This window comes from Leptodactylus fuscus, chromosome 10 (assembly GCF_031893055.1).
Source record: "Leptodactylus fuscus isolate aLepFus1 chromosome 10, aLepFus1.hap2, whole genome shotgun sequence".
Lineage (NCBI taxonomy): Eukaryota > Metazoa > Chordata > Amphibia > Anura > Leptodactylidae > Leptodactylus > Leptodactylus fuscus.
In genome coordinates, this window is record NC_134274.1 from 70,314,660 (window position 1) to 70,458,838 (window position 144,179).

At 43.3% G+C, this 144,179-nt stretch overlaps 3 protein-coding genes across 10 annotated transcripts; 1 reads left to right on the forward strand and 2 right to left on the reverse strand.

The window, feature by feature from the left end:
- Nucleotides 1-12,589: 12,589 nt before the first annotated feature.
- On the reverse strand, nt 12,590-35,206 carry LOC142182957 (zinc finger protein 692-like). Of its 2 annotated transcripts, none has more exons than XM_075257785.1 (12): nt 35,143-35,206; nt 31,377-31,528; nt 31,193-31,224; nt 29,962-30,642; nt 28,803-28,994; nt 28,609-28,732; nt 25,335-25,505; nt 24,402-24,455; nt 22,307-22,385; nt 21,104-21,218; nt 17,318-17,417; nt 12,590-13,610 (listed from the first exon to the last, which is right to left on the reverse strand). In XM_075257785.1, the coding sequence occupies exons 1-12, from the start codon at nt 35,146-35,148 to the stop codon at nt 13,181-13,183; spliced, it is 2,136 nt and encodes a 711-aa protein (XP_075113886.1). In that variant the 5' UTR covers nt 35,149-35,206; the 3' UTR covers nt 12,590-13,180. The 2 variants fall into 2 exon arrangements, with proteins under 2 accessions (XP_075113886.1, XP_075113885.1); XM_075257784.1 differs by having other exon boundaries at nt 29,962-30,645.
- LOC142182966 (membrane-spanning 4-domains subfamily A member 15-like) lies at nt 34,565-76,196 on the forward strand. Of its 4 annotated transcripts, none has more exons than XM_075257799.1 (7): nt 34,565-34,677; nt 44,049-44,195; nt 45,438-45,560; nt 47,623-47,679; nt 55,058-55,183; nt 71,071-71,190; nt 75,895-76,196. In XM_075257799.1, the coding sequence occupies exons 2-7, from the start codon at nt 44,070-44,072 to the stop codon at nt 76,075-76,077; spliced, it is 735 nt and encodes a 244-aa protein (XP_075113900.1). In that variant the 5' UTR covers nt 34,565-34,677; nt 44,049-44,069; the 3' UTR covers nt 76,078-76,196. The 4 variants fall into 4 exon arrangements, with proteins under 4 accessions (XP_075113900.1, XP_075113902.1, XP_075113903.1 ...); XM_075257801.1 differs by having other exon boundaries at nt 75,898-76,196; XM_075257800.1 differs by lacking the exon at nt 34,565-34,677 and adding an exon at nt 42,462-42,535.
- Nucleotides 76,197-84,107: 7,911 nt separating this feature from the next.
- Nucleotides 84,108-90,292, reverse strand: LOC142182933 (uncharacterized). 4 transcript variants are annotated; one of them, XM_075257749.1, is made up of 5 exons: nt 90,212-90,292; nt 87,653-87,801; nt 86,367-86,528; nt 85,924-86,035; nt 84,108-85,335 (listed from the first exon to the last, which is right to left on the reverse strand). In XM_075257749.1, exons 2-5 carry the CDS (start codon nt 87,728-87,730, stop codon nt 84,515-84,517), a joined length of 1,173 nt encoding a protein of 390 aa, XP_075113850.1. In that variant the 5' UTR covers nt 87,731-87,801; nt 90,212-90,292; the 3' UTR covers nt 84,108-84,514. The 4 variants fall into 4 exon arrangements, with proteins under 4 accessions (XP_075113850.1, XP_075113851.1, XP_075113852.1 ...); XM_075257750.1 differs by having other exon boundaries at nt 90,251-90,286; XM_075257751.1 differs by having other exon boundaries at nt 90,203-90,274.
- Nucleotides 90,293-144,179: the final 53,887 nt, after the last annotated feature.

The following is a 144,179-nucleotide window of genomic DNA, read 5'->3' on the forward strand; positions in this document are numbered from 1 at the left end:
AGGCGCTACATACGTTGGAATTATTTGCGGAAGGCCCGGTGATCCTTTGTGGTGACCTAAACGTCACCTTAAACCCCTCCCTAGATGCCTCCACTGGCACCTCAGCCACCCCTCAGTCGTCGTTAGGTAAGATATGTCAGCTGTTTCATGACCTGGACCTGGTAGATATCTGGAGGGCCCAACACCCCACCACCAAAGACTTTTCGTTCTATTCAAATCCTCGCCACTCCATTCAAAGACTAGATTATATCTTTGTCTCTCGAGCCTTAATACGCTCAGTCACTAAAACCCAAATTGGAAATATTACCATTTCTGACCACGCTCCGGTGTGGGCAGACATGGTCTTCCAACAAATCCCGAGAAAGGACTGGTGCTGGAGATTAAACGAGGCGTTATTGGACCATGAGGACATAGTGAGCTCTGTCAAAGCAAACTTAAACACCTATTTCCAGTTGAATGCTATCCCTGAAACTTGCCCCACCATCACCTGGGAGGCACACAAACCGGTAATCAGAGGAGTATTTATTTCCATCGCATCACACCTTAAAAAGAAATCCCAAGCCACTCTTGACAAACTCTTGTCGGACATTGCACATATTGAGCGCATTAGGAAACGTAGCAAGCAACTCACACTGCAATCTGAACTTTTAGCTCTCAGAGAGAAACTGCGAGATCATATTAACGCACGCACTGCGAAACAATTCTTACATCACCAGCACAACTTATACGCACATGGCGACAAATGCGGCAAACTAATGACCTCCATGTTACACAAAAGAAAAACAAAATGCTTTATCACCAATGTCAAGGATGCTGCCGGAAAGTCGCATTCACACACCGATAAAATCTCAGCAGCCTTTCTGTCTTTTTATACTGATCTCTATCAGCTCAATCGCTCTGTCTCAGAGGAAGAGGCTCTCACTAAACAAAAAAAGACCTCTGAATTCCTAGCTTCTGTGTCGCTCCCCTCGATATCCGAGGACGATGCTGCGCTACTCTTAGAACCGATATCACACGAAGAAATACGGAAGGTCTTGATGAGCTTCCCCCCTGGAAAAAGCCCTGGTCCTGATGGCCTCCCACTTCATTATTACAAGACATTCCAGTCAGAACTCCTTCACCACCTCTCACGATCCTGCAACTCCCTCCTCACTGGCACCCCCTTACCGTATAGCGCCCAAGAAGCTCATATCACTATTCTTCCCAAGGAGGGAAAAGACCCATCCCTTTGTGGCAGTTATCGCCCCATATCCCTATTAAACCTCGATATTAAGATCTGGGCCAAAATACTTGCTATTAAGATCAAACACCTATTGCCCTCTCTTCTTAGCCCAGAACAGGTTGGCTTTGTCCGCGGCAGAGAGGGCAAGGACAACTCCCATCGTCTCATCCACGCCATCGCACACGCCCATATCCGTCAATCCCACTTGGCCCTACTAAGCCTAGACACCGAAAAGGCCTTTGATAGAATAAACTGGACATTTATGACCGCCGTTCTTCACCGCTTTGGTTTCCCCTCCCAATTTGTCAACGCCATACTTTCATTGTACAACAAACCTCACGCAAGACTTAAAATTAATGACACCCTCACAGCCACATTTGACATACACAATGGAACCAGGCAGGGATGCCCTCTGTCCCCATCCCTTTTTGTTTTGGTGCTGGAGCCGCTCCTACAAGCGGTGAGAGCCCACCCTGACATCAAAGGCATGGAATTGGGGTCACACGTCATACAGTCTGCTGCTTTCGCAGATGACGTGCTCTTTTTAGTGTCTAATCCCATAAAAGGTCTCCCGCTGATCATCGACATCCTAAGTGTTTACAGCTTCATTTCAGACTACAAAATAAACTATGACAAGTCTGAGATTCTTAACGTCACGATACCTACTCATGTTCGGCAACAGTTATCAACCAGCCTTCCCTTTAAATGGTCTTCCACTTCAATAAGGTATCTGGGCATCAAACTCACCGCAAACCCCCAACACCTATACGCGGAAAACTTCCAATCTCTTCTGACAGAGATTCGTGCGAAACTCGACTCTTATCGCTCCCTGCCCTTTTCTTGGTTCGGACGGAAGAACCTGCTCCAGTCCTATGTGCTCCCCACTATTTTATATCGTCTACGCATGGTTCCCATTCGCCTTCCCCCCTCATTTTTCAGAGCCTTACGTAGCATATTTTCAAGTTTTCTCTGGAGTTCCAAACACCCACGCTTGCCAATCAAACTCCTTATGAGAAGGAAATCCGCGGGTGGGATTGGCCTCCCTGACATACAAGAATATTATAAAGCGGTCCAACTAAAAAGATGGATGGAACTCGCCTTCCCAAACCCAACATCACTAATTTTTCACTCCGCCACTGCGACATTCGGACATAGTGCCTTGGCCAATCTGTGGCTCTATGGTTTGCCAGGAAATTGGCCAAAAAATCTAGACCAATTACTCCTTGGAGCTTGTGAAACGTGGAAATTATTAAGAGATGAGTTATCCCCTCATCCCTCCCCACTCCTACCTATTTCCTTGCTCCCTAACCTCCTTGGGAAATCCTCCTCAGCATATTCCACAATGTGGCGTCGCCTCTCCATGCATTACTTACTCGATCTCCTTGATGATGATATGCACCTAGATATGGCCAAATGAGACGCAATGGCATCAGACAAACCCCTCTCTTTCCTACACAAAGCAAACTTGCACTTAACGGTAAATGAATGGTTTGAGACCAACACTTTGCGGACAGCACTCACTCCCTTTGAAAGGGCCTTAGCTGCGCAAGCGAAACTACTCTGTAAAACCTCATACGTACTACCCACATTTGTAAACCCACCTAAACCGTGCAAACCCGCATTTATCACATCCTGGGAAATAGAATTGCACTGCTCCTTCTCCGATGACCAATTGACTCAGATCTTATCACACTCCCAAGGGTTTTCACGCTGTGTCCGTCTCCAAGAAACTCACTATAAGTTGTTGACACGATGGTATAGAACACCACAATGGTTGCACAGAATGAAACTCGCCCCTACGGAATTATGTTGGAGATGCAACGCAGACATAGGCTCTATCTCTCACATCTGGTGGTCTTGCCCGGCTATCGCAGCTTTCTGGCAAGAGGTGCAGTCGAGAATTAGAACACTAACCCCTCCCTCATTCACACTCACCCCACAAATGGTTTTGTTATCTCTTGGCTCTCCGGACTATCAACCTTCCAAAACTAATCTGATCTCGTTCTTACTATCTGCAGCAAACTCTTTAATCCCTATCAAATGGCTAAACCCTGAACCCCCGTCAAAATTGGACTGGATAAGTAAGGTTAACCAGATAGCCCGCTTTGAGGAAATATCAAGTTGGAAAGCTCGCACCCATGATAAATTTGTCAAAATATGGTCCCCTTGGAGAAATCTATTTCACTGATTATGCTCAACAGGAGTTACAAAGTCATGAAGTTGACAGTCTACCAGAATCACTTGCTTTCTGTCTCCTTTACCCTTTGCCCCTCTTTCTTTTTACACTATACCTATACTCTAATTTCTATCCCTTGCCACTATCTCTTCCTCCTCTCTTCCCCAATCTTCTCGCCCCCTCCAGCCTTATCCCTCACTCTCGCTTATACATATTACCTGCTTCTCTATCGCGACATTCACCCTTTCTTTACCTTGTCTATCCCACCTACCCTATCCTTCTCTCTACCACCAGACCGCTCCAGTGATTATGCTCAATATTCTCTACAGTCCTGTAGCTTGCCTACACATCAAATGAACATCTATATGTTTTTCTCACTTGTTCTAACCTATTCGATATTATGTTGTTGCTAGGCCAAGGCCTTTCTTTCAATGTGTATTAGCTCCTTATTATCGTTCAACCAATTTACATTGTTCTTATTTTCTCTTGTACTATTATTCATTGTACAAATTTTGAATTTTCAATAAAAAATTGAAAAAATAAAAAAAAATAAAAAAATAAAAAGGGGCCAAGTACAGATAGCTTATAGAGGCGCAACTAAACTAACATGTGCACAACATTTAACAAGGAGGTGTCTACACCAGAAATGGGTACCACATCCTAGTCATCCTAGTATTCACTATTCAGAATTTATGCTGGATACATGACCCCATTACATGCTCTCAGTATCCTCAGATATATCCTCATTATGTTGGATACCTAGGTTATGTAGCGGCTGGTAGCGGGGGTAGCGGCTGCCACAGGGCCCGGGCATTCCTAGTTACACCACTGGTTATGTGGACAGAATTCTCTTCTCATAAGGTTTCCTCTATATGATACCAATATGGGGGGTTCCTATATAATACAAGAACCTTCCATTTTCCCTTGCCTTACTATTCCATCTCCGCACCCCATTCCATGTAGGATTACTATAGTTATAGCGCCCCCTGGTAGAACAATCTGTATTACAGTGGTTTCCTCTATATGATACCAGTATGGGGGGTTCCTATATAATACGAGAACCTTCCATCTCCGCACCCCATTCCATGTAGGATTACTATAGTTATAGCGCCCTCTGGTAGAACAATCTGTATTACAGTGGTTTCCTCTATATGATACCAGTATGGGGGGGTTCCTATATAATACGAGAACCTTCCATCTCCGCACCCCATTCCATGTAGGATTACTATAGTTATAGCGCCCCCTGGTAGAACAATCTGTATTACAGTGGTTTCCTCTATATGATACCAGTATGGGGGGTTCCTATATAATACGAGAACATTCCATCTCAGCCCCCATTACATGTAGGATTACTATAGTTATAGCGCCCTCTGGTAGAACACTCTGTATTACAGTGGTTTCCTCTATATGATACCAGTATGTGGGGTTCCTATATAATACGAGAACCTTCCATCTCAGCCCCCCCATTACATGTAGGATTACTATAGTTATAGCGCCCCCTGGTAGAACAATCTGTATTACAGTGGTTTCCTCTATATGATACCAGTATGGGGGGGTTCCTATATAATACGAGAACATTCCATCTCCGCACCCCATTACATGTAGGATTACTATAGTTATAGCGCCCCCTGGTAGAACAATCTGTATTACAGTGGTTTCCTCTATATGATACCAGTATGTGGGGGTTCCTATATAATACGAGAACATTCCATCTCCGCACCCCATTCCATGTAGGATTACTATAGTTATAGCGCCCTCTGGTAGAACACTCTGTATTACAGTGGTTTCCTCTATATGATACCAGTATGGGGGGGTTCCTATATAATACGAGAACATTCCATCTCAGCCCCCATTACATGTAGGATTACTATAGTTATAGCGCCCCCTGGTAGAACAATCTGTATTACAGTGGTTTCCTCTATATGATACCAGTATGGGGGGGTTCTTATATAATACGAGAACATTCCATCTCCACACCCCATTACATGTAGGATTACTATAGTTATAGCGCCCTCTGGTAGAACAATCTGTATTACAGTGGTTTCCTCTATATGATACCAGTATGGGGGGTTCCTATATAATACGAGAACATTCCATCTCCGCACCCCATTCCATGTAGGATTACTATAGTTATAGCGTCCCCTAGTAGAACACTCTGTATTACAGTGGTTTCCTCTATATGATACCAGTATGGGGGGTTCCTATATAATACGAGAACATTCCATCTCCGCACCCCATTACATGTAGGATTACTATAGTTATAGCGCCCCCTGGTAGAACAATCTGTATTACAGTGGTTTCCTCTATATGATACCAGTATGGGGGGTTCCTATATAATACGAGAACCTTCCATCTCCGCACCCCATTACAAGTAGGATTACTATAGTTATAGCGCCCTCTGGTAGAACACTCTGTATTACAGTGGTTTCCTCTATATGATACCAGTATGGGGGGTTCCTATATAATACAAGAACATTCCATCTCCGCACCCCATTCCATGTAGGATTACTATAGTTATAGCGCCCTCCGGATAGAACAATCTGTATTACAGTGGTTTCCTCTATATGATACCAGTATGGGGGGTTCCTATATAATACGAGAACATTCCATCTCCGCACCCCATTACAAGTAGGATTACTATAGTTATAGCGCCCCCTGGTAGAACAATCTGTATTACAGTGGTTTCCTCTATATGATACCAGTATGTGGGGTTCCTATATAATACGAGAACATTCCATCTCCGCACCCCATTACAAGTAGGATTACTATAGTTATAGCGCCCCCTGGTAGAACAATCTGTATTACAGTGGTTTCGTCTATATGATACCAGTATGGGGGGGGTTCCTATATAATACGAGAACATTCCATCTCCGCACCCCATTCCATGTAGGATTACTATAGTTATAGCGCCCCCTGGTAGAACAATCTGTATTACAGTGGTTTCCTCTATATGATACCAGTATGTGGGGGTTCCTATATAATACGAGAACCTTCCATCTCCGCACCCCATTACATGTAGGATTACTATAGTTATAGCGCCCCCTGGTAGAACAATCTGTATTACAGTGGTTTCCTCTATATGATACCAGTATGGGGGGGGGTTCCTATATAATACGAGAACATTCCATCTCCGCACCCCATTACATGTAGGATTACTATAGTTATAGCGCCCTCTGGTAGAACACTCTGTATTACAGTGGTTTCCTCTATATGATACCAGTATGTGGGGTTCCTATATAATACGAGAACATTCCATCTCCGCACCCCATTCCATGTAGGATTACTATAGTTATAGCGCCCTCTGGTAGAACACTCTGTATTACAGTGGTTTCCTCTATATGATACCAGTATGGGGGGTTCCTATATAATACGAGAACCTTCCATCTCCGCACCCCATTACATGTAGGATTACTATAGTTATAGCGCCCTCTGGTAGAACAATCTGTATTACAGTGGTTTCCTCTATATGATACCAGTATGGGGGGTTCCTATATAATACGAGAACATTCCATCTCCGCACCCCATTACATGTAGGACTACTATAGTTATAGCGCCCCCTGGTAGAACAATCTGTATTACAGTGGTTTCCTCTATATGATACCAGTATGGGGGGTTCCTATATAATACGAGAACATTCCATCTCCGCACCCCATTCCATGTAGGATTACTATAGTTATAGCGCCCTCTGGTAGAACAATCTGTATTACAGTGGTTTCCTCTATATGATACCAGTATGTGGGGTTCCTATATAATACGAGAACATTCCATCTCCGCACCCCATTACATGTAGGACTACTATAGTTATAGCGCCCCCTGGTAGAACAATCTGTATTACAGTGGTTTCCTCTATATGATACCAGTATGGGGGGGGTTCCTATATAATACGAGAACATTCCATCTCAGCACCCCATTACAGGTAGGATTACTATAGTTATAGCGCCCCCTGGTAGAACACTCTGTATTACAGTGGTTTCCTCTATATGATACCAGTATGGGGGGTTCCTATATAATACGAGAACCTTCCATCTCCGCACCCCATTACAAGTAGGATTACTATAGTTATAGCGCCCCCTGGTAGAACACTCTGTATTACAGTGGTTTCCTCTATATGATACCAGTATGTGGGGTTCCTATATAATACGAGAACATTCCATCTCCGCACCCCATTCCATGTAGGATTACTATAGTTATAGCGCCCCCTGGTAGAACAATCTGTATTACAGTGGTTTCCTCTATATGATACCAGTATGGGGGAGGTTCCTATATAATACGAGAACATTCCATCTCAGCACCCCATTACAGGTAGGATTACTATAGTTATAGCGCCCCCTGGTAGAACACTCTGTATTACAGTGGTTTCCTCTATATGATACCAGTATGGGGGGTTCCTATATAATACGAGAACCTTCCATCTCCGCACCCCATTACAAGTAGGATTACTATAGTTATAGCGCCCCCTGGTAGAACACTCTGTATTACAGTGGTTTCCTCTATATGATACCAGTATGTGGGGTTCCTATATAATACGAGAACATTCCATCTCCGCACCCCATTACATGTAGGATTACTATAGTTATAGCGCCCTCTGGTAGAACACTCTGTATTACAGTGGTTTCCTCTATATGATACCAGTATGTGGGGGTTCCTATATAATACGAGAACATTCCATCTCAGCACCTCATTACAAGTAGGATTACTATAGTTATAGCGCCCCCTGGTAGAACAATCTGTATTACAGTGGTTTCCTCTATATGATACCAGTATGGGGGGTTCCTATATAATACGAGAACATTCCATCTCCGCACCCCATTCCATGTAGGATTACTATAGTTATAGCGCCCTCTGGTAGAACACTCTATTACAGTGGTTTCCTCTATATGATACCAGTATGGGGGGGTTCCTATATAATACGAGAACATTCCATCTCCGCACCCCATTCCATGTAGGATTACTATAGTTATAGCGCCCCCTGGTAGAACACTCTGTATTACAGTGGTTTCCTCTATATGATACCAGTATGGGGGGGGTTCCTATATAATACGAGAACATTCCATCTCCGCACCCCATTCCATGTAGGATTACTATAGTTATAGCGCCCTCTGGTAGAACAATCTGTATTACAGTGGTTTCCTCTATATGATACCAGTATGTGGGGGTTCCTATATAATACGAGAACATTCCATCTCCGCACCCCATTCCATGTAGGATTACTATAGTTATAGCGCCCTCTGGTAGAACAATCTGTATTACAGTGGTTTCCTCTATATGATACCAGTATGGGGGAGTTCCTATATAATACGAGAACCTTCCATCTCCGCACCCCATTCCATGTAGGATTACTATAGTTATAGCGTCCCCTGGTAGAACACTCTGTATTACAGTGGTTTCCTCTATATGATACCAGTATGTGGGGTTCCTATATAATACGAGAACCTTCCATCTCCGCACCCCATTACATGTAGGATTACTATAGTTATAGCGCCCCCTGGTAGAACAACCTGTATTACAGTGGTTTCCTCTATATGATACCAGTATGGGGGGTTCCTATATAATACGAGAACATTCCATCTCTGCACCCCATTCCATGTAGGATTACTATAGTTATAGCGCCCTCTGGTAGAACAATCTGTATTACAGTGGTTTCCTCTATATGATACCAGTATGGGGGGTTCCTATATAATACGAGAACATTCCATCTCCGCACCCCATTACAAGTAGGATTACTATAGTTATAGCGCCCCCTGGTAGAACAATCTGTATTACAGTGGTTTCCTCTATATGATACCAGTATGGGGGGGGGGGTTCCTATATAATACGAGAACATTCCATCTCCGCACCCCATTCCATGTAGGATTACTATAGTTATAGTGCCCCCTGGTAGAACAATCTGTATTACAGTGGTTTCCTCTATATGATACCAGTATGTGGGGTTCCTATATAATACGAGAACATTCCATCTCCGCACCCCATTCCATGTAGGATTACTATAGTTATAGCGCCCTCTGGTAGAACACTCTGTATTACAGTGGTTTCCTCTATATGATACCAGTATGGGGGGTTCCTATATAATACGAGAACCTTCCATCTCCGCACCCCATTACATGTAGGATTACTATAGTTATAGCGCCCCCTGGTAGAACACTCTGTATTACAGTGGTTTCCTCTATATGATACCAGTATGGGGGGTTCCTATATAATACGAGAACATTCCATCTCAGCCCCCATTACATGTAGGATTACTATAGTTATAGCGCCCCCTGGTAGAACAATCTGTATTACAGTGGTTTCCTCTATATGATACCAGTATGGGGGGTTCCTATATAATACGAGAACCTTCCATCTCCGCACCCCATTACAAGTAGGATTACTATAGTTATAGCGCCCCCTGGTAGAACACTCTGTATTACAGTGGTTTCCTCTATATGATACCAGTATGTGGGGTTCCTATATAATACGAGAACATTCCATCTCAGCACCCCATTACAGGTAGGATTACTATAGTTATAGCGCCCCCTGGTAGAACACTCTGTATTACAGTGGTTTCCTCTATATGATACCAGTATGGGGGGTTCCTATATAATACGAGAACCTTCCATCTCCGCACCCCATTACAAGTAGGATTACTATAGTTATAGCGCCCCCTGGTAGAACACTCTGTATTACAGTGGTTTCCTCTATATGATACCAGTATGGGGGGGGTTCCTATATAATACGAGAACATTCCATCTCCGCACCCCATTCCATGTAGGATCACTATAGTTATAGCGCCCTCTGGTACAACAATCTGTATTACAGTGGTTTCCTCTATATGATACCAGTATGTGGGGTTCCTATATAATACGAGAACCTTCCATCTCCGCACCCCATTCCATGTAGGATTACTATAGTTATAGCGTCCCCTGGTAGAACACTCTGTATTACAGTGGTTTCCTCTATATGATACCAGTATGTGGGGTTCCTATATAATACGAGAACATTCCATCTCCGCACCCCATTACAAGTAGGATTACTATAGTTATAGCGCCCTCTGGTAGAACACTCTGTATTACAGTGGTTTCCTCTATATGATACCAGTATGGGGGGTTCCTATATAATACGAGAACCTTCCATCTCCGCACCCCATTACATGTAGGATTACTATAGTTATAGCGCCCCCTGGTAGAACAATCTGTATTACAGTGGTTTCCTCTATATGATACCAGTATGGGGGGGTTCCTATATAATACGAGAACATTCCATCTCCGCACCCCATTACAGGTAGGATTACTATAGTTATAGCGCCCCCTGGTAGAACAATCTGTATTACAGTGGTTTCCTCTATATGATACCAGTATGGGGGGTTCCTATATAATACGAGAACATTCCATCTCCGCACCCCATTCCATGTAGGATTACTATAGTTATAGCGCCCCCTGGTAGAACAATCTGTATTACAGTGGTTTCCTCTATATGATACCAGTATGGGGGGTTCCTATATAATACGAGAACCTTCCATCTCCGCACCCCATTCCATGTAGGATTACTATAGTTATAGCGCCCCCTGGTAGAACACTCTGTATTACAGTGGTTTCCTCTATATGATACCAGTATGTGGGGTTCCTATATAATACGAGAACATTCCATCTCCGCACCCCATTCCATGTAGGATTACTATAGTTATAGCGCCCTCTGGTAGAACACTCTGTATTACAGTGGTTTCCTTTATATGATACCAGTATGTGGGGTTCCTATATAATACGAGAACATTCCATCTCCGCACCCCATTACATGTAGGATTACTATAGTTATAGCGCCCTCTGGTAGAACAATCTGTATTACAGTGGTTTCCTCTATATGATACCAGTATGGGGGGTTCCTATATAATACAAGAACCTTCCATCTCCGCACCCCATTCCATGTAGGATTACTATAGTTATAGCGCCCCCTGGTAGAACACTCTGTATTACAGTGCCACCTAGTGGTTACAGTGTAATCCCACCCATATATGGTTGATAAATCCCCTCAATCCTCTGGTGTATACTGCTGCTGCCTCACAGACTGAGTTATCTAATTATATTACCAATAAGTTTAATCACCAAATTTCCTGATCAATTGAGATTGTAGAACAATTCATAATCCAGGCTCCAGCTCGTTGCAGGATGTCAGCATTAAAGGGGGTTTCTGATTGTTAAAAAAAAACATTCTCCGATCAGGTAAAACAAAAGTGAAAAAGCAGAGAGTCTTCATGTCGATCTTCCATGTTGTTCTGGCGCCATCTACTGCTCTTCCATCTAACATGTCCAATGTCTGGAGCCTGTGGTCACACATGCTCAGTAGGTCAGTCTGTCCACCTAGATCCTCTTGTACATGGAAGGCAGAAAGATTCCCTTGCTGTTCTATAAAAAGTCTCTCAGAGGTTACTTTTGGGTAGTGTATCTCTTAATGAGAGATCGTAAACTGCTACAAATGTATTGACATGAAGACACGGCCTAGCTGACAGCCTTGGAGAGGAGGTGCATAATGTAACTGATGTCAGAGATGGTGGCGGCAGGGAGGGCACACACAAGGCGAACAGACTCCGGCCAGCCCAGACAGAGCGCCAGTACAGAGGATCATCTGACCCTGGCAGTGTTGTCATGGATGAGAAACCTAAACTACAATGGTATCATCTTTTATATGTAGCAGACATCCTGCAGCCAAGTGTTGCCTCTCATGGCAGGGCATTTTTCAGCATAATAATGCTCACCCAGACACAACAAGGGCCTCGATACTTCCTAGGCCTGCCTGGTTGTCACCAATCAAACACTTATAGTACCAGCTGAGATGCCAGCTTCACCAACCGATAAGTGTGCAGGATCCCCAAGTCCAGCTGTGAGGTAAAGTGCCGTAGGATTCCATATGGGACCTGTGCGCCTTCATAGCTAACTGTACTTCATCTGGTATCCAGGCCCAACAAGATACCAGAGCTAACATTGTAATCACTTACATATATCATCATTGCAATCACATATATAATGTTTCACTTAGTTCCAACAACTCCTGGCGCTTTTTTGCATCAGCAAGTGTATATTTTCTTGTTTTAGTGACATTTTGGGGAATTAATAGTTTCCATAGACGTATGTTCTCAATTACAATGGTTCCAATTAGTAATGGTCGCCCTGGAACCAAATCTTCTTATAACATGATGGATGATGAGGAGCAAAACCTCTGAAATATACCTGTCTACAGCTGGGTATTGGCTGATATCACCAGTCATGTCACGGCCCCTATAAGTGGCACTAGAGAGGCAGGTTTTCCCTTATAGAGGAGAGCTGCATGGAAAACCCGTACTTTTCAAGAGATCCTTTAACTAGGATACTTTGACAAGTTACTTTATGGCGTTGCATGCAGTCAGCCCTTCAAAGACACAGAATTTAACTATATTTAAAAAGAAACACAAAACATAAGTTGTTTACTTGGTTTCATTCAGTCCCTGAATGCACACTGTACCTCTGTACATGCTTGGCTCTCCTGTCCTGATAACATGCTCCATATTAGGCCCTGTTCACATCTGCATTCATGCCATTCCGTTCCCCTCTCCCCATGAAAAATGCGGAGAGAAAAGTCCTACAAGCAGCACTTTTCTCTCCACATTTTTCATGCGGAAACCACATGGACCCCATTACAGTCTATGGGGTCCGCAGGTTTGCTAAGGTAACCCCTTTTTTATACGGATTAGGTTTCCGTTCGGGAGGTTCCCAAGCAGAAAGGAAACCGGAATGTAGATGTGAACTAGGCCTTAGTGCTGGTCTGTGCAGCAGATACTACAAGACAATGACCAGTGATATCCCCGGGTTCCCCGGAGTCTGAGCAGCCTGCTGAGACACTTCCTGCACACTCTCGGGTAAGTTCAGATATTCAGGAAAGATGGTCTCTTTTCCACCCTCTGGGGCTGCTGGCGCCATCTTCTGGTCGGGGTCCTTTGTGATGCTTTCTGTGTGATCATCCTTACAGCTGGCTTCAGCTTGGCATACATCCTCCATGGATGACGTGATACACTGAGAACTGTCTTGTGGTCCCATCTCTCGGGGAGCTGGGTGCTTCCGACTCTTGTGAGCAGCGAGGTTATCCCTCTTCTCAAACCTCTGACCACAAATATCACAGGGGAAATTATAGAAAGAATCCGCATCGTGTTTCTTCATGTGCCAGTTCAGGGAAGCCTTCTGCCTGCAGGTGAAGCCGCAGAACTCACACCTAGAGAAGAAGAAGGAGGAGAGGTATACAGCATTGTCATTACCATAAAGCAGCATTATAGCATTATATACATGGCCCTCATCTGGCTGAACCATAAAGCAGCATTATAGGATTATATACACGGCCCTCATCTGGCTGAACCATAAAGCGGCATTATAGGATTATATACACGGCCCTCATCTGGCTGAACCATAAAGCGGCATTATAGGATTATATACATGGCCCTCATCTGGCTGAACCATAAAGCGGCATTATAGGATTATATACATGGCCCTCATCTGGCTGAACCATAAAGCGGCATTATAGGATTATATACATGGCCCTCATCTGGCTGAACCATAAAGCGGCATTATAGGATTATATACATGGCCCTCATCTGGCTGAACCATAAAGCGGCATTATAGGATTATATACATGGCCCTCATCTGGCTGAACCATAAAGCGGCATTATAGGATTATATACACGGCCCTCATCTGGCTGAACCATAAAGCGGCATTATAGGATTATATACATGGCCCTCATCTGGCTGAACCATAAAGCAGCATTATAGGATTATATACACGGCCCTCATCTGGCTGAACCATAAAGCAGCATTATAGGATTATATACACGGCCCTCATCTGGCTGAACCATAAAGCGGCATTATAGGATTATATACATGGCCCTCATCTGGCTGAACCATAAAGCCTCATTATAGGATTATATACATGGCCCTCATCTGGCTGAACCATAAAGCGGCATTATAGGATTATATACATGGCCCTCATCTGGCTGAACCATAAAGCGGCATTATAGGATTATATACATGGCCCTCATCTGGCTGAACCATAAAGCCTCATTATAGGATTATATACATGGCCCTCATCTGGCTGAACCATAAAGCGGCATTATAGGATTATATACATGGCCCTCATCTGGCTGAACCATAAAGCGGCATTATAGCATTATATACATGGCCCTCATCTGGCTGAACCATAAAGCAACATTATAGGATTATATACATGGCCCTCATCTGGCTGAACCATAAAGCCTCATTATAGGATTATATACATGGCCCTCATCTGGCTGAACCATAAAGCGGCATTATAGCATTATATACATGGCCCTCATCTGGCTGAACCATAAAGCAGCATTATAGGATTATATACATGGCCCTCATCTGGCTGAACCATAAAGCAGCATTATAGGATTATATACATGGCCCTCATCTGGCTGAACCATAAAGCCTCATTATAGGATTATATACATGGCCCTCATCTGGCTGAACCATAAAGCGGCATTATAGGATTATATACACGGCCCTCATCTGGCTGAACCATAAAGCAGCATTATAGCATTATATACATGGCCCTCATCTGGCTGAACCATAAAGCAGCATTATAGGATTATATACACGGCCCTCATCTGGCTGAACCATAAAGCGGCATTATAGGATTATATACACGGCCCTCATCTGGCTGAACCATAAAGCGGCATTATAGGATTATATACACGGCCCTCATCTGGCTGAACCATAAAGCGGCATTATAGCATTATATACATGGCCCTCATCTGGCTGAACCATAAAGCCTCATTATAGGATTATATACATGGCCCTCATCTGGCTGAACCATAAAGCGGCATTATAGGATTATATACACGGCCCTCATCTGGCTGAACCATAAAGCGGCATTATAGGATTATATACACGGCCCTCATCTGGCTGAACCATAAAGCGGCATTATAGGATTATATACACGGCCCTCATCTGGCTGAACCATAAAGCGGCATTATAGGATTATATACACGGCCCTCATCTGGCTGAACCATAAAGCGGCATTATAGGATTATATACACGGCCCTCATCTGGCTGAACCATAAAGCGGCATTATAGGATTATATACATGGCCCTCATCTGGCTGAACCATAAAGCGGCATTATAGCATTATATACATGGCCCTCATCTGGCTGAACCATAAAGCGGCATTATAGCATTATATACACGGCCCTCATCTGGCTGAACCATAAAGGGGCATTATAGGATTATATACATGGCCCTCATCTGGCTGAACCATAAAGCGGCATTATAGCATTATATACATGGCCCTCATCTGGCTGACAGCTATTCCTCTTCATCTCTGCAGACACCTCCATGCTGGGCTCAGCCAAAATTACATAGACCCCTCCTCTGAGGACAAAATCATCTGACATTGAAAATCACCATGTCCGATCCTCAGGGGCGGCTCCAGGTTTTTATGGGCCCTTGGGCGACAGAGCCTCAGTGGGCCCCCTTGTAAAGGAGGTGGGGGGAGTCGAGACACTGTGTGTTGCAGATGAAGCGAGTGATGTCACACAGGAGTGTGGCGTCACCAACGCCATACCTCCCAATTTTTAAAGAGTAGAAAGAGGGGCAAAATGTGCGACGCGCTCTGCGCGCCGCGGCAAATTTGGCTCCACCCACTTATGTTGGCTCTGCCCATTCTCATTAATTTATCATGTGCTCCCACACAGTATAATCCTTCTACAGTCACCCATAAATTATATGCCCCCCCCTCCATCTATCTCCCAGTTTCATATACACCCTTCCTCTGCCCCCAGTTTCATGTCCCCCCTCCATCTCTGCCCCCAGTTTCATGTCCCCCCTCCATCTCTGCCCCCAGTTTCATCACGTTTTCCCCCTTCATCTGCCCCAGTTTCATGTCCCCCGTCTCTGCCCCAGTGTCATGCTGTTCCACCCCCCCATCTGCCCCAGTGTCATGCCGTCCCCCCCCCTCAATCTCTGTCCCCAGTTTCAAGCCATTCTCTCCCCACCCCCTTCATCTTCCCCAGTGTCATGCCGTTCCCCCCCTTCCCTTCATTTGCCCCCCAGTTTCATTGGGCCCCCTCCATCTCTGTCCCCAGTTTCATGCCGTTCTCTCCCCACCCCCTTCATCTTCCCCAGTGTCATGCCATTCCCCCCCTCCCCCAGTTTCATGGGCCCCCTTCATTATGTTCCACCTTAATAATTAATACAAAAAAAACACTTACACTCACCTTCCATCGCTCCCCCGCCGCTCCTCTCTCCGCTCTCACTCCATTCAAATAAGCGATTAAAGCAGGAGCTGTGTGTGAGATCAGCTCCTGCTTTAAAGCTGCGGCCCTACTAGCGTCTATAGGCGCGATGTGATGACGTCATCGCGCCTACACACGCAGGCCGGGCCACAGCTTTAAAGCAGAAGCTGATCTCACACACAGATCCTGCTTTAATCGCTTATGTATTTAATTCAGCTCATCGGCGTCCGTCCGACGCCGATGAGCTGATATTGGGACAGGCATGTGCTGGGGAGGGCAAGTGCCGGGGGGCCCCCAGAGGCTCTGTGGGCCCCGGCACTTGCCCGACTATGCCGTACGCTGACGCCGGCCCTGCCGATCCTTCTTACCCCCTGACTACTCCTGTTGAAGTCGAGTCCCCCAACACATAGAATAGTCAGTCTCTCCTACCGAATCCGTGGTTAGGCTCGCCTTTATCTTACACATATGGCGGACTGACTTGCTGAACCTACTGACTACCAATTTATGAGGCCTCCCTACTCTTCTCTCATGATGGCTGCTGATGACTGATCCTTTAGTTCTCAGGGAACATGAGCCGTCATCATTGGAGTCTGTCTAGGGCTGAGCATGCATGTGTACGGGGCGGTTCAGTAGGATTAGCTGTTGGGGCATAGGAGCTGCTTTAGCCATCACTTACTGAAGCGGCTTTTCCCCTGTATGAATACGTCGGTGTATGATGAGGTTACTGCTGCTCCGGAAAGCTCGTGCACAGAATTCACAGATAAAGTCTCTGCGGTCTGACAAAAAAAACAGAATTAGAAAACATTTTCCCCGAAGTAAAGGCCCTTGAGTCAGTTTGCTAAATCTCCTGCCATTTCTTAGTTGTATCTGTTTGTAATCCTGCATGATAAGCAATACTACCACCATGACGCCTCTCATAGGGGCTGTCACCCAGCTTTCCCAAGGTCTAAAAACATCTGACCAAGTATATGGTGATAATTCCCCCTCCCCCTCATAACTACATAGATCAGGGGTCTCAAACTTGTGGCCCTCGGGCCGATAGTTTGCGGCCCCCGCACAGCTCCCTGCATGTCCCTTAAGTGTTTTACTTAAAGGGGCTCTATCAGCAAAATTATGCTAATAGAGCCCCACATATGCGTGAATAGTCTTTAAAAAGGATATTCAGGCACCGTAAATGTTATATTAAATCCCGGTCCCGTTTTTAAATAAAAGCATTAAAAAATATATGCTAATCTTACCGAACGTGCACCATGGGCGGGGATGCACGATGTGACGTCAGCTGCCTCTTCTGTCTTCTTGTAGTAACGCCCTCTAGTTCCGTTTCTTCCGGCTTCTTCTCTTCAAATCCCGCGCCTGCGTAGTAGCGCTTCCCTCAGGAGGACTACTGCGCAGGCTCACTCGCCATTTTACTTAATGGCAGTTCACGAGTTAGCCTGCACAGTAGCGCTCCGGAGAGAAGCGCTACTACGCAGGCGTGGGATTTGAAGAGAAGAAGCCGGAAGACACGGAACCAGAGGACGTTACTACAAGAAGACAGAAGAGGCAGGCGTGCCCGAAGCTGACGTCACATCGTGTATCCCCGCCCATGGTGCACATTCGGTAAGATTAGCATATATGTTTTAATGTTTTTATTTAAAAACGGGACAGGGGTTTAATATAACATTTACGGTGCCTGAATATTCTTTTTAAAGGCTATTCATGCATACAGACCTATGAAAAAGTTTGGGCACCCCTATTAATCTTAATCATTTTTAGTTCTAAATATTTTGGTGTTTGCAACAGCCATTTCAGTTTGATATATCTAATAACTGATGGACACAGTAATATTTCAGGATTGAAATGAGGTTTATTGTACTAACAGAAAATGCGCAATATGCATTAAACCAAAATTTGACCGGTGCAAAAGTATGGGCACCCCAACAGAAAAGTGACATTAATATTTAGTAGATCCTCCTTTTGCAAAGATAACAGCCTCTAGTTGCTTCCTGTAGCTTTTAATCAGTTCCTGGATCCTGGATGAAGGTATTTTGGACCATTTCTTTCTACAAAACAATTCAAGTTCAGTTAAGTTTGATGGTCGCCGAACATGGACAGCCCGCTCTCAAATGATCTGAAAACAAAGATTGTTCAACATAGTTGTTCAGCGGAAAGATACAAAACGTTGTCTCAGAGATTTAACCTGTCAGTTTCCACTGTGAGGAACATAGTAAGGAAATGGAAGAGCACAGGGACAGTTCTTGTTAAGCCCAGAAGTGGCAGGCCAAGAAAAATATCAGAAAGGCAGAGAAGAAGAATGGTGAGAACAGTCAAGGACAATCCACAGACCACCTCCAAAGAGCTGCAGCATCATCTTGCTGCAGATGGTGTCACTGTGCATCAGTCAGCAATACAGCGCACTTTGCACAAGGAGAAGCTGTATGGGAGAGTGATGAGAAAGAAGCCGTTTCTGCACGTACGCCACAAATAGAGTTGCCTGAGGTATGCAAAAGCACATTTGGAGAAGCCAACTTCATTTTGGAAACAGATTGAGTTGTTTGGTTATAAAAAAAAGGCGTTATGCATGGCGTCCAAAAAGAAACAGCATTCCAAGAAAAACACTTGCTACCCACTGTAAAATTTGGTGGAGGTTCCATCATGCTTTGGGGCTGTGTGGCCAATGCCGGCATCGGGAATCTTGTTAAAGTTGAGGGTCGCATGGATTCCACTCAGTATCAGCAGATTCTTGAGAATAATGTTCAAGAATCAGTGACGAAGTTGAAGTTACGCCGGGGATGGATATTTCAGCAAGACAATGATCCAAAACACTGCTCCAAATCCTCAGGGATTCATGCAGAGGAACAATTACAATGTTCTGGAATGGCCATCCCAGTCCCCAGACCTGAATATCATTGAACATCTGTGGGATGATTTGAAGCGGGCTGTCCATGCTCGGCGACCATCTAACTTAACTGAACTTGAATTGTTTGTCCAAAATCCCTTCATCCAGGATCCAGGAACTGATTAAAAGCTACAGGAAGCGACTAGAGGCTGTTATCTTTGCAAAAGGAGGATCTACTAAATATTAATATCACTTTTCTGTTGAGGTGCCCATATTTTTGCACCGGTCAAATTTTGGTTTAATGCATATTGCACATTTTCTGTTAGTACAATAAACCTCATTTCAATCCTGAAATATTACTGTGTCCATCAGTTATTAGATATATCAAACTGAAATGGCTGTTGCAAATAACAAAATATTTAGAACTAAAAATGATTAAGATTAATAGGGGTGCCCAAACTTTTTCATAGGACTGTATGTGGGGCTCTATTAGCATAATTTTGCTGATAGAGCCCCTTTAAACTTTCCTCCAATCACTCCCCCGCTCTTATAACAGCAATAGAAAGTGATGGGTTATGGGTGGAAAGCTAGTACTACTGAAGTTTAAAACTCAAGGACCTGTGTGTGACGTCAGACGTCACGTGACTAGGGAGGTGTGTCTTAGTGTGTCGGCCGGAAGATGAAGAGATGTAGTACTGAGAGGAATGTGAGATGCAGAGTGGAGTGTGTGTGTGTGTGTCAGTAACCTAGGGGCAGAGATGGAGGGGGGGGAGACATGAAACTGGGGCCACAGATGGAAGGGGAACATGAAACTGGGGGCAGAGATGAGGGGGAGCATTAAAATGGGGGCAGATGGAGGGGGGACATGAAAATGGGGGCAGATGAAGGGGGGATATGAAACTGAGGCAGATGGAGGGACAACATGAAGCTGAGGACAGATGGAGGGGGGACATAAAATGGGGCAAATGAAGGGGGATATCAAACTGGGGGAGAAATGGTGTGGGGGAGATGAAACTGGGGTAGATGAAGGGGGGCACTTAAACTGGGGACAACTGGAGGGGGCAGTAAACCGTGGGAGTAGCTGGAGGGGGACCTGTCTGCCTCTAGTTGTCCCCAGTTTATTGTCACCGTCCAGCTACCCCTACGGTTTAATATCTGCTTCTAACCTCCCCAGTTTAATGTCCCACTTCAGCCGTCATTAATTTATTGCCCCCCTCCAACTACCCCCACTGTATAATGTCACCTTCCAGCTGCCCCAGTTTTATGTCCCCTCTAGTTTCCCCCAGTTTAAACTGGGGCACCAGGAGAGGGACTTAATACTGTGGGGCAGTTGGAAGGGAACATTATAATGTGGGGACATATAATGTACGGGTGACTTAGGAGGATTATACTGTGTGGGGGCATATGAAAAATAAGAATGGGCGGAGACATCATAAAATTGGGTGGAGCTAAATTTGCTGCAGCAAGCATAGCTTATGGAAAACCTGATGCGGCCCAGCCTCACTCAGACTCTACCTCCAGCGGCCCCTGCGTAAATTGAGTTTGAGACCCCTGACATAGATATATATAACGATTGCCATTAATTCTGTCAAAATAGGGGGAATCCGCTGATTTTACCCCAATATTGGAGTGTTGCAGACTTACCGCTATGTCTTTTCTCATGCTCTTTAAGATGTTTCTTGAAGTTGAACGTCTTCCCACACTCTGTCACTGAGCAGCGGAAGGTGCGCTGGTTCATGTGCTGGTATTTTTGATGATACTGAAACGTTAAATGTAATAAGAGATGAAGCCTAAAGTAATGTAAGTGCCTGGTGCTAGTTTATGGGCTAAGAGTGGACGGCCATTCCATAAAGTCATCATGGATTGTCCTCCAAAAGGAACAGAAATACCCTGACAGCGCCATCTATAGATGACACAAGTATTGCAATCAGATCATGTACTGAGACCTGGATGTGTGAGGCTTCAGCACTAAAACATAGACCTGCCCATGAATTTACTGGAACCCTGCAATGTCCCTATGACGGAGAAGAAGAAAGCCTTGACATGAGCGGGGAGTGTTCCCGTATCTGTAGGTAACTGATAATTCAATAAACTATCCAACTATTTCATCTTTTATATAAGGGAGTTTCTTAAAATAAAACATTAGAGAGGTTTAGTAATGTTTCACTTGACTTTCTGCAGCATGACAACTTTCTGTGTTGTAATATCACTAAAGCCATTGGAAACCTTTGAAGAGTCAAGTTAAGATTCTGCAACAATCAAGGTAAACTTTTCTTCATGTATATCTGACCCATAGATATAACTTGAATTTTGTATTCAATGAATTCTATGTTTCAAGTTGTTAAAATACTCATTTTCCAATTTCTTAGTTACATCTGTTCTTGGAAAAGCCAGGTGACAACTGCGGTCACTGCACCTATTAAGAGGCTAGCACCTACCCATTATGCAACAAGACCAGTGGACTATGAATAAGCCCTTACTGCTTTCATAGAAATTGGTGTATAAATAGCAGCCAGGAGCTGTTAATGAAATGCCCTTGGTAAACAGATGTCCAGTAAGTGCGAGCACCTCTATAAAAAGCAGAAGTTTTAGCAGTTTGCTGGTCTGGAGCATTAAAGTGATCAGCAATTTAATGTTCATCATTCTACAATTAAAAAAAAGATTATTCAGAAATGGAAAACATACAAAACAGGTAACACTCGTTGCCAGAGTTGATGTTCCAGCAAATTCATCCAAAGGCCAGATCGTGCAATGCTCCGAGAAACCACATATATTATATGAGGGATATTTTTGTCTTCCCCACAAAGTAGCCAAAACAGTTTGCCTCTACCTGTCCATTATACTCACATTCAGATATTGTCGCTTGGAAAAGATCTTCCCGCAGTCCTCATAGTCACACATTAGCAGCTCCTGTGGGGTGGCTTTCCTGCAGAACATACACAGCCATATTTACCAACCACAAAACACTCAGTTAGTGCAAAGTTAGTTCTCCGATATCACTTAACCACAGGCTGTAGTGCCACAAACAAAACAGACTTGTATGAAAGCATTGACACTATTTTTTAGGTGTTCATACTGCAATGGTGTGAATGGTACCGTCACATACGTTTTGTTTTTTTTCTTACATTGGCCAGTAATTGAAAAGAAATATGCATGCTCTTACAATAACTATTAAAGGGATTCTGCCATTAAAACCTTTTTTTTTGTGGATAAGACGTCGGAATAGCCTTTAGAAATGCTATTCATCTCTTACCTTTAGACGTGGTCTCCACTGCGCCGTTAATTAGAAATACCGTTTTTTACCGGTATGCAAATGAGTTCTCTTGCAACTATGGGGGCGGGCCCCAGTGCTCAAACAGCGATGAGGGCGTCCCCAACTACCAGAGAAGTGTCTCCAAGTGCCATCTCCTTCTTCGTCCGCTGCGTCCTCTTCAATGTCTTCTTTCGGCGCAGGCTCGTAACTTCTAGCAGAGCAGACTGCGCAGGCGCGCAGGCCACGGGAAGATGGGCGCTCACAATACTGTGCAAGCGGCCATTTTCCCGTGACCTGTGCGCCTGCGCAGTCTGCCCAAGGCCTGAGGCCTAGAAGTTACGAGCCTGCGCCGGAAGAAGACATTGATGTTGACGCTGCGGACGAAGAAGGAGGCGGCGCTTGGAGACACTTCTCTGGCAGTGGTGGGGACGCCCTCAATGCTGTTTGAGCACTGGGGCCCGCCCCCATCGCTGTGAGAGAACTCATTTGTATACCAGTAAAAACCGGTATTTTTAAGGAACGGCGCAGCGGAGACCACGTCTAAAGGTAAGAGATGAATAGCATTTCTAAAGGATATTCCAACGTCTTATCCACACAAAAAAAAAGGTTTTAATGGTAGAATAAAAGTTTTAGATACCAATTTTGCAGCGTTTTCTCTAACCATCTTAGTGATGACAATATTTTGACTTGAGCCAATGAATTCGACCATGAATGAAGGAACTTCTTGGCACTTGTCAGAAACCCAACCATGATTCAGTTGTTGAGATGGGGTCACCTGCCCATGGTTATGTCCCCTATTAACAGTATGGTAATGTGTGGAGGTGACCGAAGTCTGTTCTATCACATGACACTGAGCTGTTCTAGCCCATTCTGCTTGGATGTGCCGCTAATTCACATCTTTATCCCACCCTAAGGCTGCAACCACATGTAATAGATTTTTGGTTGAGCCTCTGGCAATGATGCCGGTGAATGACTGCAGCAGTGACATTGTGACAATGGCCATCATTACTGGATGTAGAGAGACTGGCAGGAGACAGGGGAAGCCTTGCTGCAGGAGCCAGTACAGGTTAATATAGGATTTTTCTTTTCTTTGTTTTAAATTTTATGTGGACACCACAGATCTGCAGCAAAATCCACAACAAGTGATACATTTTTATATTCCCAATAATGTCAATGGGGAAAATCAAATACAGAAATCAAAATGTTGAAAAATATTGGAAGAATTGACCTATATGTGTCCGTTTTTACAAACCGCAGTCCAGACCTGTTTCTGTTTGTAAGGCAACTAGGTGGAGATCTCTTCCATTACTCTACACTGAGAAAGGAGAACTGACACACAAAGCCCTGCCGACAATAGTCCTCTGTCATCATTAGGGTGTGTTCAGACAGCAGAAAACTTAGATTCCTCTCCATTTTCCACCTCCCCTATCCCCCGGCCTCAGAGCGTTGGTATTCTGCCACTGATCGGGCCTGATCGATGTCTTGAGCGTGGACTAGGTGGTTGAATCGGCTGCAGAATCTGCGGCAAGATTAAGCAGGACGGTCCAACAGAATCAGGGCACAGTCGGCCTCAAAATCAGTGGCAGATCCCACTGTGTGAACTGACCCTTAAATGTAGAATACCATGAAGAAAGAGCCTCTGTGTCTCTTGTGAAGTCTCTACTAGACCATTTGTTTCCCATCATTTACCTGATCCTCTTCTTACATATTTGTGCCAGTTCTTCATCTAGCAGGGATTTGCGTCTGGAAAAGATGTACAGAAATTATTCTTACTTTACTATCATTTCTAAACTAAACTTCTTAAATGGTAGAAGAATTTTTAATTCTTGGTTGAGCAGTGACATTCTATCACGTGATGAATGGAGGGGTCGGACCTTTGGTGCCCTCACTGGGCCTCGGAATGAAGGGTATCAGATTTAGTGCTGTGTCCACGTCTAAACCTTTCCTGCACAGCAATGCTTCCATCCACACAGATATATAGAGAACTGCTGCTGCCTCATGGACTTGTACAGGGTTATGCTGCACAGACACAGCTACGTAACCAAAGTGCCCAGTGTGCCGGAGAAATCAGTGACGTTTATGCAGCGCTCAATGGCCACTGCAAACTCCTTATTCTCAGGATTCGTGGGATCAGAATAAGGAGTTGTATTGCAAACAACACTTATGCTGTATCCACAAGATAGGGAAAAACTGTCTGGTTGGGAACTAGCACTGGGACCCTCACAATCACAAAAACTGAATCCCCATGTTTGTGAGTGCTGTTAAACTCTATGGGACTTCAACAGATACCTAAATACAATGTTTGACTATCTTTAGTAGACCCATACAGTTGAATGGAACAGCAGTGGACATGCAAGACTGCCACTTGGGTCAGATACTGGGGCGCTGGCACTGTGGTGGGTACCTCAATCATCAGTGGGAAAAATGGATGTATAATCAGGATTGGTGCACAAAACCCTGCAAATGCCAAAAGTGGGCAGTCCTGGGATCTGATGAAACCCCAAGGTAATTCTTTTTTTTTTAAGTTGGTGCAGAAAGAGGAATCCTAAGACGGCAGCTATTTACATTGTATCTGGGCAGCGGAGAGATTGAGGATGTATAAGCCGGGGGATCGCCACCTACCGGTTTGCCTTCTGGCCTTTGCACTGGCTACTCTGCGGCTCTTCCCCCTCATTTTCCAGTGGTCCTATTTGTCTGTTCTGCTCCTCTTCTATAAATACTCCTGACATCTCTCCACTCTCACTCTGCGGTCCGGCTGGAGGAGTCTCCTTCTGTTCTATAACACCAACTAAGCTAGAAGAAAAGAGAACACATAGAGAATATACAACGTGATCAACCATAGGGTTCTTTACTTAGATAAAAACCTAGATGCGTTCTTCTCACAGATCTCCGGTGAAACATACAGCAATGTTAGGAACCTTGGCAACGCAACATCTAAACCAGGGGTCTCAAACTCGCAGCCCACGGGCCAACTGCGGCCCTCAGGTCAATAGTTTGAGGCCCCCACCTCATTACATAGCTTCCATCCGTCCCGCATTTAGCGAGAATGTCCCGCTTTTATACTCCTGTCTCGCTATGTCCCTTTAGTGTTGTACTTAATAACCTTTCCTCTGATCATCCCCCGCTCTTATAACAGCGATAAAAGCGATGGGTGATCAGTAGAAAGCTTGTACTACTGTAAACTGAAGGACCTGTGTGACATCAGCCGTCACGTGACTAGGGAGGCGTGTCTTAGTGTGCTGGCTGAAAGATGAAGGGATGTACCGTCTAAAGGTACTGAGAGAGGAGGGGAATGTGAGATGCAGGGTGGAGAGTGTGTGTGTGTCTGTGTGTCTCTCAGTAACCTAGGGGCAGAGATGGAAGGGGAACGTTATACTGGGGGCCTGAGATGGAGGGGGACATGAAACTATGACCACAGATGGAAGGGGAACATGAAACTGGGGGCAGAGATGAGGGGGCATGAAAATGGGGGCAGATGAAGGGGGATATGAAACTGGGGGCGGATGGAGGGGGGACATAAAATGGGGCAGATGAAGGTGGATATGAAACTGGGGGAGAAATGGTGGGTGAGGTGAAACTGGGGGTAGATGAAGGAGGACACTTAAACTGGGGACAACTGGAGGGGCATTAAACCGTGGGAGTAGCTGTAGGGGGACCTGTCTGCCTCTAGTTGCCCCCAGTTTAATATCATCGTCCAGCTACCCCTACGGTTTAATATCTGCTTCTAGCTGCTCGAGTTTAATGTCCCCTTGCTGTTTGTCCCCAGTTTCATGTCCCTCTTCAGCTGCCATTAATTTATTGCCCTCCTCCAACTACTCCCACTGTTTAGTGTCCCCCTCCAGCTGCCCCAGTTTCATGTTGCCTCTAGTTTCTCCCAGTTTAAACTGGGGCTGCAGGAGAGGGACTTAATACTGGAACACTATAATGTGGGTACATATAATGTACAGGTGACTGTAGGAGGATTATAGTGTGTGGGGGCACGTGAGAAATGAACGAGAATGGGCGGAGTCAACATAAAATTGAGCGGAGCTAAATTTTCTGCGGTGCGCATAGCTTGTGGAAAACCTGATGCGGCCCAACCTCACCCAGACTCTACCTCCTGCGGCCTATCCTTAGGAGAGGCAATCATTATTAGATCTGTGAGGGTCTAACACCCAAATCAACTGCACCAGGACAGCTGCTTTAGGTACTGCAGGGTTGATCCATAGGTTCAATAGGATGATACCTAAAGCCAATGTTATGGTTTGTCAATCGAATGAGCAGTACAGCTCCCCGCATATTGCCAGGCGCCTAAGGGGTTGTTCAGGAATTGGAGCAACCTGTGTTCAGGTCAGGGAAGGTGTAACATAGCATAAAAGAAAAAAAAAAAAAAGACGCGACTGGTAAAGAACCAGTGGCATATGTGAGTGACGTCAATGTTCCTTCTCTAGCAACCGCTGAAGTCACTGGTTGTTTTGAGTGGTTATGTGGGGCACGAGCCTGAGTGGACACCAGTGGCAGAAAAGAGAGCGCCCAGGAGAGGTGAATATTTTTTTTTTTATTCTACACCTCCCTGGGCCTCTGCATGGATTGTTCTAATTCATAGACAAATCCTTTATGTTTATTGCCTAGGAAAATTAATGGGTTAAAACAAAAATCCCTAGTATCATAGGATAGTCAGACACTAGAAAGTAATTGTAAGCCTTATTCTGCCCCAGGCTTGTGTCCCAGGACGGTATAAGGGTTACAGTGACATTCCGGCTCCTCTGTGAACATAAATATCAGCTTCCCTTCTGGTCTAGTGTCGTGAAGGGGTTAATAATTGGTACCCAGCAGCAGGACCCAGTAATGGCTCCAGTCACCAATAGTAATTTGTTATGTAAGATAATTTCAGCTTTACTCTTTCTACCCTGCACTGAGAATAGAGATCAGAAGGGATAAAGTGAACTATACAGCTGGGATTACACAGCCGCACAGTTCTCTCTATGAATGAGTTAGAAGTCCAGTTACTAAGGGGGTCTAAGAGGGTAGAGTTTTTCTCTCAGTGGGTACAGTTTTGTAGCAGTGGTGCCAGGTAGCATATTGGGAACAGTATTTCCCACAGACATCTCCAGGACCTTAGTATTTCTACATAGCTGTGTTTCAGGGTTGATGGAAAAATAGTCAACAGTATTAAAACATGAAATAGAAGATATTTTGGTGGAACGGCTGTATTGATTCTGGCACATCTATAATCTTTTTCTTTAGCCCCCACCGGTCCTGAGCAATCAATGCTGTTACTTTTGGTGCCTGATATACTATTTAGTCTCCGTGCTGTCAAGTGGGCGGTGTCAGGCAGGAGCAGAAAAGGAGTGTGATTTTGATCTCTGACCCTGGCTGCCTCTGATTGAAGCTCTGAATCACACCCCCTGCCTGACACCACCCTTCAGACATTACAGAGCTTTAATAGCACATCACGCATCAAAACTACCTGCACTTGTTGCTTGGAATGATGGGGGCTAGAGAGGAAATTCCAACTGAGCTGGAAACAGATGGAGGTGGTGAAAGATCCTCTTTAAAGCACATGAAAAAAATCGCGCAAACACTATGGGCATGTTTTCTGTTTAATGAAATCATTCCTTGCTAGATTTAGTCCATTAAAAGGGGTGTCCCACCATAACACATTTTCACCTATATAAAACTATATAAAAGATAAATGTCTGTTTGCTGAGAGTCCCACCTCTGAGAACCATCTATTGTGAGAACAGGGATCCAGTCACCCCTTTCTTTACTGAGATAATAGATGGGTGCTATAATAATAGTAATACTGACTACTGTAACTCCCAGTGGTGGATTCCCCCAGTGATCATACAATATTCCTCTAGATAACCAGGATATATACATTGTGATTTGTGTCCATTGCACAGCTATCTGTTACCTTTCAAAGTTCTCCAAACGTGTTTCTTGCTTAGTAACATCTTGTGTTGAGGACTTCTGTTGAGGACTTCTCCTGGACAGATCGGTATTAGCATCTGATCCAAGAAGGACATCAATATATTGACCTGCAAGAAGGAATTTGCTTGAGAAATGTTTCCATCTGGACATTTGCTGGATCTGGTGACTGGTTTATACCTTTCACGTCACTGCTACCTCTGGCGACATTGCTCAGCTGAACTTGCTGTTTAGCATCTGCTCTTGTACGACAACCCTTGCTGCTACGAGGAGACCGTCTACAAGGTAAGGACAATACTGTCTTTGGTTCAGTCTCTAAGGCTTGTTGGTATGACTGTGCGGGCTGAGTTCTCAGATGTCTGCATGCTCGACCTACAAGAAGGTTGAAATTAGCAAAAGATGAAATTATATTGAAATACAAGTTTATACAAGGAATAAAAGAAAACACTGAAGGGAACGGATCACTGAGATGGTTGTGCTACTTAAAACCACACACTAAGATGTTTTTTTTTCTAATCTGTTGTATTTTCTGATGGTATATTTTCCCTATATTTGTGTACGTGATTATGTATAGAGTCATTTTGTGTTATGGGCATGCTCTCTGGTGTAGAAGTCATTGTGCAAGGAGACATGACCATTACCTGTTATGTATAGTGTATGTGTATATGTGACCTACTACTGTAATCCTACCTCTCATGACAATGAGATGACTGCTGAGAAGTGATCTCTATAGGACAGGAAGTGTCAGACTATTAGGAATCCCAAGGCCACATTGAAAACTACAGGATTTAGACTTAGAATTTTTTTATTTTTTATAAAGGATTATGACCCTTTATTGACTCCTGCTCCTAGGATAAGTAACATCCTAATTAGATTATATTTTCTTCTAGTTGCTTTGAAATTCAGCCATCAGTTAGGAGATGCAAGAAGTATCATCCTTCATTCAGTTATGACTAAGATACAACATGACTGTGAGCACCAATCTCCGCAGCCAGTTTCTATATGCTGTCAGTGGCCAGATGACCCAAAGGGGCTGGCAATCACAGTCTAGCCAGCTTCTTGTAGTCACATGTAGTCCGATACCTGCAGATTGGGCTCAAACACCGCTCTCATTGCGCACCATCATGTGATGCATATCTAATAGTAGAATAGTGTTTCCTGTATCGTAATACATGATTGATGGCTAAATTATAAGAATAAATAAAAACCAATTAAGGCGGCAGCTATCCCGGGGCAGTATTTCATATATGTGTTGTACTGTGTCTCTGGATAACTTATTAGTAAATAATAGGTCATTATCTGATATACATCCCCTTTAAGATGACACATTATGCTTTACCAGAGCTGGCTGTGTCAGGCTTCTTCTTAACTAGGTCCATGGAGATGCTGTCTTGGGTATCTTCCGATACCTCAATGCTCTGAGGTCCTGTATCTTCATCTTCGGTGTCTCCAACCTCTGCTGAGGAAACAAGTATTTCGTGTCCTATATGACACAGACCCTCATCGGTTATTGTTTCCGGCTGCTCTTCAGACACATTGGTTGTCAGTGGCCATTCACTTCCAGTGGTCAGTCTGTCTTCAGACGTGCACTGGGTGACTCTCCCGACATCCTGACTTTGCTCTGGACATGTCATCTGACTTATTTCTGGTAAGGCCGGGCTCTCTGGTTCTGTTCTCTGTACCAGGCTCTCTGTATTACTCACATCTCCTTCCTCTACAGTTATCTTAGGGACGTTCTCCTGCTCCATTCTCCTGTTTTGTTGCATAGATGACAATCCTGGGACATCTTCCTCTGTGTTATTACTATCAAGCCCCACATTGCAATCGTGCGGATCCCAATAAAACTGATGATTTTCTTTGCAACCCCATAACAAAGCTGGTGTTTCAGAGGCCTCCACAGAACATGGATGTGCCGAGATGGTTGGGGGAGAATTGCAGTCTCTACCATGTTGGTGACATAAGCAAGCCAGACGATGAAGAGAAGGGATCGACACAGAAAGCAGGGCGATCGCTTCTGGAACTACTAAGAAAACCATAGTAAGCCATAGTCATCAACATTAACAGAAGGAAACACTTGACAAAGTTCACAGTGTTTGTCATGCCTCAGTATAATATATATATATAAAATAACTAACTATTTGATGATATTCTAATTTATTGAGATGAACTTGTAGGACTTGTTAATTACTTTTATTCCATTTTTGAAAGACAGGATGAACCGAAACCCCAATATTTTTTAATTGGTTTTTATTTCTTTTTTTGCACTATATTTGACAAGTTAAACTTTTGCACAAAAAAAAACAAGAACTAGCTCTTTGTACATTGAGTTTTTCCATTGACAGAGCTGTATGAGGACTCATTTTTATTTGCATAAGTTGCAATTTTCATTCATGGTAATTTTAGGATACGAATTTGATTACATTTTATATAAAATATTGGGAGGTGGGTTGTACAAGAAAGAAAAAATACACCTGCAATGGTTGAATGGAGCCCTACAAATTCCAGATTTTTACTGAAGTATACACCAGTGATCTCTATTGTGATGTAGCCAGAGCCTAAATCCGTCTTACCTGCAGTGCCAGGGCTGCTTGTTGTCCTATAACTGTGAAGACAGAAGAAAGTGTCATTAGGTCACCTACAGCTCAAGAACCAATGTGACCAATGGTGGACATCAAGTATAAAACACTGCTGGGCAATGGTAACAGTCAGGTTAGACTAGAATGGTGTATTGAGGGACCGTACATCTATACTGACCTGTCCAGCAAGAATTTGGCAAGCTGAGAGTGCAAAGAAAAACCCAAATGATCTTTCAGGGCGCACCACTCAGCAAGATGGGTGCCAAGACGGATTCGGCACTTTCCTCGTTGGGCATCTAGAAGACGCCTCTTCTCACGTCGAGCTGCTTCCTAGAAGAAAATGGACCTATGAAAGCTAGACTCGGCAATCCTCTCATCTTTGTGAGACATGCTGATGTATACCTATGGAAGGTGTATGGGTGTGGGGCTTACAGCGTACATTGTACATGTTACATTCACCATTCTTACACAGAAAGTACAGGACACACATTCAAGCTTGTAAGAAAAAGAGAGAAGCTGTCTGAATATTCTTCTGTACCCCTGGGTAGACCACCCTCTCCCCATTCAGAATAAATGCAGGCGCATCTAAATACAAGTGTATGGGGAATATACATTGGAGAAATGAGAATTCAACCAACAGCTATGGTAAGTCTGCGCAGTGCAGAAAACAATGGGTGTAAACCTTCCAGCGTATTCCGGAGTAACACATACTCAGCTTGGCATACATTCTTATAGAACATATATAGGTGCCCTCTACCCAAACACTCACACGCTTCCACACCCCTCCCCTTAAAGAGGACCCATCATTACTCCTCAGCTTCCAAAACCCATTCACAGAGCTGTATGAAGGCTTAGTTTTTGCAGGACAAACTGTACTTCATAAAGGCACCGTTTAATATTCCTTACAATGTACTGAGAAGCCAATAAACAATTCTGTGGGTCAGTATAATCACGGCGATACCAAATTTAGGTTTTTTCACGTTTACTCCATTTTATGAGAAGCAAAATGGAGAAAAAACAATGATTCAGACATTCTAATTTCACTTAGATTTTAATAGCCTGGTTATTTCTTCCATAATCAGATTTATTGCTGTTATTGTACTGATGTAATATGACAGGTTATGTGATATGATCGGTCTCTATACATTCCTTGCTGTCCATCTATGGGCACAATAAACAATAATGATAATCCCAGCATGGACGCAAGAAAACAGGGCCAAAGTGAGACTTCAAATCTCTGCCTGGCCTTGTCATTCTCCCATCATCATAAGCAAGGCGGCCAATGGATAGGACCGCATCGCTGGTGATGCCCATTGCTCTGAGCCTGCTAATTTGCATATTAGGTTTTATAATGATTAAAGAGGTTGTCCGGGATAACTGGAAATCCCTACACTATTCTAAACACCCTGCCCCTTCCTACTTTCTAAATAACATAATTAACCAAAAACGTATATTTATCAATGGGAAAATGGACAGTCACAATATAAACCCCCCATTGATCCCATTATACATGCCTTCCACACTTCTTCATGGGGGACAGCCCATTCTTATTTACTGATTCAGCAGGCGCTCCCTCTTCTCCAAGCGCTGGTCTGCGCACTGTTGCCGATAATCCACCTCTACTGCGCAGCTTCCGCAGTAGAATCAGAATCAGCAAATAGGAATGGACTGTCCCCCAGAATGAAGTGTGGAAGGTATGTATATAATGGGATCGGGGGTTGGACTGAATAGATAGGGAAGAGCAGGATAGCCAGAGAGACAGGGAAGGGGTGTATGGAAGGGAGGGGGGGGGAGGTGAGAAGGGTTAGTGTGGAAGTTACATAGCAGGAAGCTGTACCATATAAACAAATGCAGGAGATACCAGAAGCTCCCAGAGACACGCAGAAATCACTCAAAACTCGGCTAAAGGTATATGGGTTCATTTATTAATTCATTAATAGCACAGACATTTAAAAAAAAAATGCTTGGAAAACCCCTTTAATTTAAAACAGAGGACCGAATTTAGAAAAGAAAAAAAAAATATTCAGCTGCCCTAAAGTATTTTACTGCATGTTTAGCTCCAAATACCCATCCCAGGTGACTTCGTCTAATAACAATTATGGAGCATGTTTTCTTATAACTCTGCATTGTGTTGTTCCTCTGTTATTCTTCCTAGAAACTAACGAATAAATTGACAACTAGGCTTTAACCCCTTCCTGACATCTGCTGTACTAGCATTTGCATTGTAATGCATTGCGTTAGTGATCAGATCCCCCTGGGATTCAAGACCCCTAGGGGGTCTAACAAATGCAAAAAAAAAAAAGTTTTTAAAAAATTTAATATATATATATATATATATATATATATATATATATATATATATGGTATATATAAAAAAAAATAAAAAATATTAAAAGTTCAAATCACCCCCCTTTCCCTAGAACACATATAAACGTACTTAAATACTGTGAAACACATACATATTAGGTATCCCTGTGTGCGAAATCGCCCGCTCTACAAATCTAGAAAAATATTTTTCCTGTACGGTAAACGCCATTTCGGGAAAAAAAAAGTCAAAAGTGCCAAACCGATGGTTTTTCACTGTTTTGCCTCTGATAAAAATTTGAATAAAAAGTGATCAAAGCAATACCAATTCCCCAAAATGGTAGAACTAAAAAGTACACCTGGCCCCACAAAAAAGACGCCCTATGCATCCCTGTACACGGATGTATAAAAAAGTTACGGCTGTCAGAATATGACGACTTTTAGAAAAAAAAAATAACACAGTTTTGGATTTTTGTTAAGGGGTTAAAATGTAAATAACACCATATAAATTTGGTATCTCCAGAATCGTAACGAAACACAGAACACAGGGGACATGTCATTTTGGCTGCACAGTGAACGTCATAAAAACGAAGCCCGTAAGAAAGTCGCAGAAATGCTTTTTTTTTTTTCAAATCCACCCCATTCTGATTTTTTTTTCCATCTTCCCAGTACATTATATAGAATAATTAATGGCAGCATCATGAAGAAAAATTTGTCCCGCAAAGTTTAAGACCTGATATGGGGTATGGAAGGAAAAGGGGGGGAGTTAAAAAACAAAAATCGAAATATGCCATTGGCAGGAAGGGGTTAACATTATCCTTGTCAAAGTGGAGTGTCTGGACAGTATGAGTAAGGCTACATTCACAACCAGGAAACTCGGTCCGTGAATTGGTCGGATTTGCCGGCCTGACCTGAGTGTCGGGAAAGGAACTCCTAGCAGTATAGTTATCGCGGATACTACATAATGTCCGGTACTGATTACAGTACAGGGCATCATAGATGGTTATTCTAGGAGTCCTGCCCCCGCACGAAGGTCACGTCAGTATATATGGCCAGTACAGAGACGGATGAGACTCGCTCGTGTGAATCTAGGGATTATCCCTGCACAACCCCAACTGGTAACAACCTAATGTCACCTGATTAGCGAAGGAGTCGCATGGCGAGCTGGCGACAATGTGAGTCCCATCCAGAGTCACTGTGTAGCCTCAGCTGTATGGGGGCTTATATTTAGTGTATACAATGTGCATAAACCAGACATGGCCACATATAATGTAATGTCACAGACATGGCCACATATAATGAAGTGTGAGCACAGACATGGCCACATATAATGTAATATAATGAGGTCTCCATGAGCATGTTACTCAGTTCTGAGCCTTTGGTCACTTGTACAAGCCAATGGCTGACAATGTTGTGCAGTCTCTACACGAGCTCCATACACAACACACAATTAACACATAAATGGCCGGCCGGGATTCATGGGAAGCCACAAGCAGCAAGGCGAGCATGCTGGGACTTGTAGTCCTACCCCCGCCCCGTCAGCGCTCACACAGCACTAATCTAGCCATCAGTGACGTCACTCACCCGGGGCCCGGATGGCACCTTAAAGAGGCTACACATTGAAACCCCACAATCCTCACCTGCATCGCCCTTTTAAGAGGGGGGTCCACCACTCCACGGCCCGAAGCTGCTCTAACCTCGTTGTTGATTAGGTTCAATGACGTCAATAAGTGGGCGTGAACTTTCCTGCGACGTCTCCTGTCACGTGCTCCAAGTAGCTGCCCAGACAGCGCCATGTTAGGTAAGGTAAAGAGAGGTGTCCTGCCAGGAGTTACTTTATTACTCCAGCCAGTGGATAGATACAGAGGGTATATAGGATATATATTGTATCTGGGATGGACACAGTCTTATGGGGCAAATGTAGCCAAGGCATTTCATCTAAAAGACTTACAATAAGATAGAAACATATAATATTCATTGTACTAGACCCCCCTCTGGTCTGGTAGTGCGCTGCGGCAAATTTAGCTCCACCCACTTTTATGTTGACTCCGCCCATTCTCATTCATTTTCCATGTGCCCCCACACAGTATAATCCTCCTACAGTTACCCGTAAATTATAAGTCCCCCCTCTATCTCTCCCCCAGTTTCATATACACCCTTCATCTGCCCCCAGTTTCATGTCCCCCCTCCATCTCTGCTTCCAGTTTCATCATACCTCCCAACCGTCCCGATTTCCGCGGGACAGTCATGATTTGGGTGACATGTCCCGCGGTCCCGGTTGGAGGGAGGTATGTCCCGATTTCAATTCAGATCTGCGTCTAGAGGACGCAGATCTGAGTTGAACGCATATGCGGCTGAAGCAAGGAGCTGACACAGATTCATATCCCCCATCTCTGCCCCCAGATTCATATCCCCCATCTCTGCCCCCAGATTCATGTTCCCCATCTCTGCCCCCAGATTCATATCCCCCATCTCTGCCCCCAGATTCATATCCCCCATCTCTGCCCCCAGATTCATGTCCCCACATCTCTGCCCCCAGAATCATGTCCCCCATCTCTGCCCCCAGTGTCATGCCGTCCCCTCCTTCATCTGCCCCCAGATTCATGTTCCACCTCAATGTCTACACACAAAAACCACTTAAACTCACCTTTTCCTCGCTCCCCCGCTGCTCTCTCCGCAGTCTCGCTAACACAGTTGTAGATGCGATGTGACGTCATCACATCCCGCCTACACAGCCACTAGCCAGACTGCAGCGGCAAAGCAAGGAGCTGAGCTGTGACAGCTCCTTGCTTTAGTCGCGTGTGTATTCAACTCAGATCTGCGTCCTCCAGACGCAGATCTGAGTTGAAATCGGGACATACCTCCCTCCAACCGGGACCGCGGGACACATCACCAAAATCGGGAATGTCCCACGGAAATCGGGACGGTTGGGAGGTATGGTAATGACCTGACATGGACACTTAAGGACACACACGGACAGTAAAGGACACAACATAATAAAGGAAATTGTAAACGGACAGTGTGTGATGCTAAAATCTTGCGCGGACATTAGCTACGGACACTGACACTAGTGTGAACCCAGCCTAACAAAGTGCTAACAAAGTGGCTTCGGGGCCTAAAATTGGGATCAGTTGAAAAAAGGATTGGGAAAAATCTCAGTTTTCTGTCTGTGCGGGTCAGCGGGTAACCTATATTATATTCCAAACATGGTTTTATTGCATCTAAAATAAAAACTGAGGAGACTCTGCAAATAACTGGGATTACATATGTGCTATCGCCTTGTGTTCGCAGCTCCCGTGCAGAGCTATAGAGACAGACAACAAACCAGCCCCAGAATTCATAGCCGCACCTACTGTCATGTATACCTGCCTACCCTGTAAGCAGATTGTCAGCGTGGACAGTATTAGGCCCCCGGCACCCATACAGAAGTGCTGATTGACACCACCGTCATACAGTTCAAAGGCCACTGATGTCATATTCAATGCTCACATGGTATTCAAGTGAATGGGGCTGAACTGCGCACCATACGCCATTACGGTAGTTCTGGTAATACCGCCATCAGGGGCCCCAGCTCTAATGGATAGGAGCCTGGTATCAGCAGCAGAGGAGGGGTCCAGCAGCACAAAGACCTGTAGGATGGACTAGGTCAGCGATCAGAAAGGAGGGGCGGTGATGTGTCTGTGTCATACTTGTGGGACTCTGTTGAGGGTACTTCTCTGTCACTGATCTATCCTAAAATGTTGGACACAACATGCTGCGCTACATTGTCTGGTAATACAAAATGACATGGGGATGACAGGTACAGTTTGTGTCAGTACTCAGTGGGGAGGGGGTCCAATAACTTGCCTGTATTGGACCCAGTGGCGTAACTAGGAATGATGGGGCGCCGTGGCGAAATTTTGACATGCCCCCCCCCATCCTGACCAACACCGAAGACCTCAACCGACCGACCCCCCGCCACATTCCTGCACTCTCTATTATGCCCCATAGTGGCCCTGCACACAGTATTATGCCCCATAGTGACCCCTGCACACAGTATTATGCTCCATAGTGGCCCCAGTACACAGTATTATGCGCCATAGTGGCCCCTACACACAGTAGTATGTCCCCTAGTGGCCCCAGTACACAGTATTATGTGCCATAGTGGCTCCAGTACACAGAAGTATAACCTATAGTGGCCCCTGCACACAGTACTATGCCCCACTGTGACCGCTGCACACATTATTATGCCCCATAGTGGCCCCTGTACACATTATTATGTCCCATAGTGGCCCCTACACACAGTAGTATGTCCCATAGTGGCCCCAGTACACAGTATTATGCCCAATAGTGGCCCCTACACACAGTAGTATGTCCCATAGTGGCCCCTATACACAGTATTATGCCCCATAGTGGCCCCTACAAACAGTAGTATGTCTCATAGTGGCCCCTGTACACAGTATTATGCCCCATAGTAGCCCCTGTACACAGTATTATGCCCCATAGTGGCCCCTGTACACACTATTATGCCCCTATAGTAGCCCCTGTACACAGTATTATGCTCCATAGTGGCCCCTGCACACAGTATTATGTCCCTATAGTGGCCCCTGCACACAGTATTATCCCCCATAGTGGCCCCTGCACACAGTATTATCCCCCATAGTGGCCCCTGTACACAGTATTATCCCCCATAGTGGCCCCTGCACACAGTATTATCCCCCATAGTGGCCCCTGTACACAGTATTATCCCCCATAGTGGCCCCTGTACACAGTATTATGTCCCATAATGAACACCCATGAACAATTATTATACTCTGGGGTCTGAAAAGACCCCAAAGTATAATAATTGGGGACCTGGGGGATACAAACATAAAAAACACTGTTATTTACTTATCTCCGGCTCCGCTGCAGTCTTTGGTGGTTTCAGCCATCGTTAATGACGTACTGACGTCACATGACCCGGGACGCAGGCCCCGGTCATGTGACATCAGGAACGTCACACAAGTTGGCCTGAAGCCTGCGCAGAGTGTGAAAAGGTAAGTAACACGTTTATTATGTTCCTTTGCCTTTCCGGGGCCTCCGATCATTATACTCGGGGGTCTGAAAAGACCCCCGAGTATAATATAGTGCTTGTGAGGCCCGTGCATTACTTACCAATGCTGGCCCCCTATTAAGAAAAGAAAAAAACCGCAGGGGTAGCGGCTGTCGCTGGGCCTCCTAATATCCCGGGCCCTGTGGCAGCCGCTACCCCGGTAGTTACGCCACTGATTGGACCCCAAAATTCCAGGCGATAATTCCAACGATATTCCAGCAAATATTTTATCTCCCTATATTATAAAAATGAATTTCTGTCTCTGTCTGTCCGTCCGTCCGTCTGTCTGTTCTCTAATGCGAACCAAACGACTGGACCGATCTTCACCAAATTTGGTAAAGAGATACTTCAGGTATCTGGGAAGGTTTAAGACGAGACTCCAACTCGCTCGGACGTACCGTTGCTGAGATACAGCATTCCAAACACAATGCCCCCCCCCCTTAGCCAATACAAACCTGCAAGTCTTTCACTCATATTCCAACTGCAATACACACGGTCACTCCACATACACAACCCAACACTGATATCCAAACTGAGATACACGCATCAGAGGATTAGATACACAGATCAGCACACAGTATCACACACCAGAGGATTAGATACACGTGTCTGCACACAGTCCCACAAACCAGAGGATTAAATACGCGCTTCTGCACACAGTTCCACATGCCGAAGGATTAGATACACGCGTCTGCACAAAGTACCACATGCCGGGGGATTGGATACATGCATCTGTACACAGTACCACATGCCAAAGGATTGGATACACGCATCTGCACACAGTTCCACACACCAGAACATAAGATATGCACATCTGCACACAGTACCACATGCCGTAGGATTAGATACGTGCATCTACAAACAGTTCCACATGCCGTAGGATTAGATACGCGCCTCTTCACACAATACCACACAGGGGAGGATTAGATACGTGTGTCTGCACACAGTACCACACTTTGGAGGATTAGATACATGCCTCTGCACACAGTACTACAAGCCAGAGAATTACATACACATCTCAGCACACAGTACCACACGGGGGAGGATTAGATACGCGCATCTGCACACAGTACCACATGCCAGAGGATTAGATATGTGCATCTGCACACAGTACCACACAGGGTAGGTTTAGATACACGCATCTGCACACAGTACCACATGCCAGAGGATTAGATACGCGCATCTGCACACAGTACCACACGCCAGAGGATTAGATACGCGCGTCTGCACACAGTACCACATGCCATGGGATTAGATACACGCGTTTACACACAGTTCCACACGCCGTAGGATTAGATATATGCCTCTTCACACAATACTACACAGGGGAGGATTAGATACATGTGTCTGCATACAGTACCACACTTTGGAGGATTAGATACATGCCTCTGCACACAGTACCACAAGCCAGAGAATTAAATACGCGTCTCAGCACACAGTACCACACAGGGAGGATTAGATACACGCGTCTGCACACAGTACCACACGCCGGAGGATTAGATACACGCGTCTGCACACAGTACCACATGCCGTAGGATTAGATACGCGCGTCTACACACAGTTCCACACGCCGTAGGATTAGATACGCACCTCTTCACACAGTACCACACAGGTGAGGATTAGATACGTGTGTCTGCATACAGTACCACACTTTGGAGGATTAAATACATGCCTCTGCACACAGTACCACAAGCCAGAGAATTAGATACGCGTCTAAGCACACAGTACCACACAGGGAAGAATTAGATACGCGCATCTGCACACAGTACCACACGCCAAAGGATTAGATATGCGCGTCTACACACAGTTCCACTCGCCGTAGGATTAGATACGCGCCTCATCACACAATACCACACAGGGGAGGATTAGATATGCGCATCTGCACACAGTTCCATACACCAGTGGATTAGATAAGCACGTCTGCACACAGTACCACATGCCGTAGGATTAGATACCCGCATCTGCTTACAGTTCCACATGTCAGACGATTAGATACACACATCTTCACACAGTTGTACACGCCATAGGATTAGATACATGCGTCTGCATACAGTACCACATGCTGTAGGATTAGATACGTGCGTCTACACACAGTTCCATACGCCGTAGGATTAGATACGCGCCTCTTCACACAATAACCACACAGGGGAGGATTAGATACGTGCGTCTGAACACAGTACCACACTTTGGAGGATTAGATACATGCCTCTGCACACAGTACCTCACGCCAGAGGATTAGATACACCTGTCTGCACACAGTACCACATGTCAGATAATTAGATACGCGTTTCAGCACACAGTACCACACGGGGGAGGATTAGATACGTGCATCTGCACACAGTACCTCACGCCAGAGGATTAGATACACCTGTCTGCACACAGTACCACACGCCAGAGGATTAGATATGTCCGTCTGCACATAGTACCACATGCCGTAAGATTAGATATGCACGTCTGCACACAGTTTCACTTACCGGAGGATTCGATACGTGCCTCTTCACACAATGCCACACGGGGGAGGATTAGATACACACATCTGCACACAGTACCACACGCCGGAGGATTAGATATGTGCAACTGCACACAGTACCACACCAACAAGGATTAGATACTTGCGTCTAAACACAGTACTACACGGGGAAGGATTAGATACAGCTTTACTCCAGGTATCCATAACAACTGATCACAGGTTTTTCACTGATATCCAAAATGAGATACACATATTCACATGACGCTTATGGACATACACAGAAACCACATACAAAATACACCAGTGCAAAATTGGACAATTCTTATGGGGCCACTACACAAACATAAAATGTAATATTCCCATGCGAAGCCGGGTCCTCCCTCTAGTTTCTGATATAATTGTCCCAATCCTCTGTCTGGAAATAAAAATAGGAGTTATAGAGTTCATGGGATTGCCCATCATTAGGAGGTATATAATAGATGTAAGTGGGGGTGGGCAGGTTATCCATAGATTGTTGGAGGAATAATAAAGGACATGTAGAAGTGATTAATAGATGATGTTATCAGGGACGGCTGGTCTGATATTATTCCCCTAATAGAGGTGGTGACTAGAATGGATCGGCCATAATGTATCTGATTAATGATATGCCGGGGTCCCCTATATGTGAACTATGATAGCGATGATTTAGGATCCACCTCCGGCTCCTCTACAGTGCGGGTGTGATATTTGTAGATGGATCCATGATTAGGAGGATAATATCGATCTGGAGTTCATTCTGTTTGGATCCTTCCCCTCTGGTTTCATGACTTGGTATATGGAGGAATGGATGTTAGGTGTACATAATTACCTGATCATTGGAATTTCTGTAGCGGCCGGATGATCAGTAGGATACGTGTAGATTGAATGTGAATCATATAGACTCACCGTCTAGCGCTGGAATTGTTTTCATTGAGTGGGCAAACGATCGGCAGTGGAGTAGAGGACAGAGGCGGACATACCTCCTAGGAAAAACACTAAAACAATAGAATTGGAATTGATAAACTTATCCTGGATTGGGAATTTATTAGATCTGAAATCCTGCATTACTACAGCTTGGCACAGTACGAATGTTTTAGAAGTATATAAGAATTGTCTTTGTATATTCATAGTCGCCGTACTAAATAATTCCTCTCCTACATAGTCTCAATCCCAAAGATCCGCACGCAGTATGTCTTCATGGTAACACCTTTGACGCCGCACCCCTGCATATGATGTTTCATGTGGATCATGTATGCATGTCGGATGAACCTGGTCATAAATATGTAAAGAGATTACATTACAGTAACCTTTACACAAAAATACAATGGTGGAGGTGTGAAGTATCTGTTACTACTGGATGACACAATACAACCCAACCATAGAAACACCATAGAACACAGAGGGTGCAAGGACCATCAAAATAACACCTAATTCATTGGACGTGAAGAATTCTGGAAGATCCTCATTATAATAGGTGAGTCTGATCATAAAGGACAAGTATTGTGTGAAGAACAGGAACAACTGCAAAATAGGTAGCATCCATAGGAGCCATAATTGTAGAGTTATGTAAGGAGTCAAAGAACTCAAGTAGCTCGGGGGCAACACGGTGGCTCAGTGGTTAGCACTGCAGCCTTGCAGCACTGGAGTCCTGGGTTCAAATCCCGCCAGGAACACCATCTGTAAGGAGTTTGTATGTTCTCCCCTTGTTTGCATGGATTTCCTCCCATTCTACAAAGACATACTGATAGGAAAAAAAAATGTGCATTGTGATTCCTATATGGGGCTCACAATCTACATTAAAAAAAATTAAAAATTGAGTAACTTGCTGTGTTATTTCTTCTGGCAAAATGTTGGACACTGATGAAAAGCCCATAAACCCCATTAAAGTCAATGGAATGCATTGGGCACCATTTAATGCTGCTTATTGTAGAGTATGCCGGAGGCTTGTTGGCTAATGCATTGAGTCGCCATAGCTAGGTATATAGGAGGATATACATACAGTAGGTTAGGATGAACATCTGTCAATGTTCTCTCAGTGTTGGGCTATTGGATCTAAATCCTGAAACCTATTATGGAATGAATAGTGGTGTAACATGGGAAAGCATGCATAAATCAATTTAATCCTCCTTCTTTCTTTAATCCAACGAGAATATTATTTTATGTTTATAAAGCAAAAATATGACTCAATTTCTACAAAAAAAAAGCCTGTAAAAGATTCACATATTTTAGCACAATTATATATTGGAATTTTATTGGAAAAAATACATATACCGTATATACTCGAGTATAAGCCGACCCGAATATAAGCCGAGGCCCCTAATTTTACCACAAAAAACTGGGAAAACTTATTGACTCGAGTATAAGCCGAGGGGGGGAAATGCAGCAGCTACTGGAACATTTCAAAAATTAAAATGGTTGGAGTTTTTGGGTGCAGTAGTTGCTGGGGAAGGGGAGGGGGTGTTTTGTCTGTCTGCCCCTTCCTTGAGCTTGAGGACTGGGATTTTTTTCCCCCACTTGGAACTCAGCCTGCCTGAATATAGGGGATCTGCAGTGCTCCTATTAACCCCTTCCCGACAGAATAGAAGCACTGCAGATCCCCTATATTCAGTAGACAGGGAGACACAGGGATACCTAATGTGTGTGTGTGTCACAGTAATTTCCTTTTATATGTATTCTAGGGAAAGGAGGGATTTACAACTTTTATTTTTTTATTTTTTTTAAAGCTTCTTTTTTTCCTCCACTATTTTATGGGAGATTAGATACATTGATATTGCGGCGGGTCATACCCCCTCCCCCCCCTCCTAAAGAAAAAATATATATATTTTTTTTTTTTGCTGACTTGAGTATAAGCCGAGGGGGGCTTTTTCAGCACAAAAACTGTGCTGAAAAATTCGGACTATACTCGAGTATATACGGTAGTCACAAAAAATGAGAAAATATACTAGTAAACTTGGAGAAATTCACCTGATCCTAATTCTTTCTTTTAGTTTGTACATACGCTGTATACTATGGGCATGGCAACAAATGGTGCAAGGGTTACAACAACCTCAAACTGGAATCAGCCCTTGTTGCCTCCACCACGAAGGCCGTCATTTCAACTCATTTTTCTCAAAGGACAACCAAAGTCTCTTGGGGTAAGTGTTAGTGTACAAGTGACGCTGGGCTCACACCAGCTCTTGATTTCCGTTTTCAGGTTTCCGTGTTCTGCAGACAGAAGACGGAAACCTGTCAGACTGTGTCCGGCCCTGAGCGTTTTGTGCTCTCTGGGGCTGTTTTTTTTAACCGGACACAATGTCCTGCATGACCGACTTTGTGTCCAGTTAAAAAAAAAAAAAAAAATGGTTTTGCTGCGGGGAGAAGAAAACGCTCACGGCCGGACACTTTTCAAACCCATTCAAATGAATATGTTTGAAAAATGACTGCAGGTTTCCGTCTCCTGCCCAGTTTCGGGCAGAAAACGGAAACCTGCATAACGGAGACCCGGGGCGCAGCCCTAATTTGTATTAAGAAATAAGAATTTATGTGTTGTGTCTCGGTGACAAAGAAATAACAAATTATTCAAACATGGCTGACGTAGTTGCAGCTGACTCTATGTCTATGGGGAAGCAAGTCGGAGGAGAAGACGCTACAGTTGTAGACGTGTATAAGGAGCTCCCTGACTCAGTGTGGAGCAGATTTTAGCAGCTATTTCTGTGGGTTTTTTTACTAGTCTCCTCCTCCCCTTCCCTCTGAATAGATTTCTATATAAAAAGCAGTTCAATCTGATAAGTGAAGAAAATATTCCTTTAGGCTGAGGCCCCACGTTGCGGAAACGTAGCTTTTTTTTTTTTTTTTTGCAGATTTTGCTGCGTTTTTTGGAGCCAAAGACAAAAATGGCTACAAAAGGAACGGGAAATATACAGGAAGCTCTTAGATGTTTCCCTTCTGGTAAATCTACTCCTGGGTTTGGTTTTAAAAACAGCAGCAAAATCTGCAACAAAAAAAATATCTGCATTTCTACAGCGTGGTGCTTTAGGCTAAGGTCCCACTTTTGCAGAAAAGTAGCTTTTTTGTTGCAGTTTTTTGAGCCAAAATCAAGAATGGGAAATATATAGAAGCTCTTAGAGGCCGTTCACACGGAGTTAACGCGCGCACATTTTAGCATAATACACGTGTATAGAATATACGTGTAAAAATAACACTCCCATTGACTTCAATGAAAATTTTTACATGTGTATCAAAAGTTGTTTAATAACAACATCACAATACTCAGTGGAGTCTGGGCGTCTGATGCTGATCTCGGAGACCATGGTGGGCAATAGTGGTTTTTTACTGTGTTATGTAACATTATATGTAAAAACCCATTGAATTTTGCTAATTTGAATCCTTATTCACAGACTATTCAGATTACAATGGCTTTCGCTCAGGTTGCCTTCGGAATAATCCTTGTGTTCACTGAGGGAGTTTACAGCTTCAGTTTGACTGCAGAAATAGCTATAAATTTTTGGGGAGCAGCGATAGTAAGTATGAACTAATCTGGAAATCTTATACCCTTTGTTTAAAGGGGCTCTATCAGCAAAATGATGCTGTATGAGCCCCACATATGCCTGAATAGCCTCTAAAAAGGCTATTCAGTCACCGCTAATCTTATATTAACCCCCTCTCATTTTAAAATTATACCGTAAAAACTAATATGCAAATTACACTTACCGTGCACGGTGGGCGGTCGTGCACTGTCCGAAGTCATCTGCTGTCACGCCTTCCTCTTCTTTCTTCTCCCAGCGACGCCCACCTGCACTGGCTCTTCCCCGCCTTGATCTTCTGTTCTTCCGGCGGGTTTGGTTCAAATCCCGTGCGTGCGCAGTAGCACTCTCTTCGGAGCGCTACTGCGCACGCTCCAGGGCCATTTTTGTAGTAGTTCTAAGTTCCCCCTAGAACTACGCGAGTGTACCGCGAATGCACAATACACTCGTGAACCTCTTCATTCCGGAAGAACAGAAGATCAAGGCGTGGAAGAGCCAGGACAGGAGGGCGTTGCTGGAAGAAGAAAGAAGAGGAAGGCGTGACAGAAAGATGACTTCGGACAGTGCACGACTGCCCGCCGTGCACGGTATATATCATTTGCATATTCGTTTTTAGGGTATTATTTTAAAACGGGGGGGAGGGGGTTAAAATAAGATTAGCAGTGTCTGAATAGCCTTTGTAAAGGTTATTCAGGCATATGTGGGGCTCATACAGCATAATTTTGCTGATAGAGCCCCTTTAAAAACAGTGGCATCAACACTTCTTAAAGGGGTTGTCCACTTTCATATCAATATTGAGAGACAGATGTTATTGTTTGTGTAATGAAAGGTTGTACAATTTTCCAATATACTTTCTACTGTAGATCTCTGCTTGTTGTCACTAATTCTTCTTACTCACAGTGGATAAATATCAGTCCATGGTCATGTGACATTCGGTCCATGGTCATGTGATGGGCACAGGCGCACAGCTCGTTACAGCACAGTAATCAGACATCTGCCTGGTAACGAGCCGTGCACCTGTGTGTCCATCACATGACCATGGTCGGGTCTGTATATCACATGGACCATACACTGGAGGTAAGCAGCGTGAATGACAGCGAGCAGAAATCTAGGAAATTGTGAGGACTTGATACAGAAAGTATCAGAAAGTGTTTCTCAATATTGGTCTGAAAGTGGACAACCGCTTTAAGTATTTTCTTAAGATGTTTTTACTTGAAGACCAGAGGAAACCTCTGCCGACTTTCCACTGGGGGAAAACCGTGATGTGTTTCTTCCACGTTTTTTCCCACTGTGCTTTTTGTTGCGGCTCCCAACATGGAGACTTAGTCATAAATGGCAAAAATCTAGCAATACATCCTCTAGTCATATAATAAAGCTTATCTAGCTAGTCAGAGAATCAAACTTGGTGGCCACTTTACATTTTATTTGCTTTTGAGAGGGAACTGATGATGCAAAAAGCTTTATTTAGCACTGTCATATCAGTGACGACTTTGGTGTAATTAAAGGAACACTCCAGGCAAAATGAATACAATGGAAGGGATTTATTTTACGCTGGTCATGATGTCCAGTGGAGGGCGCTGTCACTTAATGATGAGGCTACACGTCTTTGTGAATTAGGCGCCTCCCATCTGTGTCCTCATGTCAGCACATAATTCTGTCCTTATCTACAAAAATGGCTTAAATGGCAATGAATATTGTGTGGGCAAAAGCCCCATCCATGCCTTGGCCTTGCCCGCATTTAGCTGAGTGGCATTCAATAGCTGGAAGTCATAAATTTACAACTTTTACTCTACTTATGTGGGGTCGGGATTTGATAAGTCACTCAATGTGTTCTATCTCGTGTAGGGTCTGTGGGGGAGGTGCATGACACAGCGATGAATACCAAAAACAGAATTTGTGTCATGTCCCGTCCCCTCAGGGCCTGTACTAGCCATAATGCATGAATGGGGGCTACTGACTGTGCCTGGTATGGTCTGTTAACCCTTGAATATGGAATTACAGTACTTGCATTGCTTGTAAATAGAAGTGAACTATTTGTGATCTGGATTCCTCTTTGCAGTATATTATCTCTGGATCTTTAGCAATTGCAGCAGAAAACACAGAGTCCCGTTGTCTGGTGAGTAATGTAAAGGTCAATATGGGTTAATGTAGATTAAAAATGACTGGAGGAATGGCCATATTATACTATTCCCAAAGGGGCAATATCCACATAGTTGTTATCGCTTGTGCCCTGTGCCCACAATAACCTTCATTCTATATGCTTTATCACAACTTACCTGGCACTGTGGCATAACAAGGTATTATCTAGAAACTGTGTGGGGGAATCATTTGGTTACTCTATCTCAGTATTATTTGGGCAATGCATGGCACCATTATGTCCGCTATTGTTATTTGGCAGTGTAATCTGGTATATAGGCTTACTATAGAAAGGGTCATTCGACATTGATGTAACAGTGGCCATACACATTGAAGTTTATATCTGCCGAACCCGACTATATTTCCACGACCGGCTAACCATCTAATATGTATAGGGCCTCCTGACTCTTCCCAATCGATAAGTCACCAGTAATGTCTGGCAGCAGCTTACTGGATTTACAAAATAATAAAAATTTAAATTTATATTTTTAGGAGCAAAACAGTAACAATGTAGTCACATAACGAGACACTGCATAACTAATCATATGCAAAATAGTGGCAAGTTAAATGTATGTATGAGATAGCCAAGATGGCTGTCTACTGTATACAATGATGGTAGAAGCTGTAGTGGATGGTGAGATATGGAGTCTGAAATGTTGCAGAGTGCAGTCGCAGAAGAAAGCTTCAGAGTAGATTATATGGGTTAATCTTCAGTTTACTTCTCAGAACATGAGGTAACATACATCAGCATGTCTATACAGCAATATGGAGGAATACACTGGAAAGAACTAACCATAGATAGATGCAGCATTCTGAGATACAGACAAGTCTCCATAGCATATCATTACATGTATTCAACACATAACAATAATAACATCGCCATCTAGTGTCCGGAAGCTGTAAGTTCTTCCAACACAGTATAACACAATAAGTCTATATCTGTTGCATATCTGTATATACCAACACCCTTTCTCAACAATAAAGACTTATTCAGTCAAACTTAATTTCTTCATCAGTTTCTGATGCCTTTCAGCATTCAATGCCTTAGTAAGAATATCGGCTGTCATATCTTCAGTTGGACAATATTCTAACTTCAGCATTCCTTGCTCCTGGTAATCCCTCAAAAAATGAAACTTTATATCAATGTGTTTTGTTCTTGGATTAACTCTTTCTGTCTGAGCAAGAACAATACAACCTTGATTGTCTTCATACAACTTTGTTGGTTCCAACAGTCGTTCTCCTAAGTCTGTCAGTAGTTGTCTCAACCATAGGACTTCTTGAGCTGCTTGTGCTGCGGCAACGTACTCTGCTTCTGTTGTCGACAGTGTCACTATTGATTGTTTTTTACTAGCCCAACTAATTGGTCCACCTGAGAGTAAGAAAACATAACCACTGGTAGATTTTCTGTCAAGTGTATCTCCAGCCCAGTCTGCATCCACGTATCCTGTTAAAATGCATTTGTCACTTGCAGGTAGTTTTAGTTTAACATCGATAGTTCATTTCAAGTAACGTATTATTCTCTTCACGGCATTCCAGTCCATTTTATTTGGTTTTGACACCTTTCTGCTCAAAATTCCTACTGCTGCTGCAATGTCTGGTCTTGTAACAGTTGCAAGATACAGTAATTTTCCCATTGCCTTTCTGTACTGTTCGTTGTCTGGCAACATATTTTGTTCACTGTTCATGTCCTTCAGATAGTTGATTTCCATTGGAGACTTTATTGGTTTTGCATCTTTCAATCCAAATGTTTCAATGATGTCCTGAATCATGTGACTTTGGTTAAGAAGATAACTTCCATCTTCTTCTCTTTCTATTTGTGTCCCTAGGTACTGTTTCACATTTCCCAAATCTTTGATCTCAAAGTGTTGATCCAGAATTTTCAGTATTTGTTACATCCCTTTCTTTTTCAAAACAAACTAAAATATCGTCCACATATATCAGTACATAGATCCATCTGTCTCCCAGTTTCTTTGTGTATAGACAAGGATCCGCTTTACTTCTTTGAAAATGTTCATTTGTGAGCACTTCTGTGACTTTATCATTCCAGGCTTTAGCGGCTTGCTTTAAACCATAAATACTTTTCTGTAGCTTACAAACCATGTTTGGTTTTCTTTTATCTTTGTATCCTGGAGGTTGTTCCATGTAGATATCTTCTGTTAAATCTCCATTTAGGAACGCTGTCTTTACATCCAGATGTCTCAATTGCATTTGTTTTGTTGCTGCAACTGCAAACAAGGTTCTAATTGTAGTATGTTTGACGACTGGTGCAAAAACTTCATCATAGTCTTCTCCATATTTCTGACTATAACCTTTAGCTACGAGTCTCGTTCGATATCGTTCAGCTGTGCCATCCGTTTGATATTTTACCTTAAAAACCCATTTACATCCTATAGTTTTTCTTCCTTCTGGTAATTCTGTCAGTGTCCAGGCCTTATTATCACGCATGGATTTAATTTCTGTTGCTTTTATCCATTTGTTAGCTTCTTCTTCTGAGAGTTTTGATATGTCTTCCCAAGATGTAGGTTCATATATCTTGTTTGTACTCGCCTTGTATGAAAGACGTACAGGTGGTTTTCCCTTGTTCTCTCTTATTGAACGCCTTGGTTCATTGTTTGCCTGTTCTTGTATCTCTTTACTTTCAGAGTTTTGATTTTCGGCAATTTCCACTTCTTTCTCATCAGATATTCCTGCATTGATATCACTGCTTTCATCATTTCCCATTTCCAGTGATGTTATTACGTCATCATTTACAGTCCTATGAAAAAGTTTGGGCACCCCTATTAATCTTAATCATTTTTAGTTCGAAAAATTTTGGTGTTTGCAACAGCCATTTCAGTTTGATATATCTAATAACTGATGGACACAGTAATATTTCAGGATTGAAATGAGGTTTATTGTACTAACAGAAAATGTGCAATATGCATTAAACCAAAATTTGACCAGTGCAAAAGTATGGGCATCCTTATCATTTTATTGATTTGAATACTCCTAAGTACTTTTTACTGACTTACTGAAGCACAAAATTGGTTTTGTAACCTCACTGAGCTTTGAACTTCATAACCAGATGTATCCAATCATAAGAAAAGGTATTTAAGGTGGCCAATTGAAAGTTGTTCTCCTATTTGAATCTCCTCTGAAGAGTGGCATCATGGGCTACTCAAATCAACTCTCAAATGATCTGAAAACAAAGATTTTCAACATAGTTATTCAGGGGAAGGATACAAAACGTTGTCTCAGAGATTTAATCTGTCAGTTTCCACTGTGAGGAACATAGTAAGGAAATGGAAGACCACAGGGACAGTTCTTGTTAAGCCCAGAAGTGGCAGACCAAGAAAAATATCAGAAAGGCAGAGAAGAAGAATGGTGAGAACAGTCAAGGACAATCCACAGACCACCTCCAAAGAGCTGCAGCATCATCTTGCTGCAGATGGTGTCACTGTGCATCGGTCAACTATACAGCGCACTTTGCACAAGGAGAAGCTGTATGGGAGAGTGATGAGAAAGAAGCCGTTTCTGCACGTACGCCACAAACAGAGTCGCCTGAGGTATGAAAATGCACATTTGGACAAGCCAGCTTCATTCTGGAAGAAGGTCCTGTGGACTGATGAAACAAAGATTGAGTTGTTTGGTCATACAAAAAGGCGTTATGCATGGCATCCAAAAAAAGCAGCATTACACGAAAAACACTTGCTACCCACTGTCAAATTTGGTGGAGGTTCCATCATGCTTTGGGGCTGTGTGGCCAATGCCGGCACCAGGAATCTGGTTAAAGTTGAGGGTCGCATGGATTCCACTCAGTATCAGCAGATTCTTGAGAATAATGTTCAAGAATCAGTGACGAAGTTGAAGTTACGCCGGGGATGGATATTTCAGCAAGACAATGATCCAAAACACCGCTCCAAATCCTCAGGCATTCATGCAGAGGAACAATTACAATGTTCTGGAATGGCCATCCCAGTCCCCAGACCTGAATATCATTGAACATCTGTGGGATGATTGGAAGCGGGCTGTCCATGCTCGGCCACCATCACACTGAACTGAACGCGAATTGTAAAGAGGAATGGTCCAAAATCCCTTCATCCAGGATCCAGGAACTGATTAAAAGCTACAGGAAGCGACTAGAGGCTGTTATCTTTGCAAAAGGAGGATCTACTAAATATTAATGTCACTTTTCTGTTGAGGTGCCCATACTTTTGCACTGGTCAAATTTTGGTTTAATGCATATTGCGCATTTTCTGTTAGTACAATAAACCTCATTTCAATCCTGAAATATTACTGTGTCCATCAGTTATTAGATATATCAAACTGAAATGGCTGCTGCAAACACCAAAATATTTAGAACTAAAAATGATTAAGATTAATAGGGGTGCCCAAACTTTTTCATAGGACTGTAGATCCTCAATGAATGTCACACTGTTACTCACTGTAACTCTCTCTGTCTTGGGATCTAGGATTCTGTATCCTTTGCAGTTTTCACAGTATCCAACAAATATTCCTTCTACGGCTCTGTTTTGAAGTTTGGATCGTTTCTCTTCTGGAATAAACACAAAGGCTTTACAACCAAAAACTCTTAAATGCTTCACACTTGGTTTATTACCTTGCCATAGCTCATATGGGGTCTTTTTCAGTTTCCTTGAAAAAAGTCTGTTTTGCAGATAAGTGGCCATCACTGCTGCTTCACCCCAATATTTCTCTGGTAGTTTGGAATCTGTCAGCATACATCTTATTTCAGTCAAAGTTCTGTTTTTTCTTTCTGCTACCCCATTCTGCTCGGGTGTGTATGGAACAGTCTTTTGATGCTCTATTCCATTCTGTTTTAAGTAGTTTTCTATTTGGTGTCCTGTAAATTCACCTCCATTATCACTTCTAATGATGATTGGCTTCCTTCGAAACTTGTTACTCGACTTTGTCACATAGTCTTGTAATTTACTGAAAACTTCACTTTTGTTCTTTATTAAGTACGTGACTGTGTATCTTGAATAGTCATCTATGAAAGTCACCATGTATCTATTACCTCCTGATGTGGTCACTTTCATGGGTCCACATACGTCAGTATGTACCAAGTCAAGTGGTCTTTTGCTTCTTGTTTCACTTTCTTTAGACATTGACACTCTTGTAGCTCTTGATTTTATACAACATTCACATTTCATGGTCATTGAGCAATTAGATATTAATAGATCTTTTGTCAGATTTTTCTTCTGTAATGCCATTATACTTTCAGGATGTCTGTGTCCTAGACGTCTATGCCATACATGAATACAATTCTTGTGATCATGTGTACATAACTTCACCTGTTCCTGTACTGTGTCTAGATGATATAATTGTTCTCCTAAATTTACACTGACTATAACCTTGTCTCCTGCTAGGATTGTACACTTATCATCTTTGAATTTTACAGTAAGTCCTTTAGCTGTTAGACGTTTTACGGATAACAATCCTCCTTCTAGTCCTGGAACATACAATACATCCTTTACTAGGACTTTTACATTATTTCCAGATTTATCAGAACAGATCAACATTCCTTGTCCAATACCTTCTGCTGTTATTCTGCTCCCATCTGCAAGATAAATGGCTTCCTTCTTATCTAAATCAAGCTCAGTAAAGAAACTTCTATTACTTGTCATGTGACTTGTTGCTCCTGAGTCAATAAACCAACTTGATGATGATGATGACTTTTTATCAGCTGCTTTAATTTAAAGGTACCATTGCAGTGATCTGCATGTGAGTTAGAAATGGAGCTTTTCACTTTCTGTTTACTGTCTCTCTGTTGTAATTTTTGTTGTTCTGCTTTCCATATAGAACAATTCTTCTTTAAATGACCCTTTTTCTTACATCTGAAACACTCTCTTGTTTCTGTGTTGTGGCGCTTTTTATCTGTAACTTTAAGAGCATTGCCACTAACCTCTTTTGTGGATTCTTTTGTTTGCTCTTTCCTTCTCTGGTATTCATCTATGAGTCTGGTCTTTACAAACTCTAGCGTAATCTCTGCTTCAGGTCTTGTTTCTAGAGCGTTTATCAGAGCAGTGTACGAATCTGGTAAGCTGCATAATAATATCGCTGCTATATGACTTTCCTGAATATCTTCACCAATAGATCTCAGCTGTGTTATCACTGCCATCATGGCATTTATGTGCTCATGCATGTCTTTCTCTGCACTTAATCTCATCTTGTACAGTTTCCTTAGCAGAAATAACTTGTGATTTAAGCTGGATCTTTCATGTAACTTCCTCAAAGCTTGCCACATTCCCTTTGCTGTATCCTCATTCCTTATGTGAATTAGCTGATCATCCGCCACTAATAAGCTGATAGTAGCTCTAGCTTGTCTGTTTTTCTTCTCCCATGTCTGATCATTCTCATTGGGTCTATCTGTGGTGATTACCTCCCATAAATCATCCATAGACAACAACATCTCCACTTTGAACTTCCATAACTGATCGTTCTCATTGTTCAGCTTAGCTACTGTAAGTCTGAGCTCTGAGCTGCTGTTCATCTTTAACTTATCTTACTTGGTTGTAGAGACTTGTTCTGGAGAATTATTTTGCACTCACAGAGTCCTCTTGTCTTCTGTGCCTGGTTGCTGGGTATGGTTGCTGGGGTGTCTGGGTGCTTGGGTCTGTCTGGGTTGTCTGGGGTGTCTGGGTGCCTGGAGTGTCTGGATGCTTGGGCCTGTCTGGGTGCCTGGGCCCATAACCTGTTGCAGAGTGCAGTCACAGAAGAAAGCTTCAGAGTAGATTATATGGGTTAATCTTCAGTTTACTTCTCAGAACATGAGGTAACATACATCAGCATGTCTATACAGCAATATGGAGGAATACACTGGAAAGAACTAACCATAGATAGATGCAGCATTTTGAGATACAGACAAGTCTCCATAGCATATCATTACATGTATTCAGCACATAACAATAATAACATCGCCATCTAGTGTCCGGAAGCTGTAAGTTCCTCCAACACAGTATAACACAATAAGTCTATATCTGTTGCATATCTCTATATACCAACATGAAAGTCACAAGTTCTAAATATGGCTACCATTTTGCTTGTGTGTGTGTGTGTGTGTGTGTGTATATATATATATATATATATATATATATATATATATATACACACACACATATATATATATATATATATATATATATATATATATATACATACATGTACTGCTGCCTAGATGCCTTCAATCAGTATAGATTATGTTCATCCCTTTCTCAGACACTCTTTGGAGCAATTTTTTTTAGTACCAGAGACATATTGGATAATGGAGTACCGTATATCTCAAAAAACATGTCGAAAATAAATTTGCCATTGCCTTTTCTAGCAGGACCAGTATAATAGTACATATGTTCTTTGTGCAGGTTAGTGCTGCTTTGGGCTGGAACATTGTAAGTGCTGTGGCATCAGCATTGGAGTTTGTCATTCTTATAGTCGATGTGGTGATGAATGGCGGCTACTCTTGTGATACGCCGTGCGTCACTGAATGGGTGAGTAAAGAAATGTAAAAAATCGTAGTCGTATCATTATTTTTATTCATGCACAACCAATAATAATAATCACTACTACTAAGTCACTACACACCAGTGTAACATGTATAGCAGGGTCGTATAGATATTGGTTACATATAGAGGCAGTTATAGAACCCTACAGGCAGTGGTGAACCTAGCCTCTCTGCTGCCTGAGGCGGATGATCAAAAGACGTTTCCCCCCCCAACAGTATTGAGTCCGGGGCGGGTGGGGAGGTATTGCTCATCTTTTGATCGTCTGCCTCAGACAGCAGAGGTGTTGGGGATACTAGCGGCAACATATTAATATTTATATAATAAATACAATGCAGTATTATTTTGTGCAGTAATACTCACAGGAGACGTCTTCCCACATTTCCCGTCTCTTCCCTTTAGATCGCCATGACCACTTCTTGCAGCTGTGACTTGACTCTGTAAAGTTTGCAACACAGACATTTTTGACTTCTCACTTCTCTACGCACCCCTGCGTATAATAATCGGAGCTCCAAGGGATATGAGGGAACATAATAAACACTGTTACTCACTTCTCCGGGATCCGATGTTAATCCTAGTAGACTTTGGGCCTGTATGGTAATGTGTCAGATGTCACATTGTCTGGGGATATTACCATTTAGGCCCAAAGCCTGTGCTAGCAGTAACAGGCTATTACTACTAGCACAGGCTTCAGGTCTATATAGTACTGCTAGAACAGGCTTCGGGCCTATATGGTAATATCCCAGACCATGTGACGTCTGACACATTACCATACAGGCCCGAAGCCAGCTAGGATTAACATCAGATCCCGGAGAGGTGAGTAACATTGTTTATTATGTTCCCTCATCTCCCTTGAGGCTCGGATTATTATACTCGGGGGTCTGAAAAGAGTAGTGGGATCGTGGCCTGGGCCCAGGCCTATTCTCTACCACCCTCCACCGCCTATAGTACAAGGGGAAGCGGGGCGGCAGTAAGCAGGCCTGGGGAGGTTGGTAAATAGGCCGCTGCCTGCTGGGGATACTTATAAAACAAAAAAAATAAGTTATTTTACTTACCAACATCGCTGCTGCTCTCGCTGCATCCTCTTCTCCCGTAGACGTCTGTGTATCAGCGTAGATGGGTGATGACGTCGCCTGCGCTGAGACCCAGAGGTCTAAACCAGCACAGGAGCGGAAGCTCTCCTGCATTAGTTTAGGGAAAAAAGTAAAAAAATAAATAAAAAAATCGCCTATGCTGCCGCCCCCTCCAGAGCGCTGCCTGAGGCTGTCATCTCACATTGCCTCATTAGTAGTGTGGCGCTGCCTACAGGTTATACATAGTGAGACATAGATGCATATAGGTTATACACAGGTAGCTATGGCTACATATAGGTTATTCAGAGAGAGCTATGAATACACTAGGAGCTATAGTAACTACAACGCCACCCCACCCCCCAATATTTTTATCTTTTTTTTATAAGCCATTACCTTCTGGATTACCTATCATTGTTCTTGTCCAGAGCTGCCTCCAGGGCGAACCACAAATGATGTCCTGGGCGTCGTAACCAGACACTTAAAGCGGTATTCCCATAATTATATCTGTATTTGTAGATAATTAAAAGTTAAACATTTTTGCAAATATAAATAATTAAAAATTCTGCAGAGTTTTAAAGATTTTCTCTAACCATTTTAGTGGTGACAGTCTGTTGTCTTGATCGGTTGCCATTGGATATGACCACCAATGCAGAAACTTTCTATGGTCTGGGACTTGTCAGGAACCAGCTATGACTTTCTTATTGTATCCGGGTTATCAGGCAGGGACACTACATGTATCTGAAGATATCCCGGCCACAATAAGGAAATCATGGCTGACCTTAGAAAGGTCTGGCATTCATGGTCGTATCCACTGGCAACCGATTAAGACAACTTGTGACCACAAGATATTTAGAGAAAATCTATTAAAATGTTTAATTACTTATGTTTGCAAAAATGTTTAACTTTTAACCCTTAAGTACTATCATGGTGTCTATCATACACCACTATCATGCACATTTCATTATGATAAGAGACCACTTAAGGGTTAACTATCTACAAATTTAAAAATGGTTATGTACATGGGAATACCCCTTTAAGTGTCAGGATATAATATGCAGCGCCCCCCTTGAGCTCTAAGTAGAGGCTGCCATGTACAGTAGCATGGATAGGTAAGTGAAAATCAGTAGGCAGCAGCCTAAGGGGGCATTCACATGGAGTAACGCCGGGCGTGTATTACAGCCGTACACGCCGGCGTTACGGCAGACTGCCGAACACTTCCCATTCACTCTAATGGGAGCGCTCGTAACAGCGGTGTTTACGAGCGCTCCCATTGAAGTGAATGGGAAGTGTTCGGCAGTCTGCCGTAGCGCCGGCGTGTACGGCTGTAATACACGCCCGGTGTTATCCGTGTGAATGCCCTCTAAAAGTACTTCTGTGGGGTGGGGCACTATATTGTGTGGTGAACTATAACAGGGTCACTTTCTCTATGTGGACTCTAACATGGGCACTTACTGTGACCACTGTTGAGAATATTATGCTGCCTGGGGCCACTGTGGGGAGCAAATTATACTGGGGGTGCCTCTCGGTAGCATATTATATTGTTTGAGGCGACTGTGGAGCACTATACTAGGGAGCCTTCTGAGGAGCATATTATACTGTGTGGGGCCACTGTGCAACATATTAAAATATGTAGGGTCACTGTGGAGCTATGAGAAACACTGGGGTGGACTATGGGAAACATATTATATTGTGTGGGGGCCACTGTGGAGCATTATATTGGAGGAGACTCTGTGGGGAACCTTTTATAATGTGAGGGGCATACTTTGTGGGACCATTATGAAGTATTATACTGTGTGGGGGGCTCTGAGGAGCATATAATACAGTGTGGGGCCCTAAGAGGTATTATACTGTATTGGGATCTGTGAAGCATATTATACTGTGTGGAGTAATATATACCATGTGGGGCCACTGTTGGGGGGCTCAGGGGAACAATTTATATTGGGGAGGGCACTGTGGGGCATTATATACGACTGTGGGGCAGGGGGTTAAAATTCCTGCTGGCAGCCCTGTGTGCTATGTCTGCATCACAGCTCCCTCACTATAATCTTGCACATACGTGTAGTGCTCCATGGAATGACTGTGCATGAATCGGCCATAAAGCTATTATGGCCTGTACAGTACTATAGGGGGTGACTATACTGGGAACATACTGAGTAACAGCAGATAGTCAGCACTTATGTAAGATTTTATTGAAGGAGCTATGGTATAAGCTATTACCAGGAACATGTTGGAGGGGCCCTAGGACCTTCAAGTCAGACACCAGTCCTGGAAGTGGGCTCCTAGAAACATTTCCTCTGGTGGGCCTTAGACACCCCAGTCCAACACTGCATACATATATAAAAATTATACACAGAAAATGATAGATACATATAGGTTATCCACTTACTGTAACACCTATGCAGGATTATTTATAGGGTGGTATATTTTTCCCAGATTCCTCTCCTGTGTGCAGTAGAAGTCTTTCACCTGCCATTTAATTAACATAGTAAAGTCATTCATAGAGAGAGTGATCTCCGCTATCTCCCATAGGAGAGGAATATACCTCCCTTATGCAACCAATCCTGCGTAGGTTATACATGAGGAACTATACATACATATAGGTTAGGCCTGGTTCACATTTGCGTTCGGTAATCCGTTCGGGGAGTCCGCATTGGCAAGCGGTGAGCAGTGAAAGCAAACGGACCCCATAGACTATAAAGGGGTCCGTGTGCTTTCTGTGCACTGCCCACTCGAGTCATGCGGACGTGAAAGTAGATCATGAAGTACTTATCTGTCCGCATGTTCAGTGCGAACACCGCGTGGAAAGCACATGGACCCCATTATAGTCTATGGGTTCCATGTGCTCTCATAAGCTCTCCGCTTGCCAATGCGTTCGGTATTCTGTTCGAGGTACATACGGACTCCCCGAACGGATTACCGAACACAGATGTGAACCAGGTCTTATTAGAGATGAGCGAACACTAAAATGTTCGAGGTTCGAAATTCGATTCGAACAGCCGCTCAATGTTCGTGTGTTCGAACGGGTTTCGAACCCCATTATAGTCTATGGGGAACAGATACTCGTTAAGGGGGAAACCCAAATCCGTGTCTGGAGGGTCACCAAGTCCACTATGACACCCCAGGAAATGATGCCAACACCTCTGGAATGACACTGGGACAGCAGGGGAAGCATGTCTGGGGGCATCTAACACACCAAAGACCCTCTATTACCCCAACATCACAGCCTAACAACTACACACTTTACACACTCAATACCACCTCTCTGACAGTAGGAAAACACCTTGAAACATGTGTATTTGGCACTTGCAGTGAGGAGAGCTTGTCACCAGCAGTGAATTTGGCCCTTGTAGTAAGTTGAGGTTGGCACCAACATTTGTTTTGAAAATCAGGGTGGATTGAGCCTCTAACCAGCAGAGTTTGGGCAAATTCATGGTGGAGGGAGCCTCTAAAAACCCCAGTTTGGACCAATTCATGGTGGAGGGAGCCTCTAACCAGCCCAGTTTGGGCAAATTCATGGTGGAGGGAGCCTCTAAAAAACCCAGTTTGGACCAATTCATGGTGGAGGGAGCCTCTAACCAGCCCAGTTTGGGCAAATTCATGGTGGAGGGAGCCTCTAACCAGCCCAGTTTGGACCAATTAATGGTGGAGGGAGCCTCTAACCAGCCCAGTTTGGACCAATTAATGGTGGAGGGAGCCTCTAAAAAACCCAGTTTGGACCAATTCATGGTGGAGGGAGCCTCTAAACAGCCCAGTTTGGGCAAATTCATGGTGGAGGGAGCCTCTAAAAAACCCAGTTTGGACCAATTCATGGTGGAGGGAGCCTCTAACCAGCCCAGTTTGGACCAATTAATGGTGGAGGGAGCCTCTAAACAGCCAAGTTTGGACCAATTCATGGTGGAGGGAGCCTCTAAAAAACCCAGTTTGGACCAATTCATGGTGGAGGGAGCCTCTAAACAGCCCAGTTTGGGCAAATTCATGGTGGAGGGAGCCTCTAAAAAACCCAGTTTGGACCAATTCATGGTGGAGGGAGCCTCTAACCAGCCCAGTTTGGACCAATTAATGGTGGAGGGAGCCTCTAAACAGCCAAGTTTGGACCAATTCATGGTGGAGGGAGCCTCTAAAAACCCCAGTTTGGACCAATTCATGGTGGAGGGAGCCTCTAACCAGCCCAGTTTGGACCAATTAATGGTGGAGGGAGCCTCTAACCACCCCAGTTTGGACCAATTCATGGTGGAGGGAGCCTCTAAACAGCCCAGTTTGGGCAAATTCATGGTGGAGGGAGCCTCTAACCAGCCCAGTTTGGACCAATTAATGGTGGAGGGAGCCTCTAACCAGCCCAGTTTGGACCAATTAATGGTGGAGGGAGCCTCTAACCACCCCAGTTTGGACCAATTCATGGTGGAGGGAGCCTCTAAACAGCCAAGTTTGGACCAATTCATGGTGGAGGGAGCCTCTAAAAACCCCAGTTTGGACCAATTCATGGTGGAGGGAGCCTCTAACCAGCCCAGTTTGGGCAAATTCATGGTGGAGGGAGCCTCTAAACAGCCCAGTTTGGGCAAATTCATGGTGGAGGGAGCCTCTAACCAGCCCAGTTTGGACCAATTAATGGTGGAGGGAGCCTCTAACCAGCCCAGTTTGGACCAATTAATGGTGGAGGGAGCCTCTAACCACCCCAGTTTGGACCAATTCATGGTGGAGGGAGCCTCTAAAAACCCCAGTTTGGACCAATTCATGGTGGAGGGAGCCTCTAACCAGCCCAGTTTGGGCAAATTCATGGTGGAGGGAGCCTCTAAACAGCCCAGTTTGGGCAAATTCATGGTGGAGGGAGCCTCTAACCAGCCCAGTTTGGACCAATTAATGGTGGAGGGAGCCTCTAACCAGCCCAGTTTGGACCAATTAATGGTGGAGGGAGCCTCTAACCACCCCAGTTTGGACCAATTCATGGTGGAGGGAGCCTCTAAACAGCCAAGTTTGGACCAATTCATGGTGGAGGGAGCCTCTAAAAACCCCAGTTTGGACCAATTCATGGTGGAGGGAGCCTCTAACCAGCCCAGTTTGGGCAAATTCATGGTGGAGGGAGCCTCTAAACAGCCCAGTTTGGGCAAATTCATGGTGGAGGGAGCCTCTAACCAGCCCAGTTTGGACCAATTAATGGTGGAGGGAGCCTCTAACCAGCCCAGTTTGGACCAATTAATGGTGGAGGGAGCCTCTAAAAAACCCAGTTTGGACCAATTCATGGTGGAGGGAGCCTCTAAACAGCCCAGTTTGGGCAAATTCATGGTGGAGGGAGCCTCTAAAAAACCCAGTTTGGACCAATTCATGGTGGAGGGAGCCTCTAACCAGCCCAGTTTGGACCAATTAATGGTGGAGGGAGCCTCTAAACAGCCAAGTTTGGACCAATTCATGGTGGAGGGAGCCTCTAAAAAACCCAGTTTGGACCAATTCATGGTGGAGGGAGCCTCTAAACAGCCCAGTTTGGGCAAATTCATGGTGGAGGGAGCCTCTAAAAAACCCAGTTTGGACCAATTCATGGTGGAGGGAGCCTCTAACCAGCCCAGTTTGGACCAATTAATGGTGGAGGGAGCCTCTAAACAGCCAAGTTTGGACCAATTCATGGTGGAGGGAGCCTCTAAAAACCCCAGTTTGGACCAATTCATGGTGGAGGGAGCCTCTAACCAGCCCAGTTTGGACCAATTAATGGTGGAGGGAGCCTCTAACCACCCCAGTTTGGACCAATTCATGGTGGAGGGAGCCTCTAACCAGCCCAGTTTGGGCAAATTCATGGTGGAGGGAGCCTCTAAACAGCCCAGTTTGGGCAAATTCATGGTGGAGGGAGCCTCTAACCAGCCCAGTTTGGACCAATTAATGGTGGAGGGAGCCTCTAACCAGCCCAGTTTGGACCAATTAATGGTGGAGGGAGCCTCTAACCACCCCAGTTTGGACCAATTCATGGTGGAGGGAGCCTCTAAACAGCCAAGTTTGGACCAATTCATGGTGGAGGGAGCCTCTAAAAACCCCAGTTTGGACCAATTCATGGTGGAGGGAGCCTCTAACCAGCCCAGTTTGGGCAAATTCATGGTGGAGGGAGCCTCTAAACAGCCCAGTTTGGGCAAATTCATGGTGGAGGGAGCCTCTAACCAGCCCAGTTTGGACCAATTAATGGTGGAGGGAGCCTCTAACCAGCCCAGTTTGGACCAATTAATGGTGGAGGGAGCCTCTAACCACCCCAGTTTGGACCAATTCATGGTGGAGGGAGCCTCTAAAAACCCCAGTTTGGACCAATTCATGGTGGAGGGAGCCTCTAACCAGCCCAGTTTGGGCAAATTCATGGTGGAGGGAGCCTCTAAACAGCCCAGTTTGGGCAAATTCATGGTGGAGGGAGCCTCTAACCAGCCCAGTTTGGACCAATTAATGGTGGAGGGAGCCTCTAACCAGCCCAGTTTGGACCAATTAATGGTGGAGGGAGCCTCTAACCACCCCAGTTTGGACCAATTCATGGTGGAGGGAGCCTCTAAACAGCCAAGTTTGGACCAATTCATGGTGGAGGGAGCCTCTAAAAACCCCAGTTTGGACCAATTCATGGTGGAGGGAGCCTCTAACCAGCCCAGTTTGGGCAAATTCATGGTGGAGGGAGCCTCTAAACAGCCCAGTTTGGGCAAATTCATGGTGGAGGGAGCCTCTAACCAGCCCAGTTTGGACCAATTAATGGTGGAGGGAGCCTCTAACCAGCCCAGTTTGGACCAATTAATGGTGGAGGGAGCCTCTAACCACCCCAGTTTGGACCAATTCATGGTGGAGGGAGCCTCTAAAAACCCCAGTTTGGACCAATTCATGGTGGAGGGAGCCTCTAACCAGCCCAGTTTGGGCAAATTCATGGTGGAGGGAGCCTCTAAACAGCCCAGTTTGGGCAAATTCATGGTGGAGGGAGCCTCTAACCAGCCCAGTTTGGACCAATTAATGGTGGAGGGAGCCTCTAACCAGCCCAGTTTGGACCAATTAATGGTGGAGGGAGCCTCTAACCACCCCAGTTTGGACCAATTCATGGTGGAGGGAGCCTCTAAACAGCCAAGTTTGGACCAATTCATGGTGGAGGGAGCCTCTAAAAACCCCAGTTTGGACCAATTCATGGTGGAGGGAGCCTCTAACCAGCCCAGTTTGGGCAAATTCATGGTGGAGGGAGCCTCTAAACAGCCCAGTTTGGGCAAATTCATGGTGGAGGGAGCCTCTAACCAGCCCAGTTTGGACCAATTAATGGTGGAGGGAGCCTCTAACCAGCCCAGTTTGGACCAATTAATGGTGGAGGGAGCCTCTAAAAACCCCAGTTTGGACCAATTCATGGTGGAGGGAGCCTCTAACCAGCCCAGTTTGGGCAAATTCATGGTGGAGGGAGCCTCTAAACAGCCCAGTTTGGGCAAATTCATGGTGGAGGGAGCCTCTAACCAGCCCAGTTTGGACCAATTAATGGTGGAGGGAGCCTCTAACCAGCCCAGTTTGGACCAATTAATGGTGGAGGGAGCCTCTAACCAGCCCAGTTTGGACCAATTAATGGTGGAGGGAGCCTCTAACCACCCCAGTTTGGACAAATTCATGGTGGAGGGAGCCTCTAAAAAACCCAGTTTGGACCAATTCATGGTGGAGGGAGCCTCTAAACAGCCCAGTTTGGGCAAATTCATGGTGGAGGGAGCCTCTAAACAGCCCAGTTTGGGCAAATTCATGGTGGAGGGAGCCTCTAACCAGCCCAGTTTGGACCAATTAATGGTGGAGGGAGCCTCTAACCAGCCCAGTTTGGACCAATTCATGGTGGAGGGAGCCTCTAAACAGCCCAGTTTGGGCAAATTCATGGTGGAAGGAGCCTCTAACCAGCAGAGTTGTGGGAAAGCAGGGTGGAGGGAGCCTCTAACCAGCAGAGTTGGTGGAAATCAGGGTGGAGGGAGCCTCTAACCAGCAGAGTTGGGGGAAATCATGTTGGAGGGAGCCTAGTATTAGCAGAATTGTGCAACGCTTATGGTGGATGAGTATGAGGATGCGGAGGAATTGGAGAGGTTGAGTACAGACATGGAGTTTCATGTTGGGGTGCTTTACACAGGTGGGCACAAAAATGAAGGCTCTATCCAGTGGTGGTTCATTTTTATCAAAGTGAGCCGGTCGGCACTCTCAGCTGACAGACGGGTGCGCTTGTCAGTGATGATGCCACCGGCTGCACTGAACACCCTCTCAGATAGGACGCTGGCGGCAGGACAGGACAGCACCTCCAAGGCATATAGGGCAAGTTCAAGCCACAGGTCCAACTTCGACACCCAATACGTGTAGGGCGCAGAGGGGTCGGAGAGGACAGGGCTGTGGTCGGAAAGGTATTCCCGCAACATGCGCCTATACTTCTCACGCCTGGTGACACTAGGACCCTCCGTGGCGGCACTTTGGCGAGGGGGTGCCATCAAGGTGTCCCAGACCTTAGACAGTGTGCCCCTCGTTTGTGTGGACCGGTGAGAACTTGGTTGCCTACTGGAGGAACTGCCCTCCCTGCCGCCACTGTCACATGCTGGAAACATCTCCATCATATTCTGCACCAATTGCCTGTGGCAAGCATTGATGCGATTGGCCCTCCCCTCTACCGGAATAAAAGACGAGATGTTGTTTTTATACCGGGGGTCAAGGATAGCAAAGATCCAGTACTGGTTGTCCTCCATGATTTTGACAATACGCTTGTCGGTTGTAAAGCACCCCAACATGAACTCAGCCATGTCTGCCACAGTGTTAGTTGGCATGACTCCTCTGGCCCCACCGGAAAGTTCAATCTCCATTTCCTCCTCATCCTCCATGTCTACCCATCCGCGCTGCAACAATGGGACGATTCGAAGTTGCCCGGAAGCCTCCTGTATCACCATCACATCATCGGACAACTCTTCTTCCTCCTCCTCCTCCTCCTCCTCCATTAAACGCAGTGAAGCGGACAGATGTGTGGACCTACTCTCCAGCTGTGACGGATCGGATGCTATCCCTAACTCCTCTGTGTGATCTGAGTTATCCCTGATGTCAATCAGGGATTCTCTCAGAACACACAAGAGCGGGATTGTAAGGCTCACCATCGCATCCTCAGAGCTCACCCTCCTTGTGGACTCCTCAAAGACCCGTAGGATGTCACAAAGGTCTCTCATCCATGGCCACTCATGGATGTGAAACTGAGGCAGCTGACTTTGTGGCACCCTAGGGTTTTGTAGCTGGTATTCCATCAAAGGTCTCTGCTGCTCAACCACTCTATTCAACATCTGAAACGTTGAGTTCCAGCGTGTGGGGACGTCGCACAAAAGCCGGTGTTGTGGCACATGCAGGCGTTGCTGGAGAGATTTTAAGCTAGCAGCGGCTACTGTCGACTTGCGAAAGTGGGCGCACATGCGCCGCACTTTCACCAGTAGCTCTGGAACATTGGGGTAGCTCTTTAGGAAACGTTGCACCACTAGGTTGAAGACGTGGGCCAGGCATGGAACATGTTGGAGTCCGGCAAGCTCCAGAGCTGCTACCAGGTTCCGGCCGTTATCACAAACGACCATGCCTGGGCCCAGGTGCAGCGGCTCAAACCATATTGCCGTCTCATCGAGGAGGGCATCCCTCACCTCGGAGGCAGTGTGCTGTCTGTCCCCCAAGCTGATCAGCTTCAGCACAGCCTGCTGACGTCTACCAACGCCAGTGCTGCAACGTTTCCAACTCGTAGCTGGGGTCAATCTAACAGCGGAGGAGGAGGCGGTGGCGGAGGAGGAGGCGGTGGCGGAGGAGGAGGCGGTAGAGGAGGAGGAGGAGGGGGGTGTTCTTCTCGTGTCCCTGCCAGGAATGTTAGGCGGGGAGACGAGGTACACCGGGCCAGTTTGGGAAGCAGTCCCAGCCTCAACTACATTCACCCAGTGTGCCGTCAGTGAAATGTAGCGTCCCTGTCCGCATGCACTTGTCCACGCGTCGGTGGTCAAGTGGACCTTTGTGCAAAGCGCGGAACTAAGGGCCCGCCTGATGTTGAGTGACACGTGCTGGTGCAAGGCGGGGACGGCACACCGGGAGAAGTAGTGACGGCTAGGGACGGCATAGCGAGGTGCCGCAGTTGCCATCAGGTCCAGGAAGGCGGGAGTTTCAACAAGCCGGAACGCCAACATCTCCTGGGCCAGCAGTTTAGCGATGTTGGCGTTCAAGGCTTGCGCGTGTGGGTGGTTAGCAGTGTATTTCTGCCGCCGCTCCAATGTCTGAGAGATGGTGGGTTGTTGTAAAGAAACGCCTGATGGTGCCTTTGATGGTGCAGGAGAAGGAGATAAGACAGGACCAGGGGAGGATGAGGTAGAAGTCAACAAAGTGGCGGAGGCAGATGAAGTGGTGTCCTGGCTCGTCCTCTGGAGTGCATCGCCAGCACAGTCAGCAGTGGCAGTGGCAGAGGCAGAGGCAGAGGCAGTGGCAGTGGCGTGAACGGCAGGCGGCCTTTGTCCTGCCGTTGCTGCCTGCCACTGATTCCAGTGCTTGGATTCCAAATGACGGCGCATTGAAGTGGTGGACAGGTTGCTCTTCTCAGAGCCCCTAATCAATTTCGAGAGGCAAATTGTGCAGACAACACTATATCTGTCCTCGGCGCATTCCTTGAAAAAACTCCACACCTTCGAGAAACGTGCCCTCGAGGTGGGAGTTTTTCGGGGCTGGGTACGAACTGGAACATCTTGGGAGATTCCGGGTGTGGCCTGGCTTCGCCTAAGCTGCTGACCTCTGCCTCTGCCTCTAGCTACCCTTTTTGGTGCTGCACCTGCCTCAACATCCACACTACTTTCCCCGCTTGACATCCCCCCTGTCCAGGTCGGGTCAGTGTCCTCATCATCCACCACTTCCTCTTCCAACTCCTGTCTCATCTCCTCCTCCCGCACAATGCGCCAGTCAACTGGATGCCCTGACGGCAACTGCGTCACATCATCGTCGATGAGGGTGGGTTGCTGGTCATCCACCACCAAATCGAACGGAGATGGAGGAGACTCTAGTGTTTGAGCATCTGGACACAGATGCTCCTCTGTTAGGTTCGTGGAATCGTGACGTGGAGAGGCAGGTTGAGGGACAATGAAAGGAGCGGAGAACAGCTCTGGGGAGCAGGGACAGTTTGGGTTATTGTTCTGTAAAGCTTCGGAATTTTGGGAGGAAGGAAGACAAGACTGTTGGGTAATAGGAGGAGAGGAGGCAGAGTCTGACTGGCTGCTGGACAATGTGCTGTAAGCGTTCTCTGACAGCCATTGCAAGACCTGTTCCTGGTTCTCGGGCCTACTAAGGTTTGTACCCTGCAGTTTAGTTAATGTGGCAAGCAACCCTGGCACTGTGGAGTGGCGCAATGCTTGCTGCCCCACAGGAGTAGGCACGGGACGCCCTGTGGCTTCACTGCTACCTTGCTCCCCAGAACCATTCCCCCGACCTCGCCCACGGCCTCGTCCACGTCCCTTTCCGGGAGCCTTGCGCATTTTGAATTCCTAGTTAGAAATTGGCACTGTATACCAGTAGTAAAAATTGTGGGTGCACGTAACCCCAATATATTCTTTGAATTCCCAGTCAGACACTGGCACTATATGGCAGTAGCAAGAAATGAGGGTATTTGTATTCCCAATATACTCTTTGAATTCCCAGTCAGACAATGGCACTGTATACCAGTAGTAAAAATTGTGGGTGCACGTAACCCCAATATATTCTTTGAATTACCAGTCAGAAACTGGCACTATATGGCAGTAGCAAGAAATGAGGGTATTTGTATTCCCAATATATTCTTTGAATTCCCAGTCAGACAATGGCACTGTATACCAGTAGTAAAAATTGAGGGTGCACGTAACCCCAATATATTCTTTGAATTACCAGTCAGAAACTGGCACTATATGGCAGTAGCAAGAAATGAGGGTATTTATAACCCCAATATATTCTTTGAATTCCCAGTCAGACAATGGCACTGTATACCAGTAGTAAAAATTGTGGGTGCACGTAACCCCAATATATTCTTTGAATTCCCAGTCAGACACTGGCACTATATGGCAGTAGCAAGAAATGAGGGTATTTGTATTCCCAATATACTCTTTGAATTCCCAGTCAGACAATGGCACTGTATACCAGTAGTAAAAATTGTGGGTGCACGTAACCCCAATATATTCTTTGAATTACCAGTCAGAAACTGGCACTATATGGCAGTAGCAAGAAATGAGGGTATTTATAACCCCAATATATTCTTTGAATTCCCAGTCAGACAATGGCACTGTATACCAGTAGTAAAAATTGTGGGTGCACGTAACCCCAATATATTCTTTGAATTCCCAGTCAGACACTGGCACTATATGGCAGTAGCAAGAAATGAGGGTATTTGTATTCCCAATATATTCTTTGAATTCCCAGTCAGACAATGGCACTGTATACCAGTAGTAAAAATTGTGGGTGCACGTAACCCCAATATATTCTTTGAATTACCAGTCAGAAACTGGCACTATATGGCAGTAGCAAGAAATGAGGGTATTTGTATTCCCAATATATTCTTTGAATTCCCAGTCAGACAATGGCACTGTATACCAGTAGTAAAAATTGTGGGTGCACGTAACCCCAATATATTCTTTGAATTACCAGTCAGACACTGGCACTATATGGCAGTAGCAAGAAATGAGGGTATTTGTATTCCCAATATATTCTTTGAATTCCCAGTCAGACAATGGCACTGTATACCAGTAGTAAAAATTGTGGGTGCACGTAACCCCAATATATTCTTTGAATTCCCAGTCAGACAATGGCACTGTATACCAGTAGTAAAAATTGTGGGTGCACGTAACCCCAATATATTCTTTGAATTACCAGTCAGAAACTGGCACTATATGGCAGTAGCAAGAAATGAGGGTATTTATAACCCCAATATATTCTTTGAATTCCCAGTCAGACAATGGCACTGTATACCAGTAGTAAAAATTGTGGGTGCACGTAACCCCAATATATTCTTTGAATTCCCAGTCAGAAACTGGCACTATATGGCAGTAGCAAGAAATGAGGGTATTTGTATTCCCAATATATTCTTTGAATTCCCAGTCAGACAATGGCACTGTATACCAGTAGTAAAAATTGTGGGTGCACGTAACCCCAATATATTCTTTGAATTACCAGTCAGAAACTGGCACTATATGGCAGTAGCAAGAAATGAGGGTATTTATAACCCCAATATATTCTTTGAATTCCCAGTCAGACAATGGCACTGTATACCAGTAGTAAAAATTGTGGGTGCACGTAACCCCAATATATTCTTTGAATTCCCAGTCAGAAACTGGCACTATATGGCAGTAGCAAGAAATGAGGGTATTTGTATTCCCAATATACTCTTTGAATTCCCAGTCAGACAATGGCACTGTATACCAGTAGTAAAAATTGTGGGTGCACGTAACCCCAATATATTCTTTGAATTCCAAGTCAGAAACTGGCACTATATGGCAGTAGCAAGAAATGAGGGTATTTGTATTCCCAATATATTCTTTGAATTCCCAGTCAGACAATGGCACTGTATACCAGTAGTAAAAATTGTGGGTGCACGTAACCCCAATATATTCTTTGAATTACCAGTCAGACACTGGCACTATATGGCAGTAGCAAGAAATGAGGGTATTTGTATTCCCAATATATTCTTTGAATTCCCAGTCAGACAATGGCACTGTATACCAGTAGTAAAAATTGTGGGTGCACGTAACCCCAATATATTCTTTGAATTACCAGTCAGAAACTGGCACTATATGGCAGTAGCAAGAAATGAGGGTATTTGTATTCCCAATATATTCTTTGAATTCCCAGTCAGACAATGGCACTGTATACCAGTAGTAAAAATTGTGGGTGTATATAGCCCCAATTCTATTGCTAGGGGACTTGCAGGGTATTTCTGGGGTGAAGGTGGGGGGGCACACCGTTGGAACGGGTATCGGGGTATATATCGGGTATACGGGAATACACTGACAGTGTATTCCATTCAGGATCCTGGGAAAGCTGGGTTGCGGCGATTGAGCCCGTCAGTGCCACGTTACACTGACAAGCTTCTCCCTGGAATTTAGCTCTTACAAGAGCTGTTGGTTGTCTTCTCCTTCCTATCCTAGCCTGTCCCTGCCTACCCAGAATCTAAGCCCTAGCTAGCTGGACGGAAACCTCCGTCCTCGGTGAATTGCAAGCTCAGAATGACGCGAAGCTGGGCGTCGCTGTTCTTTTAAATTAGAGGTCACATGTTTTCGGCAGCCAATGGGTTTTGCCTACTTTTTTCAACGTCACCGGTGTCGTAGTTCCTGTCCCACCTACCCTGCGCTGTTATTGGAGCAAAAAAGGCGCCAGGGAAGGTGGGAGGGGAATCGAGTAATGGCGCACTTTACCACGCGGTGTTCGATTCGATTCGAACATGCCGAACAGCCTAATATCCGATCGAACATGAGTTCGATAGAACACTGTTCGCTCATCTCTAGGTCTTATATGTAGAGATATAAATATATATATTTTATAGACACATTGCGCTATAGATACATATACTGTAGGTTATACACAAGTAGCTATAGGTTAATATAGGTTATACACAGGGAGTTAGAGATACATTTAGAGTACTGTGCAAAAGTTATAGAGAAGTGTGAAAAATTGCTGCAGATTTGGCTGTAGCTATAGCGGTGCAGAGGTAGCCATCATTACCGAGTCTTGGCACATGCTAAGTGCTGTTTCAAGTTACATGTCTGCATAAAGTAAGATGCAAAATGTAATTGTGTCCTTTTAATGTAAAATAAATACGTATCTAGACTGTATTATTTTTGGTTACAGGTGGTCAGGGAGACTGTATTCATATCACTGATCATCGCCAGTGTCTTGGAGTTGTGCGTGTCTATTTCCACCTCTTCCTTTGGATGCAGTTCTCTGATACAAAATTCAGTCTCTCAGCAGGTAAGAGGAGTTTGCAGTAACCTCTCTTAAGCTTGGCAGACCACATAGACACTTGTGTTACGTATTTACCTGGGGAAAAATGCAAAAACATTGGTGGATACTTTAATTTCTCAGATCTGGCAAACCAAAGAAACATTTAGCGGAAATGTACGCATCTACCATGCTTGAAATAGTAGTGTACCACTTTATCTTACTGCATATTGTAATACATTAATGGGGGTGTATCACTGGCAAAATCACCAGTGCGATGGAAATCTCGTGCAGGTGATGTACCCTTGGTCACTTCGGGTCGCGGCTGAGTATACAGCACATGCACAAGACCATGCTAAAGTTGCAAACTATTATTGATGCAGCTTAGAGCACTAGGAGGAAGGCTTATTCAAGAAGGGGGCATTTAATTCAGGAAACAGAGGCATTCAAATCTAATATTGCGGCTGTAATGCCCCCTGTGCTCTGTGAAGGTAATTTGCATATTGCTAATAACAGAATTTTTGTAAGGCCAAGGCCCCACGGGCCGGAAATGCTGCGATTTTCCCGGAAAAAATCACGGTGGTTTACAGTAACTGCAAAGTGGATGAAATTCATGCGAATCCCATGCCCACTTTACATTTGAAACTGCAGAACCGAGGAAAACTCCGCAGACTTTCTGTTCAAAGCGCTGCGGGAAGAACCGCGATGCGATTCCACTGCAGATTTTCCAGCAGCACTTTAGTGCTGCATATCGTCCAGTGGGGCCTTAGCCTAAAAGCCATTTTGAGGATCAAGAAATTAAAGGTACGGCTGGAATCTCTGCTTATCTTAAAAATTATTTTGCTGCCAATAATCACTTTAAAAAGGACCTTCCACCACCTCCAACCAGTGGTGAGTCTAGCCACTCCGCTGCCTGAGGCAGATGATCAAAAGACCCCCTTCCCGTATTGAGTCCAGGGGAGGGGGGTGTTGTTCATTTTTTTGATCATCCACCTCAGACAGCGGGGGGGCTGGGGGTGCTACAATGCAGTAATAATTTGTGCAGTAATACTCACAGGAGACGTCTTCCCACATTTCCCGTCTCTTCCCTTTGGACCGCCATGACCACTTCTTCCAGCTGTGACTTGACTCTGTAAAGTTTCATCAGTGAGGTTTAATAGGTCAGATCCAGCAGCAGAGTTTGGGACAGAGCTTGGCTGGAGAGCCAGCAGGAAGGTCAGACTGTTGGAGCTGTCTTGGTTGATGCAACCTACTGTTGAGTCTGCTATTCTAGGTGAGGTAGCCTATGCTGAGTTAGAGCCTAGCCGGGCAGGGAGTTATTTTTGTATTGTTTCTTATTGTTTCTTTTGTTGCTGCACTACCTTTTTGAGTGAAAATAAAACTCTATCTTTGTTTTGGACTAAAGAAACTGGACTTGTGTGTCTATGCCACCCTACCTAGTAACCCCAGACCCTGACAATATCATACCTCCCAACCGTCCCGATTTCGGCGGGACATTCACGATTCCAGTGACGTGTCCCGAGGTCCCAGTTGGAGGGAGGTATGTCCCGATTTCAACTCAGATCTGCGTCCAGAGGACGCAGATCTGAGTTGAACACATACGCAGCTGAAGCAAGGAGCTGTCACAGTTCAGCTCCTTGCTTCGTCGCCGCACGCCGCCTATTGGCTGTGTAGACGCGATGTGATGACATCACATTGCGTCTACAACTGTGCGTGCGAGAGAGAGAGCGGCGAGGGAACGAGGAGAAGGTAAGTGTAATGTGTACACTGAGGTGGAACGTGAAACTGGGGGCAGATGAAGGAGAGGACGGCATGACACTGGGGGCAGAGATGTGGGGACATGAATCTGGGGGCAGAGATGTGGAGACATGAATCTGGGGGCAGAGATGGAGGGGACATGAATCTGGGGGCAGAGATGGAGGGACATGAATCTGGGGGCAGAGATGGGGGACATGAATCTGGGGGCAGAGATGGAGAGGACATGAATCTGGGGGCAGAGATGGAGGGACATGAATCTGGGGGCAGAGATGGAGGGGGGACATGAATCTGGGGGCAGAGATGGGGGGACATGAATCTGGGGGCAGAGATGGAGGGGACATGAATCTGGGGGCAGAGATGGAGGGGACATGAATCTGGGGGCAGAGATGGAGGGGACATGAATCTGGGGGCAGAGATGTGGAGACATGAATCTGGGGGCAGTGATAGAGGGACATGAATCTGGGGGCAGTGATGGAGGGACATGAATCTGGGGGCAGAGATGGAGGGGACATGAATCTGGGGGCAGAGATGGAGGGACATGAATCTGGGGGCAGAAATGTGGGGACATAAATCTGGGGGCAGAGATGGAGGACATGAATCTGGGGACAGAGATGGGGGACATGAATCTGGGGACAGAGATGGAGGGACATGAATGTGGGCAGAGATGGGGACATGAATCTGGGGGCAGAGATGGAGGGGACATGAATCTGGGGGCAGTGATGGAGGGACATGAATCTGGGGGCACTGATGGAGGGACATGAATCTGGGGGCAGAGATGGAGGGGACATGAATCCGGGGGCAGAAATGTGGGGACATGAATCTGGGGGCAGAGATGGAGGGGACATGAATCTGGGGGCAGAGATGGAGGGGACATGAATCTGGGTGCAGAGATGGAGGACATGAATTTGGGGACAGAGATGGGGGACATGAATCTGGGGACAGAGATGGAGGGACATGAATGTGGGCAGAGATGGGGGACATGAATCTGGGGGCAGAGATGGAGGGGACATGAAACTGGGGGCAGAGATGGAGGGGGTACATGAAACTGGGGGCAGATGAAGGGTGTATATGAAACTGAGGGCAGAGATGGAGGGGGGACATATAATTTAGGGGTGACTGTAGGAGGATTATACTGTGTGCGGGCACATGAAAAATTAATGAGAATGGGCGGAGTCAACACAAAAGTGGGCAGGGCTAAATGTGTCCCTCTTTCCGTTCTTCAAAAGTTGGGAGGTATGCAATATATATATATATATATATATATATATATATATATCCCACATCAGCCCCTGCAGCCTATATTATGCCCCACAGTGGCACAATAGACTGTGGGGCTTAATAGAGGTTGCAGGGGGGCCGCTATGGGGCATAATAGAGGTTACAGGGGCCACAGTGGACCCTTCAAACTCTATTATGCGCCACAGTTGCACACCCATGAACTATTATTATACTCGGGGGTCTTTTCAGACCCCCGAGTATAATAATCGGAGCTCCAGGGGAGGTCACAGAACATAATAAACAATGTTACTCACCTCTCTGGGATCCAATGTTAATCCTAGCAGGCTTCAGGCCTATATGGTAATTCCCAGACGTCACGTGGTCTGGTATATTACCATATAGGCCCAAAGCCTGTGGTAGCAGTAACAGCCTGTTGCCATACAGGCCCAAAGCCTATGCTAGCAGTAACAGGCTATTACTACTAGCACAGGCTTCGGGCCTATATGGTACTGCTAGCACAGGCTTCGGGCCTATATGGTAATATCCCAGACCATGTGACATCTGGGACATTATCATACAGGCCCAAAGCCTGCTAGGATTAACACCGGATTCCGGAGAGGTGAGTAACATTGTTTATTGTATTTCCTCACCTCCCCTGGGCCCCGATTAATATACTCAGGGGTCTGAAAAGACCCCTGAGTATAATAATAGCGGCAGTGAGACCTTCTCACTGCCGGCCCCCGCGGTCTATAGTACAAGGGGAAGCGGGGGCGGCAGTGAGCAGGTCTGGGGAGGTTGGTAAATAGTCCACTGCCTGCTGAGGGTATACTCCAGCAGGTAGAGGCCTATTATAAAACCAAAAAAAAAGTTGTTATACTTACCAACCTCACTGCTGCTGCTGCTCCTGCTGCCGCATCCTCTTCTCCCGGCATTAAGACATCTGTGTATCAGCGTAGGCGGTGTGATGACGCCACCTACGCTGATACGTAGACGTCTAAACCAGCACAAGGAGAGCGGCAGCTCTCCTTGCGTTAGTTCACCAAAAAAAAAGTAAAAAAAAAAAAAAAATTGCCCGGGCTGCCGCCCCCCTCCAGAGCTCCTCGCCTCATTAGAAGTGCGGTGCTGCCTCCAACTCTTGGGATCCTTCAGTAGGCTCCACGAAATATGGCACAGGTGGAATTTTTCCTCTAGCCCCACCATTCCTGAGCACTTAGGCTGAGTGCACACAGGGTTTTTTTGTCTGGAAACTGAGGCAGAGGCTGCCTTAGTTTCTGGACCAAAAAACGGGTAGCTGCGGCTCGATGCCGGTGCAGTGCACCAGCATCCAGTCGCGCACTCTGCTCCGGATTAGGCCCAATGAATAGGCCTAGTCAGAAGGAGGAAGTGTCTTCAGGTAGTTTCGTGAGGCGACTCGGCCTGAAGAATGAGCATGTCCGTTCTTTTTCACTGAAGCCGGAACAAACGGCTCTCGGAAAAAAAGACCTGACCTGCTTCCATTGATTTCAAAGGGAGCCGTCTTCTTGGTCAGGATTTTGAGACGAATTCGGCCTCAAAATCCTGACCAAAAAGCTCCATGTGAACTCAGCCTTAGCCCAGCACCTGCCACCATTTAGAAAACCATTAAAGAAAAATTTATAATTCTAAATAATATTCTAGAAATGGAAAAAAAAATATTCTGCATATACATGATGTTCAATTGAGCAAATAATAAGACTCTTCCTACTACGAGATATGTAATAATGCTATTTTCTCTTCCAGCAGATTTTTGTGACACAGACTGATGGATTGATCCACAACATGCATCCAACAATTTCCCACTTGGGGGTCTCCGCTTCTTCTGCCGTAGCTCTTATTCCTCAGTACCCAGCATTTCCAGCCACCTATGGCGACCAGAAAAACATGAACATGAATAATCCAAACACTTTATCCCAACCCCAGTAAGGAAACTTAAATGTCAGGAACAGAATAAGCTAGAATTATAAATGGTACCCTATTTTTGGTTTAAAGTACTCCTCCTCACTGTTTTAGCAGGCATCAAGTTGTCCTCTAATAGAGTTACCACTAAAGTTTTACTTAAATTTTTGAACAAAAAAATAAAAAAAATAAGCTTTGTGTAAAATGGGTGTCCAGGCTTTCTGTGCTTCAGTTCTGGTACACACAATGTGCAGAAACTAAACTGTGGCGGGTGCCAAAACTAACCAGACTGATTGCTCAGTAATGACGGGGGGGGGGGGGGGGGGGGGGCTAGAGGAAAAATTCCACCTGTGCCACAATCCCTGGAACCTATTGAAGGATCCCAAGAACTGGAGGTAGTGGGAGGGGTGAAAGGTCTTCTTTAATGTATTACGATATGCAGTAAGGTTAGGTTCACATCTACATCCACTTGGGAACCCCCCGAATAGAAACCTAATCCCCATAGAAAAGTGGTTACCTTAGGAAATCCGCAGACTCCATAGGCTATAATGGGGTCCGTGTGGGCGGAGCGGGGAACGGAATCCCTGAACACAGTACAAGCGTTGGTGTGAACCCAGTGTAAGATAAAGTGGTACACTACTTTCAGGCTTGATAGATGTGTACATTTCCACTAAACGTTTCTTCGGTTTCTACAGTCTCCCTGACCACCTATAACCAAAAATAACAGTCTAGAGATGTATTTGCTTTACATTAATAGGACACAATTACACTTTGCATGTTACTTTATTCAGACATGTATCTTGAAATTCCTGGGCAAAATCTGTAATGGGGCCCCTAATGATTGCTGCCTCTGCAACCACTATAGCTACTGATGCTGGAGCTGAATAGAAACTGTCTACAACAACCAAAGTAATTTCTCCTATCAGTACTTGTCAGTATTTCTCTATATATGTCCTGCATGTTCTTGGTGCTCTTTACGAGTGAGAGAGAGTTATAGAACAGATTCCTTCTTTAATCACTGTGTGCAGTGAATGGCAGGTAGTCCCCAGCTCATGGTAAAATGCAAACTATAGATACGGCATGCACAATTGAATGGCACCTAGATAGTCATATCAGAAAGATTGCATTGGCGGACATTTGTATCATTAATGGGGCTGACCTATAATCATAACATTTCACCTGTTCACATTACAGTGATGTGTCTGATTGTTGGTTCCACCATTGAGAAACCCAGTAATTAATGTAAAGGAGTTTGTCTGCCCCCTGTTCAAAGTCAGTCTTTATTATTTATTTATAGAACACCATTAATCCCATGGTGCTGTACATTATCATATTAATTCCAAGGTTCTGTACATTATCATATTAATTCCAAGGTGCTGCTGTACATTATCATATTAATCCCATAGTGCTGTTCATTATCATATTAATTCCAAGGTGCTGCTGTACATTATCATATTGATCCCATAGTGCTGTACATTATCATATTAATCCCATAGTGCTGTACATTATCATATTAATTCCAAGGTGCTGGACATTATCATATTAATCCCATAGTGCTGCACATTATCATATTAATTCCAAGGTGCTGGACATTATCATATTAATCCCATAGTGCTGTACATTATCATATTAATTCCATGGTGCTGTACATTATCATATTAATCCCATGGTGCTCTGTACATTATCATATTAATTCCAAGGTGCTGCTGTACATTATCATATTAATCCCATAGTGCTGTACATTACCACATTAATTCCATGGTGCTGTACATTATCATATTAATCCCATAGTGCTGTACATTATCATATTAATTCCAAGGTGCTGTACATTATCATATTAACCCCATAGTGCTGTACATTATCATATTAATTCCATGGTGCTGTACATTATCATATTAATCCCATGGTGCTGTACATTATCATATTAATCCCATGGTGCTGTACTTTTGAAAGTTTACATTCAGTACACAAAATACACAAAACAAGTACAATACTAACAGTGACCAACTCGCACGGTGGGATAGAGGCCCACAAGGGTTTACAATCTATGAGGGGAGAGGGATAGAGACAGAAGGTGAGGGTATAGACTGTTCAGATGGTGGTGTGGTGACAGTAGTGTTATTTGGGGGTTGTAGGTGTTAGGATACAGATGCAGCACCGAGCAAACAGTGAGTACCAGTACTAGACACACTGATCAAAATGGCAAAATACTGCGCTGAGCATCCTGAGCACCAATCTCAACACTCTAGATATGTTTACCAGAGCCCCTAATGGTGGGGATGGACTTGGAAGCTACTGTTGGGCAGGGTGGTACAGATCAGGGAAAGTCACACAGCACACCACTAGTCACAGCAGAACCAGAAACTGGAATCACTTACCAGCAGGATTTCAGAGTTGAGATGAAGGTCTGAAGAACCAGAAGGCAGCGGTTGGCGTTAGCCAGTAGATGGCAGCAGTGCACCAGAAAGTAGTCCAATCCTAATCGTCAATGTGAAGTCAGCGCAGTACAGAGAGGTAATCCAGAAGGGAGGTCAAGCAGGCTGGGTCGGTAACAGGAGAGCAGAGCGGTACAAAAACCAAGTCAAGGAGCAGTGGTCTGAAGGAAAGCTGGGGTTTTCAACAGGAGTTGGCACAGTACAAAATCGAGAGGCAAAAAGCAGTCAAAGATGCAAACCAGGAGATCAAAGGCAGAGGCACACAGGACAAAAGGCAGAGGGAGCTAACTTGCGGGGTAATTGTATAGCCGGAGTGAAAGCCACCCTTAAATAGACTCTGGCAGGCTGTATGACCCCTGCGCCGGAAGTCTACAGATTGGTTCAGGAGGGGATCGGTAACCACTGCACGTTGCTGTGGAAATTCCGGCCTGCCCCCTGAACACCTGGAAGATAAAGGCTGGAGACCAAGAGAGGAGAGGGCCAGCAACATCTGCATGCTGCCGAGGAGGCTCCGGCCCGACTCCTAACAGTAGGCATTCCAATAGGTGAGTCCCCTGGGACTTCTCGAAGTTTATGATGGTGGGTAATAGTCTTATGTGTCGTGGTAGTGAGTTTCACAGTATGCGAGGTACGCGGGAGAAGCTTAGGAGATGGTTGTATTAAGAGCAGAGTAGGAGGTCTTGGCAGGATCGGACAACGTTTGAGTTGGATTAAACATCTGTTCTGCGGCTTTATTCAGCAACTATGCGATAGCCAATGAAACACATTGCATGTGGAGGAGAATTGGGCCCAAGAACTGGAGGTGAAGTCATAGGAAAGATGTGGCAAGAGGTAATATTAAAATGGGGGCAGACAGTTGCAGCGGCAGATCATGCCAATCATATAGTCATATGTAATCATACATACAGTGCCAATAAGCAAATATATGTATATAATATAAAGAACAATGAGGAAATACTCGGATAACATCTTCAGAGCAATAGACTACACAAAATATACACACACAGACAATCTTACACATGTCACAATAGCGCCAAATCATACTAGGGCAAGGTATAAATATAGATATGTTCTATATATCATAGTGATGTGTAATAGATAAAACAAAGGGACTGGTGGGAGTAATGGTACAAAGAAACACCAATTCAGAGGGACAACTGCTATATGTATGTGCACCCAGCAGTCAGGTTGGCAGCTGAAATCCAAGATGGCAGCCCTCAGAGAAAAAGTCAGTCTGATCGTGACACGTCCAGTGCAGCTCAGGCTTATTTTGCCCCAAGGGCTGCCATCTTGGATTTCTGCTACCAACTTTCTCATTTCATCAACTTGCTTCCATTTTCAGTCCACTAGAGGGAGACAACAGCATAGAAAACTGAGAAGCGGCGCGTGCCCGTGCTGCCATCACCTACAACATTGACATTCTTTTATTTTGTCTTTTTGCCTCTGTTCTCATCACCTACCTGCCTTGAATTCCACTAATAGGATGCGGCGTCTGCCTTGAGGGATTGTCCCAAAATGTTGCAGAGACTAATAAAGCGGGAATGACGTTGCTAAAAAGGAAAAGTCACCGGAATATCAAAAAGTATGCCTAAGGTGGTCACATGACCGCCCTGGTGATATTGGTAATTATATAGTTATTTTTTAATAGCAAGTAAATTAGAAGCTAGGCGGGGGAGGAGGTTTAATTTAGGGTTGATTTTTTAATTATTCCTGGACAACCTCTTTAAAGGGGTTGTCCCATCACAAGGATCCTATCTATACTGCTAGTTTATGTGGATATAAGACTTTTCCTCAATACATTGCTTTATCAAAACTGCTTTGTTTGGCCGCTATCTTAATTTATTCACTTCATTGTTGACACTGGCCCTTGGGATTATCTGCTCATTTGTCAAGTGAAGTAGCTGCCTGCTCTCGGGGGTGGGGGAGGTAGGGGCTGACAAGCAACGGAGCTCCTCATATAGGGGAGTGGGAAGGTGAGAGCTCCGGGATTACTGTCTATCTTCAGCTTTTCCACTTATCAGCCGGTTTAATTGAATTTGGCTGATAAGGGCTGAGATAAGGAGTCCTTACCTCTGTATGTAATGCAAGCTGACTCAAATCCAGCTCTGCTACATCAGTTTCCACATCAGCTTTATACTGTGGATCATAGCAGATAGCAGAGCAAGTGAAACCCCGCCCACCAATGTGCGAGAAATCCAGGAAGTGAAGAGAGTACAGACCCTGGAGGCTGCAGAATAACAGTTACGGGAATACCCCTTTAAGCGTTCTCCTTCCAGCATGACTAAGTGAGGAGCCACCTAATACCTGTCTGTGTGTGTGTGTGTGTGTGTGTAGAAGTTAGGGTGCACCTATTATGAGGCAAAGTGACACGGCTGCTTCAGGCGGCGCTATCCGTGTCAACCTAGGGGTTGGCAACATTTTTACAATTTCTTTAACCTATACCAGCTGGCTGGCTTAGGGTATGTTCACACGGTGGAATTTGCATTCCGTGTGTGAACACTTCCGCACGGCTAGCCACAATGGGATGTTGGCGCAGTGCACCGGCATCCAGTCGCAGCATTCTGCTCTGGAGTAGGCTTGAAGAATGGGCCTAATCAGGAGGGAGCCTCTCGCTGCGGCTGAGTCAGCCGCAGAATCCGCGGCAAGATAGGGCATCTCGCTTCTTTTTTCTGCTACTAGCTAGCGGAAAGAAGAAGCGAGCGGCTCCCATTGAAGTCAATTGGAGCCGTCTTTGGAGCTGGATTTTGAGGCAGATTCCGTGTCAAAATCCGCTCCAAAAAAACTCTGTTTGAACATACCCTTAGACTGAGTTCACACAGAGTTTTTTGGTCGGGAAACTGACTCAAATTCCTCCTCCAAAAAATGCCTCACCATACAGTCCTATGGAGAGGCGTTTTAAGGAGGAGGAATTTGAGTCAGTTTCTTGACCAAAAAACTCAGTGTGAACTCAGCCTTAGAAGTGAGAGGAGAGAGGTTGGCCAGAATAGAGCTCTGTTTGTATGCAGATGCAGTTTACTCACCTGTCTAGGCCGCTACTACACTTACTTCACAACGCTGGGATGCTGGCATGTGTTAATTAGGGGGTCCCCATCATGCATCCAAAGATAGCTGGGTGGTCTTTTTTTTGTTGGGGGGGGGGGTTGCGTCTTTCTGTAGTTCACTTTGGACACCTAGCAAACCTGGGGGTGAAGCTAGCCTCTAATTTCTGGTGGTTTATGATGTGATCCAACCTTACACATTTGTTCACGGTCATATCCGCCATACGTCCAGCACGCCAAACCACTAGACATAATGGTCTAGCATGCGTGTGATGCGTCTGCCCACCTTGTGAGTATACATAAAGCTCAGGCAATTTGCTGTTGTCTCGTTGGGACACATTCAGACTTCATGCTCTGCTTTCCTATACCCCCCTTGTAATCCTAATTCCATATGTCTTTTAGAAAATGTACATTAATAATGTGCGTCCATGGCTTCTGGACTATGTAGCCCAGTCTGACATTAAGTGGCTATAATACCATCAAATTGTGTTATTCTTCCTGTACGTTGTTCATGTTAGGATACGTTTATATCAATTGAAACCAAACAGATCTACAAGCCAAAAAATTAAGGGTTAAATGCAACAAAGATAAATTGGTCCATGGTCATGTGATGGACACAGGTACATGGCTTCTTACAAGATGTAACAAGCCTATATTCACACAAAAATTAGACACGCGACAGACCTGTAGGGTTATAGGTTGGACTTGATGGATTGAGGTCTTCATCCAACCTCATCTACTATGTAACTATGTGAGCTTAGTCTGCTGTGACTTAAATGCAAAGTTAGATCCCAAACTAGTTTCTGTGTGTATGGGGTTGTCCAGGCAAAAATTGACAACCCTTGTAATGTTTAAATCTACAGCGAGCACTGAAAAAAAATAAATAATTGCATCACCTGTCCCCGATGCTCCGGTGTCCTCCCGCGCCTCCCAGTTCTTCTCCAACAGCGTCTCCTGAAGTTGTGCTGAAGCCACTGATTGGCCTCAGCAGTCATATGACCGCTAAGGCCAATCAGTGGCCTCAGGAAGAGGACTCGTGAAGTCACAGGTAGTGACATTCAGGCCCTTCGCTGATTGGATTCAGTGGTCACGTGACTGTTGAGGCCAATCAGCACAACTTTGGAAGACGCTGTCAGAGGGTCAAGAACCAGAGGTGGAGAAGGACACTGGAGCAATGGGGACAGGTGAGTACCGTATATACTCGAGTATAAGCCGACCCGAATATAAGCTAAGGCCCCTAATTGTACCAAAAAAAACTGGGAAAACTTATTGACTCGAGTATAAGCCTAGGGGGGAAATGCAGCAGCTACTGGAAAATTTCAAAAATTAAAATGGTCGGAGTTTTTGGGTGCAGTAGTTGCTGGGGAAGTACAGTGCAGATCCCCTATAGTCAGTAGACCGGACACTGTCAGACACAGGGATACCTAATGTGTTTGTGTTTCACAGTCATTTTCTACTTTTGTGTCTATTCTAGGGAAAGGAGGGATTTACAACTTTTATTTACTTTAATTTTTTATTATATTTTTTTAAAGCTTTTTTTTTTCTCACTATTTTATGGGAGATTCTATACATTACTATTGCGGCTGGTCTTAGACCCCCCTCCCAAAAAAAAAAAAAAATTTTTTTTTTTTTTGCTTGACTCGAGTATAAGCCGAGGGGGGCTTTTTCAGTACAAAAACTGTGCTTATACTCGAGTATATACGGTAAGTATTTTTTTTCACTTCCCACAGCTGATTTAAACATTAATAGTGTCCATTTTTGCCTGGACAACCCCTTTAAATCTCTTTTTGTATCCAGATTACAAGACCCTCTTACATATTGGGATTCACAGTGTTAAAAAAAAAACTGCAAAAAACTGGCAGAATCCACCTCAAACTCAGTGCCAAACTACGCTATGTGAACATACCCTAAGGCAGGAGTGCTCACACTTTTTCAGCGTGTGAGCTACTTTATTAGCAGACCAAGGCAAAACATCTACTAGGGCGGGGCCGGGCGTTTCTGTGGGTGGGACTGGCATGTGGGCGGGGCCGGGCAGATCATGAGAGCAGAAGACAGCGGCGTTCTGTGGCCGCCCAGGGATCCCCGTTTGTTCACAGCGCAGGCTGAGAGTTATCTCTGGACACTGGCAGGCTGCGGCAGCCCCGCCTGCCAGTGTTCGGAGATGACTCTCAGCCTGCACTGTGAAGAAGCAGACACCGGGGATCCCTGGCTGCATCCCGCGATCGACCCATACGTCTTTTGCGATCTACCAGTAGATCGCAATCGACGTATTGGGCACCCCTGTTCTAAGGGAATTTGATCAGGCAGAAAAAATATAAGGAATCTGAAGCAGATTTTGGAAGATAAGTTTAAAAAAAAAAAAAAAAAAAAAAACGCTTCAAAATCTGCTTCTTATTACAATGAATAGGAAATAGATTTCAGGTGGAATTTTAAGATGATTTTGAGGCGAAATCAGCCTCACATTCAGCTCCAAATTCTTCCATACAAACACACATGAACCCATTTATTCTGCATTACCCTTTGTTTGATGGTTAGTTGTTGCGTTCAGTAAACTGTCTGGACTATGGACTGGACTGGATGGAAATTTTCCTTTATTGTTCTGTATTTAACAGTTCAATAAAGAAACAGAAATTGTTAAATAAATAAATAAATAGTTGCCAATGTTCAGCCCATCTGTAGGATTTGCTGTAAACAGTCTAGTCGAATCTTTGCAGAAACCTCCTTCATTTTTGGCAGGTATCACTGGGTATAGGGCGGAGTACTTTCCTGCCGCACACAGAGCAATGGGGGAGAACTTCTGACATAATCAGTTGCCTTTCAGCATAAACAGATCTTCAGTGAGACATGCCAAGAACTTTGCTAAATTCTGAGACTCGTATAACAGTCTTGAAACGTTCCTCACAGTTTTTACTTTAATTTGAGACCAGAAGATCAAAGAATAAGATATCGGAGGGGAAATTGTTGTATTTTCTACTTCACCCATTGCTGATCCTACAATCTGAACATACAAACAGCTTCAGCACCATGAAGCTTCTGGTGTTTAACAAGAGCTGATTTCTGGGTAAAGCCCTTGCCACAAGCAGGACATGAATATGGCTTCTCCTCCGTATGAATTCTCCGATGTCCAACCAGCTGTGCTTTTAGAGTAAAACATTTCCCACATTCTGGGCATGGAAATGGCTTCTCTCCTGTGTGAGTTCTCTGGTGTCCAACAAGATGTGATTTTATACTAAAACCTTTCCCACATTCTGGACATGAATATGGCTTCTCTCCCGTATGAGTCATCTGATGTCTAACAACATGTGATCTCCTTGTAAAACATTTCCCACATTCTGAACACGTATGTGGCTTCTCTCCTGTGTGGATTTTCTGATGGTCAACAAGATGCGATTTCACGGTAAAACATCTCCCGCATTCCGAACATAGAAATGGTTTCACCCCTGTGTGAATTCTCTGATGTCTAACAAGATCCGATTTATGGTTAAAGCATTTGCCACATTCTGAACATGAAAATGGCTTCTCATTTCTGTGAATTCTTTGGTGCGCAGAGAAATTTATTATTGTCTTGAAATGTTTCCCACATTCACAACAAGTAAATCGTTTCCCTGCTCTGTAACCTGGAACTTGTTGGGGACTCGGGGACTGATCAGATGAAGGTTCTTTGTGGTTAATGGGATCAGGAGATAGGTCTTTGCTGTGAAAAGCTGAGGGGATATAAGAGGCCATGGCATGTTCTCCATAAGGATCATTATATTCTACTGTATAATCTGGGGCTAAAAAGAGATGATCCTCGACAGTTTTGGGGCAGACATCTGTTAGAAGCAAAAACAAATTACATGAATTAGTTTCAGAATGCACAAGAATATTAGTAACATGTTCCTATATGAAGTTTATTAAAGGGATATTCCCATTTCAAGGATACTATCTATACTGGTAGCTGATGTAAATTGAAGACTTTTCTTAAATATATTGCCTTTGTTTTCCTGCTATGTGAAATTATTCCTCCCTCTGTTTACACAGCGTTTCCATAACACTGGACCTGCATGACAGGACAAGTGATGTCACTCACTGCTCTCACTGTTGTCGACAACTCTACCTGACAGGACAATCTGTTCAGCTAATTGCAGTTTGCTGATAAAGCTGTGTCTGTTATCTCTCTAAGTAAACACACAGATAACACGGAGTCCATCCTCTACAAGTATCTGCATATTTTCTGATCTGCATATATTAGATTTCTTCTAACTTCCGGAGTTGAAACATCTCCTGTTTTCACTGGAACCTCTGGAGAGCTGCCATTTTCTGTATTGTCCTGTGCCTCTGTGAGCAAACGTCTCCAGGTTCTAGATTGTAAGAGCTGAAATCTAATGTGTGATTATAGTGGGATGATGGTTTTCACTCACCTGTGCCAATATCTATAGAAATATTCTCCTCTTTACACTGCTCGATCACTACTTCATATATCTCTTCTTCACTTGTGATAACTTCATCTTTAATATCCGAGAGATATCCAGGCTAATTCCAATATATAAAATATATCATCATGTACAAAACATCAATAACCACTGTTATAATAAGAGACGTAAACACTGGATAAATGAGTTATAGTACAATATTTACAATTTATACACAAAGTACAAGCCCCTAAAGTATTTCGGTGCAGAGGTCAGTATTACACGCAGCATCTTTACTTAGATTTTTGCTACACTGCCATGAGAACAGAGCTGAAAGCTTGTGCCTTGTATCCGTGGCTAAGATCCTGCTTATACCTCCACAAACACTGTCACCTACAGTTATCACCCAGATACCTCCCTTGTGTTACTGTACAATATCCAGCAGCACTCACCTCTCCAGTCAGCAGCTCAGTGATCTTGTTGGTCAGGTCCAGGATCTCCTGATAGCGGTTTCTCTCATGTATCAGTGAGTGTAATGGAGAAACTTTTATGGAGATCTGGTTTCTGCTCCATCCTTCACCCTCACCTGTAATCTTCTTTGTTAGTGTATAACCCTGTACATGGAAAGCAACACTGTCAGACATCTACATTTCTGTTGGGAAACCTCATCCAAGAAGGATTTGCTATGATAGAATAACTTGGGGCAGTCAAATTCAAGACTAATGAAGGCAGCATGGTGGTTCAGTGGATAGCACTGCAGCCTTGCAACACCGGAGTCCTGCATGGAGTTTGTAGTTTCTTTCTGTAGTTGCATGGGCTTCCTCCCACACTCAAAGACATACTGATAAGGAATATAGATTGTGAGCCCTATGTGGGACAGTGATGGGATGTCTGTAAAGTCCTGAGGAATATGATGGCGCTATATAAGTAAGCAAAATAACTAAGTATGCATGTTGTCCCATCTTCTCATACTTCCATATAGTTAAAGGGGTTGTCCAGTTTATTATTTATTATGCTTACTTGTACAGTGCTATCATATTCTGCAGTTTCATGAAATATTGGCACCAACTAATAATAGTTTTGCGCGTAGATACAGCTGCTGCACTGTTTAGCAACAACTCTCCGCGTATTATAAGTGAAGTAGTGTCCATACATGTTGGCTGATGAAGGGTCCTGTCCATCAGCAGCCCAACATAGAGAGTAGTGTGTGTGCAATCGTGGTCTAGGGGACCAAGCATCAACAGCAATGTTTCGATGTTGCTACTCTTATAATATTACCTGCCAACTTTGGGATATGCCCTTCTGGGAGAATAATTTGAAAAATTTTTCTAGGATGGGGCCAAGTAGCAGCTGGATCTACCAGAGGTGTAGGTATGGTATGGATCTACCGGGGGCGTAGGTATGGTATGGATCTACCGGAGGCGTAGGTATGGTATGGATCTACCGGAGGCATAGGTTTGGTATGGACCTACCGGAGGCGTAGGTATGGTATGGATCTATCGGGGGCGTAGGTATGGATCTACTGGAGGCGTAGGTATGGTATGGATCTACCGGAGGAGTAGGTATGGTATGGATCTACCGGAGGCGTAGGTATGGTATGGATCTACCGGAGGCGTAGGTATGGTATGGATCTACCGGAGGCGTAGGTATTGGCTGCAGCACAATCCTGAATGTGTAATGAAACTAGCCAACCCCTTTAATGGTTATGTCAGGTGAAATAATTGCCATATTCCCTCACCTCTCCAGTTAACAAGTGAATGATCTCTATGGTGCGGTTTAATATCCTGCCAACAATGTGTTTTGTGTCTTCGCCCATTCTTTTTAGACTATCAAGGAAAAGACTTCTTTTTTTCTGAAGGAGACTTTAGTGTTCGGCACATCAGGAATCTAAGAAAGAAGAGGAGAAAGAGCCATAAGAATATCATATATGAAGTATATACTAGATACACACCTACATACAATACAACACTTTACAAGACATTGGGGCAATTTATCAAACCATTCATAAATGTGGGCAGAGCGGGGTGGGCTGGGATGTCTCGTCCTGACATATTACAACTCCAGATACTTTACTGGGGACAGTTACAATGGAAATCTAACACAGACTTACATTAGGTGTCTATAGGTACACAGCTATATAAGACATCCCAGTACTATATAAATGTATACACTATATATAACACATACACTATATACAGACTTACATAGCTATGGAGATACCAGTATATCACTACATTATATACCATACATCACTACACTATACAGACTTATATACATGGCTATGGAGATCCCAGTATATCACACACTATATACAGGCTTATATACATAGCTATGGAGATCCCAGTATATCACTACACTATATACAGACTTATATACCTAGCTATGGAGATCCCAGTACTGTATATCACTACACTACACTCCATACATCACTACACTATATACAGACTTATATACATAGCTATGGAGATACCAGTATATCACTACACTATATACAGACTTATATACATAGCTATGGAGATCCCAGTATATCACACACTATATACAGGCTTATATACATGGCTATGGAGATCCCAGTATATCACACACTATATACAGACTTATATACATAGCTATGGAGATCCCAGTATATCACACACTATATACAGGCTTATATACATAGCTATGGAGATCCCAGTATATCACACACTATATACAGGCTTATATACATGGCTATGGAGATCCCAGTAGATCACACACTATATACAGGCTTATATACATGGCTATGGAGATCCCAGTAGATCACACACTATATACAGACTTATATACATAGCTATGGAGATCCCAGTATATCACACACTATATACAGGCTTATATACATAGCTATGGATAGCCCAGTACATCACTACACTATATACAGACTTATATACATAGCTATGGAGATCCCAGTATATCACACACTATATACAGGCTTATATACATAGCTATGGAGAGCCCAGTATATATCACACACTATATACAGACTTATATACATAGCTATGGAGATCCCAGTATATCACACACTATATACAGGCTTATATACATGGCTATGGAGATCCCAGTATATCACACACTATATACAGACTTATATACATAGCTATGGAGAGCCCAGTATATATCACACACTATATACAGACTTATATACATAGCTATGGAGAGCCCAGTATATATCACACACTATATACAGGCTTATATACATAGCTATGGAGATCCCAGTATATCACACACTATATACAGACTTATATACATAGCTATGGAGATCCCAGTATATCACACACTATATACAGGCTTATATACTTAGCTATGGAGATCCCAGTATATCACACACTATATACAGGCTTATATACATAGCTATGGAGAGCCCAGTATATATCACACACTATATACAGGCTTATATACATAGCTATGGAGATACCAGTATATCACACACTATATACAGGCTTATATACATAGCTATGGATAGCCCAGTACATCACTACACTATATACAGACTTATATACATAGCTATGGAGATCCCAGTATATCACACACTATATACAGGCTTATATACATAGCTATGGAGATCCCAGTATATCACACACTATATACAGGCTTATATACATAGCTATGGAGATCCCAGTATATCACACACTATATACAGACTTATATACATGGCTATGGAGATCCCAGTATATCACACACTATATACAGACTTATATACATAGCTATGGAGAGCCCAGTACATCACACACTATATACAGGCTTATATACATAGCTATGGAGATCCCAGTATATCACACACTATATACAGACTTATATACATAGCTATGGAGATCCCAGTATATCACACACTATATACAGACTTATATACATAGCTATGGAGATACCAGTAGATCACACACTATATACAGAGTTATATACATAGCTATGGAGATCCCAGTATATCACACACTATATACAGACTTATATACATAGCTATGGAGATCCCAGTATATCACACACTATATACAGGCTTATATACATAGCTATGGAGATACCAGTATATCACACACTATATACAGGCTTATATACATAGCTATGGAGATACCAGTATATCACTACACTATATACAGACTTATATACATAGCTATGGAGATCCCAGTATATCACACACTATATACAGGCTTATATACATAGCTATGGAGATACCAGTAGATCACACACTATATACAGGCTTATATACATAGCTATGGAGATCCCAGTATATCACACACTATATACAGGCTTATATACATAGCTATGGAGATCCCAGTACATCACACACTATATACAGATCTTCTATAGGACACACTGAATCCTGTACATAATGGTCCTGCAGATGTCACATTCTAGAGGCTACAGGACCTTTGATGACATCACAGTCACGTGACCTACATGTGCTATAAGAAGACGTCCCACAGCAGCTAATAGGACCTTTAGTGATGTCACGGTCACGTGGTCAGGCAGGCCGGCTCTAGGCTGCGCACTTCCGTTAGTCTAGCAGAGGGCAGTGAGCGGGTCACATGTGCGGCCACAGGAGCCGCTTGTTGTAGTCAGGGCTTGTGTAGGCGGGAGAGATTAGTCACATAATGGGAATAGTGTACAAGTGAGAGCTGGTGAGCTCGGCCTCACTGTACAGGAGCATTGTATGTATAACATGGCGCTATATACCAGGCCTGCAGTGTATATAATGGTGCTATATACTAGGCCTACAGTGTATATAATGGTGCTATATACCAGGCCTGCAGTGTATATAATGGTGCTATATACCAGGCCTGCAGTGTATATAATGGTGCTATATACCAGGCCTGCAGTGTATATAATGGTGCCATATACCAGGCCTGCAGTGTATATAATGGTGCTATATACCAGGCCTGCAGTGTATATAATGGGGCTTTATACCAGGCCTGCGGTGTATATAATGGCGCTATATACCAGGCCTGCGGTGTATATAATGGTGCCATATACCAGGCCTGCAGTGTATATAATGGTGCCATATACCAGGCCTGCAGTGTATATAATGGGGCTTTATACCAGGCCTGCGGTGTATATAATGGCGCTATATACCAGGCCTGCGGTGTATATAATGGTGCTATATACCAGGCCTGCAGTGTATATAATGGTGCTATATACCAGGCCTGCACCATACAGCAGTTGTGTCACTTGTTGCACAACTTTATTTGGGAGTAAAAACACAGAAAAGTCCAAAATTTCACTGCAGTTCTAAGGCGTTCACTGTAACACGTGACATCACGTGTCCGAAATATGGAAATCACAGACAATCACAACCTGAGAGATTTTGGTTGCAAGAACCTTGAAACTTTTTTTTAATTTTTTTATTTTTTTTAACAATATGCAACAAATACAAAGTAAAATGTGTCCCGAAAAGACGCTCAAATCTCCTGGAAATGTTAAACGGTTCCAAAGTTATCACCACATAAAGTGTCATAAAGTCTAAAACTGGCTGCGACACCAAGGGGTTAAGCCAACTATGAAATAACGCAAACGAATAAGGATTCTGGGGAGTTGTATATGATCTATTCCTATGAGTTTACATCCCTTACATCATTACAGATAAAAAATACACATAGATTTAATTTCTGGAAAACATTAAGCCAATAAATATGATATATCTTGTAAGTTTGCAAATTTCTAAATTTGTATTTAATATAGATACAAGTATAGCTATTACATATATCATAACGTGTATATATATATATATATATATATAATGTATCGATTTCTAGACGCGTCTAAATATATATACAAAGATAAAGATATATAGACATAGATAATACACTTAATATTAGGAGACCTCAGACTAATTCAGTGAATAATGTCATATCTATATTCATTCATATAATTCATTCAGTCAAAATACAGATGTATGAATTAAACAATTTGACATTTGGACTGTTTACAATTTTTTAAAAAATAAACATAATAGATAACACAGCACTCCTTATAGATATGACAATGCAATGATGTATAGGCATTAAAAATATATTTCTAAAAAAAAATAGAATTTCAAACATTACAGAGGTAGCTAAAACCAAATAAAATACAATTCTTATGGGATTTCGCCAAATAGGTCTATATTGTCATCACAGTGAAAGGTTTTAGAAAGTGTAGTGCAAGTTGTGGCTGGCTACAACCATGATATAAATGAAGCACCTTGATGATCAGCTATATAATTCTGCAGCATCCAGATGTGTTTTTTTATATTGCTATAAAAGGCCTTCCTCAGCCACCATACTCCACGGTAAATTCATCTGTGTTGTGTGTGATTTTCAGCTTTTAAGATTATATTTTATATTATTTATATATTAACATTTCATTTCAATATAAATATTTTTTCCTATAACTTTTAACAAACTGTAACTTTATTCGTGTTGGGGGAGCACCCCGGGGTAAATGCCATCGGTATCCGAATCTGGTAAAGATATGTTATGTCACGAGTTCGGGAAATCACAGACATACACTCAGATGCTGTATTCAAGTGATCTCATTTAATGGCGGGAAAATCCTAGTTTAAGTACAATTCAGACAAAGAGCTGGCTTGGCTATTCTAATTAGTATAACATGATTGGTTGTAGAGTTATAAGGCTGGCACATGACTATTGGCTGAGGCCTAATGTAATCTGCATCTCATTATAACTTTCCCAACTGGGATGGACTTTCTCATGAAACAAAGAAGGATACACAATACTTATATGTGAGCTGACATCTTAGATGTATATATCATGGCAAAAGAGATAAGACGACATGCTGGTGCCAGACTACTCCTAGACACTCAGAGTCAAACAGAAAGTCTATGCCTGCATGCTTCACACTCTAGAGTGACCTCACCTCATAGTACATGTGTGAGGATACAAAAATGGATGACATAAGAAAATGGGGTTTATAGAACAAAATGGCGGATATAGAGATACATGACTATACTTGCCCCTCACAATTAGGTTCAATTTTTTTCCTTATCTTTCCTTATTACTAGTGGTAGTACAAAAAAAAAGAAAGAAAACCAGAGGAGTCAAAAATTCAAACATAAATTACAATTTAACTGTAAATCAGCATTGTCTCTCAAACTTTTTGAGTGGAGGAGCAGTATTCAGGACAGAAGTTCTGTAGGGTATACTTAACATATTTTACCTAAAAACTACATAGGTGTGATATTAGCGATGGGGGGGGGGGGATTTCTAACAAATTAATATTAGATATTACATTTTCTAATAACTTTATTCCAATATTTTTTCTTTTTCAGTCACAGTTAAAAAATAAGGAACTTAACTGTGGTTTGTTGTCATTGGTCTCAGCGAATCCAATTTCCAAGTAGGGATCCTGGTATTTCCTTATTACTGATCTTTTTCCTGTGGAACTGATATTCACAGAAGAAGAACTAGTACTAGGCAGTTCGTGAACACTTCTGGAGCATTTGGCATCACTAACTCTTCCACAAACTTTTCAGCCTGTCGAATTATTTCAGCATCAGTAATCTCTTCAACACTGCAATTGAAAAGTCGTATCACCCAAATCTGCTTCTGGATAATCACAATATCCATATTTTAACATAATATTTGAACATACCTGTTGGATGTTGAAGCCGCTGCTCCTACTGGAGTGTCTGTGTCAGTGGTAGTAACTGCTTTTCTGAAGGATCCAGTCTTCAACCAACGATCCATTGCTGAACTGCCAAATTAGGAACGTTTTTCGAACAACACATGGCGAATAACTGCAAATACTGCGCGAACTAAACTGACACAGCAAGGATCGAGTGCGGAGCACAGTTTGAGAAACGCTTCTGTAAATGATTATTACATTTTTCAACAATTTAAATTTAGTAAGCGACTATTATGAATCTATGTGGCAAATTGGACGAGAAAATAAAAAAAAATCCTAAAAGAGCATTTGCTTTACCAGGAACTACTTAGTTTTTTTTTATTTTGCTACTGTTACTTTTCAGCATTGCATAGCTGGGCGATTTGGAATCACAGTCAAGTTTTAGTAGCGATCGTCATATCATTGTAAATGAAATAGTCAAATTAGTTCGAGATTATATTAAATTTCCAACGGACCCTGAAACAGACAAACAGAGGCAAATATTTTCTGACATTGCTGGAATGCCTAATTGTTATTGGTCTAATAGATTGCAGCCATGTTGCTTTAATACCACCGGCCTCATTGAAATCAGAAAATGTTTCGATCTATAAATGGACCAGTCACTGTAGGATTTGACATGGCAATAACTGATATTGTAGCGATATTTTCAGCTTGAACTCATGACTCTTTTGTCTTGGAGATCAGTAAACGCTCTGAAAATTTTGAAAATGGAAAATAGGGAAACAATCCTTCTTTGTAAATTTTTTAGATGAATTGGGGATTTACAATGTTAGTTTACTTTACATTGCTTCTTTTCTAGGTTTATTATACTGTATGAAGGGCCATGTCTTGAAATTTTGAATGTTGTGTTTTTAGGAAGTATCTTTTCTCAAAAATTATATGGTGATATTTATAGGGGGCGGTTTGGGTTTAAGTCCAGTATGGAGAGGTTTTTATCAACCATAAAATGGGTTTGGTGTTTCCTTCAACTTATATTACTTAGTCCACATTACACAAAAATAGATTTTTTTTTTTTTTTGGGTAGGTGGGTACGTACTTCACACAATGCAGCTGTGATTATAGGGTCTTGAATTTTTCAGTGTGTACATATTTAGAGTGTATTAAAATAATTCAATGTTTGTAAAATATGTCATAGGTGACAATGGTAATAAGCTGTACCACTGGCTCAGGACACCATATTTATGTCCTGCAAATGGCTTGGAGAAAAACTTCAACATGGCACATAAGAAGACAAGAAGTTCAATTGAGTGTAGTTTTGGAATTTTAAAAAGCAGATTCAGATTCTTAGATTTTTCCGGTGGGGCTATGCTTTACAGTCCAGGCTTGGTTTGTAAAATAATTGCTTTTTGTGCTATTTTTCCACAGTATTGCTAAATCTGAATATTGCAAGTGGACGTTGCAAATAATTTAACGGAAAATATACCATTTCACGGCGAAGGGATTGAGAATTCAACAAATGCTGGTCCAGCTTATGCGTAGAATGATCACAGAGCAATTCTTTTACTTTATTTTAGTATATATACAGTTAGGGCCAGAAATATTTGGACAGTGACACAAGTTTTGTTATTTTAGCTGTTTACTAAAACATGTTCAGAAATACAATTATATATATATAATATGGGCTGAAAGTGCACACTCCCAGCTGCAATATGAGAGTTTCCACATCCAAATCGGAGAAAGGTTTAGGAATCATAGCTCTGTAATGCATAGCCTCCTCTTTTTCAAGGGACCAAAAGTAATTGGACAATGGACTCTAAGGGCTGCAATTAACTCTGAAGGCGTCTCCCTCGTAAACCTGTAATCAATGAAGTAGTTAAAAGGTCTGGGGTTGATTCCAGGTGTGTGGTTTTGCATTTGGAATCTGTTGCTGTGACCAGACAACATGCGCTCAAAGGAACTCTCAATTGAGGTGAAGCAGAACATCCTGAGGCTGAAAAAAAAGAAAAAATCCATCAGAGAGATAGCAGACATGCTTGGAGTAGCAAAATCAACAGTCGGGTACATTCTAAGAAAAAAGGAATTGACTGGTGAGCTTGGGCCTGGGCATCCACAGATGACAACAGTGGTGGATGATCGCCGCATACTTTCTTTGGTCAAGAAGAACCCGTTCACAACATCAACTGAAGTCCAGAACACTCTCAGTGAAGTAGGTGTATCTGTCTCTAAGTCAACAGTAAAGAGAAGATTCCATGAAAGTAAATACAAAGGGTTCACATCTAGATGCAAACCATTCATCAATTCCAAAAATAGACAGGCCAGAGTTAAATTTGCTAAAAAACACCTCAAGAAGCCAGCTCAGTTCTGGAAAAGTATTCTATGGACAGATGAGACAAAGATCAACCTGTACCAGAATGATGGGAAGAAAAAAGTTTGGAGAAGAAAGGGAACGGCACATGATCCAAGGCACACCACATCCTCTTTAAAACATGGTGGAGGCAACGTGATGGCATGGGCATGCATGGCTTTCAATGGCACCGGGTCACTTGTGTTTATTGATGACATAACAGCAGACAAGAGTAGCCGGATGAATTCTGAAGTGTACCGGGATATACTTTCAGCCCAGATTCAGCCAAATGCTGCCAAGTTGATCGGACGGCGCTTCATAGTACAGATGGACAATGACCCCAAGCATACAGCCAAAGCTACCCAGGAGTTCATGAGTGCAAAAAAGTGGAACATTCTGCAATTGCCAAGTCAATCACCAGAGCTTAACCCAATTGAGCATGCATTTCACTTGCTCAAATCCAGACTTAAGGCGGAAAGACCCACAAACAAGCAAGACCTGAAGGCTGCGGCTGTAAAGGCCTGGCAAAGCATTAAGAAGGAGGAAACCCAGCGTTTGGTGATGTCCATGGGTTCCAGACTTAAGGCAGTGATTGCCTCCAAAGGATTCGCAACAAAATATTGAAAAAAAAAATATTTTGTTTGGGTTATGTTTATTTGTCCAATTACTTTTGAGCTCCTAAAATGTGGAGTGTTTGTAAAGAAATGTCTACAATTCCTACATTTTCTATCAGATATTTTTGTTCAACCCTTCAAATTAAACGTTACAATCTGCACTTGAATTCTGTTGTAGAGGTTTCATTTCAAAACCAATGTGGTGGCATGCAGAGCCCAACTCGCGAAAATTGTGTCACTGTCCAAATATTTCTGGCCCTAACTGTATATATAGAGAGAGGGAGATACATTATCAAATGTTTTATTCTGTTTTCAATAAACTAAATATTATAGGAGGCTGTTAAATATTATATTACAATATCCTCTAGCACAATAAGGGTTGATACCCTACTGACATAATATCTGCTATATTCTGGGAACATGGGTGTGGTTAGAGTACACCATAGTAGAAATTTCCTTACATAGCAGCAAGATGGAAGGTAACATAATGAATATAAATGAGTAAGAAGAAACACACGTCTAGGTCTATCTTTGGGAAGACCAGGGGCAGTGGTCCAGGCAGATGGACATCTTGTACGCCGTAACTAGCTCAAGTCCACCAACCAGATGACTGTTAGGATGGGGTCCCGCAGATTTGCCTTCCGGCACACAGCGCCACCTGCGGGCCAATCCAACCCTCGCTCCCGGCGGTGTGCAGTGAAGTCTCTGGAGACTAAGACTCAGTTTTCTCCGACTGAGCATGCTCGGACTTTTTGGAGCCGCTCACAGCCTAAGTGCCAGTTCTCCCCGACTGAGCATGAGCGGTGAGGTCATGGCCACCGCCCCTATTGGGCGGGGACTTCCCTTTAAAAGGAGTGAGTCGACGCCTGCCCGGCGCTCACACTTTATCTGAAAGTTACCAGACCTAATGACTGTAGTCCCAGGGAGAGTCTCCAGTGTTCAGGCAGGTTGCAGTATAGGGTGCTACTAGATAGACCAGTAAACCCTGAATGACTGACAGCTCTACACCAAGGCCTGGAGCAATAGACATTGTTCCGGCCTGTGGAGCTGCAGCAGGTGTGGTTTCCCAGATAGCCGTGCTCGCCTTGCCTAACATCATTGGAAGCTCCTAGCTGTGTGCAGGAGCTCTCCTAGCTACTACAGGGTCCTAGGTGTTTGCCTCTTCCTAGCTGTGTGCAGGAGCACCCCTAGCTATTACCGGGGATTATGTTTGTCGCTGACCTAGGGTGAGTGTTAACCCTGGGCAGCTGTCTTGTATTTGCTTTCAGCCTGTTCACATTGGGAGCTGCACTGTCCGTCACTCAGTGAGTTAACTGGTGAACGTGTGTTGCTCCCAGTTCATACTGTGCTGTACCGCCGTACTGTCGCATACAGACATACAGCCGCCCATAGGGCCTGTGGACCTCGCTGCAGTGCCTTTGCAGCCCAAGAGGTTCTGCGGTTTTAAAAATATTATTTTTATATATATACCCAGAACCATAACAATGACAAGCATGAACCAAGCTGTAACTACAGGATATCCAGATGAAGAAATCTAACTTCTCTGAAGATGTAAGATGGTTCTCGTTAGAGATTCAAGTTCACACACCACCCCGCTTACCCCACTATGTGCTGTCTCCACCATCTCGCCTCCACCGTATCAAATCACCGCACACTCTAGGTTGAGCCTGAAGTGTATTTGATTCCCCAACAGTATCATGTTCCTCAACCACCCTGTTAACCACAATAGTCTGATGTCTCCTCCTCAAGTATCACCCATAATGCCATGACCCTCCCTGCTTGGCTCCACCCAGTTTCATGTCCCCCTGTAGTAGCTCCTTTGTCCACCGCTGTTTCCATAAAATTTGTAAAGCAAACCATTATACTCACCGCTGCCCCCCCTTTCCCTGCTATATCAGTTTTCCAAGTCTTTTTTGATCTCCAGGCGTGATGTAAGTGATATAGATTGTGCAGGCGGCTCCAGGTAACATGGAGTTGCTTGCTCACTACCTGCTCACAGGCCTCACCTCACTGGCGTCCTATTTATGACAATACTTGTTTAAGATCAGACATAGACCACACAGGATCAAATTCAATAATTCTCTTTATTTTTGGAGTTGTTGTGTAATTGGTGCTGAGTTTTTAGATTAATAACATACAACAAATCCAAAAAAGAAAAATTGGCATTTAAAAACTAATCTTTATTGATATTACCATTAAAAATAACTCCCTGGGTACAAAAATTTTTTTTAAAATCTATTTTCATGCACCATTTGTTTCAAAACACCAATGGGTATCAAATAAACGTATGAGAGCCTCTCATACACTCCCTATTCAATGGGTGTTTTAAAAAGAAACTACTACAAGGTATTGCATATAAATAGCATGGCTGTAGTCATAAACTATTGAATGGGTGCTAGTTCCAATCCCCAGTCTATATATTCTGAGGATCAATTAGATACAATTCATCTCAGACTAGTTGACTGCTGAGTTGTAATATATGACTGCTTCTTAGCTCTTGCAAGTTCAGAGAGACATAAAGTAACTTTGTATCAATATTGCTATTGCCACAAGATTGTCTGTAGCAAATATATATCTAGCTACTATGAGACGCCTATTTATTAGATATCTGCTGGTCATTTGAAATTCCAATTATGCCATCAGCGAACTTACTGTGCTGCTGGCATGCAATATAGAGACATAGTAGCTAGATATATATTTGCTACAGACAATCTTGTGGCAATAGCAATATTGATACAAAGTTACTTTATGTCTCTCTGAACTTGCAAGAGCTAAGAAGCAGTCATATATTACAACTCAGCAGTCAACTAGTCTGAGATGAATTGTATCTAATTGATCCTCAGAATATATAGACTGGGGATTGGAACTAGCACCCATTCAATAGTTTATGACTACAGCCATGCTATTTATATGCAATACCTTGTAGTAGTTTCTTTTTAAAACACCCATTGAATAGGGAGCGTATGAGAGGCTCTCATACGTTTATTTGATACCCATTGGTGTTTTGAAACAAATGGTGCATGAAAATAGATTATTTTTAAAAAAATTTTTGTACCCAGGGAGTTATTTTTAATGGTAATATCAATAAAGATTAGTTTTTAAATGCCAATTTTTCTTTTTTGGATTTGCTATAGGAAAGAAAGATTCTAGTGGAAGTTAATAACATACAACACAAGAGGAAGACAGAACTTCTAACATTACAAGCTGTATACAAATGAACAGTTTAAACATCGCTATTTCTACCTTTCTGCTATCTTTACTAGACTGATGAGATGTCTGGTTTGGGACTGGGGCAACTGATTGATCAGTTAATTCTTCTTTAATAGCCAGAAAAAATTTGGCTTTCTCGGTATATAAGATAAGATAATCCTTTAATAGTCCCACAGTGGGGAAATTTCAGCATTTTACAGCAGCGTAGTAATACAGATACAGGATAATACACAGTAATATATTACAGACGTAGACACACAAGCTGAGAAGAAAAGTTATACTAGGAGTCCATAGCAGCTAAGAAACAGAAGAAGAAAGAAGGAAGACTTCATAGTCATAATCATTAGTTTTCTGTGCGGAGTGATCTTCGCTTGGACTGATGTAGATTATACAGCCTGGTCGCGGTTGGAAGGAAGGACTTGCGATAGCGCTCCTTCTCACACTTGGGGTGAAGTAGATGGTCACTTACACTGCTGCCAAGTCCCATCAGGGTCCCATACATGGGGTGGGATTTGTTCTCTTGCATTGAGGTCACCACAGACAGTATCCTTCTGTCACCCACCACCTGTACTGGGTCCAGGGGGCTCCCCAGGACAGAGCTGGCCCTTCTGATCAGCCTGTCAAGTCTATTTCTGTCCCTGGTTGATATACTGCTCCCCCAGCAGGCCACACCGAAAAAGATGGCTGAAGCAACCACAGAGTTGAAAAAGACCCTAAGAAATGTCCCCTGGACTCCAAAGGCCCTCAGCCTCCTGAGCAGGTAGAGTCTGCTGAGGCCCTTTCTGTGCAGCGCCTCCAGGTGATCAGCCCAGTCTAGTTTATTGTTGAGGAGCACGCCCAGATACTTATAGGTCCTGACTATCTCAATGCATGTCCTTTGGATCTCCACCGGGGTCGGAGCACTCCTCCCCTTACTAAAGTCCACCACCATCTCCTTGGTCTTCCCAGCATTAATCCTGAGGTGGTTCCGCTGGCACCATTCAACAAAATGTTTTATTCTTTACTGTTAGGTTCATCGGACTCTCTCCAGCTACATAATTTTCAATGTGTTTGGCTGATTGGATTGAAGCAATAGCTATATTAGCTAAACTTGGTGACCTATTTGGAGTACTACTTAGCACGTCATTTTTTTTTTACTGATCATTTTGCGGCAAAGTCTGATGTCTTTACTAGAGATGAGCGAACAGTGTTCTATCGAACACATGTTCGATCGGATATCAGGGTGTTCGCCATGTTCGAATCGAATCGAACACCACGTGGTAAAGTGCGCCAAAATTCGATTCCCCTCCCACCTTCCCTGGCGCCTTTTTTGCACCAATAACAGCGCAGGGGAGGTGGGACAGGAACTACGACACTGGGGGCATTGAAAAAAATTGGAAAAAGTCATTGGCTGCCGAAATCAGGTGACCTCCATTTTAGACGAATAGTGGATTTCAAATCCGGGTCATATGAGAATGTGAACTTTGTGACTATGAGACAGGGATAGCTGTACAGGCAGGGATAGCTAGGGATAACCTTTATTTAGGGGGGAATGTTATTAAAAATAACTTTTTGGGGCTCTATCGGGTGTGTAATTGTGATTTTTGTGAGATAAACTTTTTCCCATAGGGATGCATTGGCCAGCGCTGATTGGCCGAATTCCGTACTCTGGCCAATCAGTGCTGGCCAATGCATTCTATTAGCTTGATGAAGCAGAGTGTGCACAAGGGTTCAAGCGCACCCTCGGCTCTGATGTAGCAGAGCCGAGGCTGCACAAGGGTTCAAGCGCACCCTCGGCTCTGATGTAGGAGAGCCGAGGGTGCACTTGAACCCTTGTGCACCCTCAGCTCTGCTACATCAGAGCCGAGGGTGCGCTTGAACCCTTGTGCACACTCTGCTTCATCAAGCTAATAGAATGCATTGGCCAGCGCTGATTGGCCAATGTATTCTATTAGCCTGATGAAGTAGAGCTGAATGTGTGTGCTAAGCACACACATTCAGCTCTACTTCATCGGGCTAATAGAATGCATTGGCCAGCGCTGATTGGCCAGAGTACGGAACTCGACCAATCAGCGCTGGCTCTGCTGGAGGAGGCGGAGTCTAAGATCGCTCCACACCAGTCTCCATTCAGGTCCGACCTTAGACTCCGCCTCCTCCGGCAGAGCCAGCGCTGATTGGCCGAAGGCTGGCCAATGCATTCCTATGCGAATGCAGAGACTTAGCAGTGCTGAGTCAGTTTTGCTCAACTACACATCTGATGCACACTCGGCACTGCTACATCAGATGTAGCAATCTGATGTAGCAGAGCCGAGGGTGCACTAGAACCCCTGTGCAAACTCAGTTCACGCTAATAGAATGCATTGGCCAGCGCTGATTGGCCAATGCATTCTATTAGCCCGATGAAGTAGAGCTGAATGTGTGTGCTAAGCACACACATTCAGCACTGCTTCATCACGCCAATACAATGCATTAGCCAGTGCTGATTGGCCAGAGTACGGAATTCGGCCAATCAGCGCTGGCTCTGCTGGAGGAGGCGGAGTCTAAGATCGCTCCACACCAGTCTCCATTCAGGTCCGACCTTAGACTCCGCCTCCTCCAGCAGAGCCAGCGCTGATTGGCCGAATTCCGTACTCTGGCCAATCAGCACTGGCTAATGCATTGTATTGGCTTGATGAAGCAGTGCTGAATGTGTGTGCTTAGCACACACATTCAGCTCTACTTCATCGGGCTAATAGAATGCATTGGCCAGCGCTGATTGGCCGAATTCCGTACTCTGGCCAATCAGCACTGGCTAATGCATTGTATTGGCTTGATGAAGCAGTGCTGAATGTGTGTGCTTAGCACACACATTCAGCTCTACTTCATCGGGCTAATAGAATGCATTGGCCAATCAGCGCTGGCCAATGCATTCTATTAGCGTGAACTGAGTTTGCACAGGGGTTCTAGTGCACCCTCGGCTCTGCTACATCAGATTGCTACATCTGATGTAGCAGTGCCGAGTGTGCATCAGATGTGTAGTTGAGCAAAACTGACTCAGCACTGCTAAGTCTGCATTCGCATAGGAATGCATTGGCCAGCCTTCGGCCAATCAGCGCTGGCTCTGCCGGAGGAGGCGGAGTCTAAGGTCGGACCTGAATGGAGACTGGTGTGGAGCGATCTTAGACTCCGCCTCCTCCAGCAGAGCCAGCGCTGATTGGTCGAGTTCCGTACTCTGGCCAATCAGCACTGGCCAATGCATTTCTATGGGGAAAAGTTAGCTTGCGAAAATCGCAAACTGACAGGGATTTCCATGAAATAAAGTGACTTTTATGCCCCCAGACATGCTTCCCCTGCTGTCCCAGTGTCATTCCAGGGTGTTGGTATCATTTCCTGGGGTGTCATAGTGGACTTGGTGACCCTCCAGACACGAATTTGGGTTTCCCCCTTAACGAGTTTATGTTCCCCATAGACTATAATGGGGTTCGAAACCCATTCGAACACTCGAACAGTGAGCGGCTGTTCGAATCGAATTTCGAACCTCGAACATTTTAGTGTTCGCTCATCTCTAGTCTTTACCTAAGTCTAGAATTACATCATGTATCTTATTGCAACGCTATAGAAAGTGGTATAAAGCTAAACTGATATTAAAATATAACTTTTATTAGAACTAATTAAAAAATGTGAAAATAAAATATTAGGTGAGCATCTAACATTGGATTAACGGGGATGCAAACGTACCAATTGGTGATTAACTATATACCAATACCCAGATGGAGTAAAATGATGACCGCCTCCCCTCTGAGCATTACATAATCTCCAATGCACTTATCCCCTCTTAATTGTTCATATGCTTATATCGTTCATTAGCTTTTGTCCAGGATGTGACATGGAAGTGCGGTGCAGAAATTATAACTGCTCATTGTAATTTACCGCCAAGATAACCTCCAACACACCCAGCTAATCTAGCCGATACTAAATATCCTCATAAGACATATCGCTACAGTGTATAACTGTTACACTCTAGCGTGCCCTTCAGTGCTTAATATAAGATGTTAAAACCCTGTTGTTGAGCTCAACACTGAGGTGTTTATCCCAGTGAGGCAGTATTAAGGCACAGAGGACCCTATTCCAATTCCCTATTTAAAGGTTCACAAAAACGATACAGCAGCATGGTGAAACAAACGCTGTAATCGTTCCTGAATAGTCTCTCTTTCTCTACGCGTTTTGCCCTATGTCGACAGGGTTCATCAGGAGTAAAGCGCTAATATAGCCTAACAATAATAAGGATAGTGAAAAATAAAAAAGCTGCAGTGATAACTGCAATTCCTGGCATTGCTCTGATGGTGAGCAGCCAGTACTCGCCAATGTAAGACGCCGCGGCTGCATCTCCTGCGCCCCAGTGTTCTGACGCCAACAAGTTCCGCCTCCGTCATATGACACGTCCGGCCGCCAATCACATCTTTGCTGCAGACCGGCCTCCAATGTGTCACTCCCAGAGGGCGGAGACCTGTTCCCAATGTACACAATAGAACCCTGCGATCGCAGCAAGCTATCGAGAAGTAAATCGACATCTCTCCGGTAGGTATATGCAGTGTTCCAGCAACCATATTCTATTACGACATACTTATGATTTAGTTCTTTATAGGGTATATTAACCCCCAGTATGTTATGTGAGATTGAACCATCATTATTCAGGCACTTGTGGACTCCGCCTTTGTCATATGACACATCAGGTAGTCAACCCATTACCCCCTGTCAGTCAACTTGACAAATGTCCCTCCCAGGGGGCGGAGGTTCGCTCCCGATGTCAAACAGAAGTACTTCGTTATACATAAACTACATGGACATTAATAAATGTCCCAACCGTAGGTGTATCGTTCACATGATCTCATCACAGTGGATCCTGGTATGTAATCTCCAATAGTAACATACTGATTGTACATTCCGTTTCATAAACCAACCGGTCCTAACTGTTAGTATAACACATGTCATGGACAAATCTGCATAACAAGTACAGAAATCTGGGATACAAGATCTCCCGATCCCCAGGGCGTGATTTTAAAAAGTCCTAGTTCGCTTACATTCATTATCAAGGCCCCAGAATAGCTTTCTTGCTGGACTTATTCACAGCCTCCTGTTCACACTGTACTATTCACACAGTTATTATCAAGGTCCTAGAATAACCCTCCTGTTGGACTTATTCATAACGTCCTGTTCACATTGTACTTCCAAATACTATGGAGGCTCCTCAAGCATGGGGACAGGGCATCCTGAGCTAAAATTCATCCTGGCCTCTTCTAACGTCTAGGATCCCGGATGCCTCCCATAGATGCAGGTAAGCCCAAGACATGAGCACCCCCATATAGTAGCTACTCCCATTATATACAATGAGTCAAATGAACGATGAAAAAGATATATGATCATTCAGTCCCTTTGGTTTTACACAGTCAAACTTAAAGGTCCAAAGTTCTTCTTTTTGTAGGATACTACTGTCCCAATCTCCTCCCCTCCTAAATTTTTTTTTTACCAGTTCTATCCCTTGGAACCACAGAGCCTTGGGGTCTCCCTCATGTACTTCCCATACATGGTTGCTAATGGGTCTATCCTCTCTCCTACGAATATTACCTATATGATCCAGGATTCGTCTCTTGAATTCTTTTTGTCTTTCCAACGTAATTTAAACCACACAGGCAGGTCACCACATATACCACCCCCGTGGATCGACAGTTGATGAATTTACGGATGGAAAAGACACTCCCATTTGATCCAGCTGTAATCACATTGCCCCTTTGAATATACTCACAGGCCCTACAGTTCCCACAACTATATGTGCCCTTGAGCCTATCTCTGCTCAACCATGTTGTAGAGGGTTCACAAGTTTCAAAGTGGCTGTGGACCAGTCGGTCCCTCAGGTTCCGACCCCGTCTATAGGTGACAGAAACATGTTCGGAGATTTTGTCTTTTAATAGAGTATCTTATGTAATATACCCCATAGTGGCTTCAATAAGTTAATGACCAGATCATATGTCCCGACCAACCGAATCAGATTACTGTCCGCTGTTTCCTTTACTCTAGGTGTTAATAATGACTGCCGGTCGCTGTTCCATGCAAAGTTCTTAGCTTTTTGGATGACCTGTTTAGGGTAGCCTCTTTGTAACAGCCTATTCTCCAATCGATCGGACTGGAGAACAATGTCATGATCATCCGAACAATTCCTACGCAGTCTTAGGAATTGTCCTTTCGGGATCCCTTGACGGAGGGGACGGGGATGATGGCTTTCCCATCGAAGGATGCTGTTAGTAGCAGTTTCCTTACGATATAGGTCAATCTCAATCAACACATTTTCACAAATTCGTATGTTTACGTATTTCACAAATTCGTATGTCTAGTATTTTAGTACTACATAAAATACTGAAAAAACTGAAAAAATAATAAAAACAATAAATAAAAAGATGAGTCTGTGTATTCAGAGTCTTTACCTTTAATCCACTTGGAAAATACAAGGGTATAAACAGACATTCCTTGCCATTCTATTTAAAACCTGCCTAGGGCGAAAAAAAGAGGAAATTCTGTTACGTCCCTTGTTCCAGCCATCTGCAATTCCGCGTTCCACAATGGAACGCAGAGCGAGAGGTGGACGCATGCTCAGTTACACTCATGGTTTCTTGCGCTCCGTAGTGGAGCGCTGGTCATACAGCGTATGTGCATCTGAGAAGAAGGGAAACATAACTGGTTTGTATTACTAACAATGACCCCATGGTGGGGACAAACAGAAGAGATAAATGTATGGATGAAGATAGAATATTAATACACTATAACTCAAAGAGGGGGACACCTACGTACTATACTTGTGTATGGAATTTTGTTAGAACAGGGGAGGAGAAAAAGTATTAACAAAAATATTAACTAACTAAAATTAAAATGTTACAAACCAAAGGACGTAAAACAGATTCCATCATTAAACTGGATATTTATTAACATCTTCTGATGCCACCTTTAAACCTTCAGGATACAAAGTGTTTAATCTGTAGATCCAGAACATCTACCAGAGATTCTGTCTACAGTCTCAGGAGGTATCCAGTCTATAGGAGTTATTCGAAAACCACTAAAGTCTTTATTGTGATATCTCGCCGCATGTCGTGATACACTGTGTTTCATGAACCAATTTAACACATTTGACCGATGTTTATTTAATCATTCGTTTAACTGCCTAGTGGTCCTACCCACGTATTGGAGGCCACAAGGACACTCCAACACGTAGATAATATGAGTTGAAGAAAAATTTAGATGATGTTGTAACTTATAAGGTGTGAGATTATCACTGGAAGCCAGATCTTCAAGGCCCACCTCTACCATTCTAAAGTCATTTATATCATGTAAATAGTAAACAGTTTTTTTTCCCCATTAAATGTTGCAGATTTTGGTTATTAAAGCTTCCTATGTGGTGCCAGGTCCTGTATTTCTTCACTAGTGCACACATGGAAGTCTGGCACATTACAGGGTCCCTCAAATTTCTCCTTCACCTGGCATGAAAAACTCTGCACATAAAGTAAAAAAGGGGATTTTTAGTATATGACATATGGCAGTTTATTCCAGCCCCAACCATCACCATGTATAAAAATGTGTCTCATGTTTGCATGGAAGTAAAAAATTCCCCCAATCTCCACAAGAGCAGAATGGAGTAGACCCACTTAGTTGCAGTGTAATGTTATCTCTGTTTCATCCAGTGTGCTAGTCCTTCTGCTTCCCTTGGCCTATTTCTCACAATACTTGGATTGCTTCCTTTGTATTTCTGGTAGTCTGAACATCTAACATTCAGCTCAGCAAACCTGGGGATTAAGAAAAGAGATAAAACATGTATGAATTACTTATGGGGTATGATCTGTAACATCATTGCAAAGTTAGCCCATTTCTTAGCAGATGAAAAATTGTCTTCATGGAAAAATATTCATCGTTACTCAAGGACGAGACTTCAAGAACAAGTATCTATAAACAATACAGAAAGCTATGGATGTCTTCCTTCTAAAACATCCATGGATTGGCTGATGAGACATTTTATACTAAATAATAAATTATTAGTTTTCCACAATTTAGTTCATAGATTTGTAATGTTCGCTGCAATATTAACATGACAGGTTCCCTTCAATCCATTAAAACTGCCTGGCTTCGTCAGGGGGAAGTTGTGTGGCTATATCAGTGAGTGAGTGTGTATATAGCGTTTCAATTAGTCAAATAGGCTACTGCTGAGGCTCCAGTAAAGCCCGCCATCGGAGGAACGTCCCGTAAATCCTAACGAGAAGTGACGTCATAATCAAAGGACCCGACACTCATAAAGAGGTCATAGCGCCCGATATACCTAACCATCATGCCACGGAGAAATGGACAAGACACGGCATCGCATGGCGACTGAAGTCTGCGCATGCGCCTAATGTTCACCACATATCGCGAGATCACGTGCCGAAAAGAGGAGAGGGGCCCAGAGTGCAACCTCACACAGACGTTACCCATCATATCTGCGCATGCACCTGATGTTCTCCGCATGTCAAAAAACTACAATTAAAGAGAGGCGGGACTTAAAACGTAACCTCACATAGGCACCACTTATCAGCGGGGCATAGATCGCAAATGTGACAAGCTGTTATTACGAGCACATAGCATAAATCATACCCGCAAGTCAGATATTCTCCCAACAACGGAAACACCATATATGGAGAATAATACGAACATATGTCAATGTTTCGTGAATAACATGACCCTTAATATTAAGAAAGAAACACTATAAAACCGCAAGGTGATATAGAAACAGAGTGTGAATAAGTGCCAAATATAAAAATATAGATTTCATATAAATAATATTACACATATAAGTATACATCAAATTCATGGTATGAAAGTGAAATATTATTTCAAGTTTATTAGGAAAAGGACAAAATTTAAAAGTGAATACATATGTTAGTGAAAATAGAGGAAAAAAAAATATAAATAACAAAATTATCACAGACATACATCCGCTTATAAAAAATTATTATCATTACTAAATATCCCAGAGGGTGACCCATGGTGTTATTGGGGAGACTTTACAAAAACCACAGTATATTAAAAGACCAATGTAGATAAGTTCCCAAAATGAAATTTGAATACATATAGATTTCAAAGATCTGTATCTGTCATAAATATAAATATATAACAAATGCATTATGTGAAAGAGTAAATATATTTGGTGAAAAGTGATGGAGTGACCAAGTGCTCAGTGAGAAAGGTGAAAAAATAAATAAGTACGATGCAATAAAAGAATATTATAGAATAGAAATATACATACAATTGTGAAATATGCATGATCAGGATAACTGCTTACATCAATGAAATCAGTATATTCAGAATGGCTGCCTGGAACCCAAAGATCCAAATTTCGTCAGTAGATTCAAATGCATATATAATGAAACACTAAATATAAGAAAAAAGGAAAAGACAACAATAAAACAAAAGTTATTAGAATTAAAGACATCGCCAGTCGCCAGATCGGGGGCCAGGTATGACTTGGTCAATGGCTCGTATTTTTAGTAAAGAGGGATCAGAATTATGGCATAATTTGAAGTGCCTTGGAAGTGTTTTTAACAGAGAAACATCCTCTATGTCCCTTGAGTTGCGAATATCGATCACATGTTCCCTAACTCTTCTTTTAAGTTCTCTACTAGTGAGGCCCACATAAATTAAGTCACATGGACAGAGTGCAAAATAAATAATGCCAACCGATTGGCAACTCAAGAGATGCCGTATTTGGTAAACACGAGATCTATCAAAGTTCCAAAATGTTTTAGCAGTGTCGATATTGGGACAGGCAATACACCTACCACATGGTTTACATCCATCGCTTGGTTTTGATGCTCCAAAAACACGTGGTTGTGTGTTGGAAAAGTAATTACTTTTCACCAACATATCTCTTAAATTCTTAGATCTTCGGTAAGTAACTGTTACGGTTTTGTGTATATATTTAAAAATAATATTTTTAAACGACAGACCCGCTAGTCTGCAAGGCACTGCAGCAATGTCCACAGGCCCAGATGGGCGGCTGTAAGGTCTGAACAGTGTGCTATCAGTTAAACTGCACTGGCAGTCATGTGGCACGATACACCATGTGAACAAGTTGCAACAACACCCTGACAATTAACCTCACTGGACAGGTGCACAGTACAGCGGAATAAGGGCTGCCAAGGGTTAAACTTCACCCCAGGTCAGCAACAAAACATGCTCCTGCAATAACTAGGAGCTACTAAGTGAGTAGACAGTTAAATGGGCTACTGATTCCCCCTGGCAGAGCCAAGGAATCCTACCTAGAAACTGCTCCTACCATTAACTGGAACCTGGCCCTAACCTCCTGTCTTAAAGTACTTAGTCAAAGTGTGAGCATCGGGTGTGCGTCGACTCACACCATATAAAAGCTAATCCCCACCCAACAGGGCAGTGGCCATGATGTCACCGACCATGCTCAGTATGGGCAAAATGGGACTTAACCTGTGAGCGGCTCCAACATGTCTGAGCATGCTCAGTAGGGAAAGAATGGCACTTAGCCTCTGAGCGGCTCCAAAATGTCTGAGCATGCTCAGTGAGCCGAAAGCTGGACTTAGCCTCCAGACACTTCACTGCACGTTGCCAAGGGTGAGGGTTGGATTGGCCCGCAGGTGGCGCTATGCGCTGGATGGGAACCCTGCGGGACCCAATCCTAACAGTAACATTGGGGTAAGGGTTAACATATTTCTGAAGAATCGGATTGTGGGTAAGTGTATGCCAGTGTTTCCGAAGTATACGGCTCATCTCATGATGTCTAGAGTTGAAGTTGGTTATAAAACGAACCTTATTACAAGAATTAGATCTTTTTGGTCAGGACTTCAGTATGTCTCTACGATTAATTGAGAGTGCCCTCCTAAATCCTTGCTGTATATGATCTTTGTCATATCCCCGCTTCCTAAATTGTTGGCTGAGATCACGTGATGCTTTAATGAAAGATTCATCTGTCAAACATATTCTGCGTGTTCTTAAGAATTGACCGGTGGATATATTGTGAACCAAATGTCTCGGATGGGAAGTCTGAAAATGTAACAGAGTTGGTCGCAGTTTCTTTACAAAATAATTCAGTCTGTATAGACCCATCACCATCAACTCTCAATTTGACATCCAAGAACTCAATTTGGTGGTGACTGTTTAACTGTTAAAAAGATATTTTTATTGTTTGTATTTAAATAACTAATAAACGTTTCCAGTTGTTCTACTGTGCCCTTGCCAGATCATAAAGATGTCATCAATGAATCTCCCCCAGAAATAAACTTGGTCAATTCCTGGGGAGAGTCGGTGAGGAACACAGAGTGCTCCCATAAGCCCAAAAATAAATTTGCATAAGGGGGTGCACAAGGCGCCCCATTGCAGTACCCTGTAACTGTAAAAAGAAATTATCTTTAAAAATGAAAAAGTTATGGGTCAACACAAATCTCAACAATTTGAGAATAAACTTACCTAATTGATCCTCTAAAGTGGACATCGAAAGAAATGCCGAAACAGCTTCGAGGCCATCATTGTGTCTTATAGAGGTATATAATGATTCAACATCACAGGTCAACATAAGCATGTCAGGTTCTAAATGAATGCCATCAATTTTTTTGTAAAAAAATCTGATGTATCTCTAAGGTAAGAAGGGAGAGTTTCAACCAACGGTTTAAGATAATAGTCAATATATTGACAAATTGGTTCACATAAGTTGTTATTACCAGATACAATGGGTCTACCTGGTGGGGTAGTAGAATGCTTATGGACCTTAGGAAGGAAATACAGAGTTGCAATGGAAGGTGATGAGGGCAGGAGATAAGTGAGTTGATCTTGTGTGATAATGCCATCCGATACTCCTTCCTGTAGAAGGATAGATAATTCGGAATTCAATTTTGATAAGGGGTTAAAGATAAGTTTCTTGAATCACTCTGAATTTTTCAAATGTCTTGAGGCCTCTTTCTCATACATCTTTTTGGGCCATAGGACTACATGTCCCCCTTTATCAGAAGTTTTTATTACGATGTCATCCATGGCTGTTAACTCTCGAATTGCATTTCTATGGTCTCTATTGCAATTATCCCTATAAATAATCGGTGAAATTCTTTTAAAATCTGAACTGACCAAATTAACAAATGTTTCCACGGAATGTGATCGTGAAATGGGAGGAAATCTCTTAGATGATGGAATTAAGGATTTAGGGAATTTACTGATCTCATAATTTGGAGACTCATCAGCCAATTCCTGCAGAACCTGCAAAGCTGCCTGTTCATCCTCTGTAGAAAATAGTGAAACATCAGATGTACTGTCAAAGATCTTTTTGAAGATTAATTTACTGGCGAAGAGGTGAAGATCTTTTGTGGCAAAAAATGGGTCAAATCTGGAGGAAGGAGAGAAGTTTGAATCTAATCTCAGAACCTCTTGTTGTGATGAAGAAAGTACCCTGTCTGATAGATTTATAATTTGTAATTGATTAGTGGTATTACTTACCAAACCTTGGGTATTAGCAGAAATATTTTTCTTTTTAGAGGTACCATCCATCTGATCCTGTTTTCTTTTAAATTGTCTTGTGTGATGTCGATCACGAACACTGGACGCATGAGATGAATCACCGCCCGTTGAGTGATATGAAGAAATAGATAAAGATATACTTCTCCCAGAGGTCAGATTGTATTTCCATTTATAAACCCTGTTGTTCTGAAAATCAAGGACACCACGTTGGTATTTTTTACCCTTTATGTCACGTATATGTTTCTCAGCTGTATTTAAAAATTCATCGATATCCTTGATGAGATTATCCATTTCTGTGGATGAAAGCTTTTTCCGCAGATCACGTTCAGATTTGTCAATATCCAGGGTTAACTCTTCCAGCATTTTAGAATTGTATTCAATTATTAACTCCATCAAAGATTTACTTGCCCCATTACAGACAAATTCCCATTTCTCTGAAAAATCCAGATTCATGTTGCCAAAAGAAGGAAATATTTGAATCCGAAGACCTTTTGGTATTAATTGCTTACTCACATAGTTTTCAAGAAAAGATTTATTCAATTGTTGTTGTTTAAAGGATTGTTTTACTTCTCGAATTGAGCGTTGATCTACAGTTTCTACTGATACATTGTTACCCCTGAAAACAATCAAGTTGGAGGCGCCATGACGCTTCCCTGGCCCTAAAATCCATCGTAACAAATGGAATAAATCCCTAGAAGAGACAAGTTACAATCAACAAATAAATTAAGGGTAAAATTAGTAGCTTAGAAATAATATAAACACAATGCCAAAAAAGGCAAACTACCACCAAATAAATAATAAAAATACATATATTCTTTATTAAATATACATAAAAGAATCTAATAAATAACACAAATGTAAAATAAAACGGGAAACTATAATCAAACCAGCATTAGAGGATATTTGCATAACATGTAAAAAATGTATATCTCATAACCACTCTCTCCAAATAATGAACTTTGTATATGGTAGCAACTGTTTATATATATATATATATATATATATATACATATACATATACACACATATATGTATATATAGCCCGTATATAGTGGGGAACATCACCCCAAGGGCCAAAAAATAAAACACTGCTGCTGCATGGCTCTAGTTACCCCAAGGGCCAAAATGTAAAACACTGCTGCTACAAGGCTGTGATCACCCCAAGGGCCAAACAATAAATCACTGCTACAAGGCTGTAGTCACCCGAAAGGCGAAAATGTAAAACACTGCTGCTACAAGGCTCTAGTCACCCCAAGGGCTAAAAAATAAAACACTGCTGCTACAAGGCTCCAGTTACCCCAAGGGCCAAAAAAATAAAACACTGCTGCTACAAGGCTCTAGTCACCCCAAGGGCCAAAATGTAAAACACTGCTGCTACATGACTCCAGTCACCAAAAGGGCCAAAAAATGAAACACTGCTGCTACAAGACTAGTCACCCCAAGGGCCAAAAGATAAAACACTGCTGCTACATGGCTCTAGTCAACCCAAGAGCCAATAAATAAAAGACCGTTGCTACAAGGCTCTAGTCACCCTAAGGGCCAAAAAATAAAACGCTGCTGCTGCATGTCTCTAGTCAACCCAAGAGCCAAAATTTAAAAGACTGCTGCTGTCTGGCTCTTGTTACCCCAAGGGCCAAACAATAATAGACTGCTGCTGCATGGCTGTGTCACCCCAAGGTCCAAACAATAAAAGACTGCTGCTACAAGGCTCTAGTCACCCCAAGGGCCAAAAAATAAATTACTGCTGCTACAAAGGTTCTAGTCATCCAAGGGCCAAAAAATAAAACACTACTGCTGCATGGCTGTAGTCAACCCAAGGGCCAAAAATAAATGACTGCTGCTACAAGGCTCTAGTCATCCCAAGGAATGAAAAATAAAACACTGCTGCTACAAGGCTCTAGTCACCCCAAGGGCCAAAAAATAAAACACTGCTGCTGCATGTCTCTAGTCAACCCAAGGGCCAAAATATAAAAGACTGCTGCTGCCTGGCTCTAGTTACCTCAAGGGCCAAACAATAATAGACTGCTGCATGGCTGTAGTCACCCCAAGGGCCAAAAAATAAAGCACTGCTGCTACAAAGGTTCTAGTCATCCAAGGGCCAAAAAATAAAACACTACTGCTGCATGGCTGTAGTCAACCCAAGGGCCAAAAATAAATGACTGCTGCTACAAGGCTCTAGTCAACCCAAGGAATGAAAAATGAAACACTGCTGCTACAAATCTCTAGTTACCTCAAGAGCCAAAAAATAAATTCCTGCTGCTACAAAGGTTCTAGTCATCCAAGGGCCAAAAAATAAAACACTGCTGCTACAAGGCTCTAGTCACCCCAAGGTCCAAAAAAATTAAAGACTGCTGCTACAAGGCTCTAGTCACCCCAAGGGCCAAAAAATAAATTCCTGCTGCTACAAAGGTTCTAGTCATCCAAGGGCCAAAAAATAAAACACTGCTGCTACAAGGCTCATGGGCCAAAAAATGGGCCAAAAAATAAAATACTGCTGCTGCATGGCTGTAGTCACCCCAAGGGCCAAAAAATAAAACACTGCTGCTACAAGGCTCTAGTCACCCCAAGGGCCAAAAAATAAATGACTGCTGCTACAAGGCTCTAGTCACCCCAAGGGCCAAACAATAAATCACTGCTGCTACAAGGCTTTAGTCACCCCAAAGGCCAAAATGTAAAACACTGCTTCTACAAGGCTGTAGTCACCCCAAGGGCCAAACAATAATAGACTGCTGCTGCATGGCTCTAGTCACCCCAAGGGCCAAACAATAAATCACTGCTGCTACAAGGCTTTAGTCACCCCAAAGGACAAAATGTAAAACACTGCTGCTACAAGGCTGTAGTCACCCCCAAGGGCCAAAAGATAAAACACTGCTGCTACATGGCTCTAGTCACCCCAAGGGCCAAAAGATAAATCAGTGCTGCTACAAGGCTCCAGTCACCCCAAGGGCCAATAAAATAAAACAAAACACTGCTGCTACAAGACAAAAAAAGAATGGATGACTGTTTTCTTACCGCATATGAAGAATCAATTTCGGGAGGTGCCAAACCTAGCCTCCGGGCTAGTAGACGACAAGCCAGCAATGGTGTGAAATGGAAAAGGTTGGTTTGCGACACTCCTTCAGTAAAAAACTTTTCTTTTATTTAATCCATTAAAAAGAGACACACATAACAAAAAAAAAAAAAGTGCAAAAAACACGAGGGGTGCGTTTTAAAAGAAACCTCTTACGTGTTTCAGGGACATCGCTGCCCCTTAGTCATATCCAGTGACACGTAAGAGATTTCTTTTAAACGCACCCCTCTTGTGTTTTTTGCACTTCCTTTTTTTTGTTTTTTGTTGTGTCTCTTTTTAATGGATTAAATGAAAGAAAAGTTTTTTACTGAAGGAGTGTCGCAATCCAACCTTTTCCATTTCACAGCATTTTACTGCTGCTACAAGACCCCAAGAGCTAAAAAATAAAACACTGCTGCTACAAGGCTCTACTCACCCCAAGGGCCAAAAAATAAAACACTGCTGCTGCATGGCTCTTGTCACCCTAAGGGCCAAGATATAAAAATCTGCTGCTATAAGGCTCTAGTCAGCCCAAGGGCCAAAAAGTATGCTACAAAGCTCTAGTCATTCCAAGGGCCAAAATGTAAAACACTGCTGCTACAAGGCTCTAGTCACCCCAAGGGCCAAACAATAAAACACTGTTGCTACAAAGCTCTAGTCACCCCAAGGGCCAAACAATAAAACACTGCTGCTGCATAGCTGTAGTCACCCCAAGGGCCAAAAAAATCAATGACTGCTTCTACAAGGCTCTAGTCACTTCGAGGGCTAAACATTAAAACACTTCTGCTGCTGCGAGGCTCTAGTCACCCCAAGTGCCAAAAAATAAAACACTGCTTCTACATGGCTCTAGTCACCCCAAGGGCCAAAAATTAAAACACTGCTGGTGCAAGGTTCAACTAACCTCAAGGGCCAAAAACACTGCTGGTGCAATAGTCTACTCCCTCCAAGGGCCAAATCACTGCTGGTGCAATAGTCTACTCCCTCCAAGGGCCAAAAACACTGCTGGTGCAATGCTCAATTATCTTCAAGGGACAACAACACTGCTGGTGCCTAGGCTCAACTAACCTCAAGGGCCAAAAACACAGCTGGTGCAAGGCTCAACTATCCTCAAGGGCCAAAAACACTGCTGGTTGTTAGGATGAAGTCCCGCAGGTTTTCCTTCCGGCGCACAGCGCCACCTGCGGGTCAATCCAGTTCTCGCCCTCGGCGTTGGACGGTGAGGGTTGGGAAAGCGGCTATAGATTAGCCTCTATAGACGTAGAGTCTTTATACTCTCAAATTCCACATAAAAAAAGATTACAAGCGGTAGAGAAAGTTCTTAAGCACACCAACAAAGATAAGGACTTCAATGAGTTTATAGTGAAAGGCTATTAACACATTTGTATTTAATAACCAGTGGTATTCCCACTTAGAATATTCCAATAGTTGTCACAGATCCTCTTAATGTCATAGTGTCTGTCGTCCACAGAACCAATGAGTCTAATCACTATATCATCATCCTTTTTGGGTTTTGGTACCAAAGATCTTTCCTGTTGCTGGACAAGGCATGATTGTATGCTGCCTTGATCACTTCTGATGGATAACCTTTTTGGTGAAACCGATGACAAAAATCTATAGCTTTGTTGTTAAACTCGCCCAACTCGGAACAGTTCCTCCTCATTCGGAGGAACTGTCCCTTCGGGATTCATCTTTTAAGTGATTGCGGGTGACAACTCTCCCACAACAATAAACTATTAGTTGCTGTGGGTTTCCTATATACAGTACTACTTAGGGTACCATTTTCTAGGATGTTAATTTTTAGATCCAAGAAAGTAATTTCTGAAGGGTGTATTTCTGCCATAAATTTTAAATTGATGGTATTCTCATTCAAAACCTCAACAAAGGACCAAAAGGAGGAAATTGACCCACTACAAAAGATAAGCACATCATCGATGTACCTAAGCTATAATATTATCTGGCTAGTCCACTCCTCCATCAGGTCTGAAAAGACAAGGCGCTCCTCCCACCAGCCCAGGAACAAATTAGCATATCTTGGGGCAGCCAAGAGATGTTTCATTTTGAAAGAAATTCTACATTTGTTATCTTTGTTGATACTCAAGTTACCTAAAACACATCAATTTTATAAATTTGTGATTTTCTTCTGTATTTGGCGTCAGGAATGTCTCTGTGTCCAGCAGTACTCAGCAAGTATCTGTCCTTTCCATTCTCCCTGGTATCTCTTTACCATGGTTGATATTTCTTGATTCAAACGCCCCCCATCTTCATCACTGACTGCCTGGATTGTCAGGAAAGAAATCCAGGTGGGACTGCGAAAATGAATTTTGAGGGACGTGTTACACCCTAAATTATTGTAGGATTGTAACAATTCTCCTACAGTGTCACAGTAATTTGGAGATTTTTGGTTTTCTAAAAAATTTCTAACCACATTTTTAAAAGACTTCCATGTGACTTTTTCTGCTCGGCTCGAATAATTCATCCTTCAAGGCTCTTATTTGGGGAACTACAAAATTTCCTTCCTTGATTTTAGCATCACTTACATGAGGGAATTTTTTTTTCAAATATTGGAAACCAGAACCAGATTTATCCATTGCTTTTACAAAGTTTTTGACAAGCCACAGCTTTATATGAAGAGGAGGTAGAATAATACTGCAAGGGAACATACACAACATTTCTCTGTCCAGTGATTGACGTGTTGGCCGTTCCTTCTTGATATAGTGATTTGGCTTCTCTGCTGTCCCACTTGCACAAGAAACAACCAAATTTAGTGTAGCCAAGCTGCAAACCCATTAACAAAGCAACTACTTTTAGATCACAGCATATTTTCAAACATCACTTTTTGTAATGATTTTTTTCACAAAAAATTTTCATGTTTTCATATGTCTCTTTCATATGAGTTGCATAAGCTAATGGCACAGAAGGGAAAAACTAAAAATGAGATTGTGCAAAAACTATACGTGATAGAGGAAATCTGATTCCATATTTGAAAACCGCATAAGTTGTTACATATAAAACACAATACACAATCCATGTGCCAAAAAATGTTTACCGGTGTAATTGTCACATATTTATAATGACTTACGTTTATTATTAGAGATGAGCGAACACTAAAATGTTCGAGCTTCGAAATCCAATTCGAACAGCCGCACACTGTTCGTGTGTTCGAACGGGTTTAGAACCCCATTATAGTCTATGGCGAACATATACTCGTTAAGGGGGAAACCCAAATCCGTCTCAGAAAGGTCACCAAGTCCACTCTGACACCCCAGGAAATGATGCCAACACCTCTGGAATGACACTGGGACAGCAGGGGAAGCATGTCTGGGGGCATCTAAGACACCAAAGACCCTCTATTACCCCAACATCACAGCCTAACAACTACACACGTTACACACTCAATACCACCTCTTAGACAGTGGAAAAACACCTTGAAACGTGTATTTGGCCCTTGGAGTGAGTAGAGCCTTGCACCAGCAGTTTATTTGGCCCTTGTAGTGAGTTGAGGTTGGCACCAGCATTGTTTTTTAAAATCAGGGTGGAAGGAGCCTCTAACCAGCAGAGTTTTGGGAAATTCATGGTGGAGGGAGCCTCTAACCAGCAGAGTTGTGGGAAATTCATAGTGGAGGGAGCCTCTAACCAGCAGAGTTGTGGGAAATTCATAGTGGAGGGAGCCTCTAACCAGCAGAGTTGTGGGAAATTCATGGTACATATAAAACACAATACACAATCCATGTGCTAAAAAATGTTTACCGGTGTAATTGTTACATATTTATAATGACTTAAGTTTATTATATTGATACAATTTTATTTATATAGCGTATAGAAGAAATATGTACATTCTTAGCTGTTTCTCACCATTTGACGACTGTAGAAGCTGTTTGGGGTGCACGATCCTGGCTTCGAGACTGCGAAGAAGCCATACGCAAATGAATGTTGAACTGAAGAGCCACGTCCCAGCTTCATAAAATATAACTTTTAATTCATACGGAGTTTAAAAATCGATAGATGTACAAAAAGTGAAAAAGTTGGGAAAACAAACATAACTGTTTTAAAAGTCCATACTGATGCGTTTCAGGACAGAGTCCCTTAGTCATAGCTTGTGCGAGGTGCTATGAACTTAGGTGAATACTACTGACATATATACCTTCTACCTACATCCGTATCAATTACAATTGGCTACAGGTGAGTGTTACCTATTTGTCTCCCCCCCCCCCCCCCACTTAATAAAGTTTCTTTTTCTTATACTACAAAGAGAGCTAACGGTGTGGCTAACATACATTATAGAACCAAACATATACATTTGTTGGCATAAATATAATCCATTTCCAAACTTTTATTATTTGTAACTTGAAATGTTTTCCATTATTGTGTCTCAAATTCACATATGGGTGTATATAATAGAATGTTCCCAGTTTGTCAGGATAAAGCTACATTCTTTATTCATAAAACCCGGAGAGTCGCTTAGTTTATTTATTCTGGGTATGAAATCGTAATAAGATTCTTCCTAACACGCGGTAATATAGTTACATACTCTAGTATGTTTGTGTAGTTCCACTCTTAAAATCCTGAATGGTTTCCCGACTCGTACGTCACAACATTGGGACCCTCCCTTTCGTATAATAAGAAAGTCACGTGATTTAGAACTGTCCAATCACGGAAACCTTTTACTGAGTTATATTCCTTTATATTCCTCCGCTAGATAGCTTCAGCGAAAGGTAAGGTTTCTACAAGAACAGATATATAGATGTAATTAACCCTATACATGAATCATACCCATATAAACATTTCTGCACCCATATATACTGCTGACACATAAATTGATATAGCAATGAACATAGAAGTAAGATTGAAACTAGGCCAAACATAGAAGTAAGATTGAAACTAGGCCAATCCAAACCTCGCCCTCAGCGTTGTGCAGTAAGATGTCTGGAGTCTAAGTCCAGCTTTCGGCCCACTGAGCATGTTCAGACATTTTGGAGCTGCTCAGCGGCTAAGTCCCATTTTGGTCATACTGAGCATGATCGGTGACGTCATGCCACCGCCCCTGTTGGGCGGGGACTAGCCTTTAAATAGTGTGAGCCGACGCCCGCCTGGTGCTCACACTTTGCCTTGTAATACGTTGAGACAGGAGGTTAGGGCCAGGTTCCAGTCAATTGCAGGAGCTGAGTAGGGATCCAGTTAGTATTCCTTGGCTCTGCCCTTTGGAATCAGTCAACCTATTCCCTGTCTAACTGCTGTGTAGCTCCTTGCAGGTTTAGGAGTTTGTTGAGTGACTGACCAGGAGTGAAGTTAACCCCTTGCAGTCTTGTTTTTGCAGCAGAGTGAAGCATATGCTGAGGCCTTGTTCTCCTGCTGTAATTAGCAGGTGCTTCTGGCAAAGCTCCTTTTGACTTCTCTCCACTGCTATACATAGGCACGCTCTCCCAGTGAAGTTAACTGGAGCGAGTCTGTTGCAGCCTGTTCACATTTGTGCCGCACAACATCAATGCCAGTGCAGTTCAACTGGTGGTGCTTAATCAGACATACGGCTGCCCATCGGGGCCTGTGGACCTCGCTGCAGTGCTCTGCAGTTTAGCGGTTCTGGTTCTGTTTATTATTATATTTATATATACACACAGAACCGTAACACTAGGCTCGGTGTTATTTCTTTTAACCACTTCCGGACCGCCCATAGACTATATACGTCCGGGAAGTGGTTGTCTAGTTCTGACCGGACGTACCTGTACGTCCATCAGAACACAGCAGCTGCACAGAGATCGTGTAGCTGCTTTCACTAGGAGCCGCCTGTAACTTCAGCCGGAGCTCCCAGAGAGAAGACAGGGCAGATTTATTACCTCCCCTGCCTTCTCGATCGCTGTGTATACAGCGCTCAATGAGCGCTGTATACACAGTTATGGATTCAGCCATAATTCAGCTGCCCTCTGACCCGGCGGACACGTGATCCGCTCGGAGCAGAGTCTTACCACAGGACCCAGATCAGCTCTGCATACTGTGTATACAGTGTGCAGGAGGCTGTATTCCTTCTGTATCTGAGGTTAAATGTAGCAGCCCCAGTTATAGGAGAAATCAGCCTCCAGTACAAAAAATAAGTGATCAGATGTCCCCAAAGGTCTCTTATTACCTTATGGGGACATAATCTGAAAAAAATAAAAATATAATAAAAAAAAGTTTTAAAAAAATGTAAAATAATAATAAAAAATAAATAAATACGCTAATAAAACGCCGTTATTAAAGGTTATAGCCCCACCCCCGACGACACCATACAAAATAAAAATTACCGTAACGGAGAGGAAAAACTATATTATAAAGTTTTTCAGTGACACTTTGTGTTATTAAATTTTTTTTTAATTGAAAACCAGACACAATTTCCCTCCTATTTTGTTTATATTTTCCCAGATATAAAAAAATTAAAACACATTCGAAAATAAAGATAACATAAAAATAAAGCCCTATGTGTCCCCGAAAAAAGACACTAAAATTAGTTGACTGAGACATACGGGAAAAATGTTACAGCCCTCAAAACTGCACATACAAAATAAACCTAAAATGTGTCTGGTCCTGGACCACAAATTGGCCTGGTACTGAAGTGGTTAAGGAACTATAATCATTTAGTAAATAAAAGCCAAATCTGTTTTGATATTTAGACCAAGGGGCTGTCTAGAGTTAAATTTCATGCTTCCCTTTTAAACAGGGCTTTTTTTAATGTCACCTCCACGGGTTGATTTTTTGACTAAGTCCAAACCCCAAAAACGCAGGGACTGAACAGAGCCTGAATGGATTAAAGAAAAATGTTTTGCACCACCTGACATTCTTCCTTGGATCTTTGGAACTGTCTACTATATGTTCCCATATTCTAGTTTCAAGTTCCCTGGATGTACATCCCACATAGTCTAGCCGACATTTGATATATTTAATGCAATAAACCACATGTGTACTATTACAGGTAATATGATTTAGCCGTGCCCTGTGGTCCGAGGCGTAGCTCGAAACATCTTTTGTGTCTTCGGTGTATTTACACACATGACACTTTCCACTATTGCATTTAAAAAAACCTTTTTTTTAATGTTTGATTTTCTTGAGTAATGGGTTGTAGGAAACTTGGAGACAGTTCGTTGCCTAGTGTGATGCCTCGTTTCGGGACAAATCGTATACCTTCCCCTTGAAATTTTTAGTTCTGTGGTCTACTTCTAATATTGGAAGATTGTTTTTGATTATTTGTTTTATTTTGTTAAACTCCGGACTAAATGGTGTGGAGAAAGTCAGTTACCCTCCAACTTCCCCTCTCGTCCTTGGTTTAAGAGTTTACTTCTATCCTTGGATAGATAGGATTTGGAAGCAGCTATTTTCATATTCAGACCTATCCAAGATTACAGTTTTTCCTCCCTTGTCCGCCCTTTTAATAACGTTTTTATTCTCTTTTAATTCCCTTAGTGCTAAGTTTTCTTTTTAAGAGAGGTTGGAGCGCATATTTTTATGTTTAATGTTGTTATAAAGTGTTTTTAAATCTTCCTCAGTTTTTTGCTGAAGTGTTAAAAAATTATTACCTCTACTCTTGATAGGGTAGAAGTCCGGGTTAGATCTTTGTACAGGTACTGAATCTATAGTTTTAGCAATTTCTGTGCCACAATACTCTAAATCGATGAAGATGACATCTGTGATGGTAATTCAGACCCAGCATTATCCTAAATCATAAGCGCAGTTGCTGTTTATTGCCTGGAGCGGGTCAGGTACCGAGATCTTTTGGTCGGTCTCTCTGATACATATTCCCGCTCCTCCTCTGCGTTTTTTGAGGCTTTAGATAAAGTTCTTGAATGTGAAGTTTTCTTTCTTTTAACGCTGTCCACACCTGAATCACCTGAATCAGATGAATAACTAGATCTTCTGTAGGAAGAGGTTGAAGTTTCCAAATCTTGAATTGATCCAAAAGAGACATTGCGGTTTTTCTTCGATCGTGCACCCCTTTTATCTCTCTCGCCACCTTTAAGAATAGGTTTGGTGGTGGACATGGAGATGTTTGTAGATTTTTTTGTATACATATCCCGATGTATAGTCCATTGTGTATAGACCATTATTTTTTCTTTAAGTTTTTCTATTTGAGCACTTATGCTTTCATCCCATTCCTTAAGTTTGTTGGGCAATTTAACTTTGTCCAGTTTTTCTTGTATCTGGGTTAGTTCTTCCTGTACCTTAGAGATCTTTTTGCTTTCATGGTCCACAATTAATTTCATCAGTTTTATGGAACAGTCGCTTAAAATTTTGTTCCAAGACTCAATGAAATCTTTATTTCAAACACATGTGGGGTATTTAGAGATTCTCAGACCTCGTGGGACCATTTCCTTCTCAATATATTGCGTAAGAGTAGCAGGGTCCCAAAATGTTTTTAATTCCTGTATGAGGAATTTTCTTTTAATTAAGTCCTTGTTAATATTATAATCTTCTGTATCCACCTTCTCAATCTCTCCAAATACTGAGGCGAATTTTCTAGTTCTTGCACTTTCCATTTTAAGTGCACAATCAGTGCTGGCTGATGTTTCAGTCTCTTCATGTCTCTAAGGAAAGCATAAAGTATTAAAATAAGCAAAAATCCAGCGAGTGTTATTTCCCTTATCACAATAAATTACCTTCATGTGCTGGGATGAGGCTCATTATTATCAGCTTGCCCTGCTGGTATCACTAGTTAGCGGCCATTTCTCTTAAGCTCCTTCCAGCTGTAAATTGGTAGTTGTCAAATATTTGACAAAAAGGCACTTTTCAGATTAGGAGTACCTGTGCAAAGTCCAAGTGTTTTCTCCCAGTTTGCCAGTGAGTGCCATGTCATTTGCTCAATATGTTATGAACAGATGACAGGGCCCTCACTCCTGGGGAAGTTACTACCAGCAAGTGCCATGTCATTTTCTTATTACATGATAGGTTTATGACAAAGCCCTCATTTACTTCTGGAGAAGCCACTTGCAATAAATGCCCCGAGGAGTTCAGCATGCCAAACTCAAACGTAGCCCAGACATCCAGGTTCAAGTTCAGATTCAGCTCATCCCTAATGGCAGTGGTGGAGATAGCTATACTGCAAGGATCAGCAACTTCCCCCACTGTCATTAACATTCCTGGTGACAAGGGGTTACACTATATACCCAACCTGGCTTCCTTTTACCCCAGGGGCTGCAGTGCCTCAAATGCAGGAGCTGAGCAGAGTATTGAGGGGGTGGAGTTAGCTGTTAGATGCTGCTCGTTGTGATTGGAGCGGTATCAACAGCTGACTCCACCCCCTCAACATGCCCAGGGCCGGCGTCAATACGGAACTGCTTCCTTGTGGGATGATATCTATTATAGTGTAGGAGGGTATTCATAGCTGTGGGCTTGTGGAACATTTCTGTATGGATCTCCTCACCTTCGATCTTGAGTAATACGTCCAGAAATTCTAATTTTTGACAGTCTAACTTGGATGTAAAAGTCATGTTTAAAATCATTTATTTAAATATTTCACAAATTCTTCAAACTTTACAGCTGTACCTGACCAAATAATGAATACATCATCTGTGTATCGTAAATAAGCATGTATATATTTGGAAAATCGATTATCGGACAGAAGACAAGTACTTCTTCAATAACTGCTAAGAAGACATTTGCAAAGGTACAGGAGACAGGTGTCCCCATAGCTGTACCCGTTATTTGGGAATACCACTGGTTATTAAATACAAATGTGTTTGTCAAAACTAGGTCTAAGCCTTTCACTATAAACTCATTGAAGTCCTTATCTTTGTTGGTGTGCTTAAGAACTTTCTCTACTGCTTGTAATCCTTTATGTGGAATTTGAGAGTATAAAGACTCTACGTCTATAGAGGCTAATCTATAGCCGCTTTCCCATTTTAGATTTTTAATAAGATATAAAAAAATCTTTAGTGTCCTTATCATAGGACGGAATTTTTGAAAGTACTAGTCTAATGCATGATGTATTCATTTACCTCCTCCGTATATCTGGAATATGTATATAGATGATGGGCTAGGGCTTCAAGTGGAATTTTTGAATATAGTGAAATTACGTGACATGCCAGTCACCCGTAGTCAGGGTTCCACTTAATGTTTTCAAATATGGTTAGCAGCTCTTTTGTATATTTTATGTAACCTGGCATTCTATGAGTGGCTGCAATAGGGAGTCAACCCATGCACAAATCCTCTCATTAAGAGAGGCGATTCCAGCAGTTATAAGGCTGATGGGGGGGTGGGAGTATGTCCTTATGAACCTTAGGGAGGCCGTGGAATATAGGAGTTATGGGATGTTCTGGGTACAAGTAAGTGGCTTCTCTAGGAGTTAGAATACATAAGTTCACACCATCATTTAATAATTTACACAATGTTCTAGCAAAATCCTCCGTTGGGTTTGCCTTCAGTACCCTATAGGTATTAGTGTCCCCTAGAATTTCCATTACGCTTGATTCATAGTCCTCCATGTTGAGAAGGACTACCTTGCCCCCTTTGTCAGCTGCACGAATTATGAGATCTTTGTTGTCTTGTAATGATTTTAAGCTATCCCTCTCCTTTTTGTATAAATTATAATATATCTTGATGTAACTTAATGAGATCTTTTTCAACAGCAACCTGAAATTGATCCACGGCTGGAACCCTGGATGATATGGGTTAAAATTCGGGATTATTAGCACTTACTTTAATCCTATCTATATCTCTGATTTGTGTTTGTGTGTCTTGAAGAATACAAGTCCTATTATCCTGAGGGGAAGCGGCTTCATTTAGTTCCAAAAAATGTCTTTTCACTGTCAGTTTTCTGACAAATCGATTAACATCAGAAATGGTATTGAGAAGGTTGAATTTTTCAGCCGGAACAAAGCCAAGGCCCTTTGCAAGAAGATCATAGCCTGATTTCGGAATATCTAAGGAAGGTTTAACACACTCGGGTGATTCAAAGTTCTTAAAGACGGTGTAATATTCGATGAGCTGTTGGTAGTTTCACATTGACGTCCTGGAATAAGTGGGGTCAGTTGACTATATTCAGGACTTACTGCAGTTGATTGACTGTTGTGTGAATGTTTAGGTTCTGTATACACTCCGCGTTTTGTATTGTGGGTCTTTTTTGATGCTTGTGTCCGACACAATGTTTTTGGTTTTGTTCCTGATGTTGCACCTATATTGGTTTTGTCCTGTATTGGTGATGGGAGGCTCCTTTGGGACAAAAAAGAATTGTCAGTATCTGTTGCGTCGGTATCCCTATCGGAGGAGCTGAAGGATATTCTCCTCTCCGTTTTTTTGGCTCCTCCCTGTTCTTATCAATATGGATTACGGAGTGTTGGGTTGACTCTGCTTCCAATTGTACACCATGCCGTTCTCATAATCTTTCGTATCCCTTTGGAATTTGGTTTTCTTGGTTTTGATTATGTTGTCCTCAGGGTTTCTCATGTGTGTCTGTAACTCGCTCCATTCTTCCTTGTATTTGGATGAATCTTGATAGGGAGTGAGTTCGGTTTTGATGTCATCAATCTCTTTTCTGATGTTTGAGATCTTGGTTTCTTCTTGTTTTACTATTAATTGCATCAGTTTTATAGAGCAATTGGTTCTGACCTGTATATGTTATGGGAAAGGTTTAATAATACGATGGCATAACATAAGATTTCTGTACTATTACATTCAGCGATACTTACCCCCTTTGCTGTCCTTGGAGGCCGTCGCCTTCTCTCTCAGCTCCTAGTTTATCTCCTTAAGACCTGCCATGAATGTATCCGCATTTCCTTTCTTATCTTCTGATAACACTGGGGAATAAAACACAACTGTTTTTTATTTTGGCACATGAATTAAAATAGGTGATCATAATAATATTTTCTCCACTATATTCAGATATTAGTTTTCCTCCACCACGTACAGTTTTTCTGACACCTTTCATTTTAAAAGAAATTCTACATTTGTTATCTTTGTTGATACTCAAGTTACTTAAAACATCAATTTTATAAATTTTTGATTTTCTTCTGTTTTTGGCGTCAGGAATGTCTCTGTGTCCAACAGTACTCAGCAAGTATCTGTCCTTTCCATACTCCCTGGTATCTCTTTACCGTGGTTGATATTTCTTGATTCAAACGCCCCCCATCTTCATCACTGACTGCGCCCAGATTATCAGGAAAGAAATCCAGGTGGGACTGCGAAAAATGAATTTTGAGGGACGTGTTACACCCTAAATTATTGTGGGATTGTAACAATTCTCCTACAGTGTCACAGTGATTTGGAGATTTGTGGTTTTCTAAAAAATTTCTAACTACATTTTTAAAAGACTTCCTTTTTCTGCTCGGCTTAGCTGCTCTTCGTATAATTCATCCGTCAAGGCTCTAATTTGGGGAACTACAAAATTTCCTTCCTTGATTTTAGCATCACTTACACGAGGGAATTTTTTTTTTCAAATACTGGAAACCAGAACCAGATTTATCCATTGCTTTTACAAAGTTTTTGACAAGCCACAGCTTTATATGAAGAGGAGGTAGAATAATACTGCAAGGGAACATACACAACATTTCTCTGTCCAGTGATTGACGTGTTGGCTGTTCCTTCTTGATATAGTGATTTGTCTTCTCTGCTGTCCCACTTGCACAAGAATCAACCAAATTTAGTGTAGCCAAGCTGCAAACCCATTAACAAAGCAACTACTTTTAGATTACAGCATATTTTCCAACATTACTTTTTGTAATGATTTTTTTCCAAAAGAATTTTCAGGTTTTCATATGTCTCTTTCATATGAGTTGCATAAGCTAATGGCGCAGAAGGGAAAAACTAAAAATGAGAGTGCGCAAAAACTATACGTGATAGAGGAAACCTGATTCCATATTTGAAATCCGAATAAAAAGTTACATATAAAACACAATACAAAATCCATGTGCCAAAAAACGTTTACCAGTGTAATTGTTACATATTTATAATGACTTAAGTTTATTATATTGATATCATTTTATTTATACAGCGCCAACATATTCCACAGCACTATAGACCATATAGCATTCAATGTTATAGTATGAGTTGAAGGGAGATGCACAGCAGCAAGCAGAGGTGGGTGGAATAATTTCTTTGTAAATGCAGAAACCGACAACAATACAATAAAATATCCAGTTAATATTAATGTAGTAATACAAACCTTGGTCGAAGATACTTGTTGCAAATAAAGAATCCACGCGCTTCAATAAAACCAACCATCTTGTCTGGGCACTGTACTCCGCATAGTAGCTCGACAATGTGATCCTAGTTGATGGCTAGGCCATTTGCTGCAACTTTAAGATTCTATCTTGCTTCGGCCACCCTAACCTTAATTTTGTTATCTCTGCTAAACTTCCTGCACTTTCTCCTCAAGTGAGTAGACAGCACATCCTCGGGCTTGTAGGATCCTGAGGCTTGTAGCATCCTGGGGCGTGTAACATACTGGGGCAGGTTAATGGAGTTCTGTTGGGACTATTTATGAAATAAAATGACAAAAGTTATAACACTGAAGAAATGCTATCTGTGTAGATCAATCCAGTAGAGAAGGCAGCAATCCTGTATCCTGTAGAACTACCATCTTCTAAAAGCCACCGTCTCTTTGACTTTGTAAGGATCATTGAGGGTTGTGATGCTGTTGAAGAGTTGTCTCCTACAAATTCTTGAGAGCCACTCGATACTTTCTGCTGGTCACTCCAACTATCTTCCTCCTCAGTGCTGGCTGATGTTTGTCTCTTCATGTCTCTAAGGAAAGCATAAAGTATTAGAATAAGCAAAAATACAGCAAGTGCTATTTCCCTTATCACAATAAACTACCTTGATGTGCTGGGATGAGGCTCATTACTATCAGCTTGCCCTGTTGGTATCACTAGTTCGTGGCCATTTCTCTTAAGCTCCTTCCAGCTGTAAATTGGTAGTTGTCAAATATTTGGCAAAAAGGCACTTTTCAGATTAGGAGTACCTGTGCAAAGTCCAAGTTTTGCACACCCTTCTCACAAGTTGGCTAGATATTTGGGCCCTAAGCCGCCAGGGGGCCCAGTTTGCCTGCTGGACCTCCCTTGGCAGCTGGGGAGTGAGGGAAGTGAGTGCCATGTCATTTGCTCAATATGTTATGAACAGATGACAGGGCCCTCACTCCTGGGGAAGTTACTACCAGTGAGTGCCATGTCATTTTCTTATTACATTATAGGTTTAAGACAGAGCCCTCATTTACTTCTGGAGAAGCCACTTGCAATAAATGCCCCGAGGAGTTCGGCATGCCAAACCCAAACGTAGCCCAGACATCCAGGTTCAAGTTCAGATTCAGCTAATCCATAATGGCAGTGGTGGAGATAGCTATACTGCAAGGATCAGCAACTTCCCCCACTGTCATTAACATTCCTGGTGACAGGAGGTTACACTATATACCCAACCTGGCCTCCTTTCACCCCAGCAGCTGCAGTGCCTCACATGCAGGAGCTGAGCGGAGTATTGAGGGGGTGGAGTTAGCTGTTAGATTCCGCTCGTTGTGATTGGAGCGGTATTAACAGCTGACTCCACCCCCTCAACATGCCCAGGGCCGGTGTCAGTACGGAACTGCTTCCTTGTGGGATGATATCTATTATAGTGTAGGAGGGTATTCATAGCTGTAGGCTTGCGGAACATTTCTGTATGGATCTCCTCACCTTCGATCTTGAGTAATACGTCCAGAAATTCTAATTTTTGACAGTCTAACTTGGATGTAAAAGTCATGTTAAAATCATTTATTTAAATATTTCACAAATTCTTCAAACTTTACAGCTGTACCTGACCAAATAATGAATACATCATCTGTGTATCGTAAAAAAGCATGTATATATTTGGAAAAATCGATTATTGGACAGAAGACAAGTACTTCTTCAATAACTGCTAAGAAGACATTTGCAAAGGTACAGGAGACAGGTGTCCCCATAGCTGTACCCGTTATTTGGGAATACCACTGGTTATTAAATACAAATGTGTTGTTTGTCAAAACTAGGTCTAAGCCTTCCGCTATAAACTCATTGAAGTCCTTATCTTTGTTGGTGTGCTTAAGAACTTTCTCTACTGCTTGTAATCCTTTTTTATGTGGAATTTGAGAGTATAAAGACTCTACGTCTATAGAGGATAATTTATAGCCGCTCTCCCATTTTAGATTTTTAATAAGATATAAAAAAAATCTTTATTGTCCTTAACATAGGACGGAATTTTTGAAAGTAATGGTGTAATGCATGATGTATTCATTTACCTCCTCCGTATATCTGGAATATGTATATAGATGATGGGCTAGGGCTTCAAGTGCCACATGGTGAGGAATTTTTGAATATAATGAAATTACGTGACATGCCAGACACCCGTAGTCAGGGTTCCGCTTAAAGTTTTCAAATATGGTTAGCAGCTCTTTTGTATATTTTATGTAACCTGGCATTCTATGAGTGGCTGCAATAGGGAGTCAACCCATGCACAAATCCTCTCATTAAGAGAGGCGATTCCAGCAATTATAAGGCTGATGGGGGGGTGGGAGTATGTCCTTATGAACCTTAGGGAGGCCATGGAATATAGGAGTTATGGGATGTTCTGGGTACAAGTAGGTGGCTTCTGTAGGAGTTAGAATACACAAGTTCACACCATCATTTAATAATTTACACAATGTTCTAGCAAAATCCTCCGTAGGGTTTTGCCTTCAGTACCCTATAGGTATTAGTGTCCCCTAGAATTTCCATTACGCTTGATTCATAGTCCTCCATGTTGAGAAGGACTACCTTGCCCCCTTTGTCAGCTGCACGGATCAGGAGATCTTTGTTGTCATGTAATGATTTTAAGCTATCCCTCTCCTATTTGGTTCAATTATAATATATCTTGATGTAACTTAATGAGATCTTTTCAACAGCAGCCTGAAATTGATCCAGTGCTGGAACCCTGGATGATATGGGTTAAAATTCGGGATAATTAGCACTTAAATCCTATCTATATCTCTGTTTTGTGTTTGTGTGTCTTGAAGAGATTGTAAATCTATTAAACACATTTTTTCTTTAAAGTTGAATGTAGTAAACTCATTGGTCACAATACAAGTCCTATTATCATGAGGGGAAGCGGCTTCATTTAGTTCCAAAAAATGTCTTTTCACTGTCAGTTTTCTGACAAATCGATTAACATCAGAAATGGTATTGAGAAGGTTGAATTTTTCAGCCGGAACAAGTTGAGGCCCTTTGCAAGAAGATCATAGCCTGATTTCGGAATATCTAAGGATGATAGGTTTAACACACTCGGGTGATTGACAGTTCTTAAAGACGGTGTAATATTCGATGAGCTGTTAGTAGTTTCACATTGACGTCCTGGAATAAGTGGAGTCAATTGACGATATTCAGGACTTACTGCAGTTGATTGATTGACTGTTGTGTGAATGTTTAGGTTTTGTATTGTGGGTCTTTTTTGATGCTTGCGTCCGACACAATGTTTTTGGTTTTGTTCCTGATGTTGCACCTATATTGGTTTTGTCCTGTATTGGTGATGGGAGGCTCCTTTGGGACAAAAACGAATTGTTAGTATCTGTTGCGTCGGTCTCCCTGTCGGAGGAGCTGAAGGATATTCTCCTCCAGTTTTTTATGGATTTAGGAGTATTAGGTTGACTCTGCTTCCAATTGTACACCATGCCGTTCTCATAATCTTTCGTATCCCTTTGGAATTTGGTTTTCTTTGTTTTGATTATGTTGTCCTCAGGGTTTCTCATGTGTGTCTGTAACTCGCTCCATTCTTCCTTGTATTTGGATGAATCTTGATAGGGAGTGAGTTCGGTTTTGATGTCATCAATCTCTTTTCTGATGTTTGAGATCTTGGTTTCTTCTTGTTTTACTATTAATTGCATCAGTTTTATAGAGCAATTGGTTCTGACCTGTATATGTTATCGGAAAGGTTTAATAATATGATGGCATAAAATTAAGATTTCTGTACTATCACATTCAGCGATACTTACCCCCTTTACTGTCCTTGGAGGACGCCGCCTTCCCTCCTTGTGTGTGTAGCATCCTGAGGCTTGTAGCATACTGGGGCGTGTAGCATACTGGGGCAGGTTAATGGAGTTCTGTTGGAACTATTTATGAAATCAATCCAGTAGAGAAGACAGCAATACTGTATCCTGTAGAACTACCATCTTCTAAAAGCCACTGTCTCTTTGACCTTATAAGGATCATTGAGGGTTGTGATGCTGTTGAAGAGTTGTCTCCTACAAATTCTTGAGAGCCACTCGATACTTTCTGCTGGTCACTCCAACCATCTTCCTCCGGGGAACTTTGATCGTCTTCCTGGTCAGTGCTGGCTGATGTTTCAGTCTCTAAGGAAAGCATAAAGTATTAACAAAGCATAAAAGCATAAAATACAAGTGTTATTTCCCTTATCACAATAAACTACCTTGATGTGCTGGGATGAGCCTCATTACTATCAGCTTGCCCTGCTGGTATCACTAGTTCTTGGCCATTTCTCTTAAGCTCCTTCCAGCTGTAAATTGGTAGTTGTCAAATATTTGGCAAAAAGGCACTTTTCAGATTAGGAGTATCTGTGCAAAGTGCAAGTTTTGCACACCCTTCTCACAAGTTGGCTAGATATTTGGGCCCTGAGCCACCAGGGGGCACATTTTGCCTGCTGGACCTCCCTGGGCAGCTGGGGAATGAGGGAAGTGAGTGCCATGTCATTTGCTTAATAAGTTTTGACAGGGCCTTCACTTCTGGGGAAGTTACTACCAGTGAGTGCCATGTCATTTTCTTATTACATTATAGGTTTATTACAGAGCCCTCATTTACTTCTGGAGAAGCCACTTGCAATAAAAGCCCGAGGAGTTCAACATGCCAAACCTGAACCCAAATGTAGACGAGATGAGTATTTTGATACAATTAGAAAAGAGGACCCTGCCCGCAGTCTTAACATCTATATATGACAGACCCTCTTTAGCACTGTGCAAAGTAGGGGTTAAAGCTAAAGCACTGGATCGGGCCTATTTGTAGGCTGGACTGGCCTATGATGGGGCCCGTTTGCAGGCCCGATTTGCCTTGGTAGTGGCCTGTTTGGCCTTGGGAGTGGCCTGTTTGGCCTTGGGAGTGGCCTCGTGAGTGGCCAGGTTGGCCTCGTGAGTGGCCAGGTTGGCCTCGTGAGTGGCCAGGTTGGCCTCGTGAGTGGCCTGGTTGGGCTTGGGAGTGGCCTGGTTCGGCTTGGGAGTGGGCTGGTTGGGCTTGGGAGTGGGATGGTTGGGCTTGGGAGTGGGATGGTTGGATTCCCGATTGGGATGGGCCTGTGGCAGATTGTGTACAAAGGCCTGATGGGCCTTGGGTGGGGATTTGGGGGCCATATTGGCCTTGTGAAGGTGGGGGGGCTACGTGCAGTGGGGCATCAGAAAGCCCCACTGCCTGCCGGAATTGGGTTATCAGATAACCCAATCCCGGCAGGTTAGGAGCAAAACGGAAGGCTGCCGCCACACAATGGATGTAGGCCTTAAAATCTTCCTGCCTTTCGAGGGGCATCTGGTGACAGGAATTTGCCACCTCTTGACCAAAATGGTCACAATCATCCATTCTGTCCACCCTCTGGATAAGGGACAGGGCAAGATTTTCAAGCTCCTGCTGCCTGTCCGTTACCCGGAGGGTCCCTCCGGTCTGCTCCTGGGTGGAAGGTGTGGGGGCAGAGGAGTCCTGACGTCTCCTTCTCCTCTGGTGGGGCCTCACCGGCCGGGTCACCTCTTCCTCAGTGGATTCGTGATGTGATGAGGCAGCGGTGACCGAAGCCGGTGAAGGCTCCGCCAGATGAGATGGACCAGGCAAGACGTCAGGTCCCCTCTCCGATTCCGAGCAAGAAGGAAGAGTCGCTGAGGCTCTCTCCCTCTGCTGCAGTTCCTGTACCTGTGCAGGGGGCTCTTCCGGGCCTTTTCTGGTGTTTCCGGAGATTCTGTCAGGAATAATAACAAAAACAATAATTTACTATTAAAATTTCCTACAAAAATAATAAACATAATGAAGCAAATATGTTTTTAAAATACTTACGGCCCGGTTTCCCTGCAGGGGACCAGGAACTGCAGCTCATCCTCAAAGGCAATTTTTCTTTTCTTTGAGGGAGAGGCCCCACTTTTCTCAACCTTCTTGATGTCCTTCATGAATCAGTCCCTCACACTCTTCCACCGCTTTCTAACATCCGTTTCTGTATGAAAAAAAAAAAGAAAAAGAAAAACAAGTTTTAATAAAAGCAATTCCAACTAAAAACTTTCCAAACACAAATTTCCTTGCAAATTTCATTTATTTACTCACCAATCCGATCTTTCAGCTCTCTGGACAGGGTAGCCCAGTCCGGATACAGCGCCTGGCAGACTGTAATCCAGGAGGCGTGCCGGTCTGAATATAGCGGATCCTTCTTCTCATAGAGATTAGGATGCGCTTCAACCTGCATAGGGAAAGAAAAAAAAGAAAAACATAAGAAAATCGTTCTAATTAAAATTGCGACCACACTAAAAAATTAAAAGAAAATTAAAAAAAAAAAAAAATGCTGAAAGACCATTCAAAGACACCCCCCCATCCCCCGCAAAAAATAACATTGAGCAAAATGAAAAATCTCTAAAGAATGTTAAAATTTAAAAAAACAAACCAAATTTTAAACACTTGTTTTTATAAAATAATGGAAGACAAAAAACAAAATAAAAAAAATGTAGAGAGGGGTGTTTAAAAGGAGATATCATACATAAGTCAACTGCTTTGTTGAACAAATTAGCACAGTACATTGTAGTGGAATCAGTGCACCGTGCACATTTGTTCTACATCGGTAGAATCTACTTACACTCTCTATCAGCTTGTGGACATTCAGGTCCATCCTGTAATACTCCATGGGTGGAGCCATTTTGTTCTATGTGGTTTCTGAAAATTGAAGAAATTTTTTTTTAATTTACTACCATTTTTTAGTATACATTTTATGATTTTTATGATTTATACATTGTATGAAACAGTTGACACTGGTTGCATATGGCAGCCGCCAACACCTAACATCCGCTGTTCTGATACAGGGGGTGAGAAGAAGGGGTTAACACAGCAGAGAAGCACATACAATACAATCAATTATTATGCCAAACTTACATTTGGAAGGAATGGACCAGACTTCCAAGCTGATAGAGAGGGAGTTGAGGTATTCAGACCGGTTGTTTGCTGAGCTGCAAGAAAAGGGGGAAAAAAAGGAAATTAGCATCACAAGGGAAAGGCACTTGGATCGTCAACTGCCAGTATAGAAGGGGTTAAAAAAATGCAAGAAAAAAGACAATACAATTCAAAGAAAATGCAACCATTTTGTACGCCATACTTACTTTTTTGAAAAGAGCGGTCCCGTGCACGACTGGTGCGGTGTCGTGGCTCTTTTTGTTTGATGAGCTGCAAGAAAAGGGGGAAAAAAGGAGATTAGCATCACAAGGGAAAAGCACTTGCATTGCCAGCTGCCAGTACCTAGCACCCGCCGTACTGATACGGCGGGTGCAAAGAAGGGGTTAAAAAATGCAAGAAAAAGACCATACAATTCAAAGAAAATGCAACCATTTTGTACGCTTTTTGGAAAAGAGTCAAGTGAGGCAATTTGGCAGTTTGTACTAACAAAAAAAAAAATAAATTCATTTTATATCATAAAATATTGAAGCAGTACTTACATTTTTGCTGATGCTGCTGATGCTGCAATGAGATGAGATTATCACAAAATGGCTGCAGGAAGCAGCCCACACCCAGGACCACCCCTCTGGGGTGTGATTTCCTATTAAAAAAAATATGTTCTATAAAAACCGCGCCGGTTTTTTACCGCGTGGTTTTCGCCTCCCATTCACTTCTATGCATTTCTTCAGGCGTTTTCCGCCTCAAGAAAGGTCATGTCGCTTCTTTTTTCCACTAGCGGTGATAAACCGCTAGGAGGAAAAAAAAAGCTAGCGGTCTACATAGACCACCATGTTAAAGGGGCGGTTTTTGAAGCAAATTCCGCTGTCAAAATCCGCCCCTTTGCCCACATGTGAACTAGCCCTAAAAGTTACAGCTCATATTCTTGTTTGTTGTAATGGCCCCCTCCTTTTGGAGCTAGCTACAATGTACAGGTTTGTTTAATCATCGCTGTCAGGCCTATGCTTCAACATTACCCCTATGAAAACTAAAAACACATTACTTTATTAATCACTAACATTGTCCTGCAAAAAAAGAGGAAAAAAAACCACAACATAACTAAAACCATAAAACTGAAGCTGAGCCTAATTCTTCAAATGTTGAGGCGCCTAAGTTTGACTACGGGGTTCATCTTCAGCTGAGGGTGATTGTGTTCTAGAGTGCTTTACAGAAAAATAAATACGGATGTTAAAACAGAAAGATGTGTTTTTCAAAAACTTAAAGGATTTTTCCCACGATTAGGATAGGCGATAACGTGCAGATCAGGAGAACAGAGGACTTTATTCTCCATCCATGAATGGAGTAGTAGTGCAGTCATTACAAAGGGATTGCTGGAGGCAGCCAAGTGCGCACTTTCAGTCCCAATAACGTAAATCGAGTGGCGCACGAGCTGTCCAACCACTGCTACATTCATGCTTGGGGAACACAGTCCTCCATTCTCCCGATCAGCGGAGGTCTGAACGCACAGACCCCCACTGATCTGCAAGATATTCCCTGTGCTATGGATAGGGGATAACTTGCATCCATTGGAAAAACCCCTTTAACCTCTTAACGAACTGCCCATAGCAAGAAAACATCTGCACTGACAGGTTCTTATTCAGACAAAATAGGGAATGTACATCGGGCAGTTAGAATAGGTTGTCGGCTAACTATGATAGCTGACAACTCAGTGAACATTCCTGGGCCAGACATTATGGGAACCCAGTCCGGCGATCATCAATATTCAATGAATTGTGAAGACCACCAACTTGGAAGGCTTTGAGGCCTAAATCTGTAGTTGTGTGCAAAAAAAACCTGCTTTTAAAATGCCACTTTTATGTAAAAAAATGACAATTTTTTGTTTGATGCAAATTTTTTCAAAACCTAGGGGTCAAAATACTAACTATACACCTCAATGAATTCCTTAAGGGGTCTAGTTTATAAAATGTGGTCATTTATGCTTGTTTTTAATTGTTTTGGAAATGCAAATCTTGTGTAAATGTGCAATGAGGCCGAAAATGTGGGTATTGAAATTCAGATAGCGATCCCTTTATTTTGGACCCTACCGTGCGTCCATATGTAGGATTAGGGCCACAAAGTGTACATTTTAGAACGTAAGGGAAATGGGGTGATCTATTGTGGGTGTTTTTCTTAATTTTCATGTGTTATATCCCAAAATAGCAATTTTGTGTAAAAAATATGAAACTTTTGCTGTCAGCTTATTTGTCTCTATCCATGCATATTGTGGCTTATTATTCCCATTTTTAATCATTTAGAAATAATGTATTCTCTGAGTGCAGGGGGCGCTTGCCCCTGTCTTCATCAGCTCATGCACACTGAGCGGAGAACAGGCCTGCGGCTACCTGGTTAGCTAGTCATTCAGGCTCATCATGATGAGCACCAGGTAACATGTTCTAGTGCTCAAAGAATATAAGTTTACATTTTGCAGAAAAAGGTCAAAGTTTCAGGAAAATATGCCTGGTAATGAGATAGGAATACTTAAAAACAACCTGGGGAACATGAAATAAATAAAAACAGCTGATGATGAGTGCACCCATTAGCTTGGTATGGTAGCATTGAATTAAAGGTATACTAACCCTGAAATGCAAGGTTCTTCACTCGTTGCTTCCTCGTCACTCTCCAGATCGTCACTTTCGTCTGTGTCAGCCTCTGTTACGGTTCTGTGTATATATTTAAAAATAATTTTTAAACGACAGACCCACTATTCTGCAAGGTACTGCAGCGAGGTCCACAGGCCCAGATGGGCGGCTGTAAGGTCTGAACAAAGTGCTACCAGTCAAACTGCACTGGCAGTCATGTGGCGCGGTACACAATGTGAACAAGCTGCAACAACACCCTGCCAGTTAAACCTCACTGGACAGGTGCACAGTACAGCTGAAACAGCAAGGCTGCCAAGGGTTAAACTTCACCGCAGGTTAGCTACAAAACGTGCTCCTGCAATAGCTAGAATCTACTAAGTGAGTAGACAGTTAAATGGGCTACTGATTCCCACTGGCAGAGCCAAGGAATCCTACCTAGATCCCTAGAGACTGCTCCTACCATTAACTGAAACCTGGCCCTAACCTCCTGTCTCAAGGTACTTAGTCAAAGTGTGAGCATCGGGCAGGCATCGGCTCACATCATATAAAGGCTAGTCGCCGTCCAACATGGCGGTGGCCATGATGTCACCGATCATGCACAGTAGGGAAAGAATGGCACTTAGCCTCTGAGCAGCTCCAAAAAGTCTGAGCATGCTCAGTAGGCCAAAAGCTGAACTTACACTCTAGACACCTCACTGCCTGAGGCCAAGGGCCAGAGTTAGATTGACCCACAGGTGGCGTTGTGCGCTGAGAGAGAACCCCGTGGGACCCAATCCTAACAGCCGCCTGGCCTCCTCTTTTAGAAAACAAACCATTAGTGTTGGCCATGTTTATTACACAGCAGGTTTTATTTCTGTTTTATAGTTAAATACCTTGAGGTGCTGGCTTCTGAGTCCTCACTGCTGTCCTCCCATGCCTGCATGACCAGCTTGTAGCCATGGCAAATATCGGTGAGGGTTTTTTCCCGGTAGCTTTTTTCCGCTGTCAAATTAGAATGTGTTAAATAACTGGCAAACAGATCTTTTTCTGTGTCAGTACATTTCGAGACGGTCCAGGATTCAAACACCTTTCTAATCATTGGGCAGGTTAAATGTAGGAACGAGTGTAGGTAATCAAACGTATAGCCCTGCAGATAGACTTTCAGAAATCTGTTAATTTTTATGATTCTTACTCATTATGGTAACGCCAAATATCATTGGATACATTGTAGATGGCCTGTCCTGAGGTGGATACGAAGAATGTTTCATCCGGCGCGTTTGTTGTGGTCAGCCTGGGTCGCACATGCTGGTAGTACACATTGAACCACTGTAAAAGCAAAAATACTGTAAATGCAAACATAAGACTTAAAAAAAAACAAAAAAAAAAAACCTACAGTCCGACTCTATCAGGTAAGGAGACTTTGAGAAATCTTACCTCTTCTTCAGTTGGAGTCAGCACAAAGGTGGCCACTTGTTGTGCTGCAGTCTTATGTGACTTGACCCCAATCACCACCAGGTCTTGCTTCATGTATTTGTTATGCATCCTCTGGGTCCTTTCTGCAATCTGCGAGTCAAAACAGATGAGAAAATGTTATTACTCCTGGTCGTTGTCCATGCCTCAGTACTACGATGGATTCTGGGTAGTAGAGGACATTAAGCTGGTGTTCCTTGTCTGTGCTCATAGATCGGACTGCTGTGGCTGAAGTCAAAAAGGAAGGCTTGGCCACATCCAAAATCTTCTGACATTGTGCTGCTGTCTTTCTTGAAGTTGTCACTGTCAGGAACCTAAGATAGATAAAACACGATGGTTAGGGATGGCCATCTGAAAACCCTGGGGAACCAAAGAATATTAATCACTGCAAAATATATACAATTCATATGAGTTCATAACCCACCTGTTGCTGACCACTTCCTTTGATATACCTTTGGACAGCATGGTCTGAATGTCCTTTGTTACCCCTTTGAAGATTTTGCACGCTTTGTATGTTTGAGTCATCAAAAACCAAATTTGTTACTTGTAGATTAAAGCATATAAACCTCTTCAAGTGTTTTAAATAATTGAATGTTGTCTGGTTTGCAAGGTGGAGTTCCCGCAGCTTCACAAAGAATGAGGTTACCTTCTCGATGTCCTTCATCAACTCCAAGGAATCGTGCGATGTCCTCAACCTCTTCCTTGTAGTTGACTATTGCCAGGCTGTGCTGTAAATTATTAGAAAAACGTATTAGAACTGGATGATCTAAAGAATGGCGACGATACATACCTGCTTGCTTCATTCCTTTTCTGATGTCAGATGTCCATTTTGCCTGCAGAATTTTATTTGTACGCTCATCCAAGTTGACATTGGCTGACTCTTCATCCTCTTTTTCTAAATCAACCATGGCATCCACCACTTCTCTATCTTCCTGGCCTTCTCTGGGATCCTTAGGGACTGTGGAGTCTTCCATCACGTCTGCTCTTTCTTCCTGGCCTTCTGTAGGATTCTCGGGGAGTGGGGAGTCTTCCATCACTTTTCCTCTTTCATCCTGGCCTTCACTAGTATCCTCAGGGACTGCGGTGCCTTTTACTTCAAGTTCCTCTACTCCATCTACTGGTGAGTCGTTTTCTTGGTCATCTCCGATCTCTTTAGATTCTTTGTCTGTCATGTTCGTCTACATCAGAGAGCTCAGGAGCTGGAGAGTCCTTCACAGATGAATGGCAAATGCTGCTGACAGTGATAGATTCCTCCTTATCTTGGGCAGTACTGTAAATGACATAGGAATCACATGATTACAGGACATGTATATGAAATAGTGATGAGTAATCTTGGTTTAGTTCAGGAGGCAATGATCAACACAATCTGACCCAAAACTTGGGCATTGACAGGTCCGATATCCATAGAGGTCAGATGAAAAAGGACCTGATCCTGGTGTCGAGCCCATCAGATTGCTCAACACTAATATAAAACCCATGCGAGTTTGAGCTTGACTGCTGGAGACAGAGTGGAGCCTACCAGGCTTGTTGATAATGTGGAACCCTCTATTCTCCAGGAAAGAAATGAAATCCTGCAAGGATCCACCTGACATGATCTCTTCATAATTTATGGTTGTCCCCTTCGATGCAATGTTAGCGAGTGTCTTCTTAGTGGCTGCCAAAGTAGCTTTCCTCTCTTGGACAGTATTGTTCTTCATACACTGTCTTGTGAGATGTCTGGCCAACAAGTTTGTTACTTTGTAGCAGATTGGGCAGATCCTGGGCATCCTAAAGTAACTATAAAAAAAAAAAAAACCCCACACACAGGTGTAAGACTTGTAAAGCAGAATGTAACATGGCTCTGCATATTGCACCGGAGAAGGTAATTGACCCATAGAAAGACACCCCTGAAGTGAATAAAATTATTTGCACAGTATTCAAAGTAGCAAATGAAAGACACGGATTAGAGTAGGGATTGTATATGTAGGTAACCAGCACTGACAATGATTTAAAACTTAGCGTTTACACTCACCGGCCACTTTATTAGGTACACCATGCTAGTAACGGGTTGGACCCCCTTTTGCCTTCAGAACTGCCTCAATTCTTCGTGGCATAGATTCAACAAGGTGCTGGAAGCATTCCTCAGAGATTTTGGTCCATATTGACATGATGGCATCACACAGTTGCCGCAGATTTGTCGGCTGCACATCCATGATGCGAATCTCCCGTTCCACCACATCCCAAAGATGCTCTATTGGATTGAGATCTGGTGACTGTGGAGGCCATTGGAGTACAGTGAACTCATTGTCATGTTCAAGAAACCAGTCTGAGATGATTCCAGCTTTATGACATGGCGCATTATCCTGCTGAAAGTAGCCATCAGATGTTGGGTACATTGTGGTCATAAAGGGATGGACATGGTCAGCAACAATACTCAGGTAGGCTTTGGCGTTGCAACGATGCTCAATTGGTACCAAGGGGCCCAAAGAGTGCCAAGAAAATATTCCCCACACCATGACACCACCACCACCAGCCTGAACCGTTGATACAAGGCAGGATGGATCCATGCTTTCATGTTGTTGACGCCAAATTCTGACCCTACCATCCGAATGTCGCAGCAGAAATCGAGACTCATCAGACCAGGCAACGTTTTTCCAATCTTCAATTGTCCAATTTCGATGAGCTTGTGCAAATTGTAGCCTCAGTTTCCTGTTCTTAGCTGAAAGGAGTGGAAAGTAATTGAAGAGTAGCCAAGTATGCTGGTGAGCCCCTGTCAGGACGGAGTTGAGCCATCAGGTCTTCCATAGATCGCAGGTGTAGGAATTCCTTTAGCCAGGAGAGGAGTGTGTGTGTGTGTGTGTGTGTGTGGGGGGGGGGGTTGAGATTTCCACAGCCTGGGGATGTCCGACCTAGCTGCTACAAGCATAAAGCCTATAAGTCTACTGGTGGGCTTCCTAAATTTGCAGGAGAAAATGGAGGGGAGCAGGAGCATCCTCCAAATCTACTCCCGTGACCTGTTGAATCACCTGTCTAATCCCAGACCAAAAAGGGCGCAGGTGGGGACATGCCCACCAGATTTGAGCCATTGTGCCCTGGCCGGAGAGACACCGCCAACATCTGTCAGACGTGGATGGGTAGATTTCATGAAGGAGAGTCGGAACTCTATACCATCTCAAAAGTATTTTATAATTAGTCTCCTGAGCCCTACAGGAGATGGAAAATTTGTGACAGACTTGGAAGGCAGATGACCATGCACCTGGCGGAAATGATACCACCAACCCCCCAAAAAAGCAGGCAAGGGAACATCTGAGTCCTCCACAAATCTATCATAGAGGAGGGAGACAGTATGCATAGGAGCCAATGTGGAGATGTGGATGTTCAAGTGGGAGCAAGGGTCTATGGAGCTTGCTAGAGAGTCTAAGAGAGAAGTAAAAATGAGAAAGCTGAGAGTAGTGCTAATACGCAGAGATAGAGCCAGGAGACAGCGACTGGACCGGGCCGCGTGGAAGAAGAGAGGGGGGCGAAGTAACATGTCGAAAACGTAGCACTGGTCCACCGACTACATGGTCCAGGAAGGGCGAGTCCAATGCAGCAGGAAAGTCTGGGTTACCCGAGATAGGAGTCAATGGGCCATCAAGCCTAAAAAGCTTCCTCATTTCCCTGTAGGTACAGCACACTCCAAGCGTTAGGCGCACCACAAAGAGAAGTGGGTCAGTTTTATCATCAGCCCAGAACCTCTTATGAAGCCAGGGGAGAGCAGTAAGACGAAGAGAACTCAGCGACCCAGGGCAACCCAGAGCTTAGAACGAGCGGCAAAGTGCCAATCAAGAATAGCTGTAGCAACAGCAGCTGGGAAATATTTAGTACAGTCCGAAACCACTAGACCCCCCCCCCCTCTGTTTTGTCCGAAACAAAGTGCGACGAGCAATGCACGGGGGTTTTGACTCCCAGATAAATTTGTTAAAGGCCTGTCCCAAAGTGGAAAAGAAACGAGAGGGGAGAATGCATGGAACCGTCTGAAACAGGTACTGCAGATGGGGGAGAACATTAATTTTCAAAAGGTTGATACCTCCTAGCCATGAAAGACCCTTCGTATCCCAAGATCAGAGCGCAGGGTGCGCATGATCGGGAGAAAGTTCAGTGTATAGGATTCAGACAAATTAGAAGAGAGGTGTATTCCCAGATATTTAATAGAGCCACGGGACCAGGTAAACGGAAAAGAGGAGCGAAGCCATTAAGAACTAACGCTGGTAGGGAGACGTCGAGAGTGGTGCTTTTAGAAAGATTGATTTTGTAGTTGCTATAGAAGCTATAAGCGACGATTTCCCGAAGAAGGGAGGGGAGCGGGCTGGTAATAAAGAGGAGGACATCGTCCATGAACGCAGAAACTTTATGGTGCAAATCTTTAACCCTCAAGGCCCCTGATGTTGGGGTTGTTCCTGATTGCGACCAGAAGGTGTTCCATGACCAGGGCATACAATAGTGGGGAGAGAGGGCAACCCTGTCGGATACCGTTATGTATGGTGAAGGGGGAGGAGAGCAAGCCATTAACCCTAACCCGCGCCATGGGGGAGTTGTAGAGCGCTCAGATTCTCATAAGCATAGCAGAACCAAGGCCAATCTGAAAGAGAGTGGCCTCCAGGAGCCTCCAATCCACCCGATCAAAGGCCTTTTCCGCGTCCAGAGAAAGCAATAACATGGGGGTCTGTGACCTCTGGGCATAATGGATCGCAGAAAAGGCCTTCAGAGTGTTGTCTCGAGCTTCCCTGCGGGGGATAAAATCCACCTGGTCAGGGTGCACAAGGTCCCCCATGAGTGGGCCAAGTCGAGTCACAATCAGTTTAGCATATAGCTTAGTGT

Excerpts from the sequence above, each read along its gene's own strand:
- LOC142182957 (XM_075257784.1), bottom strand. Across the intron at positions 24,456-25,334 it reads AAAGGCCAGAAGGCAAACCG|ACGCAAATCCCTGCTAGATG; the intron begins GTAGGTGGCGAT and ends CATCTTTTCCAG. Across the intron at positions 22,386-24,401 it reads ATATGTAAGAAGAGGATCAG|GAAAGCCACCCCACAGGAGC; the intron begins GTAAATGATGGG and ends TATGTTCTGCAG.
- LOC142182966 (XM_075257799.1), top strand. The coding sequence starts at position 44,070 with ATGGGCATGGCAACAAATGGTGCAAGGGTTACAACAACCTCAAACTGG. Across the intron at positions 44,196-45,437 it reads GACAACCAAAGTCTCTTGGG|ACTATTCAGATTACAATGGC; the intron begins GTAAGTGTTAGT and ends CCTTATTCACAG. Across the intron at positions 71,191-75,894 it reads AAAATTCAGTCTCTCAGCAG|CAGATTTTTGTGACACAGAC; the intron begins GTAAGAGGAGTT and ends TTTCTCTTCCAG.
- LOC142182933 (XM_075257749.1), bottom strand. The coding sequence starts at position 87,730 with ATGGGCGAAGACACAAAACACATTGTTGGCAGGATATTAAACCGCACC. Across the intron at positions 86,529-87,652 it reads TTCACTTGTTAACTGGAGAG|GGTTATACACTAACAAAGAA; the intron begins GTGAGGGAATAT and ends TTCCATGTACAG. Across the intron at positions 86,036-86,366 it reads CTGAGCTGCTGACTGGAGAG|CCTGGATATCTCTCGGATAT; the intron begins GTGAGTGCTGCT and ends TATTGGAATTAG.